Genomic DNA, 144,179 nt, shown 5'->3' with positions numbered 1-144,179 from the left:
GTGCAGGTTTTCATGTGGGACAGTTGTTGCTACGATGTTAAATGTAGTCTAGTGTGTGCACCCACCAAACTAGCAGTAGCATGCTACCTGGCTAACACGTGGCATGTGAAATGGATGGTGGTATGAGGTGCTGGTGTGGTGTGTCACCGGTGGCAGGGGGAACTGTCACAGTCGTATTACTCCACGTTTTGATACAGTATGTCATATAGTTTTTGATCAATCCCTGATCAATGACCATGATCATTTTTGGAGAAATTATGAGATTATAATGGTTGTGTATTGCACGGAATGTTCGTGTCAGAGTGGGTGACATCATCAGTTAGAGTGGGAGAAAGCCCAGAAAAACTCCAGATTTTTTCTCTTTCCACACTCGGCCCGGCCACAATTTACACTCTACACACATATTTTTTTCAGAAAATTGTAGACAAACTTGTTCTGTCTCTTACCATGTGCTCAAAATATCAGAGAGACTTACAGAATTTACAGAATCAGCCTCTGAGTGCGGCCACGTCTGTCTCTGCTCCTCATTGACTTCAATACAAAGATTCTGATAGGAGTTACCGTTTTTGTCACAGTAAGCCTTTTGCGAGACCAGTGCACAGGCAGAAAATCGCTCTTTTTCTCAACCACCTCAAGTTGCCGTGGTAACGTCTGATTCTCAGGCCAGAGCTCGTTAACTTCATAAACAATCCACCTGGAGCTCGTTTAAATGTTTATAAACACAGACACAGCTAAATCAGACTGACACAGGATGCAGCTCATAACATGTGTCAAGTCAGTCACACACACACACACACACGTGTACATATACTCTAGAACCAGCTTCATGTGATTACAGTTACAGACACACATACACATCAAAACACACAGATAACATACAAATACTCCTCTCCCACACTCTAACACACACAGGTAACTTCATGTGATCACACACACACACACACACACACACACACACACACACACACACACACACACACACACACACACACACACACACACACACACACACACACACACACACACAGTTAACCTAATGTGGTTACAGCTCCTCCATATCAGTGCTTATAGAAAGATGATCATGTGTCTGATCAGTTCTGTCTTGACCTTAAGATCGTGGGTTTGATTCCCATGTTGACAGAGATGGCAAAACCGGCAGTAGCTCCCGTTGCCCTCTCAAAATTTCCCAGAGGAAAATTTCTAGTTAGAACTGTTGCTGTTGCTGTGTGTGTGTGTCATAGTTGTGCTCGTGTGCACAATGGCACAGGCTGCACTTGTCAAGTATGTCCTGATTGCTTTTAAGTATACCTGCGCGCGTGGCCACTTAATACATGCTGCACACTATGCAAATATATGTTCCACCAGCAAAACATCACCAAAGTGTGTGCGTAACCAAGCGCACTCAGCCAAGTGTGGAGAAATGGGACAGGCCCTTTGGCTCCCACAAGGTGTTTCAGTGAGATCATGTGACCTCAGAGGCTCCGCCCTCCTCCTGATATAAGCCTCTGATCAGTGACTCCTCTCTGCTCTTCCTCAGGATCACAGATTTACTTGGAGAAAACTCAACAGGTGAGATCACACTGACTTTAATCCTTCTTCTGTAATGAAGCTGAAACATGAGAGGAACTAATGACTAATGACTAAATCTGATCTTTTAAAAACAAAGACATGAGTTATTTCCTGTTGATCTGTCCAAGTTCATCTAGATTTTCCCTCTTTTGTGTCGAGACGGTGAAAACTGCAGTGAAGCAGAGTGAGTGATGGAACTCTTTAATGTTCATTAGCAGAAACTCAGGTTACGTTGCTGCTTTTTGACCGTCACTGTTTTACAAAGGTTTTACCTGGACTCTGACTCTGTCACAGCAGCAGCTGATGGATCATATGAGTCCAGACCCTTGTCTTTACTGGCACAGAAGAAAGAGAAACATGGAAAGACTACAATAATTATCAAAAAGTTAAGTGGAGAACTCTTTCAAATAAAAAACAAATTAAAATGAGGTGCAGTGGAAACTCTGCAAGGTGCAGACTTTGATGAGAAGTGGTAGTGGAGAATATTCACTTAGTTTTACACCAGGAGAGGAGACTTCGTCCTCATTTAGATGTGCCCTCATTCCATGATGACCTAATGGACTGATTCAAGATTCAAGACAACTTTGTTATTCCATTTGGCAGCACCACATGCTCATAACACAAAATACATAACAAAAGAAAGAAAGAAAGAAAGAAAGAAAGAAAGAAAAGAAGAGGTTGGCAGCTGTGTGCAAAATCTGCTAGCTCTAATAATAGTTTACATGTACGAATTCAAATAAATATAGTGCTTTTGCTTTTGCTTGAAATGCCCATCCCTACCTCAGACAGGAAGCTGTTCACCTGCTCAAGTGTCCAGCACTGTGTAGGCTATTATAGAGTTACATAATGGCTGCACATCATACAGAGCCCTTTTTTTTTTTTTTTTTTTTTTTTTACAGTTTGTCTCAAAGAGCTTTACGCAACATCCTCTGCCCTTAGACCCTAAAGTGAGGACAGTTTACAACACGGAACATGGAAAAACATGGAAAAACATGGAAATGGAGTTAGTCTGGGGTGCTGTTTAGCTCAGTAGGTCCCTGCAACTGAATTTAATTAAATTGAAAGCCTTTATTGTCATTATACATCAGTACAACGTAATTATGTTGCTACTCCACTAGGTATACAATCAATAAATAGTAAAATAGTAAAAACAATAAAACAATAAATAAAACCAACAACATCTATACAGAAAGTGCAAGAAATGTAAAGTGCAACAGTGAATGTTCATGAATGAGAGGGTGGCTGGGGGGTTGTCATCTCTGTGTGTTTAAATGTGTTATGGCATTTGGGAAAACTGTTTGTAAATCTGGTGGTTCTGGATTTGGTGGACCTATAGTGCCTGCCAGAGGGCAACAGTTCAAACAGATGAGTACCAACTCGGAGAGCGAAGAGCCGCTGCACTCACACGCGCCGCCATCTTTGGAGCTGAGTGTGTGGCGTTCCTCTTTTTCTAGCTCAGTAGGTAAAGCAAGTGCCCCATTTTCAGAGGCTACAGTCCTCTCTGCAGCAGGCCCAGTTCAAATCCTGCATTGGATGGCCCTTTGCTGCATGTCCTTCCCCCTCTCTCTGCCTCCCCATTTCCTGTCTCTCTCAACCAACCTCTCAATTAAAGGCAAAAAGCCTAAGGAATATACTTAAAAAGAAAAGTCACTCAGTTAACAAGGCAGCTTCTGGTGGGAACGGCAGGGAGAGCAGGCCAGTTTAATGGGAATACTGGGTACTCACCTGTAGAGTCAGTGATCAGAACCAGGACCAGTAGGCTCACCTGGACACGTCACCTGTCTATCAGAGACAAAACCTTGTACCTGTGAGGTGACGGTGCCCCCCTGTGGCCAACAGTAGAACTACAGGTGAAACCTGGTTCACTGTTTGTTATACAGCTTTATCATGAGAACTCAGTTTCACAATGTTCAGACTGTTGAGTCAAGAAGATTGTTTTTTGTTTTGTTTTGTTTTGTTTTAAGTATTTTTGGGGGGCTTTTATGCCTTTAATTAAAAGATAGTCAGAGAGAGAGAGAGAGGGAGAGATTGGGAAGACAGAGAGCGGTAATGACATGCAGCAGGGGATTCCTGGCCGGCTGCAGTGAGGAATATAGCCTCTGTATATGGGGCACCTGCTCAACCCAGAGAGCTAACAATGCCCCGAGTCAAGAAGGTGGCTTGAATCTGTGGGTGTGGTTCTGTGACAAAAGGACACAACAGTACAAACTGATTAGGAGCCATAATGCACATGCACACTGAGTTGGACTCTATTATCTTCACAGATAAAATGCAGTTCTAAATGATAACAATGATTATAATGCAAATATTGAATAAACAATACCCCAATTAAAGACAGTCATGCCACCTGCATGAATTATTCTATGACGCATTTAAGAGCATACCGAGTGTGTGGGTACACTGATTTGACATGCACAGCATATGATCAGGTGCAGGAAGTTTGATGATAATCATGCAAAGACACATGTCATTCATTATACCTTTGCTTTCAGTAAATATAACCATTACATAAGCACTTTCAGACTTTGCAGGTGAACTTCGAACTGTCTGGTGTAATTTGTTAGTTAACAGCAGAGAAGCAGACAGGAAACATAGCAGGCCTTTCACTTGACATCTCCAATGTAGAGGAGCAGCAGCAGCATGACTTTACTGCAAATGTATGTAATTACGTTACACACCTCAACAAGCTCATTAATCTGTAACATGTCTCCTCCTGTTTTTTTTCTCCTATTTTATTTTATTTTTTATCCAAACTTAATTTCACATCATCAGCATTGACAAACATAAATAAAATGGAACAAGGGCAAACCATGGATGTAAACACAGAATAACATCTTCATCACCAAATCTCGCACATGGGTATCCCTTTAACAATGTGTTGGGTATCAAAATCCTGCAGAGAGAGAAAAAAAATCAAGATCTGGAAAACACTAAACCCTCAGGGCAGCTGGTTGTTGTATTAAAGTAGAGGCTAAAACGTATTATTTTTGGTGCGTTTAACATAATGAACTCTCTTTTTTTTTCATAGGACCAATATGGCAAACAGCAATTATATTTTGGAAAACGCTGTCATCCATGAGGGTCCTCCTGTCCGTTATCGGCTACCATGCAATAAGACAAATCTTGATGGAGTGGGGCGAGAGTCCAGACTCAGACGTAGGACAGTGGGGAAAGAAAATCCCAGCAAAGAGAATAAAACAGTCCTGCTTGTTGGAGAAACTGGGTCAGGAAAATCTACCTTGATCAACTCCATCCTTAACTATGTAATGGGAGTGAAGGAAGGGGATGATGAATGGTTTGAGATTGTTGAAGAGAAAGACTCAAGATCAGAGAGTCAGACCTCAAAGGTGACAGTTTATAAGATTTTTGGATTTGAAGATAAAACAGTCCCCTACTCCATCACCATCATCGACACTCCTGGTTATGGAGACACCAGAGGAATCGAACATGATTCAATAATCAGTCAGAGCTTAAAAGATGTATTCTGTTCAGAAGAATTCCGAGACATTCATGCAGTGGGTTTGGTGCTGAAGGCAACAGAGAATCGACTGAGTGACAGACTGAGGTACGTCTTTGATTCAGTGACGTCTCTGTTTGGAAAAGACATGGAGAAGAACGTTGTTGCTCTAATCACACACTCAGATGGGATGCCACCTAAAAACGCTCTTGTTGCTCTGGAGGATGCAAAAATTAAATGTGCCAGAAATGAGAAGAATCAGCCAATTTACTTTATGTTCAATAACTGCCTGAGTCAACAGAAAACAGAAGAGACAGAGTTTGGACTGAAACAAGCTTGGATATTAACAACAAGGGGAATGAGACAGTTCACAGGTTTCCTTGAGAAAGTCACACCTCAAAAGCTGGAGATGACTGTGAATGTCCTGAATGAGCGCATCAGTATGGCAGCATACATCAACAATCTGACTGACAGGATTGCAGAGATTGAACTAAAGATCCAACAGACACAGGTAGAATTAGAGAAACACGAAGGGGCATTAGACAAAGATACAATACATAATTTCACCATAGAAGTTGATGAGCCTTATAAGGACCAAGTGGCCATTGATGGTGGGATGGGGTTTATTGCCTTTAGTGGAGCTGTCACCTGTAATGTCTGTAAGGAAAATTGTCACTATCCTGGTTGCACACTGTCCTGGTATCCAGAACATTGTAAGGTCATGAAAGGTGGCCGCTGTACTTCATGTACAGGGAAGTGTCCTGTATCAGATCATGTGAAAGACACGAAGATTTATGTGACCAAGACAAGAAAGGTTACAAAGCCCATCAGTCAATTGAAAGAGAGATCTACAGCAGATAAAGATCAGTGTGAGGACCTTCTGTCAAGTCTCCAGACAGAAAAAGAAGAGCTTGATAAAGAGAAGGATAAGTTGCTGGATGAAGCCTACCAACACGTTGTCACTCTGGAGCAGACCGCCCTGAATTTTAACTCACTGCTTACTCAAGTCCTCCTAGAGTTCCTGATTAAAAAGGTGAAGGAGAAAGGAGATGAAGAGAAGGTCCAGAAACTGGAGGAGATGGTAGCACGAGTGGATGAAGGAACCAGAGCAGCTCTGAGGAAAGTGTTTGGTTATGCTTGTGGTAAAATCACAGCAGCTGGGAAAAGGTTTAAGGAAGTGAAAAACCTGAAACAGAGTTTGGAGCTGGACGACACTGTTAACCCACAGTGTTTCTAATTCTGTTGTCCTGTCACTGCGAGACAGAAAATACGACATGAGGTTTCTCCTGGGGAACAGTGACCTCAATATTGTTTTGTTGTCATAAGCTGTTCCTTGTAAAATAATGTGGCCTGTGTTCCTCTCTTGTTGTAGAATTTATATCTCTGTATTTTAATGTCGTTATCAGCGTGGCTCTGTGAATGGTTGTCAGTCACTCACTTTGGTCCAGACTTAAATATCTCAACAGTGTTTGGATGAATGACTGAGGAGCTGACAACAGACATTGAAGATCTTCAGAGGATAGGTCTCAAAACACAATGTGGTGTTTTCCTACAGCACCAACACGGGGGTAATCGTTTGGAGTTTGAATTAAATCTCTACAAGTGTGAGATGATTGTGATAAAATGTAGTTCTGATGTTATTGTTCCCTTCAGATAGTTACTCTGATTATGAATCCTGCAGATCGAATGACTTTTTATCGGCTACAAGTTTAATTTGGTAGTTCCTGCAAAGTAGCTTAATGTGAACATGCCAAACTAAGATTTTAAACATTATACCTGCTAAACATGCTGATGTTGAACTGATCTTTTACAATGATTTGTTTTTTCAATTTTACATTTACAGTACTTTTTATTCTTTATCTTGTGTTATTGCTTCTGATCAGTTCTGTTAAACATTTTCATTACAAACTTTATCTGTAACTGCTGTTTAGTAAAAGATGCAGAAATACAAATTAAACAACTCAACAGTGTCGACACACACAATTAGTTTTTATTCTTACTTTATCTCATCTATTATCTATTATTTTCATTATGTAAGTTTAAGGTTTTTGTTTTTCAATCATCATAAATGTGTGATTCACTCAGTTATTGTGTTTTACTGAAATAATATCAATGAACAGATTCATGTTATTAATGAAGATGTGGATCAATATCAGAGAATTATCTGATAATCAGTTTGTAATAGTTTTGAATTGTAATGTCAGTGATTTATTGTGATGTTGCTCATGTTGACAGGGAGTTAGTGAAGTGGTGGTGGGACAGTAACATGTCACTGAGCTGATGGATGAAGATCATTAGAGTCATTTTGTACAGAGCAGCTGACACACACTTTAGTGTTGGAGTGTATCAGTGAAGCAGCCATATTAGAGTGAAGTGACTCTGTTGTGTTACTGAACATGAAGTCGTGTCCTGATTGATGCAGTTTTCTGTGAATCCTGAATAAAAGCTGAGCTTGATGAAATGAGTTTGATCAGAGTCTTCACTGGATCATCAGCTGCTTCTTCACTCTGTTGAAGCTTCTGCTCAACTTTAGTCAATAAATGTCTGTTTGTCTTTGTTCCTCAAACACTTGGACTTCGTCGTGACTGAGCAGAGAAACACACTCCACCATCAGAGCTCATGTTCAATCCCAGCTTCATCACCAACTCTCATCCAGTGTGTATCTGCTGGTTTGTGTAGTGAGCACTAGGTGGAGCCAACACTACAGGACTGAAGGCTGATGCTGTGTGGACTGAGCTCACTCTACTGATCTCATGTTCACTCTGATGACTTCATAATTTACTTCATGGCTTCATAGTTTGATCATAAAGAGACATAAATTATATTTTCATTCTGGCGCCACAGTCAGAGGAGAGAGCAACTGGATTCAGTTTCCCATTAGACTTAGTGCCATTCACCAGTTATCTGCTGTTCCTCCTCCATGAGGAAGCCATGATGAGCAGGTGTGTGGTGCATGGTTTGTTTACTGTTACGAATCACGTTCACGTAACAATGTTGACCCACCACAGCAACACTTCCTGTATGTCTGTTTCAGAGGCAGCATCACCTGCCCTGACCCCAGGAAACTATAGTTACGGTGTTGGATCACAGCTTGTTTCTCAGCAGGTGTGTCTGAGTGGGCAGAACCTGTTGAACAGTGAACAAGTCGGTGGGTGGCTTTGGATTAGGATAATATTTCCTCCTGTTACGGTCACCCAGACATACTGGCGTCTCAGATGCTAGAGAGGAAGATAGATAGATAGAGAGCAGCAGAAGATCAACATCAGTGACAAGATATTTGTCATGGTTTGTTAGTTTCATTGAGTCGTCCTTTGTCGCGCAGTACAGGTTTTCTCTTCACACGCGATAATTCTGGTAAACTTGAGGAGAAAACAAAGGCTGTATTGACCAAGATACTGTAAAACTCAATCAACCTATCGAAATGTGATGAGGTGTAGAAAGTTCTCTATAAAAGAGCCAGATCAGAATGAAGTCTTTCCATTTTCATCATCATCATCATAAACATCATCAATAGGAATGATAGAGACCAGAGTAAGGACTAATTAAACAGTCCATCTATCTTTTTTATTTTTTATTTATACCACAATGAAAACAACAGTTCCCGAATACAGTTTAATTAACTTATTTTTACCAATCACACAGATACAATCTGTTTTACTCTCACTACATTTGACTCCACAACTTGAGGATAAAACCCGGTAACTATTGTGTAATTTTGACACTTTGGTAAATTTGTCCAGCCTCTTCAATCTCAGTTCACATTTTCATTATAATGATCTGTGGTTGTTTTGCTGTTAGAGTTGAAAAATTGAAATATTAAGGTGACATGAGGTCAGCTTTAATAGCTGTTCATTACAGAGTGGCAGAATAAACAGTAGTGCTACCAGCTAAACAACCAGTTAAGGGAATGTCACCTCCAAGATTTAATGAACATCCTGCATCGTCATGGTTACTACAATCAACTGTGGGAACAAAATATCTAATGGTTATGAATTTATATTGTATTATGCTCAATACTGTTATACTGTTTTATTGTATTCTATTCTGACTTTGCTGTAAGGGGTAAAGTGTCTTTGAACCTTGAATGTATTATTATTATTATTATTATCATTATCATTATCATTATTTGTATATTGCTTTTAGTTTGTTTTTTTATATAATAATTAATGTAACCGCACATTGTCCCTAAATAGAATCAATCATTTGAGCTTTGCTGAGCAGTGTCAGCCATCTCACCTGTGACACAGCTGATCTGATGAGACTGAACAATGTTGAATTACCTGCTGATGTTTTTAGTATCAAGCTGATGATCAGGTGAAACACAAATGGACCCATTTCTTCACAGATCTTCTTGATTAAATTCTTTGTGACAGAAAAGCGTTTCACTGTGAGAACAGAGACCAAAATCAAGGAAATAAATTTCTGCATTGATAATAAGGAAACGTTGTCTGCTTTCAGTTTAGGTGGAATGTGAATTACGCTGACTGTCCATGATTATTTGATTGATTTATATTTAACAAGCTGATAACTGGTGAAGTTTAATTAAACCACAGAGCAATCTGGTTTCATCACATTTCCTTTCAAATGTCACTCTGATACGAGAGTTGCCAGTGTCACAGACTGTTGAGTAATAGTAATGTGATAATACACTGTAAAACAACCAGTTAAAATGTTTGAGTTGATTTTATGAGCTGGTCCCTGACAGATTGAGGAACAGTACATTTATAAACTTGATTGCCCCCTTAAAGAATACTAAAGTGGGCCCTACTGTACATGTACCCTCTAACTTTTCCAGTTTTTTTCTTAGATTAGGTATGTATTATCATTTTTTATTTAGCCTACTTTGTTTTGATGCTAATGCAGCATTACTATGAGTATTATTCTGGGTCTTATGCAGAATAAATCAGTCATACAAAGATTAGACTACTGGGGTTTTTTATGGGCCCCACTGGGCACTGGGCCCCTAGAATTATCATCACCTTTTTCCCCTATACAACGGCCCTGGTGGTGGAACTGCAGACGTGGCCTTCAAACCTCTGACCAACTGGCCATGACCGAGGCTGGTGTAAATACATCAGATGGAGTCAGAGTCTACTTTGTCTGACGTCTTCTTCATACGACTCTGACTGTAGTTTAATGTGAGTCCAAACATGTCTTCCCTCGTACAGGTTCTCAGTGTTTATGCACTGTTGCTGCTGTAATAATCAGTCACTGAGCACAGACAGTTTCGGTGAGATCATGTGACCTCATTTGCTCCGTCCTTCTGATATAAGCCTCTGATCAGTGACTCCTCTCTGCTCTTCCTCCAACTCAGGATCACAGAGCGACCTGGAGACAACTCAACAGGTGAGATCGCACACCGAGGAATCATTTGAAACTTTAATAAGGTCAACAGACAGATATTTAAAAAGCAATAGAAAGATATTCATATCATACTGAACTGTATGCTCACTATATAAAATAATAGTTCATCAATGCTCTTATAATTGAACAAAACAAAACAAACCAAAGATGATTGTAACATTCCTGTGTTGGTTGGACTATATTAGATTTAAACATCCACATTTTATTTAAATAACTTTGAAGACATGATTCATATAAGGTTTAAATTGAATGATGTATTTATTACTATTTATGACACATCCTTTGATGTATCCATACATATTGTACAAGTACAGATTACAGATTATTAAGAATAAAATCACCCCAGAGTTGAAGTCAGGAAATGTCTTGTTCTTTGTTCTTAGGTTTGTTTCTGAAAAGAAAATCCACCAAAATGAACTTGAACTGTTTGTAAAAAAAAAAAAAAAAAAAAAAGTTTGTTTGTGAGACAAACCTGAAACAAACAACACATTTCTTTTTTTTCTCTTTAAAAACAAACAAACATATATTTATTGTTTTTTGTATTCATACGACATCCAACAATTTAAACATATGGCAGTAATGAAAATAATAATGAAAATATTAATAATACTGAAAAGGTAAAAACAAATTTAAAATAAAATGAAATTAAATGTCCTAATAAAAATAAATAATTAAAAAGGATATATTAAACCAACAAATTAGTAAACAAATTACTGAGCATGAAATAATATAATAAATATATAATAATAATAATAATAATAATAATAATAATAATAATAATAATAATAATAATAATAATAATAATAATAATAATAATAATAAATTAATATTGATAATAATAGGTTACATCATACACTCCCAACAACAAATTCAATATTTTTCATTATCTCATTCTCCCAGTGCCTCCTCCATATCTTCACCTTCCAACAGTTACAAAAATATCTTCCAAATGTTGTAAAATTCAGAAGTCCTCTTTCTAACAAAATAGGTCAGTTTCTCAAGAGCCAAACTCGATGTTAAGTTGTTTAACCTGTGGTTAAAAGAGGGGCAACCAACATTCTTCCAACATAATGCAATACAGCGTTTGGCCTGCAGTAAACAAAGGTCAACCATTTTTCTCTCTTTGCAAGATAAAGAACAGTCCTCGGGATAAAAGCCTGAAATACATAATTTAGGGCATAGAGGTTAGGGAAGTTGTGATTTGAGCTCCAATTTTTTATAAATCCCTTCACAATTCCATAAACAGTGGTATAATGTACTCTGGTGACTGTTAATATTTATAACATAGATCAAGTACATTCAAATCAAATTAATTTAATTGTACAGGGGAAATATATGTTCACATTATCCAATTAAATTGTATCATTCTCAATCAAGTGTTGATGGTTTGAGTGTGTGTTTTTAAACATATTTTACTCCATTCAGTGAGTGAAAAATTTTCTTGTAAGTCATGTATCCACTCCCGTCTCTTACTATCAGAGTTTTCCTTATGGTTTTCAACCAACGTACTATAAAATCAGGAGACCAGCCTTTTACCAAAAGAGTTTTTTGTAACATGTGTTTCTAACAACACATTTGTTACACATTTGTTTCATTCAAATGAAGTGTGTATTATCCAACACATTCAGACTGAGAACCTCCTCAGCTTCCTTCACCTGTTTTACTGTCTGGTCTTTTCTCTGAGAGTCATGAGCTGAGAGGAAACACAGTTTACTGATGAACTGGCTGAGACCAGATCAGAGCAGCTCCAGGTCTGAAAACAGCTTCACATGGAACTGGGAGTTGGTCCGCTCCATTTTCTTCTGTCCTGTTCTTTCCTCACTGATGAACCAGTCTGTTGTTCAGCTTTCACTGATTGTTTTTAATCTGATACAGAGACCAAAGTCCAGACACCATCACACCTGTTTCACCTTCACCATGTGGCGCTCTGTACCAGCAATCACCATGGGAACGTGAGTAACACCAGGCAGCAACAACACAAAGTGACTGAAAGTAACAGTGACACAACAAACTACTCAGGAAACTAAGGAGACTTCAGGGAACATTTGGGACCTGTGCCTATGTCTCCCCAATATTTATTCTGTCCTTCCTGTTCAAACATGAGGTTTTGTGAAAGTAAAGTAATAACGCTACTTAACCAATCTGATTTATTTATTAGAAATAACTCCACCATTAAATGTATCTGTGAGAATGAATAATTAACCAATAAGAATGGAATTTTATTGTTAAGGAATCTGAAATCAGTCTTTGAGGGATGGCAGATATAGGGATTTAGAACCACTCAGTGATGTTCTTTACATGTAAGAACATCACTGGAACCTGCCAGGACAGAGACATTAAATGGAAATTTACATGGAGACACCATTCACCTTCCAGATGTACATAAGTGACATGTTGAATCATCTGTCCTGAGTCAATATGCTTTTGTCTACCATTTCCTCATTATAGCCTACCAGACAACCATACAACTTCCATGGTTGAATTGTTCGATTAAGCAATATCGGGTGTGATTATCGGCGGCACTCGGCCTGCGGCCTCGTGCTTACGACCGAATCACACCCGTGCTGATATACAGTACAACAGCACTCCCTCTCGTGTGATATTGCTTTTATACAACAGTGCTACGAGCACATTTTTAGAACAGTAATAAACTACAAGAGATTATGATTTGTTTGTTTATTTAATCATTTATTTGGCTCCGCCAACAGAAATAGTTCTGCAACTGGAAGGGAGACAAGGCTGTTGCCAGGCAACACATAAACATTAAACTAGCTTGCTACTAGCTACAAGCTTCTCCACCGAGCTGCTTCCAGTGCTGGTTCTGGTTCTGAGCCCGTGTCTGATTAGCACCGGAGCAACAGGACCAGCGTGAAAACATACAGAGACGTTATCGATACCTATTACATTTGTTTATCTGCTATGTAATATAGCCTACATGTAAACACAGTTGAAGCTAAGTAGCTGAGCTACGTGGCTAATAACAGCTAACGCTAATATCAAAACACATCACCGTCAAAACGTAGTTGCCCCCGCAACGATTTTTTTCCAGCCGGGCTTAGTAGAGATTTATCGCCAATTAGACGGACCAGGTCAGGTCCAGGTTTTAATGTTCAGGTCCGTTTATAACTGTTGTAGCAGCAGAGAGATGGGGCAGCTCCTGTATGGGGAGCGTGGCTCTGACTTAGCTCCTGTCCAGCTGAACAGCGGAGTGATATGCCTGTAAAAAGTCGCAGTGCTGTTATACTGTATATCAGCACTCATGGAACGTCTCTTGTCCAATCAAATTGCTCGGTTGGGACCGGTCGGAACTAACTGTTGTATAATGTTGCATATAGTGTGTAGAGACGTTGTTCAAGTCCTTACATAAAGGTGTGTTTGTCTCTGTTTGTATCTGTGGTTTGAGCTTTATTCTACCTTTTCCACCCACAGTAACATTTCAGAGAAATACAAGGAGATCATCTCCAAGAGTACTTTGATCCATTCAGGATCTCCTGCTCTGTACCAACTGAGACCAAAGGAAGAGAAGATAGGAACTCTGACCAGAAAGACTGTTGGTGAGAAGAATGTGAAGAAAATGAACAAAACCATCTTATTGGTTGGTGAAACAGGAACAGGAAAATCTACTCTGATCAACGCTCTGGTCAACTACGCCATGGGAGTGACGTTTGAAGACGACATCTGGTTTCAGATCGTAGAGGACGAGAAGAGAAGTCGTTATGAGAGTCAGACATCAGATGTGGTCGTGTACGAGATCTTTGGTTTTGAAGATCAAACTCTGCCCTTCTCTCTGACCATCATTGATACTCCTGGATTTGGAGACACCAGAGACACAGGGCGTGACGTCAAGGTCAGTCACAGATTACTGGACTTTTTCCGCTCAGAAGGAGGAGTTCATGAACTCAGTGCAGTGGGTCTGGTGATGAAGGCGACAGATAATCGACTGAGTGACCGACAGAAGTACATCTACAATTCAGTGATGTCTCTGTTTAGAAAGAACATAGAGAAGAACATCGTCGCTCTGATCACACACTCAGATGGACTCACACCTAAAAATGTCCTTGGAGCTCTCGATGCTGCAGGTATTAAATGTGCCAAAAATCAGAAGAATCAACCTGTTCACTTCTTGTTTAACAACAACAGACCACGGAGAGAACAAAGGAAACAGAATTGAGTTTAGAGTTTGGTTGGAAAATATCCATGGAGGGACTGAGTCAGTTTAAAAACTTACTGGAAAAAACTGACGCTCAGAAACTGGAGAAAACTGTGGATGTGTTGAATGAACAGGTCAGACTGAAAGCCTGTATCGAGAACCTGCAGAAGAGAGTTGAGTTTATTGAAAAGAAACAGATAGTGGTCAGACAGATGAGAGAAGCTCTAGAGAGGAATGAGTCCACTCTAGAAGTTGATAAGGTCGACAGAGACAAAGAGACTATCTTTGGAGGTTGGCGGTGGTTCCTTGGTTGGAGTGGAGCTGTTACCTGTAACATCTGTAAAGAGAACTGTCATCATCCATGTACAATGGCCTGGTTTCCTAGTCACTGTGAGGTGATGAGAGGAGGACGCTGCACTGTTTGTACCAACAAGTGTCCTGTAGATGATCATGTGAAAGAAGAGTGGATCTATGTCACCAAGATAAAGAAAATTAAGAAGACCCTACAAGATGTGAAAGACAAGTATGAAAAGAACAAAGCTGGAAAAGAGAAAAAGTTGAGTCTGGAGAATCTAGAGAAGGAAATGAAAGAGCTGACAGCCAAAAAAGATCAGTGTCTTGAAGAGGCCTACCACCATCTGATCAGACTGGATGAGATCACCCCGAATGTTAAATCAGCGTCCATTCATGTCCACTTGGACTTCCTGATTGAGAAGATGAAGGAGAAAAGAGACACAGAGAAGATCCAGAAACTGGAGGAGATGAAACGTCGAGTGGATCAAAGCACATAAAGGACTTAAAATGAACTAAGTGAGAAGAACACTGAGGTCTCCTAGTCATCATGTTGGTGTGATAAAGAAATCGATCAATTGATCCATCAATCAGCCATGTGCTTTAATTTCATAACATTGGGCCTCATTCACGAACCGTTCTTATGAACAAATTTGTTCTTAAGTCCTACTTATGAAGTTTTTACGAAGATTGTGGCATTCATGAATGTTTTCTTATCCAGAATTTGTTCTTAACTAAGAACAAAATCTAAGAACAGTCAGGAGTATACTTACGCACTTTTAGGTGCTGAGACTTCTGCAAAAATAACCGATTATAGCGTTTTCTTTTGTTCTGCAGTTGTATGACATTATATGATTTGAATAAGAATTATTTTCTTATCTTTTATGATGTTTTTAATAATCATATATATTAATAATAATAATTGACAAATCATTGCAGTCTCTTAAAAAACATTACAGACACTAAATTCATATCTTATCTTTTTTTGGGGGAGGGGGGGGGGGGGGGGGGCATACAGCTGCCGATATGATTTTTTTTTTCCTAATTGCGGGCTGCAACAGTGCACTTACTGTAAGTGTTCACACTACACACAACTGTTTTTTTTTTCATATGTGATAATATGATATTTATGATGGCACACGTGAGAGTGTGGTCTCTCTGATAACAACTGAAGAGCTGCATCCACTGCTGACGCTACTAAATATAAATATAAAAATATAAACTAAATATAAGCCTTTTGTTTGTTTCTTTGTTTCATTCCTGCCGCAGTAGCGCCACTTCACTACTTAAGTTATTTTTACGTTTGGAGTCTGGTGCTCCCTCCCAGATTTTCATTTGCGCATTTCAACTTTCTTTCTCACTTCACCTTCTCTGCTCAGTGCCTGTGGGTTGTGTGTGCACACGGCCCTGCAGTCTCATGCCCTTTTACAGGCATTGATGGGGCGGTTACCTATGCTAATCCTATGTTAATTAGACTCACCTGGCACACGCCCTCAATTTACGAGGAGATGGCATTCATCAAGTAGGAACACAGCTGCGAACAATTCTGAGGCTTACGAACGCGTTGATGAATCTGACGTAGGGTTTTCTTAAGGAACTTCTTAAGAACAACTTAAGAAAGAATCTAAGAAGGTTCTTAAGAAGATATTGGTGAATGAGGCCCATTGACTTTAAGAACCACAGTGTTGTTGTCATATACAGTCAAAAGGATTAAATGTAACAAAGTAATAATTATGTGTGATGAAATGTTTTGAACCAGTGTAATCTACTTGTCTCTGTGTTTAAACTTGTCTGGTAAAAGTACAGTTATTATATAAAACTACAACGTATTTACAAAGTTCATTCTAATCTAATTACTGATGTTGTGAATGTGGTGGTGACGCCCCCTGGTGTTTGATGCTGAGTACAGCAGCCCCTCCCTCCCTGATGTTAGTCTGCTCAGTGCTTGTTGTTTTATTGGTTGTTGATTTATTGTGATGCTGCTCATGTTGACAGAGTCAGTGAAGTGGTGGTGGGACAGTAACATGTCACTGAGCTGATGGATGAAGATCATTAGAGTCACTTTGACCAGAGGAGCTGACACACACTTTAGTGTTGGAGTGTATCGGTGAATTAGATTAGATTAGATTAGAAAACTTTATTGATCCTCAAGGGGAAACTGCTTTGCCACGCAATAAAAACACAAACATCACTTAACAAACAATACAAACATTTCCATACCATTGCACAAAACTTATCAACATGATTGGATACTTCATACAACAGAGTAGGCTGCTCAAAGCAAGTGATTTAAATTGATATTAATATAGGCAAGGATAAATAAATAAATATACACCTCCAGAAGATAAAAAAAAAAACAACAACAACAACAATAGACAGCCGCTATTTATGGTTAAAATATCTGACTGCTGCAGGAACAAAGGAGCGTCTGAGTCGTTCAGTAGAACACCGAGGCATCACTAACCGCTCACTGAAGGAGCTTTTAAGATCCCTAAATATATTGTGGAGTGGGTGGTTATCATAGAGAAGGACTGTTTTCAACTTGGTCCTTGTTCTCTTCTCCACTATTACCTCAAACTTATCTGGGTTAAAACCAATCACTGAGCCAGCCCTCTTGATTATTTTATTAATCCTGTTCTTGTCGTCAATAGGTATACTGCCTCCCCAGCACAGGACAGCATAAAATAAGACACTAGCCAGGATGCCCTGGTAGAAAATGCCTAGCAGCCTTGGGCTAATGTCAAAGGATCTAAGTTTCCTTAGAAAGAAAAGCCTGGACTGAGCCTTCTTTACAAGGACCCCAGTGTTTTCCTTCCAATTGAGCTTATTGTCCAAATGGACACCAAGATATTTATAGGACTCCACAATTTCTATTATCTGATTATTAATTGTCACTGGGACAGCCTCCTCTTTTTTCTTTCTAAAATCGATAATTAGCTCTTTTGTTTTACCCACATTCAGCTGTAAAAAATTTGTATCACACCATTTGGCAAAAGAGTGTGCCTCTTTTTTATAGGCCACGTCATTGCCATGGTTAAGCAGACCCACAAGTGCAGTGTCGTCTGAAAACTTTTGTATTAGACAGGATGGCTGACTATGCCTGTAATCAGCTGTATAAAGCGAAAATAAAAAAGGAGATAAAACTGTCCCCTGTGGAGCTCCTGTATTGGTTAAAATGATGTCTGAGGCTTTATCAAGCCTGACATACTGGGGACGGGCTAAAAGATAATCTAAAAGCCAGACAATGGTTTTGTTATGCAATTTAAAATTACTTAATTTATCGGCTAAAATGTGTGGCTGTATTGTATTAAAAGCACTAGAAAAATCAAAAAACAGGATCCTGACAGAACTGGCTGTGGTTTCAAGGTGGCTGTAAATGTTATGCAACATAAAAATTAAAGCATCATCTACTCCCACACCCCTTCTATAAGCAAACTGTAGAGGATCCAAAAAAACAGACACCTGCCTAGTGAGATGATGCAGGACCACTCTCTCAAAACACTTCATGATATGAGACGTAAGGGCTATTGGTCTCAGGTTAGCAAGGTCACAAGACACATTGGCTTTCTTAGGAATGGGAACAATACAAGAAGTTTTCCACATAGCCGGAATCTTAGTAGACGACAGTGACAAGGAAAACATTGAGGTAAGGACAGAACACAGCTGATCAGCACAAACTTTTAGGGTGCGGGGATGAATACCATCAGGGCCAGCAGCCTTATTGGCCCTGGTACGCTTTAATTGCTGGCGCACCTCCTCAGTATTTAAAACAATACATGGACTACAGTCCTCAGGAGTAGAAGTACTCTGCATAAGGGAAGAGAAAATGTTTTTGTGTGTCTCAGAATGGTCAATATTATCAAATCTGGCAAAGAATGCATTAGCATCATTTGCTGTTATGCCTGAGCCACAGCGACTTTGATTGCTGGTCCCATAACCAGTGATGGACTTCATACCGTTCCAGAGCCCTCTTGTGTTGCTTCCTGACATGAGCCCTTCAACTTTATTCTTATATTCACGTTTCCCCTGTCTGATTACTGCTTTCAATGTTCTTTGTGCATCTCTGATTCTATCTTTGTCACCACTGTTAAAAGCTGCTTTTTTCATGTTAATAGCAGCTTTCACCTCGCTTGTCACCCATGGTTTGTTATTAGGGAATATTCTAATTTTCTTACAAGGAATGACCAAATCGACACAATAGTTAATATAACAAGCAGCCATATTGGAGTGAAGTGACTCTGTTGTGTTACTGAACATGAAGTCGTGTCCTGATTGATGCAGTTTTCTGTGAATCCTGAATAAAAGCTGAGCTTGATGAAATGAGTTTGATCAGAGTCTTCACTGGATCATCAGCTGCTTCTTCACTCTGTTGAAGCTTCTGCTCAACTTTAGTCAATAAATGTCTGTTTGTCTTTGTTCCTCAAACACTTGGACTTTATTGTGACTGAGCAGAGAAACACACTCCACCATCAGAGCTCATGTTCAATCCCAGCTTCATCACCAACTCTCATCCAGTGTGTATCTGCTGGTTTGTGTAGTGAGCACTAGGTGGAGCCAACACTACAGGACTGAAGGGCTGATGCTGTGTGGACTGAGCTCAATTGTCTTCATAGTTTTTTTGTTTAATTCTTATTCGTAGCTAATACAAATCTTACAATCAGAATAATTTCCAATACAAATTGTACTTTAAAACTGAGCAGAACATGTCAGTGTTTGACTAGCTATATAATAACACAGTAACCAATGGAACAGGAAAGTTATGAAAAAAAGTACTAAATAGGAAAGTAAATAATTTTATACATACATACAAACATGACATATTAAAGTCATAATAATATTACAATACATAAATCAATTAGGCTAGTTTCCTGGGGTCTGATGAAGGGAAAGATCAACCTAAATCTTGATACAGATATTGTACATTTTTACATTTTATACTTTTTAGTGAATCACAAAATATAGAGAGCAGGGAGGGAAAAAGTGGGGTAACACTTAAAATTTACACTTGTGTATGAAATATTTTTGCCCATGTTATGTGATTATTTAAGAGCAATTTCAGTTTTGAGTCCTTTAAATAAAGTGTTAGTAACGTTAGCTATTGGTGACTGGAAAGGCAGGGGAAGAGACGGTAATCAACCAGTGAACATGTGAGCTGAATTATTACGACCTTAGACTGATAATACAGTAATTGATGAAGTGATCCAGTGTTGGCGCTTCTTTTTCATCTGTGTACTGTTCCTTTAACGGTGACAATCAGTGAGAGTGTAGTGCTGCATGACGTAGTCTCTGTTTGCACTGCCAGGATGAGCGACGAGGTGGTTGGTGAGTTAAGATAAAACTAAACCTACTAGAAATGTGTTGACTAGCAGCGTGGTTGGTTGGTTGGTTTACTTTATTAATCGTCATTCTGTTGACTCGTTTTAAAACGGATTTATCGGCAGAAATCTAAAGCAACTTCAGTTCAGTATAGGCCTAAATGGAGAGTGAAAGTGAAAGTAAGAGTTGTAGTTTTTTATTCATGTATTTGTTGTCAGCAGAGACTTCTGTCTACAAAATGCTTTGAACAGAGTTAAAGAGGAGCGGGTCCAGGCCACAGCTGGATCAGAGAAGTTTCAGTGGAGCAGTGAGCTGATAAGATACAAGGTCCAGCTCCGGATGTACAGCCGCCATTTCCCCTTTCTGCCTTCGATGGTTGAGCAGTGAGATACAGGAAGTGTATAGAGGTCGGTATTAGTGTTTGTATCTGTGTTTATTCTATTTATTTTATTTTATTTCCTACATTCCCTCTATCATCATTTATTTTGGAAATGGACCCACTCTGTTGTCATTGTTTCTGCTGAGTTCATAACAACTTGGAGGTCGGAATTCCCAACTCCAAATTTCCGACTTCGGACATCATTGCGTTCACGCTGCAGGAACTTGGAAGAAAAAAAAACATGGATAGCCTACCTGAAGGAGGTTTGGCATATTGTGGCTCACAGCCGAATATGAAAAATATATGCAGCAGTAGGCTAAATTATGTTTATTTTGGAGGAGAGGAGACACTGCAGATGAGTGCACACATAATGTTATAGCCTTGATAACCATTAAACGTTACTTCCGTCACATATGAGGACCACAATTTAACACCATACAACAATCACAGTATTTATATAAACGTATTTCATAAAGGCTACTGCAATAATACACAAAAATAAGCATTCAAACCTCAGCAAAGAACTTAAAATTTCTAAATTCTAACCGTTTAAGACGAGGGCCGCCATGTTTTAATGTTTTCATGATGTCAAGTCGGAAAGTCGGAGCTCTGATATGATACCCGGGTTTCCGACCTGTAATTTCCGAGTTCGACGCCGTTCAATTCATTTTTTACAACTCGGAGCTCGTTTTTTCCGACTTCCGAGTTGTCTTGAAAGCAGCATGTGTGTTTTGTTTCTGTCTTTCACCGTCTCAGTCGGTCTGGTCCAACGTAGGCTACTTTTAGTAACAATCCTACGCACAGTTAAATGAGGCCCCTGGTGTGTTACAGCAGCAGTGAAGTTATTACAGAGCCCACAGAGAAGCAGCAGAGACTCACCTCACTGTTACTGTTAGGCTACTATCAACTATAGGCTAGCAGTTTTTTTCTTCAGCCTCGTGGTGAGAAAATATAAGCAGCTACTGTAGATAAACATCATAGGCCTATACATTTTTGTAATTCCGCCTCTAGCTTTCGTTTACTCACAGTTTCTGCAGCCTCTCCTCACCTTCAGCAAAGTTGTCCAACCCTTTCACCTGTTCATCTGAGCCTCGAGTTGGCGCTAAAATATTTTGAAATAAATAACACGGAAAAAGTATTGAGGTGCATATTTTCTTTTTCCCAGCTGATTAGTTGTGTGCATTGATGCCTCCCACTGGTGGGGTGCTCATACCCCCAGAGGTGGGGTATGCAAAATGACATAGGGGGGTTGGTAAAAAAAAAAAAAAAAAGTTCAGTTCAACAAACCCAGGAGGAGACAGATTTTGGAGAATCTTGAGAAAACTTCTGCTAAATCAGAGACTGAGAAAAGAAATCAGACATGGTGAGAGTTGCAGGAGGTTTGGTTGGAGATGATCAGGCTACTTCATAATGGTGAGTTAAGTTCCACCTCTAGCTGTGACAGAATGTTTTTTATCTTTACAGAAAACCAGGGTCAATAGGCTTTATGCACAGCTCCACTACTTCCTGAACTTCAGCCAGCTCCTTTATTTCCTGTCTTACATTATTGGACAAACTGATTAATCCAGGTGTGTCCAACCTCACAACAATGGTCAGGCACACCTGGATTAATCAGTTGGTCTATAGAAATAGAAATGTGAACATAGGACAATCTCCTTAGGGAAAACTGTACACACAGTGCTGTAGTCCAATTCCTTGTCCTTCCATTGTCAGACATTGTTTTGCTCCAGCTATATACTTGCCAGTTGATGATTCATGAGCTGCACCTTTGAGCTATTTCAGAAAACTGGTTGATCATTGGTTGATTTTTTAATGTGCACAAATTCCTACAATGATGTGAAGATTGATCAAGTAGTTTTTAGAATTTCAATTCTGATCTGAGAAATGTACCAAAGCGACTGAGAAAAACTGTAACAAAACATGAGTCATGTCATCCTCTGGTCACACCTCTCTGAGCTGCACAGGTTCACTTTGCTTTCAGACAGGAAGGGAACACAGACTCTAAAGCAACTAATCAGAGCTGGTTTTCTGTTTCAGCAGGAAAGGACAATGGCTGCTAAAGAGGTGATATTTAATATTCTGGAAGATTTGACAGATGAACAGTTTGAAGGGTTCAAGTGGTTCCTGCAGCGTCCAGACATCCTGGATGGCATCTCAATCCCGAAGAGTCACCTGGACAAAGCAAACAGGTTGGAGACAGTGGACAGGATAGTGGAGAAGTACAACCAACAGTCTGTGGAGGTGGTGAAGAGCACATTACAGAAGATCAACAGGAATGATCTGGTGGAGAGGTTATCCAGCACCAGCACAGGAACACAAGGTAAGATGCAGCTATGTTCATGCATTGTTATCAGGTGTATTTCTTATTGAAGTCAAACAAAAAAGCCATCATTTTAGAATTTCTCCACCAAATGCAGGTGATCTTGATTCTTAAACAAGGTTTTAGGTCTAAAATAAGGAATCTGAAGATTTTCAGTTTAATTGCTCCTGTTTTGCGGTAGTTGTGTCTGTCCCCGCATCGCCACGGCAGCGATGAATGGGAGCAGATTGAAGTTACGCTGCTTAGGCTGTTTACATCCCTCAAAGCCGCAATGTAAAGTAAACAAACTTCTCGGTGCATGTTTGAGTCGCCATCTGATGCTGTCTGTGGAAAAAAATTGCGGCTTTGAGGGATGTAGACAGCCTAAGCAGCTGAACTTCCATCCGCTCCCATTCATCGCTGCTGTGGCGATGCGGGGACAGACATAGGGCTGGGTATCGATTCAAATTTCAAGAATCGATTCGATTCCGATTCTTAAGATTCAGTATCGATTTTTTCGTTTCGGTCCGATTCGATTTGATCCGATATCAATTTGGGTTAGTGTCATTAAAACCGTTTTTTGAGCTGTTACCTCATTTTCTAGTTATGTAACATATTAATACCTGATTGTCTAGTTATGCAACATATTAATAATAGTATTAAATTAATGAAGTAGGGGAAAATGGCAAGGACCAATCCCATAATGTTGATAGACTATAATTTTACAAACATGCTGTAGGGCAGAATTACTGAACAGATCCAGGGCACCTGCAGCAATGGATTGCTATTGGGACAGTAACCTGGTGCATTATTAGAAAATATGACATGAAGAATTCACCCAAAAGCTGTTGCTGTTGAATACAAAAGTAGTTTAATTTTGTCATGGCCATTTGGCCCACAAACAGCTGTGAACGTGAACAACTAAAGATAGTGAAGTGTAGGGTCACACACAGTAAACTATACTGCATGTTGTGCACGCTTCAGTCCGAATAGCAGCATCAGTGTGAAAAGCAGCATGACTGACGAGCGGTCGGCGGCGTGGAGCGGTGCGGGTCTCTGACTGCAGCGGCGACCGTGACACTGTGAGACTGGCCGCCTGTTGAGTGCTTTGGGACGGGGACGGGGGCGGGGCTCACGGCGACACCCACGGCTCGTTGAAGACGGTGCTTGAGACGTGCTTTCACATCGGAGTCTACAAACGAGAGACGTCTTTAACAACACCGGAAAAAGTCGCTAGATTTGGCGCCAGTCGCTATTGACAAAAAAGAGAAAGTCACCAAGTTGGTAGGCTGAGAGAGTGGGGGGCGGGTGTGAGGAGGACCGAGCCTGCGCGTGTGCGCGCGTGTGCGTGCGCGCGCGCGCGCGCGAGAGGTGCAGAGGCTCGTTAGTAGAGAAGTTCATCTTTGTTGTTTTTCTTTCTTTTGGGTTACGGCCAACAGTAACTGTACCGTTCCTGAAATAATTGAAGGTTTGTTGAGCAACTCCTCCTCATCCTTTTATCACGTCCGGTCGGACGCTACAATATATAAAAAAAAATAAATTAAAAAATTTCGATTTAAAATCGGTGGATCGATCTTTTCAACCCAGCACTAGAGAGACACAACTAGCCTACCGCAAAACAGGCGCAATTAAACTGAAAATCTTCAGATTCCTTCTTTTAGACCTAAAATGTTAGGAAATACAGCCTGAGTTGAATTTGCCCGGAATTTGTCCTTTAAATAGATTTGTTGCTGCTACCCAATTCTCAGTGTCACACTTTGCTAAGAGACATACAGTACTGTACCTCAGATGTGAGGTTTGAACAACAAGAACTTGGAGAACTTGGAAGAAAAGTTAAACTCTCTGTTCAATGTATGTTCCAGTGCCACAACAAACCCTCACATCGTACCAAGAACGGCTCCAGCTGAACCTTCAGGACAGGTTTATGTACATACAAGAAGCGTGGACCACAAAGAAGGATGAGAAACCATTGGATGATATTTACACAGACCTGTACATCACAGCTGGAGAAGAAACACATACCACTGGTGTGATCAGGCAAATTGAAATGGCATCTGAAAACTCAGCAGGAATTGAGGTCAGCAACATCTTCACACACCCTTCAGGAATGAAAAATAATATAAGAACAGTGCTGACAATGGGGGAAGTAGGAACTGGTAAATCTTTCCTGATGCACAAATTTGTGTTGGATTGGGCAGAAAAAAGAACCGATCAACATGTGCATCTTGTTTTCCCACTCACCTTCAGCGAGCTGAATTCACTGGAGGAAGTACAGTGTAGTTTGGCTGAACTTATTCACACTTGTGTTCCTGAAACTTTACACATGAAACAGGAGGTACTTAATGACATATTCACATCATTACAGAGATCAGGAAACTCAAACTTTGACAGTAGTGAGTATAAACTCCTGTTTGTCTTGGACGGACTGGATCAGAGCCAGCTTCAACTTGACTTCACTGCCAAAGAAAAGCTGCCTCTTAATGTGACAGAGTCCAACTCAGTGAACATGCTGCTGACAAACCTCATCGGGAGGAAACTGCTTCCCTCTGCTCGCCTCTGGATAACCACACGACCTGCAGCAGCCAATCAGATCCCTCCTTACTGTGTTGACATGGTGACAGAGGTCAGAGGGTTCACTGACCCACAGAAGGAGGAGTACTTCAGGAAGAGGTTCAGAAAGAAGCAGCAGGCCAGAGAGATCATCTCCCACATCAAGACATCACAAAGCCTCCACATCATGTGCCACATCCCAGTCTTCTGCTGGATCACTGCTACAGTTCTGGAGGAGCTGTTGAAGACCAGAGAGGGAGGAGAGCTGCCCAAGACCCTGACTGAGATGTACATCCACTTCCTGGTGGTTCAGATCAGGCACATGAAACCAAAGTATGGCTCAAAAGACACCATTCAGTACATCAAGAGACTCTCAGAACTGGCTTTTAACCAAATGATAAAAGGCAGTCTGGTCTTCTGTGAAGAGGACCTGGAAGATGGCAACCGTTACTTCAGTGGAAAGTTTGTGTATTCAGAATTGTTCTCACAGATTCTTAAAGAGGAGCATCAGATGAAGAAGGGCAGGAACAAGGTCTTCAAATTTTTCCATCAGACTATGGTGGAGTTTCTCGCTGCTCTGTTTGTGGTCTGGTCGATCATAGAAAAACATTCAAGTTCAGTGATCAGTCAACCACGTCTAGAGGAGATCTACAGGACCACTATTGATGAGGCCTTACAGAGTCCAAATGGACACCAGGACCTGTTCCTTCGCTTCCTCCTGGGTCTTTCACTACAGGCCAATCAGACTCTTTTACACGACCTGATATCGCAGACAGGAAGTGCCACACGATCCAGTCAACCAATAGCAAAGTATGTGAAAATGAAGACAAGGGAAATTTCATCTCCAGAGAGAAGCATCAACCTGTTCCACTGTCTGACTGAGTTGAAGGATGGTTCTGCAGTGGAGGAGATCCAACTGTTCCTGAGATCAGGACGTCTCTCCACAGATGAACTGTCTCCTGCTCAGAGGTCTGCTCTGGTCTTCATCTTACTGTCATCAGGAGATCTGGACGAGTTTGACCTGAAGAAATACTCTGCTTCAGAGGAGGTTCTTCTGATGCTGCTGCCAGTGGTCAAAGCCTCTAAGAAAGCCCTGTAAGTGAACTAAGGCTGTTGTGATTAGTTTACCAGGGAAAAAACTGAAAACCTCACATTTTCTTTTCACTAACTCTCCTTCAGATTGAACAGCTGTAACCTCTCAGAGAGAAGCTGTGGAGCTCTGTCCTCAGTCCTCAGCTCCCAGTCCTCTAGTCTCAGACACCTGGACTTGAGTAACAACAACCTGAAGGACTCAGGATTGAAGCAGCTGTCTGGTGGACTGAAGAGTCCACACTGTAGACTGGAGACTCTCAGGTGAGGATCCTGTTAATTGTAAAGTCTGTGCGTGAATATTGATATGTTTTCTCTGGTTGTTATTAGTACGGTACACATTAAGGGATAATTCAACATTTTTGGCATATTGCCATAATCACTATAGTCATAGCAGTAGGTTAATTACCTTTAATTGTCGGTGCAAGCTGTTTTTAGAAGGACAGAGCAGAGCCGTGAGCTGCTCAGAGCTACACTTTGGAGGCTCATGGGATTTCTTGATTTCCCTCATCAAACTCATCAAATACACAATCCAACAACTCCAAAACGCTCTGGTGGACAAGTTGTGACCTGCACATTCACCACGCTATGAGATAATAACAGAACGTTACCAGGTGGAGTTGTTTTAGAGGTAAATACAGAGACTGTTTTATGAAAAACTGCCCCTGAAGGCAACACGCATCAATGGTTTTGCATGAATTTACCTCGAAAACAACTCTTTCTCATAACGTTACATTATTACATAGTGTGGTGAATGTGCAGGTCACAACTTGTCCACCAGAGCGTTTTGGAGTTGTTGGATTGTGTATTTGATGAGTTTGATGAGGGAAACCAAGAAATCCCATGAGCCTCCGTAGCGTAGCTCTGAGCACGCAGAAGCATTTTCTATGTAGAAGCACTTTTCTATTTCTACTCCTATGACTTTGACCATGTATTTTGATTATGTTGTCTTTTATTTTTGTGATTTGTGTGTCATGATGTCTGTGTGCGGCTGTTTTTTGTACTGGGATTGCTGAGTGCCTGTCTGCACAACAAATTTACCAGCTGGTATTAATAAAGAAACCTTGACCTTGACCTTGACCTTGAGCAGCTCACGGCTCTGCTCCGCTGTTCTAAAAATAGCTTGCACCGACAATTACAAGGTAACAAACCTACTGCTATGACTATAGGGATTATGACAATTGGCAAGTTTTCCAAAATGTTGAAATATCCCTTTAAAGGTAGATTCTGGAGTAGGGATGTCACGATTATACATTGTCTTGGTACAATTATTGTCAGAGAAATCATCACGGTGTTACGATTATCACGATTATTATGCATTTATTAATTTCACAACACTATGAATGTGTAAAATCAAATACAGTTAAAATATAATTACATACTCATTGTTTACACAAAATCTATTTCAAGTATTTGTTATGTCATATAATATATAACCAATTATTAATCATCCAGAAGAAGTGTTTGAAATATTCAGGTCATAAATTGTTATTTATACCAAGTGTTTACGTTTTGTGTTTTGTTTTTGTTATTTTTTTAATTACAAATGTCAAGCTAACATTTAAATTCCTACCAATTCAATGTTATGTACCTTCATTTTGGCGCACATCTGCCGATACGGTTCCAACATCATCTTTTTCAGAAAGTGATGGTATTTAGGAATCTTTACAATTAATTAATAGTGGCGTTTAATACCACGATTAATTGTGAAAACAAGTAATTTTGACATCCCTAGTCTGGAGTTTTTTGCCCAAAAATAAACTTTAGACTTATCCAAATGAAATCTGTCTTAATCATCACCTATGGGCTTCTAGTCCTGTGTGGTGGTGACTGTATCTGCAGAGTCCCCTCCCCCTGCCATTATATTGGTCTTTTGCTTTGTTTTGATGTGCATGGGGATGCTTCTGGGTGGAGAATTGTGTTTTCTCTCCAGCCAATGACAGAGCTCAGGTGAAGCTCTCTGCAGAGAAAGCAAAACTCACAGAGTAGGAGGGCTGCTAGCCCCACTAGCTGTCCCGGATGCTAACGAGTTCTAGCACGCCTGTCTTCCTCAGCAGCAACAGTTGTCAGGACTGCAAAGAAATACAGCCCAAGTGAAGCGCCGCAGCCGCAGACCGATACCCGGCGTTTTTTTTGTTTTTTTTCAGTCCTGACAACTGCTGCTGCTGTCAGGGGCAGGAGGCTGCACAGTTGAGCCCGAGAGGAGGGGCCTAGTTTGAATGTTTTGTTACAACGAACTAACCTCCAGACTCGACCTTTAACTCTTGTATGAATGATCTAATTAGATTTTGGAATGTAACATTTGTTGTTGTGTCTTCCTGTATGAACAAGGTTGACAGGCTGTAACCTCACTGAGAGAAGCAGTGAAGCTCTGTCCTCAGTCCTCAGCTCCCAGTCCTCTAGTCTCAGAGACCTGGACCTGAGTAACAACAGGAGGCTGTTAGGACTTAAGCTGCGTCGACAAAATCCTCTGGTGACTGTCAGGTGATCAACCACTCACACTAGTCCACTCACATGGTTTGAGTTACTTTAGTAGTATATTAGTGTGTAAATATAAACAGTACTTTCACGCAAATCACATAATGGTAACAGATGGAATTCTTCCAAAAACAGGTACAAATAGCACACACATACCAAAAAATATAATACTGGGCGCTGGTAAAAGGGTAAATATGAGATGAAGAATAGAGTCCACACACCAGAAGCTGCTCCTTGAAAATGTATCCATCAAACAATAATGGCAGGTGCCCGAAACATCACATTTATTAAATTAATTATTAACCCATGGGGGCACAAAATAACTCACAGGCAGGAACAAAAGTGGAGTACTGAACATGAACATGGTGGTGAACTCAGATGAATTAACAAAATACTGAGGTTACAATACAAGTACATGACAAGACACAGGTGAGGCACATGATGTAATCACCACAGGGTAACCACAGGAAGACCAGACATGGGGGATTTCATAATAAAAGAGGACAAACAGAAACCAAGACATAGGTAAACCTCTACTGACACTCTACTGACGTCCTCAGATGTCGACCTAGAGACCTGCACCCCATGTGGCCTCTTGTGTCTCTTTTATTACTTCTGACTACTCAGGAGCTCTATAATTGAGGTCTATAATAGATGTAGATGTATCAACAGCCAACAATAAAATAATAAACTTTAGTCATATAATGTAGCAATCTCCTCAGTTCACCCAAACAGACATTTCTTTAAAGCCAAAGTTAAGTAACTGCAAATTAGGGCTCGGTTATTAATCAAATGTTGTTTTCAAATTTTATTTCGGTTTTCCAACAATTCTCAAAACAAGATTAAATGAGGACAAATGATCTCATGAACCTCTCAGTCCTCCAGCTGCTTTTCTGTTATGCCAGAATGTGTTGAAGGTGTTTGGTGTTGTCCTTCGTCTTACATTACATGTGACTCACACACTTTGTTTTTCCACAGGATAAATAACGAGATCATCTCCCAGAGTACTTTGATCCATTCAGGATCTCCTACTCAGCACCAGCTGAGACCAAAGGGAGAGAAAATAGGAACTCTGACCAGAAAGACTGTTGGTGAGAAGAACCTGAACAAAGTGAACAAAACCATCTTATTGGTTGGTGAAACAGGAACAGGAAAATCTACTCTGATCAACGCTCTGGTCAACTACGCCATGGGAGTGAAGTTTGAAGACGACATCTGGTTTAAGATCGTAGAGGAAGAGGAGAGAAGTCAGGGTGAGAGTCAGACATCAGATGTGGTCGTGTACGAGATCTTTGGTTTTGGAGATCAAACTCTGCCCTTCTCTCTGACCATCATTGATACTCCTGGATTTGGAGACACCAGAGGAATTGAACATGATGTCATCATCAGTCAGAGATTACTGGACTTGTTCCGCTCAGAAGAAGGAGTTCATGAACTCAGTGCAGTGGGTCTGGTGATGAAGGCGTCAGAGAATCGACTGAGTGACCAACTGAAGTACATCTTTGATTCAGTGATGTCTCTGTTTGGAAAGAACATAAAGAACATTGTAGCTCTGATCACACACTCAGATGGACTCAGACCTGATTACCCTCTCCAAGCTCTCGATGCTGCAGGTATTAAATGTGCCAGAGATGAGAAGAATCAACCTGTTTACTTCCTGTTTAACAACCAACAGACGACACAGAGTACAAAGAAGTCTGAGAGAGCTCCAAAATATACATGGGAAAATACACATGATGAAATGGGTGAGTTCACTGAGTTCCTGACAACATCCACACCTCAAAAGGTGAAGACAACAGTTGAAGTGTTGAATTCCCGTATCAGACTGACGGCCTGTATCCAGAACCTGAAGGAGAGAATCCACCTGATTGAACTGAAACAGACAGAGATCAGACAGATTGAGGAAGCTCAGAAGAAACATGACTTTAAGAAGAGTGACAAGTTCACTGTAGAAGTTAAGAGGTTTAAGCCTGCTCACCTGGAAGATCTAAGGAAGGACATGAAAGAGTTGACAGCAGAGAAGACTAAGTGTCTTGAAGAGGCCTATAAACATGTTGTCAGACTGGATCAAATCGCCCTGAATGTGGATTCACTGTCCACTCATGTCCACTTGGACTTCCTGATTGAGAAGATGAAGGAGAAAGGAGACACAGAGAAGATCAAGAAACTGGAGGAGATTGATAATCGCGTGGATAAGAAAGCCAGTGCAGGAGTGCGATCCATGTTTGGGAAACTAACAGCATTTGGTAAAGCAGTCATAGGAATGAAGTAGTAGGTGAAGGACTTCACTGTGAGCAAATTGACAACAGTGTGATGTGATGACGACTCAGCAGCTGTGATGTTCCTGTAATAACAACAGTAACAAGTATCAATGTGATCACCTCTCTAATGTCTGATATACGACTGAGAAACTGCTGCTGTTTCTGAATGTTCTGCTGTCTTGTTGTTGTTGTTGTTCAATCATCAATGACTTTGTAACTTTACAGTAAAATCATGAGAGATTATAAATGTGTTAATCATGATCATATTTTCTATGTTTAGTTTGAATAGATGTGTAGTAGATAATCAACATGATATTACAATGTTTAAGTTGTTGTGAAACTAAATAGAAACTCAGTATAAATGAGTTTAGCCTGGAGGAGGATGAAGTCTCTTTCCTGTGGGTTTGTTCTAGTGTTGAACATATTTACTGTGTGGACGACAGCAGGATGTGTGGAAGAAGAAGAAGAAGTCTGAAGCTGAGAGAAAGTCTTTACCACATGTTGAATGAAATCACATGAGTCCTGTGTTAGTGACGTTGGTGTGTTAAGTTTCTATAGAGCTGATGGAGAGGCGTCCTCTCCTCTGTGTAATGCTGATGATAACTCCTGATTCTATTCAATAAATATCTATCAATGATGAACATTGTGTCTGTTGGTGTTTGACTCCCAGCTCTCATCTACACCAGACAACAACTGATTAAATAGTTTCACAGCACTTTTTATTGAAGGTAAATGTGTTTTATACCTCACTATGATGATTAATTTGATTAACAGTTGTTTCCATTGAGAAGTCACCAGTTGGTTGTGGTAGTAACTTCACACATCACCAAACCTTCATCTCATTAAGAAAACACACGATAACACTTTTATTTTATTTTTTATAAATGAATACATGCTGCAGAGCTGCAGGACAGCCGTCAACAGTTTGCTGCTGTTAAAGTTAAAACAAGCATCATCTGTCTGTGGAGCTGAACACATTTCAAAGTAACTTCAGTGTAAACTGCTGGATATTAAAATGATCAGTTCAGTGTCTGTGGATTCAGTTAAACTCATTAAACTGTGATGTTTCTGCTGCTGGAGGTCGACGTCACTCTGACACTCACATCCAACTTAAATAAAGCTTCATGAAGATTCACATCATCTGTCATTTTCCATCAGAGCTCATGTTCAATCCCAGCTTCATCACCAACTCTCATCCAGTGTGTATCTGCTGGTTTGTGTAGTGAGCACTAGGTGGAGCCAACACTACAGGACTGAAGGGCCGATGCTGTGTGGACTGAGCTCACTCTACTGAACTCAGGTCAGCTTCACTTTGTTCAGGAAACAGCTCTGCTCACGCTCGTCAACCTGCTGTGACTGAAAACTCAACCCAACTCAAATTTGATTTACATAGCACATTTAAAAACAACCTCATTGTGCTGCACAACATAAATACAATCCAGTAAAACCACAACATTTCATGTTTCAATATATTTTAGTCTCCATGACTAAGGAGTGGGTTTCAATGATTATGAGTCATAGATAATGAAAATCAAGTATTTCACAGTATTTTAATATTTTTACTGCTTAAAACGAAAAGATCTTCAATTTGTGTAGGACTGAAGTTGGTTGGCTGTGCTCACTGTTATTGACAAATGATAGAAAACTCAACAATAATGTGATCTTTTTACAAATTTGATGAGAGTATTGTTAGATGGACACCTGTTGTAATCATGCTCCATCACTGTGAACTCTAATATATACAGGCCTAATAAATAAAATAATGCATGTTAATGTCACCGAGTGGGTTAATTTACACTATGATGACCTCATCATTCTCAGTCAGAGGTAAGAGCAACTGGACTCTGTTTCCCATGAGGTTTAGGGCCACTCATCTTTTTTTTCCCCCAATGAATCTTTATTGACAGAAATAGAATCAATACAAAGGCAGTTATTATTAATGTACCTTCAAACAAACAAATTGAACAACAGCCAGGGGGTAGGCTATTAAATAAATACAGATAATAAAAAGCACAAATTAAATGTTTTCAAAGCTTTTTTATTATTCTTCTTTCTTATTATTACTTTGCATTTACTGTTCCGTTTAATTTAATTTTAATTTTAATTCCTTTTATTTGTTTAAGAGGGACAGTGTACATCAATGAACATTTTAAAAGGATAAAATGTAAATGCACCCAATTATAGCCAGAAGGCTAATTTCCGTTGGCAGTCCCCCTGCTGTTTCCCTTTGGAATGCCACAAAACAGGGTTTAGAGTGACTAAATTTAGCTTTGTGTATATTTCCCTAATATTATTATCAAATTTATGACATACAGTTCTTTAGTTTCTTACTTTTGACACCGTGGACACCAAAAAGTAGCCTATATTGTTCCAAAGTAAAGAAAAATCTGAGTAAATCTTCAATGTGATGTAACGCATTACTTCTTTCCAGAAGTTGGCAGTAGAGTGACAGTGCCAAAACAGGTGCAACACAGTTTCAGGCTCAGACTCACACAGAGAACAATTCACACATAGGCCTAAATCTTTCTTAAATTTTAACAAATAATGTTTGGCAGGGTAATATCTATGAATTAATTTGTAAGATAATTCTCTCACTTTATTTGTGATTAGGTATTTGTATAGGAGGTTCGGTTCCATATATGAATCCAGCTCAGACCATTGACAACACAGCGCCACTCACCTGTTCACTTCCTGTGTGTGTTTCAGAGTAAAAGCCTCGTCACTCGTCAGCTCAGCCAATCACAGCAGAGAGCGGCAGGTCTCCATGGTAACTAAGGACCGTTTGGGGAAGAGCAGCCTCGGTGTCGGACGTCGAGCGGAGATAAATCAATAAAAACAAACCAGCTCGGTGAGTTCCCGCCGCTGCAACACATCACCATCATCTTCATCATCATCATCATCATCGGTCACGGTTTGTGAACGTGAACGCGCCCGTGTACGCGTGCTCGTGTCCCACCGCGGCTCCGTCCGTTCACTTTCTGCGGTTGCTCAGCTTCTGCTTCTGCTTCCGGCTTCCGGGTGGAGGAACAAACACGAGTCAAAGCTGAAAAATACTTTTACTGTGACAGGAAGAGAAGTTAATGTTCAGACATTTACATTTACATTTATTTAAAGCAGCTTCATGGTCACTGCAGCAGGTAACACACACACACACACACACACACACACACACACACACACACACACACACACACACACACACACACACACACACACACACACACACACACACCTGCTGTTGTCAAGGCAACGTGAAACAGAGAGCAGTCCCATTAGTGTGGTGGTCACTGTGACGTCACAAAACAAGATGATGCAATGATGACAGTTTGCATCCAAACATCTCCATCAGCTAAACTAAACCATTTAGGAACTGGAGATGTATAAAAACATGAAGTGGAACATCAAGTCACAAACAAAATAAAGGATGTTTCATTCAAGATTATACATTTGATTTACCCTGTTAATCAGGACATTTCTAGATTTTAATATGAAGAGTTCATTTGCAAAAGCAGATAACTCCGTTTTTAAAAAAATGTCCAAACAATTTTTAATTATTAGGCTATTTACACCAGGTGAAATCAGTCAAACCAAAGTTGAGTGGCTTTGACCAAGGAGATGAGACGTATCAAAACAGACGTAGCTCAAAAAAATAAAGCTTTATTGAAAACAACACTATGCAAAGAATAATTCAAAAGCATCAACTCATCTTTTTCAAAATGGCACTTATCTGCTTTTGCAAATGAACTATGTTTATGTGAACTGTAGTTTATGTAATAGCAGGAGGTGGAAAACATTTGTCACCTTTTTTTTTTATGAATGTTGTTATATTACAGTAACTTGTTCTGGGTAGAAATGGGCATTTATTTGAAACTTTAACAGGTGTAAAGCTTAAACTTAAAAAAAAAAAAAAAGATATGATTCTCCTATATGATGAGAAAAGGCTTAAGAGCAAGGGAAAAAGTGTTGTTAAATCTTTCAATTTTGTATGAAATACTAGGCTACATTCACAAATGTAAATGTTTAAAAAATGTAAAATAAAAATCCACCACTACATTCAAACACTACACGGTATGAAAGACAGAAGATTTATGAATCACTAAACCTCTGTATGGTTATTTGAAAAGATAATCCGTACGCTATATATGCATAAATTTAGTTTGGATCTTTGGTTTTGGTTATGTTTTTTGTTTTTTGTTTTGGTTTATATATATAAAAAAAGACAGTTTGTATCCAAAAAAGTCAAGGTCAACTTCACTGTGACATCATCATCCCCGTGAGGTTTTAGTTTCATTAGTGAGGTCATGTTTGTAGCTCCACCCGCAACCGCATGACACAGTCAAGTTCTTCTTCTACTGATGTTTAGTGAAGTGGACTTTAAAATAGCAACAAAAAAAACTTTATGATGTCACAGAGAAAATGTCTGAATAACTCACTTCCTGTGTGATGTGTTAGAGATGGCGGGAACGTCACGACACGATCGAGAGATGGCGATAAACGCCAAGCGACAGCTCTCTGGCTGCTCGGACCCTGTGGAGAGACTCAGGCTGCAGTGTTTGGCCCGAGGCTCGTCAGGGATCAAAGGTCTGGGCAGGTGAGCTGCTGTCACCTCTGTGTGTGTGTGTGTGTGTGTGTGTGTGTGTGTGTGTGTGTGTGTGTGTGTGTGTGTGTGTGTGTGTGTATCATTCATTTCAATCATTGTTCAAATCCAACATTTCATTAATCATCATCATCATAAAGCCAAACATCAGGAGGAACGATGTCTGTGCAGCGTTTTGTTTCAACAATGGTTTCTGTTTTCAACAAACAGCAGGTGAGACCGAGGATGGTTGTAACATAGTCAGTTGTAAAATTTACAATTTCTCCAATCAGAAACAAGTTATAAATCATCTGATTCACTCTGTTTGTGCTCAGTTTAATTACAATTATGTAAAAAGTAATTTAAAGTGTTGGATAATATCAAGATTGTTGTCACATAAGGCACACATACAAATAACTATGGGGTGAATTGCAACATTTCACTTCTTGTGTTTTAGACTAAACCATGCATTTTCTGTTTGTTGCAGAGATAACAGCTTTGTCATTTAATAGCAGACACATGTAACTATAGTTTGTATCTCATTTTGAACAAACAGGCTTTAAAGATAAAGAGATCCCCGGTCTCCCTAATGTGAGTGTTTTTATTCAGTGGTATTTATTATTGCAACATGAAATCCCATGTTCGTCATCTGGTGTTGTTCATTAAAAACCTGCTGTAAATGTCACCAAGTCAACACAAGGTGGCGCCACCTGCTGATTAAACACCTGCTGACGTTTAGATCTGTGTTTACATAACTGTGAGGGAGACGAGTTACAACCTGAGTGGTTTCTATATGAAACATGTTGGTATCAGAGGTCTTTCATTTTCCCTCCACATGAACTTTTACTTTGTAGGATTTTTCTTTCAAGACTTTTACTTTATAGAATTTCTCTTTTAGGACTTTTACTTTGTGGGATTTCTCGTTCAGGACTTTTATTTTGTAGGATTTCTCTTTCAGGGCTTTGCAGTGTAGAATTTCTCTTTCAGGGCTTTTACTTTGTAGGATTTCTCTGTCAAGACTTTTACTTTGTAGGATTTATCGTTGAGGATTTTTACTTTGTGAGATTTCTTATGCAGGACTTTTACTTTGTTAAAACCTGTTATTGAGATGAGCCGTGATTGAACACGACTGCACACACTGAATTTACAGCTAAATAAAGGTTGACTTGTTAATGTGAAGTTTAAATGAAGCAGCAAAACTGTCAAACATGATAAAGTTAATAATGAAATAATAATTTAGTGAAGTTAAATGAACGTTAACTCATCAACATGGAGCCTGAGGGGAGATGATGAACCTCATGTTTAGAGTGAAACTGAAAGTCTGTGTGTGTGTACGTACGTGTGTGTGTGTGCATGTGTATGTGTGTGTATATACATGTATATATAGTACACTACATGTAGTAGATGTGGAGCGTGTGCTGCTGTGGCTCGATGTGCTGAGGTGTTTTCCTGTGGTGGATCGGCTCTGCTGCTCTCGAGCTGCTGCTGCGGCTGCAGGATGTTGTGATGTGTTTGGTTTGTTGTCTCTCCGTCGTGTTGTCGTTGCTGCGCCTGTGGTTTTGTTGCTGTAGCTGCAGGTTCCCACACAGATCCTGTGTCTCATTAACACTCCCGCTGCACATCGTTAATATTTCCACCTAATGACGCCGACTCGTTGGTCTGACGGCTCGTTACACCTGAAACTGTTTAAAACAAGACGCGTCATCATGACATCGACACAATCTACTTCCTGCTTCGTATTCATCGTCATGTAACTATAGCTGTACTCACTCCCTATCCACTACATTGTGTATATGATGTGGTGCACTACGACGGGAGGAGAATTCGGACACTCTTGGCGGAGCATGTATCAGTCCGACCGCCCAAAAGTCCGACAGCTCATTTCTCCGATTACCCATTAATCCGAGTTATTCTACAGTGTTAACGGGATAGTTCACCCAAAATTGAAATTGCACTCATTATCTACTCACCCTCATGTCGACTAAGGGCTGGGAGAAGTTTCAGAGTCCTCCGTGGCTTCTCTGAGTTACAGGGGGTCTCGGCGTAGCAGTGCATGTCCATATAACGGTTGCAAATGGATACCAACTGTCTTCGTAACAAAAAGACACACCAAAAAACATCCAAATACCTCCATGCTGCTCGTATGTAATGTCCGTCTTGTAGTGAAGCCCCGAAAAAATTTAAAAAGTCTATATTTCAAGCTTGTTTTGTAGCGGAAGCTTCTCGAAGCTCCTCTTCCCGGTTCGTCAAATTTGGACGAACTGGGAAGAGGAGCTTCCGCTACAAACAAGCTTGAAAAATAGACTTATTTGATCTTTTTCGGGACAATTTCGCATTTCGGGGCTTCAATACAAGACGGACATTACATACTTGCAGCATGGAGGTATTTGGATGTTTTTTGGTGTGTCTTTTTGTTACGAAGACAGTTGGTATCCATTTGCAACCGTTATATTGACATGCACTGCTACGCCGAGACCCCCTGTAACTCAGAGAAGCCACGGAGGACTCTGAAACTTCTCCCAGCCCTTAGTCGACGTGAGGGTGAGTAGATAATGAGTGCAATTTAAATTTTGAGTGAACTATCCCTTTAAGGTTAGGTTTAGGGTAAGGGTTACTTAAGTCGGGGAAATGGGACTAATGGATGCAAAAATAAAGAAATGTATGGTCGAAGAAATGGGTAGTTGGTTGCGTCAGCAGATGCGCCAGGTATTGCTGTAACGGGAACATCTGGGGATGTGATTCTGCATGGTTGTGTCTCTCGGACAATAAACTGTTGAAATATAAACAGTGTGGAAGTTTGGTTTGGTCAGCTACTCTTGTGTGTCCCGACCGTGAGCTGTAACGGCTCACTTGTGAACTGTGGCTATTAGCTTAGCTCGTTAGCTACTGACTAGTACTGTATTTACTTACGGTTTCGTTAGTTGATTGATTTAATGCTGCTCGTCCAACTCCTGCGCTTCAGGAAAGGCAAACAGAGCGAAGGCGTGTGCGTCTGAAGCGTTTAATGGGCTGTTCGTTGATTCGCCGATGTCAACTGCTAGATAACGTAAATAAACTGTAGCTAACATGCTAATGGGCTCTTTGCACAGCTCCACTACTTCCTGAACTTAATGCTGCTCCTTTGTTTCCTGTCTTACATTATTGGACAAACTGATTAATCCAGGTGTGTCTGAGTAGTCACAATGGTCAGACACACCTGGATTAATCAGTTTATCCAATAATGTAAGACAGGAAACAAAGGAGCAGCACTAAATTCAGGAAGTAGTGGAGCTGTGCATAGAGCCCATTGTCTCAGCTCTTCTCCTCTGGCAAAACACGACCGCATTGCATTGTGGGATACGGGAGTACAATGTAGTGTACATCGCTTGTTCACTCAATTTTGCGGTGCATTGTAGGTATTTTATAGTGCACTATAAAGTGAATGAAATCAGCCGCAGAGAATCTGTGTGTTTGCTCTTGACCTCTGACCTGCGTGTTGATGTCAGAACCTTCAAAATAATGGACGACGACAGCAACCGCTCGCTGGACTTCAAAGAGTTCCTGAAGGGTCTGAACGACTACGGCGTCCTGATGGAGAAGCAGGAGGCGGCCGCGCTGTTCCAGCAGTTCGACCGCGACGGGAGCGGGACCATCGACTTCGAGGAGTTCCTCATCACCCTGAGGGTAAATACACGCAGCAGACGACGGCTGACGGGTGAGACGGGTGAGACAGGTGAGACAGGTGAGACAGGTGAGTCCTAACCGCTGTGATCTGGTGTCTGCAGCCGCCCATGTCCAAGGCCAGGAAGGAGGTGGTGATGCAGGCGTTCAGGAAGCTGGACAAGACGGGCGACGGTGTTATCACCGTCGAAGACCTGCGGGGGGTTTACAACGCCAAATACCACCCCAAGTATCAGAACGGAGAGTGGACGGAGGATCAGGTGTTCAGGAAGTTCCTGGACAGCTTCGACTCTCCGTACGACAAAGATGGGAAGGTAAAAAAATAAGTGGGTGGTGTCACGATTATTCAGGACTACAGATGGAAATTAGCGGCTCCGCTAAATCTGGTGCAGCCATCTTTTTATTGTTTTCAATAACTAATGCAAATGCACACTGTCCTTTTTAAATTAATAATAAATAAATAAAAAATTTTCCTGGTACGATTATTGCCAGAAGAATAATCACGGTACTACGATTATCACGATTATTATGCATTCATTAATTTCAAAAAGAATGTGTAAAATCAAATATAGTCAAAATATAATTACATTACTCATTGTTTACACAAAATATTTCAAGTATCTAATAATATATGACCAATTATTAATCCCCAGATGAAATGTTTGAAATATTCAGGTCATAAATTGTTATCTATACCAAATGTTTACGTTTATTTAAATCATTTTTTGTTTTGTTTTGTTGATTTTTTTAATTTAAAAATGACACTCTAACATTTAAATTCCTACCAATTCAATGTTACGTTAGTTAAATGGACCAGTATCTGTGCACTTACCTTTATTTTTGCGCACATCTGCCGATACGGTTCCAATGTCATCTTTTTTGGAAAGTAACAGTATTTAGGAATCTTTACAATTTACCCTCCTATTGTCCTCCTGGGTCAAGGAAGGAAGGAAGGAAGGAAGGAAGGAAGGAAGGAAGGACAAAGGGAAAGATGGGAGGAAAGAAGGAAGGAAAGATAGGAGGGAACAGATTGGGTCAATTGGGTCAAAAAGGAAGGAAGAAGTAAGGACGAAGGGAAGGAAGGAAGGAAGGAAGGAAGGAAGGAAGGAAGGAAGGAAGGAAGGAAGGAAGGAAGGAAGGGAAAAAGGATTGTGGAAAGAAGGAAGGGAAAAAGGAAGGAAAGAAAGATGGAGGGAGGGAACAGATTCGTTCAAGGAAGGAAGAAGGGAAGGAAAGAAAGATGGAGAGATAGGGAACAGATCTGGTCAATTGAATCAAAATAGGAAGGAAGAAGAAGTAAGGACGAAGGAAAGGAAGGAAGGAAGGAAGGAAGGAAGGAAGGGAGAAAGGGAGAAAGGAAGGATGGAGGAAGGGAACAGATTGGGTCAATTTGACTGCTCAGGCCTGAAAAAGCTCCGCCCACCACGACTCACCGCTGTCGCTCTCTGAAGGTGACGCAAGAGGAGTTCCTCAACTATTACGCTGGCGTGAGCGCGTCCATCGACACCGACGTCTACTTCATCGTGATGATGACGAACGCCTGGAAACTCTGACCAAGCCGGTCGGGTAAACGCTCGCAATCGTCCGGGTGGCGGCAGAGTTTCCACTGGTTCCTGAACACAACGTCTGGAGATGATGATGATGATGAGTGAGTTGTGTGGTTAATTCAGCATTTATGATTGGAAAACGCCTCAAAACGAATCTGGACTCAACAGAACCACACAACACACGTCATCATTCGTCCTTCTGATCAATCAATCAATCAGCCTCAGTCACTGATCACACTACTGATTAATCTATCAGCTTCACTCTCTGTTTCCATCCAATCACATCTCAGGTTTCTACTTTACCTGTGAGAGCACTGAGCTCACACACATGTAAAGGTAAATGATTCATTAGATGGTTAGTTAATTAGATGATTAATTAGAGGGGTGTTCTGTCTGTCTCAGGGTTTTGATCTTGGACCAAACTAAATAATCGTATGAATTAGTTTAGTTTTCGAAAATTGAATTTGTTATTTTCCCATCACATTTTTCTTGACTCTTCAACATGCGACTGAGCATCACTCTGTCTCCTCTGATTGACAGGTGACGAAAGATGAGTTCATCAACTATTACAGCGGCGTGAGCGCCTCCATCGACAGCGACGTGTACTTCATCCTGATGATGAGAAACGCCTGGAAACTCTGAAGCACAAACATCAAACTGTCACTGAGTGTTATCATGTGTTGCTCTGCTAGCTTCAGCTTTGTTTTTTTGACTGTCTGGTGATTTTTAGATTTTTTAAAAGGGATAGTTCAACATTTTGGCAAATTGGCCCATTGCCATAATTACTATAGTCATAGCAGTAGGTTCGTTACCTTTAATTGTCGGTACAAGCAATTTTAAAACGGCGGAGCAGCACATTCACCACGCTATGAGATAATAACACAACGTTACCAGACAGAGTTGTTTTAGAGGTAAATTCATGCAAAACTGCTGATGCGCGTTGCCTTCAGGGGCAGTTTTTCATCAAGCAGTCTCTGTATTACAACTCTGTTTGGTAACGTTCAGTTATTATCTCAGCGTGATGAATGTGCAGCTCACAACTCCAGAGCGTTTTGGAGTTGTTGGATTGTGTAATTGATGAGAAACCAAGAAATCCCATGAGCCTCTGTAGCGTAGCTCTGAGCAGCTCGCGGCTCTGCTCCGTCGTTCTAAAAATAGCATGCACCGACAAATAAAGGTAACAATCCTACTGTTAATTTGCCAAAATGTTGAACTATCCCTTTAAAGTAGAACATCATTATCATGTATCTTCATTTTGTAGGTGTCATGTATGTGCAGCTCAGGAAACATGTTTCATTCTCAAATTTTTTTAATGGTCTTGTACATGGAAGAAAAATGAGTTTAAATAATAATAATAATAAAAAAAAGCTCTGGATAAACATCAACATGAAGTTTTCAGCACTGATATGTGGAGCACAAAGCATGGCTACATTCAGAGATCCTGATGCTGTGAGGAGACATGAGGTTTACGTTGTGTTACATGTTTTAAGAAGCAGCATTTTGTGTGGCGTTTCCATGACAAGAGACAGAAACCACCTGGGTACGAGCAGCGTTCTTCGGAGGAGTTACTCTGTGTTGAAGAACTGTGAGTAACCTTCAGGTGAGAGGGGTTTTGGTCTGAGCTCTGGAGCTCATCTCAGGGTTTAAGGTGGAACATCTGTAATGGGTGCGTTCTCCTGGGTGGTTGTGTGGCGGTGGAGACTGTTGAGGGTTTTCTGGAGGTGCTGACCCCGCTTTTGGAGATCCGAGTCACCAAGAAGATTCAACGGATCTTTAAAGCAGAAGTAAGCGATCCGGTTGTTTTGGCTAATGCTGCGTTCCAGGCAGGCTTTTGAAACCGTAAGTTACGGCTTCAAGTCACGACTTACGACTTTGTAGCGTTCCAGGCAACCCGTAACTCGTGTTTTTCCGACCTGTTGCCTGTGAAAGTCACTATAACGGCCACTCGTAACTTCTGACCCGTGAACTCGTACCAGATCGAACTGGTACGACTTCACAGGTTAAAAAAACACAAGTTACGGGTTGCCTTGAACGCACCATAACTTCTTGTCAGCCGATGGAGTTAGCAGCCCCCGCCCTCGTCATGGATCTATTGGCTGCACACACAGCCCTTCATGCCGTTCTCTCTCCTCATTGGATAAAACTTGTAGGATACGAGGAAAGTTTTCTCCTCGGCTCAGAGCAGAGCAGAGTGACTGACAGACCCGTGTTTCAGACCAAACACTCTATGTAAGTGATTGCCGTCGGAAGATATAACTATTTAAGACTTATATTAACACAAATATTCCGCTTACTTCTGCTTTAAAGTGGCTCTAGTGGTCCTTCATGTGGTTATGGTCGTTGATGAAGTTCTTGGGATCCTTCAGTCGGTTGTTTGATGAGGTTTTATGTCCCAGTGGGTTTGGGTGATATTTAGGTAGTTCGTAGATGTTCTGTAGTTGGCGTTGGAGGTTTAAGCTATCATTGAAGACGTCAGTGTCCTCGGGTGTGGTCCTTAGGGTCATAACTGTGGTTCTGCAGGTCATTTAGAAAGTTGCAGCTTGTGTTTTGTGGTTTTACTTTGTTTCAGGTGCTTCCTGTGGAGTTCAAGGGGTTTTCAGCAGTTTCAAACTTGCTCAAGGCACGAAATCCACTGCATGTCCAGCTAAAGGATGAACTGAGCCTTTAACCAATGATGCTGCCTCGATGTTACCAGGATTTTTTGTAGTAAAACATACAGAACCACTGGAACGACCTGAGACTCCACCCACAACCATGTTTGGAATTGGATGACTTAGTTCGGGTCAGGATACAACATGTGATTTGTTATGAAAATAAACCTGATAAATTCAAAAGCAATACAATACATAAATGCTACATTTCAGTGTCAGTCTATATACTTTAAACCTTCCCTTTGTCACAATAATAATGTCAGTTGCTACTAAAAGTTTAAGTGGTCAGTAAACATAAAAAGTAAAAGCATGTGAATTTTGGCAGATAACATAATGCATGGACTATTATTTTTGAAAAATGAAGCGTGGCCCAAATCCTGGAGGATCAAGATTTTCAACCTTTTCTCTCACGGTTTCATAAAATTGATCAGTTTCCACCTTTAACATCTCGTCACATGTCAATGTCTACGTGGCGTTTCCTTCTGTGACTGTTGGATGAAGGTTTTCGAGTCCAGAAGAACCAGAGTCTCTGAGGCTCATGGGAATTCAATACATGAATATTTTGTACCGACGATGATGACAGGTTCAAAGTAAGTGGTTTTATCCTGAGGGGAGCATGAACTAGAGAAGACTGACATGCTGTTGGGGTGAAGATGTCAGCGAAGTTCATCCTCTGAAGATCATGAACATTATGAGATGTTAGTTGTGTGGATGATGATGTTGTGGCAGTCGTCCAACTGTTGAGTCACTTCACTAAAATATAAGGAATCTCATGGTGAAGAAACATCAGGATCAAAGAGAGTTGGGTTCATCCTCTGGAGAAAATGGACGAGATGTTTGAGTGGAGGCGACAGACAGAAGCAGAGAGAAGGTCTCAAACTGTTTGGAGGTCAAACCTCTGGCAGACGACCCTGCTGAGAACCAGGGGAAGGTTTGACTTCTTCAGATTCAGATGTGGATTTCATGGCTCCTCACTCCGGGTCGGGGTCTCACCCTCTGAACATTCTTCAGTGTAATTCTCAGAAGTTTGATAAACAGAACTCTGGTCCAGCTCCTGGTCCCGATCTACTTGATCTGGTAGAAGCTGGACATGGTGACGTAGGCCTCGTCCGGCTGGCTCGCTCCGACCGCCTCGGCCTCGTTTCCTCCGCTGCTGCCTTCGGCCCTGAGCTGGAGGACGTTGACGGGGGAGGGACTGGAGCTCTGCAGGCTGTCCTCTCCATCGGAGGAGCTCAGCAGGGCCGAGAGCTCCAGCTCCTCTGTGCTGACGCTGGTGGTGCTCCTGCAGTCCGAGCTCTGGGTGGAGCAGGGATCACTGGACTGAGAACTGTCAGTAGCAGCAGCAGCAGCAGGACGGACCGAAGCCTCTGGTTCCTCACAGGGACGAAGCTCTTCCTTCTCCAGCGGGCAGACCTTCAGAGCACTGAACTCCTCCGGGTTGAAGTTCAACAGAAGACCCTGCAACAGCAGAAGACAATGAGTTACTGACGCTCTTTACAGCAGTTCACACGACTAAAGCCAGACTAAACACTTTCAGATGCTCCTTCATTTCCTGGACAACCAAGACTCAGCAGGCGGATCCTTTGTGATCCAAAATATCCCAAGATTCATAGCGAGCAGATAATGAAATTAAGCATCAAAGCCGTACTGTTAAATGTCAGCGTTGTGTCCCAGCTCAGACCAACAGCTATCGGCGCAACCAAAGTTTAAAAAAAAATGTTGTCGTAAAGGTTGCTAAGCAACAGGATAAACACTTTGTATAATAATACAAGCAGGAACAGGTCGTGACGCACATCGAAAGTCGTCCCTAGACCAGAGCGACTCATTTCATGGTTTTTGACACCAACAAAAGAACCACACCTCTGTCGACCAGGTCCCTCAGACAACCAGCTGTTGTGGTGATTGTCGCTGTGACACAGTGATCAGCAGGAACAGATCATTGGCGGCGGAGTCTTGTGTCCTCATCAGAATTAATCAGTCAATTGTGACTGGCTAACTGTCACTAATGTCAATGAATGTCTCCATCGACCACTGAGAAGCTTACTCACACAGGTAGAATTGCTAAAGCAGCTCAAGCTCAAGCTTCAATTAAACTTTAAAAAAGCCAAAGAGCAGGAGTGTTGCCTGGATCTAAGGACTTTGTTGCTAAGATGGTGCTCTTTGGTTCAGGGCTAGATCAGCAGCAAAAACAGAAAAAATACCAAAGCGCTCATCTTGAGGAAAAAATTAAAATGCCTTTATTTAATTTTTGGCAGAACATAGTAAAAATAAAGTCTGATTAAAAGCACAATCAGACTTGTCTTAGAGTCTTGTCTCGTTTTTATGTTCTGCCCATAATTAAATAAAGGCATTTAAATTTTTTTCCTCAAGATGAGTGCTTTGTTTTCTGTTTTTGCTTCAATTAAACTTTATTGAATGGATGATGAACAGTTGTGATGATGAACAGTTGCTCACAGCTCGTAGCCCTGTGAATCAGAGCCTCACCTTGTTTGGTTTGCAGATCTGCACCAGCGTGTCTTTAGGATGAGGGATGTTCGGCCACATGTAGCTGAAGATCCTGTAAAGAAGAAGAAGTCAGATCAGTGGAAGAAAAGTGGAGCTTCACTGATTCTCTGCAGGAAGCAGAAATGTCTTACTTTTTCTTCCAGAAGAGAACGAGACCAAAGGTCAAGACCACCACGGGCACCAGACACAACATCAGTGCATACATCACGTCCTGGCTGTCGTCGGGCGCCTTCTGGACTTTTCCTACTGCAGCAGAAACAAGACGAGTTCAGAAGAAGGTCTTTGTTCTTCTGTACTTCAGTTCACACCAGCAGAACCCAAAACCCGTTCTCCTCACCTGCAGGAGTTCGGAAACTCAACGTCTCACTCCACTCGCTCCAGCTGCCTCTGAAGTGCTTGTCTGGGATGGCTCGGGCCCGAATGAAGTACAGGGTGTCGCTCTGGAGGTGCTCCATGTCGATCGTCATGGTGTCCGTTGAGGAGATGTTCTGAATCTGCATTGGACACAGAGAGACCACATGGAGACCTGAACATGAGACCAATCAGGTCTTAAGGCCTGTACATACTCTACGAGCAGAGAAATTTGTTCTCTCGCCCAGGACTGCAAGAAAAGAAGGTAACCCTTTAATTTACAGGCCGCAAATTACGTGATAATGTCAAGAAATGGCCAAGAAATAACAAGTAATTGCATCATAATGTCTAGAAATAGCCTAGAAATAACGGTCAATTTCGTAGAAATGTCGAGAAATATAGCCAAGAAATAACGATCAATTGCATAGAAATATAATATCGGTCAATTGCAAGGACTTGGTGGAGAGACATTCTGGCCTTTCCCAAAAAATTCAAAGTATGAAAAGGATGTGTGATCTTTTGCCTTTATGAAAAACATGACTTTACTATGAAATTGACCGTTATTTCTGCTATTATTACTACGCAACTACTTCTTACATTATCACGTAATTATCGTCCTGTAAATTAAAGGGTTACCGAAAAAGTAATGATGTCCTTCTTTTCTTGCAGCTTTGGTTTGGGAGTTGTTGCAGTTTGTTCTTGACACATCTGGGCAGAACTTTTTTCTTGTACTGTGTCCGACAACTAATGTGTGATTGGTCAGAAATTTGAAGTTCTGCACCTGAGTTTTTCGTTTGAAATGTCCTGGTCAGAACTAACTTTGTTCTTTTTTTTTGCCACCTTGAGAAAGCGAACAAATTTCTCCATTATGTATGTATTGTACAGGCCTTTAGTGATCCAACAAACAAATACGAAGGCTCCAAACAACCCACAATGCATCACTCTCTGCAGAAGATCGTTCAGAGTTAGGATTATGTCTACCATGTCATCGTTGCGGCCGTTGGTCCAGATGTGCAACTGGAACCGCAGGTTTTCTACTTTCAGGTAGTCGTTGCGGTACGGACTCTGGATCTGAACGGTGGCGTGGTGAAGCTCCGGGCTGAAGGTGATGTTCCACACCCGAGGAGGTTTGGGTTTGACTGCAGAGACACAGAACCAGTGGACGGTGATGAGGTCATGCAGGTAAACACATCTGATCGCCTGAGAGTGAGGGGGGAGCATATTTCATAGCTCATTTCTCCGACTACCCATTCTACAGTGTTAAGGTTAGGTTTAGGGTAAGGTTAAGGGTTAGGGCTACTTAAGTCGGAGAAATTGGAGGTCGGACTAATGGACGCAAAAATAAAGAAATGTATGGTCGGAGAAATGGGTAGTCGGACAGACGCCACGCGCCCAGAGTGAGGTGAGGTCAAGATTTCAGAGATGAAGTGAAAGTGATGAAGATGATAAAACCTTTGTCTCTCTCTGACAGACAGGATGTCTCACAGGGAAAAAAACCACATGTGATCACACGTGTCACATGTTGCTGACAAACATGTAAACAACAAACTCTGGTTCCCACGAGAACTTCACACGTTCCAGTGAAGACATGCTTCAAGACCACGTTACGCATGAGGCCGCACGTGTGTGTGCGTGATTGTGTGGGTGTGTGTGTGTGTGTGTTTGTGTGTGTACCGATTCTCTTTATGTTCACAGAAGTCATGACCATCCCCCCTCTCTTCAGCTCGGCCGTCAGGTTGTAGGTAATCACAGGCGTCGCTTTGAACGTCAGCGTGTTCCCGAGACTCTGATGACATGTGTTTCTGTGGGGTGGGTTTTTACTCATGTCGGTCCAACTGTGGACAGAGGAGAAGACGCATCGGTCACCAGGTGTCACCAGGGCCTAGTTGTTCAAAAGGTGTAATCTGGATCAAAATTAACCGTATTTTGAAATCCCTTGTTTTTGCCATCCAGGATCACGTACAGTAATACATTTTACTTTTATCCCAAAACTGGATTGGATCGGTCTGATACAGATAAGAACTTGTATGTAAAAAAAAATAAAGGCAGAAAGGGTCACTTGGGGTCACTCAAAGTGTATCTGAAATTTGCACGTATGTATTGTTTTCTGAGGTGTTTTCTGTTAAAAATGTATCTGGTCTGGCTGTTTAATAAAAAAAAAAACTAACAAAAAACAAATACATAGTACATTTAGTCAAATACATTGTGAATATTTTTCCATGTGTTTCAAATTCAAACTTCAAAATTCCAAATTCTAAATTCTAAATTCCAAATTCTAAATTCCAAATTCCAAATTCCATTTAAATATCCAGTAGTTGTGGAATAGTTCTTAATTTGTGGAGTAATCAAAACTTTACTTTATTTACGTCATCACTGTAATGGTTTAGGTGCGAAATATAAATCAATTATAAATGTTGTTTATTTGACCCGAATTGAATTGAAATCACATTTTGTTCCTGAATCCACCAAACTGATGGGAAGAGGAAGTTTTCCTGATCCTACTAAAAGTTTTGAACAACACAAACTGAGGGTTTGATCCAGACTAGGTTTTGAACAACCCATTTTCAAGATTTGATCCAATAAATTATCCAAAATCTGATCACGTGACCTTTGAACATCTGGGTCTGTCACCAAAAATAACATCTGGGTCAAATTTGTTATTTTAATTTCAGTTTCAGATGTAAAAATAAAACCTAGTGAAGAGTGAGGTGTCGTTACCACAGGGTCATTTTCTCTATGCCTTCATCTTCACCATCTTCGTCGTCCTCTTCATCGACCCCCCCCAGCAGGCGACAGGTCAGATTGTTCTTCTCAGTGCTGATGTGGGACAAACAGACGATCCTCGGCTCTGACGAGGAGAAACATCGCTCATTTAGAAACTGAGAGAGTCAGTCCCCACACACACACACACACAACTGTCAATGATCAAATCAATTATCGGATGACAAAGACAAGAAAATCCAAACATTTATATCATAAATGTTAATATTATATAATAATAAAAGTAAAAAACCAAATCAATTCAGTCACATGATCAGACTGATAGATAGCATCATTTCAAACAGTCGAACCTGGCATGACATCACTCTTCATCCGAATCAACTCTTATCATCAATGATTATCAACTGTTATTATTTCTGTCACTTTCACTCAAGAGCAGAAGATGAAACAGTAGAATCAATATTTATTATCTGATATTTTAAGTTTTCTATTATTGATTTTCGTTTGACAGCCAAACTGCAGAGAGATTCAATCTTGCATCGTCAGCGTAAAAACAAACATTTCAATGATGAGACAACAAGGAAATACACGCACCGACGCACGCACGCACGCACACGCACACACACACACACACACACACACACACACACACACACACACACACTGCACTTCAACACTTTCACCAACTATTTCAGTAAATGAACTCTGATTGATCAGAAACAGAAAACTGTTGACTGAGTCAGTGACCTCTCTCCCCCTTGCCTCCCCCCCCCCCTTCTCTCTGTCTCTCACCTGTCTTTCTCTCTCTTTCTCTCTCTCCACTGTCTCTCAATTCAATTTCAATTTAACAAGCTTTATTGGCATGACTTTTAATACAATATTGCCAAAGCATTACAACAATGGGATAAGAACACATAAATAAATACAAAAACAAATATATAATAATAATGAACAAACAGTGTAGATATCATTTAACAGGTAAAACTCAACAGGAACAGGAGCTCTTCTCTTTTCTTTTTTATGGCACTCATTCACATACTATACTGCTGCTTCTAAAGCAGTTTGTTCTCCTAATAGATGACATCATTTTTCTTGGTCTGAGAGTTGGCTGAAGTTTGGTGTTGGTGTGTGTGTGTGTGTGTGTGTGTGTGTGTGTGTGTGTGTGTGTGTGTGTGTGTGTGTGTGTGTGTGTGTGAGTGTGTGTGTGTGTGTGTGTGTGTGTGTGTGTGTGTGTGTGTGTGTGTGTGTGTGATTGTAGTGTATGTGTGTGTCCTCTCTCTTTCTCCCTCTCTCTCATCTCTGTCTTTCTCAGATTCAATTTCAATTCAAAGTCAAATTTGCTTTATTGGCATGAATGTTACGAGAACTACGTTGCAGAAGCGTCACTAATCAATGAAACAAAACAAATACAACTCACAACTCTTTCTCTTTCTCTTCAGCCCCCCTCCCCTCCCCCTCCCCCCCTCTCTTTAAAGAAAATGATGTAAAATGAAACTTAAAGAACTTTTTCTGCTGAACCTTTTCCCCCCCTCTGGTCCTGTGATGACGCCATCAGAGTATGTAGATAGAAGAGCATGATGTCATCACCATTCCCCTCAGGTAAACTCATAGTAAATCATTACAATAAAACATCATCATCATCCTCTCACCCACGTCTCCGTCTCCGCTCTGGGCCTCGGCGCCCCCCCCCAGCAGCAGCAGCAGCGGAGCGACCCCCCACAGCAGCATCGTCTGTCTGTCTGAGAGAGACTCACTGTGTCAGACACACACACAGCTCGTCCTGTCGGAGGAAGAGGGAGGGGCCACGTTTAGAGGAAAGGAGAGGGGGGGTAGTGGTGAGGGTGAGGGGGGAGGGGGGGGGGGGGGGTGCTGGGGTTCAGCTCACAGGATGTTCTGTAAATTTAAAAACATCTTTGTTCAGCAAACACACGTCTGTACAGGAAGAAGAAGACGAGAGGTGAAAAAGAAGAAGGAGAAGTCCTGCAGAGTTCAACTCATCATCAGCTGATTGAACATCTGTACAGCTGCTGTGTGTGTGTGTGTGTGTGTGTGTGTGTGTGTGTGTGTGTGTGTGTGTGTGTGTGTGTGGGTGGGGGGAGGGGAGGGGGCGCTGCTCCAGATGTGGTCTGATCAGATTCGTCAGATGATGAACATTAAGACAGATGTTGGATCAGACTGAACAGCTGTGCAACACAACTAATGACACACACTGTTTACACACTGTGACACGTGTTGGAGTGTGTGTGTGTGTGTGTGTGTGGGTGTGTGTGTAACTGTTTATGTTTCATCATCATATTTTTCAGTCTCGATATTTTGATAAATGAAGCGATAGATAAACTTTAATTAAAACACGTCGTCGTCGTCGTCGCTGTCGGTTCTTTTCAAACACGAATACGAAGCTGAAAATCAACGACAAAAAACCACTTCCTGTTCTCGCTCAAATTATCTGGTTTGTTGTTGTTTTTTTGTAAACGAGACCGACGATGTTTCACCACCGCGATCCAGATCAGAACCAGATCAGACCCTGACCCAGCAGGACCGAGACCACAGACCATACTCTCACACACACACCTGGATAACTGACTGTGTGTGTGTGTGTGTGTGTGTGTGTGTGTGTGGTTTGCTCTGTTTCCCTCAGCTGGTTTCAAAGCACGGTGTTTAATGTTTAATATGCAGCAAAGCATGCTGGGAAATGGTGACGAACACAGAAATTGGCTGATTTGGATCGACCCTGACCCGGCGGCCCGGATCAGAGACTCCAGACCAGTTCAGACCAGACCGGTTCAGACCGGTTCAGACAGAACCAGAACCAGAACCAGAACCAGAACCAGAGGAAAAACAACAACCTCGTCATGTGACACGTGTTTTAACTCTGTGACGTCACATCATCGTGTCTGTTCGTTCTCAACATCTGCAGCAGATGTGCTCGCTCATCAAGTTATATAATAATATATACCGTATATATAAATAATGCAATAAAAACCAATAACAATAGTAACAACATATGATTAAAATAAAAACGATAGCACTATACAATAAAAAGCCCCAATAAAGCACCTTTAACTTTGCTTTCAGATTTTTTTTTTTTATATATAAATCTTTATTGACAACAAACTAACAATAAAGATTAGTTTGAATCAATTCATGGTTCTGATCCAGCTGTGACGTTTCTGACCCGTCACAGATTCATAATGCAAAATGAATAACAGTAACTACGTAGCAAAAGTAAAAACGATAGCAATAAACAATAAAAAAAGCCACAATAAAGCACCTTTAACTTTGCTTTAGGACTTTTTTTAATATATAAATCTTTATTGACAACAAACTGACAATAAAGATTAGTTTGAATCGATTCATGGTTCTTATCCAGCTGTGACGTTTCTGACCCGTCACAGATGCATGCAATAAAAATGAATAACAACAGTAACAACATAGCCTATTATTAAAATAAAAACGATAGCAATATACAATAAAAAAGCCACAATAAAGCACCTTTAACTTTGTCTTAGGATTTTTTTAATATATATATATAAATCTTTATTGACAACCAACTGACAATAAAGATTAGTTTGAATCGATTCATGATCCAGCTGTGACGTTTCTGACCCGTCACAGATTCATAATGCAAAATGAATAACAGTAACTACGTAGCAAAAGTAAAAACGATAGCAATATACAATAAAAAGCCACAATAAAGCACCTTTAGTTTTGCTTTAGGATTTTTTTTTTTGAAAAAATAAATCATTATTGACAATAAAGATTAGTTTGAATCGATTCACGGTTCTTATCCAGCTGTGACGTTTCTGACCCGTCACAGATTCATCAGCACTTCTGCTTTTATTGGTGTTTTTTTTTTTAAATACTTCTTTCTATGGAAACGTGATCTGACTGAGTGAAGTGAGAGTTCAGGTCTGAACTTCCTTCATGTGGATGAGGCCTCGAGGGTGGATGGAGGTGGAGGGGGGGGGGTAAAGCTTTCGAATGCGTGTGTGTGGGCGGTGCCTGTGGTTTACACACTGTGGGAGAAAAGTGGAGGAGAAGGGAGGAGGGAGGGGAGGCAGAGATGAAGAAGTAGAAGAAGTAGAAGACGGAGGGTCGTCGTCTCTGGCTGTTAAAGGGTTAAAGTTCAGAGGTCACATGCAGCTTCTGCACCCTCCCCCTCCTCCCCCCCCCCTCCCTCCAACAAACCACAGCCTCTATCTGCTCTCTGCATCAACAACAGCTACAGCTGTGGTCTGATGTGTCGGCCCCGCCCCCCCTCCTCCCCCCTCCCACTGCTGAGAACCTGAGAGACAAGGCACCTGTCACACACATACACACACATATATATGCACTATATGTGTATAAACACACACATTGTAAGCTACATGATATAATGTTTCGTCAGTATAGACGTGTGTTGGTTTAAAAAAAAATCAAAATAAATCTTGAATCATTGGCCTCCAGGCTGCAGGAGCCATTTTTAAAATGGGAAAAGATCAAATACACCATTCGTGGCTAAATACATTTATGTAAAGCGTATAAAAGGAAGAAAACTAAACAGAACAAAAACAAACCAATATCAACAGCAGCAACAAAGAAGGACATTAGTTATAAATCATTGTCAACATGTAGCTACTTCCTGGATCTCTGGTGAGTATATAAACTGTATATACAGTATATATCCATCATGCCATGATACTTATTGTATTCTTTGAAAGTGAGACATGAGAAGCTGCCAACGGTCTGAGTGACATGACACAGTCATGAACATGTCATAAACATTATGTCGATGTCATAACATTGTTATTAAGTGTCATTCAGTTAACCCTAACCCTACAAACCCAGGAGTTATTACATTGACATAATGTTTATGACATGTTCAGGTTCATGTTCAGGTTCATGTCACTCTTATGATCAGACCGTTGGCAGCTTCTCATGTCTCACTTTCACAGAATACAATAAGTATCATGGCATGATGGATATATACTACAGTTTATATATATATACTCACCAGAGATCCAGGAAGTAGCTACATGTTGACAATGATTTATAACTAATGTCCTTTGTTGCTGCTGTTGGTATTGTTTTATTTAGTTTCCTTCCTATTATACGCTTTACATAAATGTATTTATTTGCTTGTCTCTGTTGTTTAACTGCAGTTGTTAAATGTTGAATAAAAGTTGGTTATAAAAAAAAACAACTGATGAGAAACTCAACGTCGATGTTGAGTTTATTATTTTAATGAATCATTAATGTCTCTTCTCTGCAGAAGGTTCTGCCTGTGAAGGTGTCACAGTGTGTTCTATAGGTTATTGATCGGTGATTGTGTTTCGGTGTTGATTGACACAGCGGTGCCGGGGGGAGGAGGGAGGAGGGAGGAGGGAGGAGGGAGGTGTTGCAGTTGCACAAACAGACGAGTTCAGAAATGACTCGTCACCACTTCCTCTTCCTCTTCTTCATCTTCATCCTTTAAAAACAAACAACTCTGCAGCTTCACTTCGGCTCGGTTCAACATGGCCGCCGCCTCTTCCTCCTCCTCCTCTTCCTCCTCCTCCTCCTCCTCTTCCTCTGCCGCCTCATACCGCCGCCGCCCTTCGTCCGTGTTGACCTCTGACCTCTGCCGATGAGACTGTGTTGACTTTCTGTTGGTTCGACCCTGAGAATCAAACTGTCGCTGAGGTTTGGGGGACGATCAGTGTGTGTGTGCGTATTAGTGTGTATAATAGTGTTTGTGTGTGTCAGTGTGTGTGTGTATGTGTGTGCGTCAGTGGCACCTGGGCGACAGGTGAAACCACCGACAGCTGCTACAACCGACTGAGCAGCTGTGGGAAACATGACGACTCCATGTTCACACAGTCAGAGAGAGAGTGTGTGTGTTTGTGTGTGCGTGTGTGTGTGTGTGTGTGTGTGGTTTCAGGTTAATCAATAATAAGTCAAACAGTTTTTATCAAAACATTTGATTATTTTTTATTTATCTTTTGTTGTTTGATCCATAAATGAAACAGTTTGATGTTTAATTATTAAAACAGTTTGATTAATGCTTCATGGCGACGAGTCTCAGACTTCAAAACTATTTAAATTAACCCCCCACCCCCCCGACCCCCCTCCTCCCCCGCCCCCCCCACCCTCCATCTCTATTAGTCTCTCAGACCCCAGCCTGTGACATCACTGTGACATCACTGTGACATCACTGTGACATCACAGCTGTGACGAGCAGCGCTGCAACATTATCAACATTAATTAGTGTCGTCACATGATCAAAACGATACAAAATCACAGAGAAAACTTTAAACCACGAGTCGTCAGAAATCAACGCACCTGATCGATCGATCGGTCGGTCCGATCAGATAAACAGGAGTTTGAGAGTATTGATTATTAGTCCAGATCGATGACCTGTGTGTGTGTGTGTGTGTGTGTGTGTGTGTGTGTGTGTCAGACTCTGCCGAGGAAGTGCAGGCCGAGGGAGGGGGGGATGGCGAGTGTGTCCAGACAGAGGGGGGAGGAGCTGTAGGGGAAGAGCACGGGGAAGGTGTGTTTGGTGTCGAGCAGCAGCTGAGGAGCGTCGTTCCGGTCCTGGAGCCGAGTCTGAGGGACGGAGACACAGACGGGTCAGTTTGTTAGGGACACGCCACGGACACAACGGTCTCACTGTGCGTTCACACCAAAAGTTTCCAAAGCGTCCAAAGTGTCACCAGATGAAAAGTTGAGCCATGGTTAACTTTAGGGTAATTAGCTATGACGCTCGGCAGCCGGCGGCAACCTGTCAGAATAGAGATGTCTTTGGCTGCCTTTTTTTTCTTCTTTTTTTTTGTATTTCGGCTCCCCAATGACCAGCGCGATTGAACTTTGACGTCAGTCACATGACGAGCGGCCAAAGCGGCTGAAAATATTTGCCGTTTTGGGAGCTGTCTTGTCTGAAGCACACCCTTGAGCGTTTTTGATGCTTTGGAAGCTTTTGGTGTGAATGCACAGTCACACCTGCAGGGTTCCCACTCTGTTCTTAAAATCAACTTTTCTTTTATCTGCTACCGTCTGACAGACACGTTATCACATCATACACTAACACATCCCCCGTCCCTTTCACACTGTACCTTTAACAAGTTTGTTTCTACCGTATGTTTGTTCCTCTCTCTGCCCCGGAGTACAGGAGTCTGATTTAAAGATGTGCAGTCTGTGGCTCTGACTTATCGATGAAATATTCTCTTACATGTTTCAAAATTATGATGAAATTTATCAAAGAACAACGTTTTTGTTTTTGTTTTTAAACCACGCCCGCTACAGCTCTCTGCTGCTCCTCTATCTGTCACTCAGCAGCAGTGTTGGGCACGTTACTGAGTTACTACATTATAAATGTAACTAATTACCAGGAAAAGTAACTATTGCATTACTTTTTTATAAAGTGCTCAAATATGTCAAATTACCCACGTTTGTCTGGAACTAACCAACTCAAGTGAACATAACGTAAACACTTTAACGGGGGTATTATTACTTTGTGACAGGACTTCTCCAGTCAAGTAACGGTAGCGCTGTTAGTCACGCCGTTATTTTATAATGCCGTTATTTCATAATGCTGTTATTCCCATCACTGCTCAGCAGCGGTTGCAGGAGAGAAAACCCTCATGCCCATGGTCCAATAATCATAATAATGATGGCTTACATTTATATACTGTAGCGCTTTTTTATCAATACCCAAAGCTCATACAGTAACCATTATACATTCATACAAAATTCACGCATGGTGATGGTAAACTACACTGTAGCTGCAGCTGCCCAGACTGACACAACACTGGAAACACTCATCAATTCAGAGTCTCTAGTTTTTTCACTTCTTTGGAAAATACTGTAAATCCTTAACTGGGTCTGAACCAGTCAAACAGAGCTCTGGTAGCTGATGTCACCCTGTGATGAAACATTTTCCAGGACAACTCAAGCTTTTCAAGGACATTTGACTTAAAAAAAAATCCATGTGTTCTATGACTGGAAAATTGGTCAAATTAATTTTCCAGGACGCGTGGGAACCCTGACCTGTCTGTCACCTGTCTCACATCTGTCTCACATCTGTCTCACATCTGTCTCACATCTGTCTCACATCTGTCCGTCAGCTGAGACTCACCTGGATGCTCCTGATGAACGCCACAGTGACTCGTTCTTCGAACTCGTTCAGAGGAGTGTAAAGGTTCAGGATCTTCACGATCTGCAGGAGACAGGAATGATATTGATCAGGTGGTGGTGTCATCGATCAGCTCAGGTGTGTGTGTGTGTGTGTGATGTCACTGACCTGCTGCATGGTGAGGGCGGAGCACAGTGAGCAGATGGCCTCCGAGTCCTGAGACGTTTTCTTCTTCACCTGCAGCAGCTGCGCCGCCTGGATGATCGGCTCCAGAGTCGCCGCCGCGTTGCTCTGGTACAGGTTGTTACCACGGAGCCACTCCTCCATCTGACTGGTGTTGTACCTGCACACACACACACACACACACATTAGAGTGTGTAAAGGCTCTGTCGACCTGGGGACGTATTTATCAAGCGTGTTAAAGCGTACCACTAACCATTTTAGAAACATGTGGATGTGTTTAGTCTTAGTCTCTGTAACTACTCTCAGACTTCAGAATAAATAAATAAATAAGCTGTACAATGAGACAGCCATGTCAGGACCAAAATAAACCAACTAAACTAACTAAACCAACTAAACTAACTAAACCAACTGAACCAACTAAACCAACTAAACCAACTGGACCAACTAAACTAACTAAACCAAATAAACCAACTAAACCAACTGGACCAACTAAACTAACTAAACCAAATAAACCAACTAAACCAACCAAACTAACTGAACCAACTAAACTAAACCAACTAAACTAACTAAACCAACTAAACTAACTAAACCAAATAAACCAACTGAACCAACCAAACTAACTGAACCAACTAAACTAAACCAACTGAACCAACTAAACTAACAAAACCAAATAAACCAACTAAACCAACTGAACCAACTAAACTAACAAAACCAACTAAACTAAACCAACTAAACCAAATAAACCAACTGAACCAACTAAACTAACTGAACCAACTAAACTAAACCAACTAAACTAAACCAACTAAACTAACTAAACCAGCCAAACTAACTAAACCAAATAAACCAACTGAACCAACTAAACCAACTGAACCAACTAAACTAACAAAACCAACTAAACTAAACCAACTAAACTAACTAAACCAAATAAACCAACTGAACCAACTAAACTAACTGAACCAACTAAACTAAACCAACTACACCAACTAAACTAATGTAACCAACTAAACCAACTAAACTAATGTAACCAACTAAACCAATTAAACTAACTAAACCAATTAAACTAACGTAACCAACCAAACCAACCAACCAAAACAACTAAACTAACGTAATCAACTAAACCAACTACACTAACTAAACCAACTAAACCACCTGAACCAACTAAACCGACTATACTAAATAAACCAACTAAAGCAACTGAACCAACTAAACCAAATAAACCAACGAAACTAACTAAACCAACTAAACTAATGTAACCAACTAAACTAACTAAACCAACCAAACCAACCAAACCAACTACACCAGCTAAACCAACTAAACCAAACCTCTGGAGCCTGAAAAATACAGATTTTTTTTGTCAGTTCTCAAATCTTCGGGGGCCGGAAGAGCCTTTAAAAAGTGATATTTCCATCATATGTCCCTTTTAAGATCCAGACCTACACTTCCCTAAAAGTGTGGGTAAGACGCTTGATAACTAACTTTTGAGTGCAGCTTTCAGCGAAGAACTTTTTTACTCTTAGCAGTGATTTTAGGAGTAGTGTGATAACGGCCCCAGGTCTCTGTGGTCCAGATGTTGGGGGGCGTGGCCTCACCTGAGCTGCATGCCGGTGCTCCAGGAGCAGACGTCCTTGCGCAGCAGCAAGTTGTTGAGCGTGACGGCGTTGATGCAGTGGAACAGCTGGCGGACCACCTGGCCCACGATCTCGGGGTCGAGGCCGTGCTCCCTCATGACGGCGTGGAACTGGCCCAGCTGGCGGATCAGAGCCTCCAGCGTGTAGCTGCTGGCTCCGCCCCCCTCCATGTCCATGCTAGACGAACGGTTCCTGTAGCCCATCGGCTTCACGCCCGCCAGGCTGGGGATGCTCTCGCTCTCCAACATGGCCGACACTGGAAGGAGGTGGAGTCAGAGGTCAGACATGATCGATACTATTTTGATAATCGAATTTTGATGATCGAATAATCAGTTTGAGTGGTTTTTAAGAAAAAAAAGTCAAAATTCTCTGATTTCAGCTTCGTAAAGGGTTACTTCACCCAAATTCGATAATTCACCAATCATCCACTCCCCGTCATGCCAAGGAAGGGTTTGGAGAACTTTCCGAGTCATCAAAACTCTTTAGGAGTTCCAGGGGGGGTCCGGCTGGCAACAGGTTTTCATATAATGGTGGTGGATAGAGTTCACTTTTGAATCGTCCAAAACACACACTATGAAACATCCAGCTACCTCCATACTGCTCGTCTGTACTGACCCAAGTGTCCTGAAGCCGCCACATGAAAAAGTTGTTCGGAAAAAAATAATTTGATCTGTTTTGAGATGTTCGTTCGTCGTTGTAAACCATTGGATGTATGGTGTAAACACGGAACAACATCAACAGAGCCACTGGGAGCTACTGCTACAACAAGGATAAAAACAGATTACATTAATTTTTTCTGAACAACTTTTTCATGTGGCGGCTTCAGGACACTTGGGTCAGTACAGACGAGCAGTATGGAGGTATCTGGATGTTTCATAGTGTGTGTTTTGGACGATTCAAAAGTGAACTCTATCCGCCGCCATTATATGAAAACCCGTTGCCAGCCAGACCCCCCCTGGAACTCCTAAAGCGTTTTGATGACTCGGAAAGTTCTCCAAACCCTTCCTTGGCATGACGGTGAGAAAATTGGTGAATTGTTGATTTTGGGTGAAGTATCCCTTTAAATGTGAATATTTCTGGTTTCTTTGTTCCTTTATGACAATAAACTGAGCCTCTCTTTGGTTTGTGGACAAAACAAGACATTTGAGGACGTCGTCTTGTGGTTTGAGAAACACTGATTGACATTTTTCAACATTTTTTAACATTTTATCGACCAAACAAGAAATCAATTAATCGTTTAAATAATTTGACCGATTAATCGATAATGAAATTAATTGTTAGTTGCGGCTTTATTGATCCCGTCTACATATCTGATCAGCTGACGTCTGCAGGGGAAACCATGACAACGATGACATCAGTGAAGATAAAGATGAGGACCGGGGGGGGGGGGGTTGTTACACCTGTCACTCTTACAGTAAAGTGTGCTGATAGTGTCTATTCGGTTTCCATGGTAACGGTGGTCAACAGATGAGTCATAAGAGAAAAGTCCCGACAAGTTAAAGTAATTGTAAAACACGCACACGCACACACACACACACACACACACACACAGTGTCAGATGTTGATCAGTGCAGGCAGGTGGAGTCAGAAACAGGAAGTGACACTTGAGTCATCGTTTCGTCAGAACAGATAAAACTCATCGTTGACCTCTGACCTCAGACCTGAGACTGGATCTGCATTTGAAACCACATGCATGCATTTCTCTGCAACAGAGAGCGGTAGCGGTAAAACAGGTGAAAAGCGGTTTTAATTCCACTGTAGAGCTGTCAACACGTCACTTTATTAAAGGCAGGGCTGGAGATCCTCTTCTGGAGCATTTTATACTAAAATGTTAATAATCCTCTTCACATTGCAACAAAGTAATTCAATGCTTTTTCACAAACATTTTAAAAAGTCAGTCACCTGTGGGACGGACAATCCTGTAAAAACAACATCCAACCACGTGCACGATCAGAGTTTTCAACGAGTTGCGACGTGGAAAAGACAACGTCAGTGATCCAATGTACCACACTCCAGTCTGCTAGGTGGTGATGCAGCTCTGAGCTGGATGCTGATTGGTTTATTATGATGTCAGGTGTTTTCTTTCACCTTAAAGGGACAACGAGGAGTTTCTCCAGCGGCAGAACCAAAAATTCCGCGACAATAAAAAAGTTTCATATTAATGTGGATGAATCTACGTTACCACTTGTTAATGTCTCCATTTTCGATAAATATATAGTTTTGTCTCTATCGTTATTTTGGTATTATTAGCGGTGGAAATGCTGGGCGAGCCGACCAGCGTTTCCTTACTTTTGGTTTCGTGGACGCTGCCTGGCGAGTCGTGAGAATAACACCTCCGAATCATTGTCATGGTCGGAACTACGGCGGTATCTGACGTCCGTCTTGCGCTGGTCCAAGAATTTCACCGTGCGCACGGAGGCTCATGGTAAATGCATGGTAAAGTGTGAAAACACTTTGCTTTGCAAAACTCCTCGTTGTCCCTTTAATGAGCCGTGAGAAAAAGCTGGAGGACAGTTGGGATCACATCGGGTCGAGCTGTGAGGGCGACACTTTCACAGCTTCACCTTGATGTGAACCAACTCTGAACAATCGCTGTGTGTTCCTGAGCTCTGAAGGGTTCAGAGAGAAGTCTGAGGAACGGGGCTGGGACAGTGGGACTTTTCACTTGTGTATTTTCAAAATGTGGACGGTGTAGCCTGGTCAGATACTTTTCCTGAATCAGTTACGACATCCGGGAATTTTTCGCATACTGCAGACTAGGCTTTAGTTTGCATGCCACATACTACAGTTTGGCCACATCAGTGCGTACTAGCAGAAGAGTGTGTGGTTTTGAATACAGCCTGGATGTGTGGACTGATCCGGTCTGAGGTGGACGGACTCACCGATCATGGGCTGGATGGTTGCCTCGGCGACCCTGATGAGCTGCTGGTAGATCTGGATGGAGAGGTCGCTGAGGACCTGTCTGTACTCGGCCAGGTCGAAGTTCTTCAGACAGTGTTCGTTCTGCTTCGCCGTGTTCTGGGTCATGAACACCTGAACGCACCACGACAACAACACAACACAACAGGTCAGAGTCATGAACACCTGAGGGGTTTTCCAGAAAGCAGGTTATGTGAAAATTCAGAGTAAATGAGAGTAAATGAACCCTGAGATGAGCCAAACTCTGGGTTTTCCGTTCCAGAACACACCACTGATGTGCTCTCAGATCTGAACCTCTTTGTTTTTATCGCTTTGCAGGATTAACTAGTTAGAAAAAAGAGAAATAGCCTAACTCACATTCTATTTGGCTTTATTCAGCTTACGTCCTACAGGTACAAATCAATAGGCATAGGCCTAGATTTTTATAGTCTTTTTAGTTTGTCACTCCAAGTCTACAATTTCTGAAAGGGATAGTTCAACATTTTGTCAAATTGGCCCATTGCCATAATCCCTATAGTCATAGCAGTAGGTTTGTTACCTTTGATTGTCGGTGCAAGCTATTTTTAGAACGGCGGAGCAGAGCCGCGAGCTGCTCAGAGCTACGCTACAGAGGCTCATGGGATTTCTTGGTTTCCCTCATTAAAACTCATCAAATACACAATCCAACAACTCCACAACGCTCTGGTGGACAAGTTGTGACCTGCACATTCACCACGCTATGAGATAATAACACAACGTTACCAGACAGAGTTGTTTTAGAGGGAAATTCATGCAAAACCGCTGATGTGTGTTGCCTTCAGGGACAGTTTTTCATCAAGCAGTCTCTGTATTTACCTCTAAAACAACTCTGTCTGGTAACGTTGTGTTATTATCTCATAGTGTGGTGAATGTGCAGGTCACAACTTGTCCACCAGAGCGTTGTGGAGTTGTTGGATTGTGTATTTGATGAGTTTGATGAGGGAAACCAAGAAATCCCATTAGCCTCCGTAGCGTAGCTCTGAGCAGCTCACGGCTCTGCTCCGCCGTTCTAAAAATAGCTTGCACCGACAATTAAAGGTAACAAACCTACTGCTATGACTATAGGGATTATGGCAATGGGCCAGTTGCCAAAATGTTAAACTAGCCATTTAAATAGTGACTGACCCAGGACCAGCTCCTCTGTCTCTGTCAGACATGACGGAGGTGGAGGTGACCACCACCTCCGTCTTCTTCCACATGTTCATCTCAGCAGGATGTTAGGAGACAGGATGTGTGTGGGTAAAGAGCTGCTACAAGTTGAAACTGTCACTGCATAAACTTTTACTTTGTTTCATGTCAAATGGGAATAAAACCAAATCATGAGGCAGTTTTTATATTTCACTTTCAGCCGACTGCACATTGAATATCACAGTCAACCACTTTCTCATGGGTTAATATTAAAGAAAGCGATGTTAGATTCAAAATGAAGAGTTGACTGCTCTGTCGGTGATTCTTATTACGACCGCAGCCGTGTTACTTTTTTTTTTTTCCTGGAAAATGTCCCTTTCCTGTTTTCTCTGTTGTTGTTGTCACGGTGACTCACAGTATTGGCGCTCCACTGATGATGGCTTTTTTACTAGTCGTCAGGCACGAGCTCAACTCAGAGTTATTAGTTAGTTATTATTGTTATTATTACCTGTGCTCTGTGGTATGTCTGTCTGTTTTTTTTAATGTGAGGACTGCGGATGGAAACTAGCTCTGAGCTAAATCCGGCATCTTACAGGACGCCACGGCATTAATCTGTTCATTAATGTGCATTGTCCTCAAACAAATAAACAATAAATAAAACAAAATAAAACAAAATAAAATAAAATAAAATAAAATAAAATAAAATAAAATAAAATAAAATAAAATAAAATAAAATAAAATAAAATAAAATAAAATAAAATAAATAAGACACTGAGAGAGAGTTTGTTGAAGCTCCTCTCTGGAACAACTCCCTGAACGCACCACGACAGCAGGTTCAAAGTCAGGTCAACCCAGTTCGACTCTCAGCTATCTGGTCCTGACAGCGGTTGTCATGGTAACCTGCAGCAGAAGCTGGTTGTCACCTCAGACTCAGGTAACTCTGCATCAGCAACGACATCAGATCGATGAACAAAGCGACGCTGCCTCCTGCAGGTGAGCTCAGGTACAGACACATCACAGACTGAACTGTGACATCATCTGTGACCCGGTTTGAACACGCTGTTAAATGCAGGTATTGATCAGTGATTGATCTGATCAGTTTAATAGAACCACTGATAGATTCAGTCTCATGAAACCTCCAGCACAACTCCTACTGATCAATATCATTGATCATTTCAGTGTGAGGTCTTTTGTCCCCGTCAGGCTCCTGTAGAATAATGACATTGGTTCTGCTGCTGGTCTACAAATCCCTGAATGGTTCAGGTCCAGAACACATGAATGACATCATGTTAGTAGAGTATAAACCAGTGGTTACCAACCTTTTTTTTTGGCTCGTGACCCCATTTTGACATCACTAATTTCTGGCGACCCCCCATGTGCCATCTCAGATGTTTTTATATGCTGCATTTTATTTGAACTCCATTTATTTGAGAAATGGAAAGTAGTTCAAGATTGTGTGTGGTGTTTTTAATCATAATTTTAATAATAATAATAATAATTAGTTAAAAAAATATTTTTATCAGTAATTTCTTTAATCAACTACTAGACATTTCAGGCGACAAGATCTACTGACTCAGGTCAGATAGTGGAGCTCAGAGTTCAAACTAGACATGGTGAAGCAGCATTTAGCTGTTCTGCTGCTCACAACTGGAACAAACTACCACTTAAATCCAGGTTAAAACATTTCTCTTTTCATCATTTGACGTTTGATGTCTCTTGTTATCTTGATCTTGCTGTGTATGTTTGCTTGTATTTTGTACTTCTGCTTTCCTGACCTATGACATCCTTGTAAAAGAGATTGTTAAATCTCAATGGATCCTTCCTGGATAAATAAAGGTTAAAAAAAAAAAAAAAAAATCATGTGCTTGTCTGAGCTCTTTTTAAGAACTTTAAATAGTAAATTTTGGATTTGCACTGCAAGTCCTCTAAATTGTTTTAATATATACATTCTTTTTTCTTGTACTTTCTTTTCTTTTCTTTCTTTCTTTTTTTCTTGCTTTTAACTGTATATTTAATGTTTACATTTTTTTTTTTACTATTCTGGGTTATTTTAGTTATTAAAAATTGTATATTTTTATGCAGTTCTTTTTCCGTTTCTAGTTCTTACTGTTACATGTTTTGTCTTTATGTAAAGCTCATTCAGTTGCCCCTTGGTATTAAATGTGCTATATACTGTAAATAAAGACAATGAGGCACTGGTTTCACAGAGAGACTGGACTCTTTGTAAATATTATTAAAAAATGGCCGACTGACGAGGGTCAAACAGTGGCGACCAAACCCTCTCAGTCCGAGGTCTCTGTGTGAAACCAGTCGCCGACAGAGTGCATCATGGTCCGTGACCCCGCCCCCTCTGACCTCGTCCCCGCTGTACTGCTTCAGGCAGTGGAGCAGGCGGCTGGTGTTGGCGAGCCAGAAGGACGTCGTCTCAAAGTCGTCGTTGTTCTTCTGCACAGAGGAAACGGACAGACAGGACGATCAGACACACGGCGCTTCAGGAGGACGCTCACCTGTGGGCGGAGCCACTCTCACCTTGAGGACCTTCTTGATGGCGTTGATGGTGGACGTGAGCAGAGACTCCACCTTCTGGTCGTCGTTGATGTAGTCGGCGTGACGGATGCACATGAAGAGGACGTAGGCGGGAAGACAGGGGACGGTGGTGGACACCATGTCGGGCTTGATGTCTGCAGACACACACACACAAACACACACACACGCTAGCTGTGTTAACATGGACACAAATAATCAGAATAAAATAAGAAATAAATGCCGATCCGAATAAAATTGCATCATGTTAACACGTTGATTGAAATTTTTTTATCCGAACGGGTTCATTCGAAAAGAAATTTCTTTCCGATCAAGATTGGTGGTTTATGCCGGTCGATTTTCAGATCAAGATCCATGTAGATGGTTAATCTGATCAAAGTAGTTTCTGTTTCTGACCTTCATCCACTGGCTCCTGGCTTTTGGTGGTGGACGGGGCACCAAATTAGAGACAACTACTGTGCTAATCAGACATTAAACCTCCATCTTTGATCAGTGGTGGGATGTTTTGATTTCTAGAGTTCTAAACGGGGCTGAAATCCAACCGGACCAGACCCATGGTCACGAGCATTAATTCTCGGCCTGAACCAGGCTGGACTCGTCCAAAAAGAAAGAGGAAAAATGACTCGAGTCATATGTACAGTTGTGAAAAAATAGAAAAAGCATGCACATCCCTAAGTCTAAACGCTGGGTGCCGGACAACACAAGTAAATGATAAGAAAAAGGAAAGTCCGCACACCAACAACAGCTCCAGAACAATAATTTATTATTACCAAAAAGGGAGTAACGTTTCGGGTTAGAAACCCTTCCTCAGACTGTCTGAACAACCAGCACGTGTCACACAGCTGTAAAACGTCTGTTCTGAATAATGATGTAAACACCAGATCGGATTGGATCAGGGTGGTCAAAACATGCAACCCGGGGGCCAAACCCGGCCCGCCAGAGGGTCCAATCCGGCCCACAGGATGAATATGTGTGAAAATCACATCAATGGCAGAAGGGGCCTAATTGAAATGTCACATATTTTTCTCAAGAATTTTCAGGTTGTTCATAATGTTTTGTGAAAGGATAGTTAATTAAGTGTTAACACCCTGATAATGTAGGCCCTACTTGTACTTCTTTGTACTAAAAGAAAGGGAAAGAGTTTAGAGTTCTCATCATTTATAGTTTATTATGTTATTATTTTACTGGTCCAGCCCACTTGAGATCAAATTGCGCTGTAAGTGGCCTCTGAACTAAAATGGAGTTTGACATCCCTGGATTAGATCATATCACACGTAAACAGTTAAACACACTGAGGTTGGACTGACCTGAGATCAGAGTCTTCACCAGCAGCGCCTCGTCCTCCTTGTAGTACTCCAACATCCCCTCAAAGTCCTTCTCCTTCCTCTGCACCGTCACCTGTCGGCTCAGCTCCGGCTTGGACTTGCTGCTCTGCAGAGCCTGAGAGGCTGAAACACACACACGTCCGTCAGAGAACCACCTAACACCCGACACCTTCACACCTCCACGCTCAGCTCCGCCCCCTTACCTTCAAACTCCTGCACCTTCTTCATGTAGATCCTCAGCTGCTTCTTCAGCTTCCTCTCGTTCTTCTCCAGCTTCTCCACCACCTCCTTCAGGTCCTGAGGACGGGACACAACCACATCCAGGGTTCACACACATTATAGCCAACAAATGTCCATGGCAGCAAGTTTCCATGACTACACATGACCCTTCGACTGTCAATGTACGCATGAAAAAACAACAAAACAAACAAAATCATCATCTTGATAGCTTCAGATTTTGTCTCTACTTCTATTAAATATAAAAGGAAGCTCCCACATGCTTGAGTTTTACACCGCTGACTTGTATCATCAGAACAGACATGTCTTGTGATTTTCAGCCTTCTATCTATTATATTTAGCCTGTACCCTTTATGGCAGGAGGTGGGACAATACCTGACAGCTGAGGGTATCACTAGTTGCGTTTTGCGCATCTAGATGTATCGCATCGGAAAATGATGATGGAAACGCTGTGATTCGAATTATAATCCCCTGATTCGCACAAACTGAAATACGCTCGCTAAAGCCGGGTTTTGGTTGATGATTCGAATTAAGTGTGACGTAACGCACTTTCACCCCATCTGCTCCCGTGTTTGCAGTTCACTCACAAGACAACATCAGGGTTTCACTACATGTAATTAATTGTGGCGCACCGCCACGGCAAAATAAAAGCCCCCACACGCCTTCATAATGAGGGGGGTCTAAAGTCCGTAGATGGAAACACACATGAATCGAATTTCTTTTAATGCGCATTTCCCAGTAATTCGAATCACTTTGGATGGAAACATGGCTACTGTCAGGTATCGTCCTCCCTCTATTACATATGAAAGGAGGCTGAAAATCACAGGACATGTTTGTTCTGATGATAAGCGGTCCTGAAATGTGTGTTTCTCTTCTATAATAAACATTTGACGCCGCCCATGGACCTGCACGGAAAAATAAGAGCATCGCTTTGGGCGCATGACGTGCAACTACATTGACAGTAATGGGTTTTCGTTATTATGTAAAACGTCTCGCTGCATAGGACACATTTAGCTTTCGATCCGACCTAAAAGTCTTCATAGTCTACTGCACCTTGTAAGGCATGTAACACGTGACCTGACGAAAAAAAGAAATGTTATTTAGCCATTTTAAATTAAATACATAGGCTATTATTGCTAAGTGAGAGAAAATTTCATGACTTTTCCAAAACTTTTGTGGTGTACTTAAGTTTCCACGACTTTTCCAGACCTGCAAAATGACATTTTCGAATTCTGTGACTTTTCCAGGTTTTTTCAAAGTGTACATCATTAACCGTGTGTGTGTGTGTGTCTGTGTGTGTGTGTGTGTGTCCTACCAGGTTGTCGTTGGTGAGCCGTGTGATCTCCTGCTGGACACTGTACTCCACCTGCGCCTCCGGAGACAGCGACATGGTGTGGTTGATGATCTCCTGCTTCTTCTCGATGTCGTCTCTCAGCAGCTCGATCTGAGTGTGAAGAGCCTCCAGCTCGTCTTTGTGCTGCCGCGACTGAGTCTGCAGCTGAGCCTCCAACAGCCTGACAGGACCAGGACCAGGAGCAAGAGGAAGAGGAAGAGTTTAGAGTGTTTTACAGCTAATGTTGCGTTCGAGACAACTCTGAACTCAGATCTTTCCGATCTCCTACTTGAAAAAGTGCAATCGAACGCCACGTCAAGTTAGAGCTCCCACTCGATGGAGCAAAAAAAATTAAAAATATATCACGACTTCTCAGAGAATCAGATGTCTGACGTCACACAACAATCTGCACCACCGCAGAACCACATCGTCAACGGTAAAACATCAATTAAAGGGCATTTCCAGTCGCAATCAATGTTTACCTCAGATATCAGGTCACCTGTGATCAGTTAATTTCATACCATCAATACTCCCAACTGCAGCGTGTGGACGTTTATATTCGTTTTTGTTTTTGTCTTTGTCTTTTCAATGTTCATTAATGGGCTCCGGACTAATTTTTAAATTGTTCTGTGGTCGCAAGTAACGTCCTTTTGACCATCATTTAAATTTAGAAATTCGCTTAAATTAAATCAAAATTTGTAGCTTCCGCATTGTTCCTTTTCCAGAACAATTTTAAAATTAGTCCGGAACCCATTAATGAACATTGAAAAAACTATACATTCTTGAACAAAGGTGACCTGATATCTGAGGTAAACATTGATTACGACTGGAAATGCCCTTTAAAATGCATTTAAATGCCAAAATACTTTAAAAAGTTAAGTTTTTGTGGCCTTTGTAATGTTTTAATGTCTTAGTTATGTGAAGCACTTTGAATGCAAAGTTTGTCCCGGTCCGCCATGTTCTTGGTTATTCTGGCGTGGTGCATCTAGAACGCTTTTACGTCAGAAATCAGAGTTTTCAACGGGGAGATTCAGAGTTACGAGTCGTCTCGAACGCAGCGTAACATGGCAACAGGTTCTGACATTAGAAACACTGTGTTAACGACCTGGTGAACCCTCACAACAACACACTCACCTGTGACACCTGAAGGTAGCAGCTAACATGCTAAGTTAACCCCAAAACCCCTCAGGGTGCGAGTGAAATAAAACTGTGATGAAGTTATGATGAGTTACAGCGTCGAACGGAGAAACGGCAGAAGAAAAAGAAGAAGATGAAAAAGACGAAGAAAGATGAAACAGAAACCTGGCCACTTGTTTGAGGCCCTGGTACGCCAGACCCAGCTCTCCATCTTCGTTCAGATAACACCAGTCCTGTGGGTCACTGGTGAGGAGGAGGAGAAAAGAGGAGGAAAAGGAGGAAAAGGAGGAGGAAGAGGAGGAAACAGCAGAGGTAAGAAAAGCTGAAGCAGCAGAAACAGGCGGTTCCTCCCTCCTGAGGTTCTGTCTCTCACCTCTTGGACTCGGACACTTCCTGGTAGGCCTTGAGAGCCTCCTCCTTGTCCACGGGTTCTTTGAAGTTCTCTGTCCGAGGAACCTGAGAGTTTTCCTCCTGAAACACGGACAGGAAGTGAGTTCGGGGCCGGCCACAAGGCATAAGCGAACTAAGCGCTGCATTATGTAATATTGTAATAAATTTTTACCTCATGATGTAATAATGACGCATTTTTGTAATAATCTGCCACATTTTGTAATACAATTCTTGAACGTCAAGTGTAATAAACTTTGCCGCATTTTGTAATAAGTTGTTACATAATGCACCAAATTATTACAAAATGCATTTTCTTTTATGAAGAAAGTGTAATACTTTGGTGCAATACGTTAGCTTGGGTTTACCCATGTTGCCTTGCACATTATTTTATTCGCTCTGCAAGTCAGCCTGGAAACCATGGACCCAGTTTTTCCCACAACTAGGGAGCCAATCACAGAACAGGGGGAGGGGGCAGCAAGACGATGACGACACACCGAAGTGACTTTGTTGACAGCTTGTCGATCCAAAATGGCGGCAGACGCTTTACCTTTCGATACAGCGTTAAAAAAGTGTTTTAAGTATTTTGGGCCGCAAGTCTATTTTGAAAAAAGAGCAACGTTTAGCGTTTCTTTCCTCATCGGATTTCTGTCGCTCTACGTCATCGGGTATGATTGATACGATTGGCTATAAGCTACGTACAGACGCATTTGATAGACATTCGTAGCGCCCAATAAACAGCTCTGGGCTTTCGTAAACCACGCCTCAAAATACGAAAAAATGAACGGGTGGTTCCCAGACCGAATCTCATCTACACTGAGACGAGGTCTGGTGTAAGCCAGGCTAGCATTATGTAACAACTTATTACAAAATGCGGCAAAGTTTATTACACATTGCATTCAAGAATTTTAAGTAAGTAAGTAAATTTAATTTATATAGCACTTTTCATAGATAAAATCACAAAGTGCTTTACCACAAGGACAAAATGCAATAAAATACAGAGATCACAACAAAATACACATAACGGCACAAATACAGGTAACTTTACGTTACAAAATGTGGCGTTATTACATCGAGAAATTCTGCGTAATTACAAAAATCTTTAATTGTTGTTGATGCACTTTGATGTTGCAGTTTATTTTATTTAATTTAGTTATTATTTATTCAGTACTACTGTATATCATTTTGAATATTAAGTGTAAATCAACACCAAGCTGCACTTTTAGCTAAATTTGGTGCCATTTCAGATTAAAACCATAGATGGGTAAAAACATGCCAGGCTAGGATGATTCATAATGACAGATTAGAAAAATGAGATTAGATTGTAGGTTAGTTAATAATCCATAATCGGTATTATTGGCGGTAATAGAGGCTGAACTCACCAGGTGTTGGTTCTGCTCCTCCTCCTCCTCCTTCTGGGCCTTGCTGACGATCTGGGTCCTCAGGATCAGCACCTCCTCCTTCCGGGCGTCCAGCTCCTCGCTGGCGGCTCGGAGCTGACTCAGCAGCAGGTTGTAGCCGTCCTGCAGCTCGTTGGACGAGTCGCCGCTCTGAGACGCTCGCTCCGACACCGCCTTCCTCAGCTCGTTCAGGTCGTTCTTCAGCTTCTTGTTCTCCGACTCCAGCTCCTCCCTCTGCAGGGGGCGAGAGGAGGAGGAGGAGGAGGAGTTAGAGGAGTATGTGGGGTGAGAGGAGTGAGAGATGTCATAGGAGTTAGAGGAAGGGTGAGAGGAGTGAGAGTTATAGGAGTTAGAAGAGGAAGAGGAGGAGGAGGGTTGGGAGGTATAGGACGAGTGGGAGGAGTTAGAGGAGGAGGGGTTGGAGGAATAGGAGGAGTAAGTGCAGTAGGAAGGATGAGAAGAGGAGGAGGAATGGGAGGAGTTAGTGGAGGAGGAAGGTTAAGAGGAGGTAAAGGAGGCGGAGTTAGAGGAGTATGAGGGGTGAGTGGTGAAGGAGGAGGAGTTATTTGGAGGAAAGAGGAATAGGAGAAAGTGGAGTAGAAGGGGTAATAGGAGGAGGAGGTGTAGATAGAAGAGGAGGTGGAGTTAATGGAGGAGAAGGTGGTGGAGGAGGAGGAGGAGGAGGAGGAAGAGGAGTTAGTGGAGGAGGAGGAGTTATAGGAAGAGGAGGAGGAGTTAGTAAGTAGGAGTAGGAGGAGGGATTAGAGGAGTAGGAGGAGTTAGTAAAGGAGAAGAAGGGAGGAGTCAGAGGAGGAGGAGTAAGGAGTAGGAGGGGTTCGAGGAGGAGTTAGTAAGGGAGTAGGAAGGGTGAGAGGTGTAGGAGGAGTTAGTGGAGGAGGAGTTAGTAAAGGAGGAGGAGGAGGAGCAGGAGTTTGTACCTTCAGGTTGTTGTAGGCCAGATCTGCAGTCTCCTGCTCCGAGGTTGGACTCTTGACCTCTGACCCCTGCGAGGAAACAAACGGTCAAAAAGCTGGACACGGTATGGTGATGTCATCACACGGTATGGTGATGTCATCACACTCTCCGGTGATGTCATCACACTCTTGGGTGATGACGTCACACAGTGAGTGATGTCATGGCTTCGCGCCGCCTCACCCTGTGCTTGCTGAGCTCCTCCATCTTGTCCAGGTTCAGCTGCAGCCTCCTCCGCTCCTGCTCCAGCTCCCGCACGCGTTTCTGCAGCTTCATGAACAGACTGATGTCCATCGCCGCTTTCTCCACCCCGAGCTCCTGTTGTTACCAGAACCAAGAGATCAGATCACATCACCCCGGTTCTTAAAGGCCTCATGCTGTGCACTTTTCTCTGGGTTTATTTACCTGCTGATATCCCTAACAAGATGTATCATTGGTTCTGAGTACCTGTGATCTGCTTAATATCGTTTCTACTGCCCCTTTCTGTTGCCTCTTTCTGGAGCTCTAGCAGGCACAGGTCATTTGGCCAATCAGAAGAGAGAATGAGAACCTCTCTGATTGGCTCACTGTTTTAGAGTGGCATGTGGTCGGGCCAATCACAGGCAAGTAACTGAAGCCTAAGCTGCATTCATAAAAATTGAAGAAAAAAAAAACTGGTCACGGTGGGCGGAGTTACCTTGTGTGTGACATCACAGAAAGGAGGAAGTGCTATCCGCTCGTCTTAAAGAGACAGTTCCTACAAATGGGCGGTGTGTGTTTCTCCGTTTATGACCAGTTTGATGCATGGAGCAGTATATACGTGGCCCAGAGACCTCCCCAAGCACGAAAAAATAACCAAAATCACATTTTTCATGCCATGGGGCCTCTAAGACCTTACATTGGCTCCCAGTCAGCTACAGAATAGATTTTAAAGTTCTGCTACTGGTTTACAAATCACTGAATGGTTTAGGTCCAGAATACATGAATGACATGTTAGTAGTAGAGTATAAACCCAGTAGAGCTCTGAGAGCTCAGAGTTCAGACCAGACATGGTGAAGCAGCATTTAGCTGTGATGCTGCACACAACTGGAACAAACTCCCAGCAGAACTGAGATCAGCCCCAACTGTAAGCACTTTTAAATCCAGGTTAAAAACATTTCTCTTTTCACGTGCTTATAGCTGAGCTCTTTTAAGAACTTAAAACTTTATCTATTTTATTTTATTTTACTTTACTTTTATTTGCTCTTGCTCTTAACTCTGTTTTTAGTGTTTTGTTTGTTTTTATTCTGTTTTATGCTTCTTTTTTTAATGTTTTGTCTTTATGTAGCACATTGAGTTGCCTTGGTATCAAATGCGCTATATAAATAAAGATGCCTTGCCTTGCCTAAGACCACGCCCCCCCACCCCTCTCACCTGTCAGTCACGTGACTCACCTGTTGATTAACACATTAACACTGGCCTCTGGCTGTAGTAATTGATCGATTGTTGAGTGATGATTGGTTGCTGAGACTCACCTCCACCAGCTGGATGGCGTCCTCGGTGTCTCCGACCTCGGAGGTGGAGAACGACGGGTAGTTGGAGTCCGACTCCAGGCTGCTCTGATTGGACGGGTTCCTCCTGTGGCCGGGCTGGAACTGGAGCATGATGGGAAATGGAGTTTAACTTGAGCTGTGTTACATCATCATCATCTTCAGTTTGCTCAGTCTTAAGGGGATAGTTCAACATTTTGGTAAATTGGCCCATTGCCATAATAAATCCCTATAGTCATAGCAGAAGGTCCGTTACCTTTAATTGTCGGTGCAAGCTATTTTTAGAACGGCGGAGCAGAGCCGTGAGCTGCTCAGAGCTACGCTACAGAGGGAAATTCATGCAAAACCGCTGATGCGCGTTGCCTTCAGGGACAGTTTTTCAGCAGCAGTCTCTGCATTTACCTCTAAAACAACTCTGTGTGGTAATGTTCTGTTATTATCTCATAGCGTGGTGAATGTGCAGGTCACAACTTGTCCACCAGAGCGTTGTGGAGTTGTTGGATTGTGTATTTGATGAGTTTGATGAAGGGAAACTGTAAGAGCCATATTGTATTGCTTACAATAGTTAGTAGTTTTCCTTTAAAATGTGGAGCTGCTCCTTTAATTATGCTGCTGATGACATCACAGTAGCTCAGCTCTCAGACCAGGTTAAGCAGCCTAAGGAGCAAGACAATTTTTTGACAATATCTCAGAGTGAATCTTGTAACTTTGTTTTTTGCTTTTTAAGTAAAGTTATTTTTTGAACGGAGTTATTGCCTTGGAAGATTCTTTTTTGTGTCAAGCTTATTGCCAAGAAGACTGCTTAATAGTAGCGGTAAAGCAGAGTAGGAGAAGGAAGAAAGATTGCCGCTACAGAAACCAAGAAATCCCATGAGCCTCCGTAGCGTAGCTCTGAGCAGCTCACGGCTCTGCTCCGGCGTTCTAAAAACAGCTTGCACCGACAATTAAAGGTAACGAACCTACTGCTATGACTATAGGGATTATGGCAATGGGCCAGTTTGACAAAATGATGAACTATCCCTTTAAAATCTTAGAACTAACTGATGCTTCCATGGTCACAGCATCACACACACCTTGGTGAGGGACAGCTCCTCCTTGAGGTTGTCGTATCTCTGCTCCTGTCTGGAAAACTCCTTGAGGAGGTTCTGGTACCGCTGCCGCTCGGCGTCGAGCTCCGACTCCAGAGACTCGGCCTTCTGGGAGTCACTGCTGCCGCCTGACACGCACACACACACACACACACACACACACACACACACACACACACACGCACACAGTTAGGGATGTGTTGGGCGTGAACGATCCGGCTCTTTGAAGTGAACAACGGGAGCCGATCTGTTTTCTTTTTCTCCTCTTTTTTCAGTGAAAGCCTGATGTCAAATGCTTTTATTTGAACTTGTATTATAAGTATTTTAAACTATTTATTGTAGGGCTGGGCAAAAAAAAAATCGATTTTTATATTAATCGCAATTTTTTTCGATTTATTTTTTATTTTTTTGGGACGACCAATCTTTATTGTACAATCATGTATTCTGTGCCATTACACTCGACAAAGTCAAACCGGCCTGTTGTGTTAGTTTGTTCACAGATATCTATGTGAACAAACGAACACAACAGACAAACTGATGTGATGTGTGTATTGATGTATTGTCAAGTGTTTGGTTCAACCTGCTCTTGTTTAAGGAAAGAAAATCACAATATTTCGGGCCCGAGCGGCGACTGCAAGACGCCCAGCGAAAGCCCTATTGTAATTGAAATATAAAATCGCAATACTTGGTAAAATCGAATCGCAATTTAAATCGAATCGGGACCCAAAAATCGTTAGAGAATCGAATCGGCACACAATCATATCGGCCCAGCCCTAATTTATTGCCCCTTGCACTTTCTTTCTTTCTCTTTTCTTGGATATGTTACTGTTATAGTGTATGTATTGTGTATGTATGTATTGCATGTACAAGGCAGCTGCTACGACGCCACTTGCCCAAGACAAATTTCCCCTTGCGGGACAAATAAAGTTCATTTGATTTGATTTGATTTGATTTAATTTGATTATGTGATTGGTCAAGATGTGTGGTGGCATTAGCGTGTCCACACTGAGCAGAAGGGGCAATACGGGCAAACGCCACAGCGGCTGCAATGTGGCTGAGGCAGCCTAGTTGATGTGGTGGTCAATTTTTCTCATCATCATTGAATGACCACATTTTATGTGTGCAGTGTAAATTAAATGCAAACATCCAAAATAAAACGATGATGTTGAAAAACTGCGTTAAAAAAAGTTTTGCTCTGTTTAACAGCACTTGGTAAATATTTACAAAAAGGGACATTTTTATAGAGGGGCTAATAATTTTGTCCTTAACTGTATATACAGGGGTGCAGATCGGCATGTCAGGATTGGGGGGGACACAAAAGTGATTTTTTTTTTTTTGCCCGTATTGCAGCTCATAACATGCGACCATAAATAACAACTTGGTAGAGGCTCGCCATATCATTCATAAAGTACTGCACAGGGAATTATTTATTGTGCTTACCTTTCTTGTTTATTTGTCCTAAACAGCCAACAGCACGTATCACTAGTAAATTATAATTTTAAGGGTCTCAGACATATAATATCTGCGTTCTTATCTTTCGCCTCCCTCCGACCTTCCCAGATCCCCAATTCTTCTCCCTATCTCCCTTTTCTCCCAGTGTATGGGACTACTTTATACATGATGAATTGATATGGATGAAAATCAAAATATGAAGCCTTAAGATTGAGGGGGTCGTTTTTTTTTTTTTTTTAAAGCCTGCTGATGTCATCAGCATCTGAGTAAGAAACTACCCATTCATTTGCATCGTAGTGGAGGAGACTGGAGGTGGAATGTGGAGTCAGAAATATATTTGTCAAACATTATGTGCACCATTTCAATCATTTCTTTTTAGATGTGAATCTAAAATGTGAAGAATGTGAAGTCTGAAAATACATTTCTTCAATTTTGAATAATTTGGGGTATTTTTATTGGGGGGGACAATTCATGTTTTTCAGAAATTGGGGGGGACATGTCCCCCCCGTCCCCCCCGGGATCTGCACCCATGTGTATATACATAGTTAAAGGCAGAGGTGGATAGTAAGTAATAGGTAGTTTTTTTGGAGGATCTGTACTTAACTTGAGTTTTTAAAAAAAAAATCAGGACTTTTACTTTTACTCTACTACATTTAAAAGTTAACAAATATACTTTTACTCTGTCACAGTGGTGATGTGTCAGTGTCACCAGCAGGAGGCAGCATCAGCAGCGTCTCTCACCTGCGCTGCTCTTTGACAGCTGCTGGATCTTCTGGTTCATCTCCTCCTTCTCGCTCTTCAGCAGAGTGTTCTCCTTCTCCAGCTCCTCCACCCTCTGAGGACAAGGAGGGGGTCAAACAGGCGATCAGAGGCTCCGCCCAACACAGGCGCCCACAATAACCTGAAGGTCCACACTCCTTTCTACACATCTACTTCTCCTACTCCTCTAACTCCACCTGTAATTCCTCCTACTCCATTAGCTCTTCCTAACTCCTCCTCTAACTCTTCCTCCTCCACGAACTCCTCTTCTAACTATTCCTTCTCCACTAACTCTTCTTCCTCCACTAACTCTTCTTCCTCTTCTAGCTTTTCCTCCCCCGTCTCTAACTCTTCCTACTCCACTAACTCTTCCTCCTCTTCCAACTTTTCCTTCTCCTCTAACTTTTCCTCCTACACTATTTTTCCTTCTTCTCTAACTCTCCCTCTTCTAACTCTTCCTCCTCCTCTAACTCTTCCTCCTCCAAGAACACTTCCTCCTACACTAACTTCTCCTCCTCTCTAACTCTTCCTCCTCCTCTAACTCTTCCTCCTCCACTAACTCTTCCTCTAACTCTTCCTTCTCCACTAACTCTTCCTCCTCCTCTAACTCTTCCTCCTCCACTAACTCTTCCTCTAACTCTTCCTTCTCCACTAAGTCTTCCTCCTCCTCTAACTCTTCCTCTAACTCTTCCTCCTCCTCTAACTCTTCCTTCTCCACTAAGTCTTCCTCCTCCTCTAACTCTTCCTTCTCCACTAACTCTTCCTCCTCCTCTAACACTTCCTCTAACTCTTCCTCCTCCTCTAACTCTTCCTTCTCCACTAACTCTAACTCTTCCTCCTCCTCTAACTCTTCCTCCTCCTCTAACTCTTCCTTCTCCACTAACTCTAACTCTTCCTCCTCCTCTAACTCTTCCTTCTATATTAACTCTAGCTCTTCCTCCTCCTCTTCTCACTCTTCCTTCTCCACTAACTCCTCCTCCAACTCTTCCTCCTCCTCTAACTGACTGAGAAACACTTTTATTTCCAGCTGCAGCCACAACACCGATGTGTGTGTGTGGTTCTCCTCACCTCTCTGAGGCTCTGCTTCTCGGTGCAGTGCTCCTCCTCGACCTTCTTCCTGAGGCCGTGCGCCTCCTGCAGCTCCTCCTTCAGCACCTGCACCTCCTCCTGCAGCGAGGTCACCTGACCCCCGCCGCTCTGCATCAGCTGCAGCTCCTTCTGCAGCTTGGTGACCTCTGACCCCAGGTTGGCGTTCACCGTGTGCAGCTGCTCGTTCTGAGAGCGGTACTCTTTGGACTGTGACGGGTGGAGGGGACAGGAAGTGTTCTCACCGTTGTCATAGTATGATGTCAGTTCTCTGTAGCTGTGTTCGAAATCGCCCCCTATCACGGACGTAGTGCACTATATAGTGTGTTCGCCATTTTGTAGTGTTGTTCGAATTCTCCGCGATTAATTTCATCCACTACGCAGAGGACAACAAAACACCCACAATGCACCGCAAAATTGAGTGAACAAGCGATGTAGCTACACTACTTTCTACTCCCGTATCCCACAATGCAATACGGTCGTGTTTTGCCAGAGAAGAAATGGTAAATGGTCTGTATTTATATAGCGCTTTACTATACCTGAACGATACCCAAAGCGCTTTACAGTACATCACATTCACCCATTCACACACACATTCACACACTGATGGCGGAAGCTGCCATGCAAGGCGCTTATAACCACGACCCATCAGCAGCAAGGTGGGTAAGGTGTCTTGCCCAAGGACACTACGGCAGCAACCGGGACAGAGCAAGCTAGTTAGCATGTTAGCTCCGATTTCTTTAGGTTATTTACCAATAAACTCCTCAGATGTATTTGCCTTTGCTCCGTTTGGAGCCTCGCCCGAGGAGCAGGAGTTGGGCAGCAGCATCCCAACAATAACAGGCAGCATTAAATCAATCTAATAAAGAAACTGTAGTAGAATATGTAGTAAATACGAGCTAACGAGCTAAGCTAATAGCCACAGAGCTGTTACAGCTCACGGTCTGGACACACAACAGTAGTCGACCAAACCAAACTTCCGATATTTCAACAGTTCATTGTCCGAGTAACACAACCACACAGAATCACATCCTCAAATGTTCCCGCAAGTGTCTGGTTTTTCTTATTTTATTTCTATGTGTCCGGTTTGTTTCATACATCCATGGTTTATTTACATGATTCTCGGCGCGTCTGCTTCCGTCACAGCAACACCTGGCGCATCTGCTGACGCAACCACGTCCAGAAAATTACCGTGTAGTGTCCGAATTCTCCTCCCGTCGTTCCCTACATCGTGTACATGATGTAGTGCAGGGGTTCTCAACTAGTCTCACTCTGGGCTCCACATTTTCCCATGGTCATTAAGTCGCAACCCACTTTTATAGAATTCAAACCAAGAATTTTTTTTTAAGCCTTTAAAAACTAATTTTGCTCTTTATTGAGCAAAGTGCATTTCAGAGCACATGAATGAAACTGAGGAGTTACCATGACAACTGCATGTAGGAAGTGAATAAAAAAATATCAAACTGCACAAAATGGAGACCAACAAAACGATATATTTGAATTCTAATGCATCTCTGCATTCAGAGCATGTTCACAAAAGTGAATAAATATCAAATTGCACAAAATAAAGACCTACAAAACAAAACATTCACTGCATTCAGGCCACATTAATAAGAAACTGATATCTTTGCATTCAGAGCAAATAATAAGAAACTGAGGAGGACCATTACAACTGCATGTGTTCACGTGTCTCGTGTGCCTTTCAAAATAAGTTATTTTTCAAAATAAAAGACATAAATGTCCAACATCAGATGTGCATTAAATATTATTTACTTTTTTGACCAGCTGTCCACGACCCATCCAGAACGGGTCCGCGACCCACTTTTGGGTCCCGACCCACCAGTTGAGAACCACTGATGTAGTGCACTATATCATATACATGATGTAGTGGATAGGGAGTGAGTGTATGAGTGAGTGATTTCGGACACAGCCAGTGTGTGTGTGTGTGTGTGTGTGTACCTGGTCGTCCATCTTCCTCTGCATCTGGACAATCTTGTTCTCCATCCCTGTGTTCAGTTTCTTCAGGTGTTGCGCCGACCGAGCTTCGATCTTCATCTGCTTCAGCCGCCGCCTGGCGAGCAGCTGTCTGTACGCGCACTGGATGGTGACGGCGGCGTCGCGCGCTCGTCTGAACTTCCTCCTGAGCAGCCAGCGCCGCACGCTCCTCTGGATGATCATGGCCTTATGGTGCAGCAGGAACTGCAGAGACAGAACGAGTGAAGAGGCGTTCACTGATACTGAAACAGTAAAGAGGCTGTTAGGGAGGAATTTGTGGTGATGCCGATGACGAAGAAGAAGTAGGCTACCAGAGTCCTGTATGTCTTATGCTGAAGGAGTTTATTTAGGCTCGGCCGAGGAGAACAGAAGAGTCGTCATCACAATATAAGTGTGTAAGGCCACCTCAATTCTAAGGGTCAAACAGTAATGGTACGTTCTAGGGATGTCACGATTACAATTAATTAATCGTAAAGGTTCCTAAATACCGTGACTTTACGAAAAAGATGATGCCGGATCTATATCGGCAGATGTGCGCAAAAATAAAGGTAAATGCACAGATACTGGTCCATTTACCTAACGTAACAATGACTTGGTAGTAATTTATTTCTTAGCGTGTCATTTTTAATTTAAAAAAAAGCAAAACAAAACAAAAAACGATTAAAATAAACGCAAACATTTGGTATAGATGACAATTTATGACCTGAATATTTCAAACATTTCCCCTGGGGATTAAGAATTGGTCATAATATTAATAGATACTTGAAATATTTTGTGTAAACAATGAGTAATGTAATTATATTTTCACTATATTTGATTTTACACATTCATAGTGTTGTGAAATTAATTCATGCATAATAATCGTGATAATCGTAACACCGTGATTATTACTCTGACAATAATCGTACCAAGAAAATGTATAATCGGGACATCCCTAGTACCTTCACACTAATAGCGGCGGCCAAAGGGGCGGGACTTTCAAGCACTCAGGCGCTCTCAATTTCTCCTGCTGGGAGACTCCCGGTCTGCACCTGGCTGCTGCCGCGGCGGTGACGCTCCTCATTTGCATAAAGTTGAACTTCTCTCAACTTCTAATTTGACGTCCCGATGCCCATCGACGCCCCTCGACGCCAGTCTCAATTGAAAATGAATGACATCTGGCCGCCGCAACGCTCCCAATGCTCCCAACGCTCCCAACGCTTTTGGTGTGAATGTACCATAAAGCTCAGATTCTTATACTAGAAATGGACCGAGAGAGCAAAGGGGAGATGTGTTAACATCCAATTGGCTATAGAGAGTGAGATTGAGGATGCCAAAGAGGGACCATGGCCTTGGCATGTTCCTAAAAGAGAAAATAGGGCAGATAACTGACTCCAGCAGTAATCTAACAGAAAGTCACTATGACACAGAGGGATTGACCATTAACTACACAAACTATCTACAGGGAAGTGAAATTATTCTCTAACAGAGGCGTTAATTAATATGCATTGTCCTGACTAAATAAACAAATAAAGAACTGACACAGAGTGAAGAGGCGTTCACTGACAGACAGACATACAGACACAAACAAACAAACACACACAGGCCCAGTGAGGAGGCGTTCACTGTCCTGCCCACATTCCTCTCTAAGTGGAGACCCTGTGTCTCTCATCGTCTCCGACCACGGGACTCTCACCTCCTTGTAGACGCGGCGTGTGAACATGCCCTTGGCGTGGGCCTGGATGGTGACGACGGCTCGTCTCACCCGCAGGAAATCCCGGCGCTCTCTCACCATACGGTACTGTTTCTGACAGACGAGGGCGGCGCGGCTCAGACGCAGGTACTCCGCGTACCTGGACACACACACACACACACACACACACACACACACACACACACACACACACACACACACACACACAGAACCTGTGATCACTGTGATCAATAAACAAACACATCATTGTCACTGTCAGTGCGTGAAACCAGCGAAACATGTCAACAATCTTTACTCGTGGAGCTGATCAAAGGTCACACCAGGTCGTCTATAACCATGTTTACCATTTATTCACATTAAGCAATATTGAATTAAAAATCCCTCTTTTGAAACAGTAAAATGTGATTAAATATAATGAATATTGTTTTAATGTCTTCAATGTTTGATGCCTTACTGCTTAATGCTTTTCTGCGTTTCTCTCATTGTGTTACTTTATGCTTCCTGAAAAAGGGAAAGGAGAATATCCGCACACTGGATTAAGGCTCCCATTTATTAGATAATTGCAACGTTTCGACCAAAAGTGGTCTTCTTCAGGCAGCTAAAGACTCTTCTCTTCTCTTTAGTTGCCTGAGGACGACCACTTTTGGTCGAAACGTTGCAATTATATAATAAATGGGAGCCTTAATCCAGTGTGCGGATATTCTCCTTTCCCTTTTTCAATGATCCTATGATTATCCGGCACCTGGCCTAAAATAGGCACTGGATGTGCGTACAACTACTTTTTTTTTCTGTGACTTTTTGCCTCCTACTGTGTCTTTGAGTTCTTTGTAAAGCGCTTTATAGATAAAATGTATTATTATTCATTATTATTAACATCGATAAAAAGTTAGCATCAAAACGGTGTCTACACAACACTGTCTTCTGATGACAGGCATGTCTTCAAAGATGAAGGATGGACGTCCTTCTATTTTGCGATTTAGTACAAAAATGAATGGGAACACCTTCAATTGCAAGAAAACAATTCGATACACCGATGCGATTGCAAAAACAGAGCACATGACGTCATTATGCACAGGTCTTAGATGGAAACGCACTTTTACCGGCATTATTCGCATTAATATTTTAATCAATCCTCAGATAATTCGATCAACAAGTGGATGGAAGCATGGTTTCTGGGCTCGGTGCCGTCACTCACCTGCGGGCCAGGTAACCGCGGCCGTATCGCTGCAGGCCGATGGCGGCCCGGCGGATCTTGCGGTAGCGGATTCTCTGCAGCCAGCCGCGCACCGTCTTCTGGATCTTGATGCAGGCGGCGCGGAACTTGTCGGCACGGAGCTTCTCCAGGTACGCCACCTGTCCCGCCCGGAAGAAGATCTTCGTCTTACCGAACTGGAACATGTCGGGTTCCTGAGGGTGAGAAAGCGTGTTCAACTTCTGTTCTGTACTTAAAAACAAACCAACCAACCAACTCGCTCTCACCTTGATGAGCGTCTCCAGCAGGTTCTTACACACCAGCTTCTTGTCCGGTGACGTCATGTCGGACTTCCTCATCAGGACCCGGTACCTGCTGAAGAAGTCTGGGTACGTCCACCTGTACACACACACATACACGATTAATTAAAGCAGAAGTAAGCGATCCGGTCGTTTTGGCTAATGCTGCGTTCCGGGTCGGCTTTTGAAACCGTAAATTACAGCTTCAAGTCACAACTTACGACTTTGTAGCGTTCCAGGCAACCCACTCGTGTTTTTCCGACCTGTTTTACCTGTGAAAGTCACTATAACGGCCACTCGTAACTTCTGACCCGTGAACTCGTACCAGATCGAACTGGTACGACTTCACAGGTCGGAAAAACACGAGTTACGGGTTGCCTTGAACGCACCATAACAGTCCTCGTCCCTACGTCACCACATTCAGGCGCATCCCTTGGCTGCACACACAGCCCTGCATGCCGTTCTCTCTCCTCATTGGATAAAAATTGTAGGATACGATAAATGTTTTCTCCTCGGCTCAGAGCAGAGCAGAGGGACTGAGAGACCCGTGTTTCAGTCCAAACACTCTATGTAAGTGATTGCTGTCGGAAGATATAACTATTTAAGACTATATTAACACAAAAATATCGCTTACTTCTGCTTTAATTTTACAACAATATGAATGTGTAAAAATCTGATATAGTCAAAATATAATTACATTACGCATTATATACACAGGATATTTTAAGTATCTATTATTATAGGACTGTCATGATTGAAATAAGTCATTAATTGTCATCTACACCAAATGTTTAAGTTGATTTTAATCTTTTTTATTTATTACAAATCACACGCTAACATTTAAATTCCTACCAATTCAATATTAAGTTAGGTAAATAGACATTAAAGTAATTTAACCCCGTATCTGTTCATTTACCTTTACTGCTCATATTCCAACATGGTTAATCTTTTTTTTGGAAAGTGACGGTATTTAGGAATCTTTACGATTGATTAAATAATTAATTAATTGTGGTTTGATACTGCCGTCAATAGTGAAAACAAGTAATCTTGACATCCCTATATAGTAACGACCAGTGACAAATATTTTTACATTTCTTACACTACAGACGTCACTTTTGCACTTTAATAGACCGTACATACATATTTACATTTCTGTGTACAGTATATATAATATATTTTGGCAGCGTTACCTGTGTTTCATTCTTTGATGTTATTCATTGATGTTTTCTTTATCTTTATTGCCTTGACTTATACTTTTAATAGTTCTTTTAAAACTTTCTAACTCTTTTTAACTCCTGGAGGCAAAACAAATTGCTATTGTACACTGCAAAAACTCAAAATCTTACCAATAATATTTGTCTTATTTCTAGTCAAAATGTCTCTTTTCTAGTCAAAACAAATCTCATTATACTTAAAATAAGAGTCATCACATTAAAAAGTAGCTTGTTTTTAGACACTTTGTAAACTTCTTTCAAGCCTATTTTCACTTGAAATAAGTAGAAAAATCTGATTGTGGGGCAAGTTTTTCTTTTTTATTACACGCACAAAAAAATTGCTTTCACTGGCAGATTTTTCTACTTTTTTAAAGTAAAAAAAATGTTTAAAACAAGTGAAAATGATCTAAAAACAAGTTAATTTTTAGGTGATGAGTCTCATTTTAAACAGAAAGAGATCAGTTTTGACTAGAAATGAGACATTTTGACAAGAAATAAGACAAATATGCTTGTAAGCTTGTCTGTGCACAAAATGGCGAAATACAACACAGACAACAACTTCAAACACACTTCCTCCACCTGAAGGTTTTTAGTTCACCTGTGTTTTTTTTTAGAGTTTAACCTGTTAAACCAGTGAATTCTCTTTCTTCACTTTTCTTTAGTTTTTTTAATTATTTATTTATTTTATCTCTGAGTTTGTTTCTGCTTTCATTGTGAAAACCAACCACCACTAAGCATGAGGAGGAGGGAAGGGTGGATGCAGACACACACACTGAGCTGCGAGGTCTGAGGTCTGGACTCACCTGGACGGGTACCCGGCCGCGCTGATCCGGATCGTCTCCAGGACGCCACAGGCTCGGAGCTGCTGCACCGCCCTACGGGAATCGAACCTGCAGAAGCGACAACGACAAAAACAACAACGGGGGAAACACTTTTTTTAACTGTCACCTGCTGTCACAGTTCAGACCTGAGTCGAGGCTCAGGCGAACAACGACGCGTCGCCCCACCTCGTCTTCCTCTTCAGCTTCATCATGGTCAGTCGGTCGGTCAGCAGAGTCACAGTCACACTGAGTCGAGTCGAGCTCCGTCCGTCCGTCTGTGGCCGCGTCATGTGACCGCGGTCTAATGGAACAGGCGTGACACAGCACACGTGTCCAGCAGCGTGTTTACGTGAGAAGAACAACACGGGGATCTGTGGCTGCGCAGCAACTCACGTGACCTCTGACCTGTGATGTCGCTGCAGTCACACACTCCTGACTGAAGCCTCTGTTCCCTCTCTCTACAAAACCTTACAATCCTCTCTGTGAAGTAAGTGTTTTGTACCCCATGCTCTGGATGCTTATGTATGTTTTTTTTTGCATTGTGATTTTTTTAATCATTTATTTATCACTTTTATTTATTAACATTTTTCCACAAAGTCTTTAAAAGCTCTTATTGAATCGAATGTATGTACCCCATGTTCAATTCAATGTTATTTGTTTGTCATTGATGATGAATTTCAATAAAGATTGAAGTAAAAAAAAATCATGTCTTGTGTCTGGACACGGTCAAACCTCCGGTGGAGACGCTTTGGGGCCCTCTCTTACTGCTAATAATACTGATTATTGATAATTTACACACCGATTATAAACTTATTTCATTTTTCTAAACCAGTGGTTCTCAAACTTTTTTATATCAAGGACCCTGAGTTGACACAAATTAAACCACTGACCCCTATTGGACAAAAAGTGTTTGACACAAACACCAGAAATACACACATATTTGTTCTGAGACTATTACTTTTGGGAGTATATTTGGAATAGAGTGGTACACTTTCTCCAAAAACGTTTAAACATTTCTAGAAAAAAAAGGTGGTAAAAATTCTTAAGAAAAAAAAATAAAAAAGCTAAAAAATAAATAAATCAATCAATTCTAAAAAAAAAAAAAAAAGGGGGGTCTCCCTGCCTCCCCATTTCCTGTCTGTCTCCACTGTACTATCAATAAAGGCATGAAAAGCCAAAAAAAATATTTAAAAAAAATTTCTAAAATTAAAAAAAAAAGAAAAGAAAAAAATAAGTTTTAAACTTTGAACTGGTACATATTATGGAAATATCACTTTTTGAAGGCTGTTTAACATATATTCAGGTGTTTGTTTTTTTGCCTTCTGGACCCCAAAATGTGAGAATTGACAAAGAGATCAGAAGATCATTAATTTTCAGACTCCACAAGTTGAAATCCATGTGGTTTTACGAGCTGTTCCCTCAGTTGTCTTCCAGTGATGTAACTAGTTTTCATCAAATTTGCATAATCCCGCCCCTACCTGGTACCGGTAGAAGGGGGCGGGGCAAGCAGTGGCTCATTTGCATTTAAAGGGACAGGCACTGAAACCAGCCGTTCTGAACAGGGCTGTTTAGAGAAGATGAAAAGAGCTGTCACATAGATCTCTGTCACAGATACGTCTTTAAGACACCTGGGAACTATTTTAATTTGTGGAAAGGAGGCAGAATACGTCTCCTTTAACCCCTGTGGTCTAACACCGGAGTAATGGTGATGATGGAAGACTCACGAGAACGCCTCCTTGATGTCGTTGGGCTTGATGCAGCGGACGTAGTGCGGCGTGGTGGCGTTCAGGGTCTCCATGAGCAGGTGGAGCGAGCTGCGGAACTGACAGAGAGAGAGAGGTGGGTGAGGGTGAGGGGGGGTGAGGGTGGGGGAGGTGGGCGGAGTCACAGCTCTCGGCCTCAGAGCGGCGCTCACCTGGTGTCCCACCGTCTTCCTGTGGTCCTTGTTGGGAGCTCGAGGCGTCGACTTCGCCGGTCGCACGTTGACCTTGGACTTGGAGGGGGCGGGGTCGCCCTTCTCATGGAACAGGTCGGCCACCAGCTGCAGCTGAGGGGGGAGGTGGTGATTATTATTGATAACTGAACAATTTCCAGTACATTTTCAGAAAATTTCCAGAAACTTTCCATGGAAAGTTAAGATGGGGAATTTTGGAAATAATCCAAATTGGAAACTTTCCATGGGAATTATGGGAATTTATGCGATTTATGGAAATGTATGGGAATTAACTAGTAATTTAAACAAACTGTATCATATCCAAACATGAATGTCAATATTTTGTTTTGTCATAAGCAGATATCCGTGCAAAATAATATAATTAAAAAACATGACATTTCAACATATTTAGTATTTGTGAGTCAACTTTATCAAGTTTTAATTCTTGTATGAACAATCAATTCTTTTACATGAATGTTGAGTAAAATATTACTCACCCTCACCAATCAATTTTGTAAATTTCGGATTTATTCTCGTTAATTCCCATATATTCCCGTTAATTCCCATGGAAAATTTCCAACTTTGAAAATTCCCGGAATTTTGCAACCCTGGTCGTCACATACTCTAATAAAGGTCACAGCTCAGAGCAACCTGTGTGTGTGTGTGTGTGTGTGTGGTGACCTTGTGTCCAGCGGCTCTGAGCTGCAGGATGAGGATGAACCTCAGTTTAATTATTGCAGCAGATAACGAGCTTCATCAGAGCTGCTGCCTCGTTATCACCTGATCACAGGGAGGAGGAAGGTCGCTCTGTGACCACGAGGCGAGAGGGGGCGGAGACAAAACACCGGAGCCTCCGTTCCAACATGACGGACCCAGACTGAGCTCTGGTCCAGGTCCTGGTTACAGTGGACCAGGACCATTCAAACCAAAAGCTCTTAGTTCGGTTCACATCAATCGGACTAGTATTACCTGGGGATGTCTGGTAATTTGTAAATTACCCCCCCATGTCCGTGTTTCTTGCGGTGCATTCACACGGGATAAGTGAAGTCTGTATTTTACTCGAAGTTACTGACATTCAGGCTCCGATATGACGTCAAAGCTGTGCACATCGTAACATCTGCTGCTGTCACATCCATGTGCGAAGCAAATGTAAATAAAATGTCAAAGCAGCAACGTGACTTCGCAACAGTGCAGTTGTTGTCGCAATAACGGACCGTCATGGCATTTGTATTAAAAAGCTGCATGTCAATATCCTATTTCGCTTTTTTTTATGGATCAGCTGATTATTCAAATGGGTCTCCAGCACCGATACGAGCCCGTGTTTGCCCCTAAAACGCCTTCGAAAATGCCGCTCATAATTTCCACCGCAGCCTCCCGTACAGTATGGTTTAAACCGGGGAAGAAGTAGAAAAGGCACGCAATAAAAACAACAAAAACAAAAAATGCCCCTCAATTACTGAGATGCAGATTCGCACGGGACTAGTTTTACCAAGGGACGTCGGTCTTTGGTGAAATATAGTACTTTGCGGGGGAATTTTTACTTTACAAATTACTGACATGGCGCATTCGCACGGGATTAAGATCACAGACGTCCTCCGCAATTATTACAAATTACCAGAGGTCCCCAGGTAAAACTAATCCTGTGCGAATAGGGCTTAAATCAAGCGGACTGATACCCCCTCTTCTTGGAGGTCGCGGCCGGCTTGATTTTGTGCGATTGATGCAAGTCTGCACCAAATGCCAACCTGTGGTGAGAACGCGAACTTGGACCAACTCAGGTCTACCGGTGTAGTTCGCACCTTTTTTCATTGAAAAGTAACTATTTGAACAACTATAACTATAAAGATAAAGATGTGAGCGTCTACACAATGTGATCATTATGACGTCCTGTCGACAGCGCTATCAGGCTCCAGCTCTGTCAGTGTCAGCAAGGACCAGCGCAAGTAACAGTGAACGAATTGCCACTCCACTGTGAAAGTCCAAACTGGCGCTTATTTCTACCAGAAGACGACAAAACGTCATTCAGACCAATTTGGGTTCGTTTGCACGTGTGAACGCGGACGACACCGCAGTCCGTAGCTACTATGTAACAATTTCTATTTTCTATTTATTAGTTTATTTGAAATGGGACTCCACATATTCATGAACATACAAAAACAATTATTTGATGTAAATTTGCCAGATTTAGCTAGAGAGCTAATTTCCATCCGTGGTCCCATAATGAAATGAAACTACGCCGCTGAGGTCCTGGTCCAGGTCCAGGTCCAGGTCCAGGTCCAGGTCTAGGTCCTGGTCTAGGTCCTGGTCTTACCTCGCTGGCCTTCAGGATGTTGATCTGCTCCTCGTAGACGGTGTCTCGGTTCTTCTCCAGGAAGCCGTCACACTGATACTCCACCTGTAGATCCGTCAGAGAACAGTCAGACTGATACAGAACCAGAGATCTGGACCGGATTCAGAACCATCAGGGACCCAGGTCCTGGTCCAGGTCCTGGTCCAGGTCCAGGTGGTGGGGCGGGGGGGGGGGGCGTGGGCTTCTGCTCACCTGGTCAGCGAAGTGAATGATGATGAAGGAGACGTTGGACATGCGAGGTTTCTGGAAGTGTGCGCTGCTCGAGTGCTGCTTGTAGAGTTTCTGAGCCCAGTTCTGATCCGTCCCCTTCGGCACCTGAGACCACAACAACAGACCCAGGATCAGATCACTTTACACTTTAATTTGTTTTCTCACAACCATGCAAGTGGTATGGAGCACAAACAATAAAACAGTACAAATAATCAGACATAGCAAGAGGCAGTGGAGGCTGTACATGCTTTGTACATACATCTCTGACCAGGACAGAGCAAAAACTATCACTTAAACAGAGGAAGAACACGTTTCAGAAAAGCACCTAGCTTATAAATAACTTTTTTTTTTATCAGACTGTAATAACAAAATTAGTTTAAACATAGATGGGCGACGAACATAGTATTTAGGGAGGTATTTTTCTCTTAGATATACAATACATGTGTTCTTGCATTCGAACAAAACATGAAATTCATCACCAATCTGGCCGTCTTTGCATAGATCACATAACCTCCGACTTCTATCGAGTCCTTTATACCTTCCAATAACTTTTGGTATTCTTGTATTGTTTACTCTAAAGTGGCAGATGGCCTGTCTGTAATTTTGGTTTGAACACAGAGACCAGAAGAACCGGTCCAGGACGCAATATTTTTTTTCCCAGGATGGTAGGGGAAGGTCCCGCCTTTTTCGCCCCTGATTGGCTAGATGAGCTCTCCTCTGATTGGTTGTTTGATTTGGCCGCAAAACGTCATCTCACAACAGTACTGCAAGTAAACTGAAATACGTATAAACCTAGAAAGCCGCTGGCGTAGTGGTTTGCGTTTTCGCGAGTTCGATCCCCGCTGGTTTCACGTTCCGATAAATTTATTTTTTAAATTTATATTCCAGGTTTACATTTTGAGTTTGAGTGAGAAGTGCAATTGTGCCATTGGTTAGGTTTAGGCAATGACGAAAGGAGTTGGTTAAGTTTAGTAAAAAGACCACGTAGGGCCTTTTGCCTACTGTTGCCTAACCGGTTTTTCGTACAAAATGACTGTCTAGAAAGTAGCTAGGAGCACATTTAAGGTGATTTGTGGTCGATAAATCTGACGGCACACACTTATCACACTGGTAGATTGTGCTGACAGCCTGCCTGCATGAGAGAGCCCTTCTAGCCAATCAGAGGCGGAAAAGGCGGGACCTTCCCCTACCATCCTGGGAAAATATAAATATTGCGTCCAGGACCCGGTCCAGGAGGAGGAGCCGTCTCACCTTACACTCCTCGTCCAGCAGGTCCAGGACTCCGAGCCGGGCCTCGATCAGGTCGATGCACGGCTGGTTGTCGGAGAAATCGATCAGAGTCCAGGGAATCTGCTCCTTCATGTACTCCTCCTGCTCCAGCTTGAAGACGTGCTGCGGGGGGACAGGGGGGAGACAGGTTGGAGAGAAAGACGCAGGTGAGAGAGAGACAGGTGAGACTAGGGATGGAAGTACCGAATTCCGTACTTTTTTTGGTACCGACCCAATTCCCACCAAAGTACCGAGTACCGATTCACGTGAAGTCAAACGGTACCAGATTTCGGTACCTGAACGCGCCTGCTCTCCCCGCCACAGAAACAAACACTTTTTCCTTGTTACGATGATTTCTTTACAAAAATAAACGGTCTGAGATATTATGGACATTACCACTGCACTGCTCCACCGTTTACTTTTGTAAAGAAATCATCACAACAAGGAAAAAGTGTTTGTTTCTGCGGCGGGGAGAGCAGGCGGTCTGCGATCGGATAGTAATGTCTTTCCAGGATGTTTCAGAGTGACTACATGCAAAAACACAAAGTTCGCTCTCTCTCGTCCGTCATTTGAAATGAGTTTCTGCTGCTCCTCACTTTCATTTTTTTTTTTTCATTTACAGAGTTTCACACAGAACTTTCTGATCTTTCCATGTTTCTCCTTCTGCCACAGTAACAAGGGAACGTACATATTTTAAGACAAGATAGTCTCATGACCCATTATTTATTACATTTTTTTTTCATTGAATGACTATTTGATTATTAAAAAATCATTGACCATCCCTAAAACATGAAATACTCTTAAAGGCTGAGGAGTTGTGATGTTGTTGATAAATAAATATTAAAAATTCTGAATTTTTACTATTTTTATCGACAAAATAACTTTAATTACCACACACAGGCACAAAAAGTACCGAAAACAGGTACCGTTGAGTATCGGTACCGTATCGGTTCAAATGTGAAAGGTACCCATCCCTAGGTGAGACACAGGTGATGTAGGAGACTCACAGAGTTGAACTGCTGCTGAAGCTTCTCGTTGGCGTAGTTGATGCAGAACTGCTCGAAGCTGTTCACCTCGAACGTCTCAAACCTGCACATGCACACACACAGAAACAGAGAACCTGTGAGGATGAGGATGAGGGGGGGCGAGGGGAGGGTGAGCAGGTGAAGCAGAGGATCATGGTCCGGTACCCGTAGATGTCCAGGACGCCGATGAAGGAGTGCTGCTTGGAGGACGTGCGCAGCGACTTGTTGATGTGCTCCACGATCCAGTCGAACATGCGGGCGTAGATGTGCTTGGCGAGCGCGTGGCGGGCGTTGGCGGCCATCTTGCTGGACATGGTCTTGACGTAGGTCTCGGAGGCGGTGACCAGCTTCCTGTGGCAGAGCCAGTGCTCCATCTGCTGCAGCTCCAGACCCAGCAGCCGGCAGAAGTGCTGCAGGTGGGGGTCGTCCCTCTGCAACACACACACACACACACACACACACACAGAGAAACACACACACACTTGTTGGAACAACTGGCGGCAGCACGGACACAAACCACCGTTACCGAGCCGACGACCTACCGAGATGCGAGAGGACTCCCCGTCTCGCTCGGAGCAGATCTCCACGTTCCCCAGGTGGAGGATGGAGGCCATGACCCTGAAGATGCTGCTCTGACTGCTCTCCTTGATCCCTGAGGACACAAAGATCCAGACCAGATCAGACCGGATCAGACCTACACTGCAAAAACTCAAAATCTTTCCAAGAATATTTGTCTTATTTCTTGTCAAAATGTCTCATTTCTAGTCAAAACTCATCTCCTTCCACTTAATAAGACTCATCACCTAAAAATGAACTTGTTTTTAGATCATTTTCACTTGAAATAAGTACAAAAATCTGCCAGTGAAAGCAAGTTTTCTGTGCTTGTAATAAGAAAAACTTGCTCGACTAGCAGATTTTTCTACTTATTTCAGGTGAAAATATGCTTGAAATAAGTAAAAAGTGTCTGTAGATGCCAGGTAGTGTTTGGTGTGTGTGGGTGTGTCACATCCGGGGAGGAGTCAGGTGGGATTCACGTCACCAAGCATAGTAAAATCAGCTGTTCCTCACCTGTGGATGAATGAACTGAGAGGGTGAGGGGGGAAGGTCTTACTTTTTGCTGACCGCCAATTTACACTGTTTTTGGATGTTTTTTAGGCTTATGTGGGGTTGTTTCACTGATATGATTTTAGTTTAATAAACTTTTGTAAAACGACATAACCTCTGGAGCTTAGTTTTTATTGTTGAAGCGCGTCCGACAAGTAAAAAACACTTCCCTCGCTTAGTCTCTCGGCGACCATTAATTCCATCCATAGTCGCCCTAACAGTGTCTAAAAATAAGCTACTTTTTATGTGACAAGTCTTATTTTGAGTATAATTGAATTAGTTTTGACTAGAAATGACATTTTGACTAGAAATAAGAAAATATTCTTGGTAAGATTTTGAGTTTTTGCAGGGAGGTAAGACCAGGTCAGACCAGGTCAGACCAGGTTCAGGTCTGGGGTTGGTTCTCACCCAGCAGAGCGAAGGCCTCCCTCGTCTTCTTGAAGTCCTCGGCGTCGTTGACTCCCTCGATGAAGATGTTCTCTCCTAACGACGTGTAGGTGAAGTCTTCTGCGCTGGCTGCACAACAGACAACAGAGAACACCTGTTACCACAGCAACAGGTGAGTCACAAGACAACAGGGGGTCGACCAGGAACCGCCACCGCCACCGCTCCTCCCAGCAGGAGGCAGGAGGAGCCGTGGTTACTCACTGAGGCTGAGGTCCGACAGCTCTGGTAAACTGGCTGAAGCACACAGCTGATAGAAGATGTGATAATTCCTCTCGTCTTCAGCCTGTGAACAAACACAATGAAAACATGTCTCACACAACAACAGGAACGACAACAACAACGACACCACGCTGCACACACACACACACACACACGGACCTGGAAGACGACCCTGGACTTCTCCAGCAGGTATGTCCTCATGTTGGCTCCGATGATGTGGTATCCTCTGCTGAAGCCGATCTGGATGTACTTCCCAAAGCGACTGCTGTTGTCGTTCCGAGTGGTTTTTGCGTTTCCGATCGCCTGGACAGCGACAGGAAGGACTGTTAGCGGCGGGGGCGGGGCTTCGTTCTTCCTCTACTCTAGGGGTTCTCAACTAGTCTCACTCTGGGCTCCACATTTTCCCGTGGTCATTAAGTCGCGACCCACTTTTATAGAATTCAAACCAAGATTTTTTTTTAAAGCCTCTAAAAACTCATTTTGCTCTTTATTGAGCAAAGTGCATTTCAGAGCACATGAATGAAACTGAGGAGTTACCATGACAACTGCATGTATGGAAGTGAATTCAAAAATATCAAACTGCACAAAATGGAGACCAACAAAATGATATATTTGACTTCTAATGCATCTCTGCATTCAGAGCATGTTCACAAAAGTGAATAAATGTCAAATTGCACAAAAGAAAGACCCACAAAACAAAACAAGATTCACTGCATTCAGGCCACATTAATAAGAAACTGAGGAAGACCATTTCAACTGCATGTGTTATTTTTCAAAATAAAAGACATGCCTAACATCAGATGTGCATTAAATATTATTTACTTTTTTGACCAGCTGTCTGCGACCCATCCAGAACGGGTCCGCGACCCACTTTTGGGTCCCGACCCACCAGTTGAGAACCACTGCTCTCCTCTACAGGTTGGCGGCCGACACTCACCTCCATGATGGGGCTGGAGGCCAGGACCTTCTCCTCCACGTTGGTGTCGTTGGCCGAGCCTCCCACTGTGGCGAAGAAGCGCATGGCGTACTTGGCGGAAACCGTCTTTCCCGCTCCCGATTCTCCGCTGACGATGATGGACTGATTCCTCTCGTCTCTGCAGAACCAGCACACGACCGTTAAAGGAGAATTCCGGTCATTTTTGACCCCTAATTCGTTTTCTTGATGGTCTCCCAGTGTTGGGGGGAGCAAAAAACGCGACTAAAATTGATGCAGGCAAACCGGAGTTACACCATGGCTACCCGGCGCTAGGGATAGCGACAACGCTAACCCATGGGGGCAATTCTTTCGACCACAACAAACACTCAGAAAACAATCAAATATCTATGGTACATGACTGGAATCCTTAGAGACACCACTGAACTCATATAGTGTACAGTATAAACAGTATAAACTTTGTGTTTTTGCATGTAGCCACTCACCTCAGATAGCCGAACTCTGAAACATCCTGGAAAGACATTAGGCTACTATCCGATTGCAGAGCGCCTGCTCTCCCCGCCACAGAAACTAACACTTATTCCTTGTTGTGATGATTTCTTTACAAAAATAAACGGTCAGAGATATTTTGGACATTACACTGCACTGCTCCACCGTTTATTTTTGTAAAGAAATCATCACAACAAGGAATAAGTGTTAGTTTCTGTGGCGGGGAGAGCAGGCGCTCTGTGATCGGATAGTAATGTCTTTCCAGGATGTTTCAGAGTTCAGCTATCTGAGGTGAGTGGCTACATGCAAAAACACAAAGTTTATACTGTTTATACTGTACACTATATGAGTTCAGTGGTGTCTCGTATGGATTCGAGTCATGTACCATAGATATTTGATTGTTTTCTGAGTGTTTGTTGTGGTTGAAAGAATTGCCCCCATGGGTTAACGTTGTCGCTATCGCTAGCGCCGTCTAGCCATGGTGTAACTCCGGTTTGCCTGCATCAATTTTAGTCGCGTTTTTTGCTCCAACCAACACTAGATGACCATCAGGACAACGATTTAGGGGTAAAAAATGGCCGGAATTCTCCTTTAACTCACGTCCCACCCAGGTTGTGGTCTCACCTCGCCATCTGCTTGTACGCCTCCTCCGCCACAGCGAAGATGTGCGGGTCCATGTCGCCCATGTTCTGTCCGCTGTAGGCGTTGATGACCTCCTCTCCATAGATCTGCAGCTGCTCGTATGGGTTGATGGCCACCAGCACGATCCCTGGAGAACACGACACAGAACCTCAACACGCAGAACCACGGGACTGAACATTATCGGGATCTCAACCGTTGTCTGGATCTGGATCCCAATCGATCTGGATCAGTAGTAGTAGTAGTAGTTTTTATTTGTCCCCGTAGGGAAATTGAGTTGCAGCAGATCACACTCTTGACATTTCATCTAAAAAAACCCAACACAGATAAAAACAGCACAGCACAACTTTCACACATAGATTAACACTCATCATCAGTGAGTCACACTTTTTATGTTTATCTCAGCCTTAACCTGGTCAGACCAGCTGAGCAGGCTATGAGCTGACCAACACTAACAGTGACTATCGATTATTATTATTAAGGGATTTAATGGCCTGAGGCACAAAAGAAAATTTTGCTCTGTTTTTAGTAAACAGAGGGGGGCGATATCGTCGCCCGGATGGAAGAGGGTTAAATGAGTAGGGGGTGCCTTTGGTCACCTATAATATTCCTTGCCTTTTTCTCTATCCTATCTCTGTAGATGCCTTCCATACATGGCAGAGTGATGTGCAGCAATTTACTAGATATGGTTATAATTTCTCTAACCCTCTTTTTCTGTGCCTCTGTGGCATTGCCAAACCAGCAGGTAATACAAAAAGAAAGGATGCTTTCAATAGGACGAATCGCCTTGTTGTTTACAACTACTTCCGGGTAGAAAACCAGCATTCGAACAATAGACGAGAGTTTCGCTATATATCATTTTTCATGTCACTATATCGCCGTTTAGACTAATCTGATGTTTGTAAAGTCTATAAAACCAATGACGGACAAACATTACTATTTACGTGTGCACATTTTTGTAATTAGTCATGGCTATCAGAGATTAGCTGGGCTAACGGTTAGCTTAGCCTGTTTAACTTTAATAACTCAGTGACTCAATAAACGGTCCATGAAAAAATATTTTCTCCAGCGGATATCTTAGTTACAACATGACTGAGCTAACTGGAGTAGTTTCGTGTCGTGCCCGACAACAGGAGGGTTTTAACAGCTGACATCCTGTTGTTAGCTTAGCTCCCGCCGTTAGCTTAGCTACCGCCGTCAGCTGTCCCTGTCAGCTGCAGCCACTGATGCTTTCTAGACACTGTGATTCTCCCAAACTGAATAAATACCACACATAGCAACACAAAACACAAACACAGAAATAGTGATGTTTCTTCAATCATTTCAGATTTTTCTAAACGGTGATAGGGCGTGAAAAATATGATATATAGCTTAACTCTCGTTTGTTACTATTGATCTCATTCAAATTACGTGCTGGTTTTCTACCCGGAAGTAGAATGTAAACAACAAGGCGATTCGGTCTATAAAGGCACAGTAAAACATTTGAATCATTCTCCTTTCAACATTAAAGGACAGGAGTTTCTTTAAGTGGAACATTCTTTCTTCATCAGAGGTAGAACAACAGTCGGTCTGTCGAGGCGAGGACTGACCGCAGTAGGTGTAGATGTGGTTGGACTCCAGGAAGCGGACTCGGAGGTTGTGCAGGACGGCCGGTTCGTGCAGGTAACTGAGGGCGGTGAGGTCGTTCTCGCCCACCAGGATGTCGGGGTTACGGAGGAAAGGTAGAGGGTTTCTCTTCGGACCAACGGCGTATTCCAGAGGCTGAGAGGACCACACCATAAAATCAATCAATCAATCAATCAATCAATCAATCAATCAATCAATCAATCAATCAATCAATCAATCAATACCTATAACATGAGGCCATAAAATTTTAACCCTTTTTTTTTTTTAGATCGATCCGCAGACCACTTGTGCCGATCACGGATCAACTGTGATCTGTTGCACCACCCGCCCCCGCCTGTAAAGCCGGGTTTCCACCGAATCAACGATCCTTTTTTTTTTTTTTACCGCAACATATGGTTCACGTCAAGATAACTTCTGTATTTTTGCTATTGAAACTTCCCCATCCATAGTTCTCTTTGTTTGACTTTTGGTTAAGTAACCATGGACAGCTCCTATGCAGGATCGACCCCCCCCCCCCCCCCCCCCTCAATAAAGAGCTAAGAAAAAAAAACACATTAAAAATTCGAAATATTATTTGAATATTAAACAACACCTGTAACTATCTTGTATTAAGGCTCAGTCATTGGGACAGTGGGGGTCCAGACTCTTGAGACCTTTGTGGTTGAGAGAAGCTGCACCCTACTCTGCTGAAAAGTAAGACTCCATCTTTATTTTGATGATCATTGTTTATTATTTACTGGTTGTTCCCTTTGGTTAGACAAAGGCCTCGGTTGTTTCTTATTCCTCGCTAGAGAGCGAAGTTTCCTTTAGGATAAATTGCAGTGAGATCACTAACTGACCATGAGGACGTCCAAGTTTGACGAGGTTTTGGCCCCTCCCCCTTGACTGTTTTGATTGATCAGGACTTATAATTTGTAAAATGTAGATGAAGAGGTTTTATTTTATTTTTTTACAGTGAATTATGAAGTCGCTCACATGGGAAATTTATCATGAAAATATGACTTTTCTTTTTTATCAGGGAGGAGCAAACTAAATCCTTTCAGCACAATTACACATAAAAACGTACATGTAAAATAAACATGTGGCACACACACCAACAACCACTATTCATCTATTACATCTATTACTCTCCCTTTCATTTTACAATGTGCAAGATAAGAACATCTGAACAACGGACGTCACACTTCCTAATTTTTCCATGAAGATCAACACAGCAATTTTCAGTCATCCCAATAGTTACAGTAATAGTCTGATACGTCAAACCATGTAACAAACATACTCAAAGCCGTTCAGATCTCCTTGATCTTATATATCTGATCCATTTCGACCACCATTTCTTAAATTTCTCAGTTATTTGGTTTTAAAGCGAATTTCAGTCTCTACATAATATAGATTTCATGAACAGTTCAGTCTTCTAGTGTTGGTGCGTTGGGTTGTAGCCACTTACTTGTGAAAATATAACGTATTATGCGTAATATAACGTGTTTTATCAAAGGAAGGAGGATTTGTGTCCCAGCTACAGAGGAAGATACACAGAGTACACAGCCCTATGTGTTGATGTTCAATCTCTGCACATTGAGGTTTGTTTCACTCACCTGTCAGTGAGAATCATCTGCGTCTCTAGAACATCTGTAACGAGAGAACAGCTGGAGAGCCTGGTACGTACCGTCTCATCCTCGAGCTTCAGGTGGAGAACAGACTCTCCCTCCGTGTAGTCCCTGGTGATCTCTGCTGCTTTCCACACCTCCTCTGGGTCGGGGATCCAGACCCGAGTGTACTGAAACACAGACGACAGGTGTCAGACGTCAGAGGAAGAAGAGACAGAAACAGTTTCCGGGTTTCACGGTCACATTGAGAGAATAATTTAATCCAGATCCATCTGAGGAACCAGAGATTGACCTCTGTGACCTTTCAGGAGGAAACAGTGGATCAAAACCTGCTGATTTCACCCTGATCACATTTATACATCAAGCTGAATGTTCAATAATACACATTCAATACTCACATAACATTCAACATTCATATTCATCATGATTAATAATGAACATTTACATACACTGCAAAAACTCAAAATCTTTCCAAGAATATTTGTCTTATTTCTTGTCAAAATGTCTCATTTCTGGTCAAAACTAATCTCTTTCCACTTAAAATAAGACTCATCACCTAAAAATCAACTTGTTATTAGATCATTTTCACTTGTTTCAAACAAATTTTCACTTGAAATAAGTAAAAAAAAATCTGCCAGTGAAAGCAAGTTTTTTGTGCTCGTAATAAGAAAGAAAAACCTGATCCACTGTCAGATTTTTCTACTTATTTCAAGTGAAAATCTGCTTGAAAGAAGTAAAAAGTGTCTAAAAACAAGCTACTTTTAATGTGATGAGTCTTATTTCAAGTAGAATGAGATTTGTGGACTAGAAATGAGACATTTTGACTAGAAATAAGACAAATATTCTTGGTAAGATTTTGAGTTTTTGCAGTGTAGTAACATATTCATTCCCTCAGACTCTGATCTCAGCTGCAGCTTTCAGAGAACATTGATCTCTGCTCCTCGGAGACAAGAACCGTTTTCCTGCTCACGTTCACGTTCTGTCTTCACAGTAATTAGAGCTAATTACAGGTTTTATCTGCTGCTGGAGATTAATGACTTTCTGCTCAGTCCTGAGCTCCACACAGAGGCCGGAGCAGAGCGTCCTTCACCACGCTCTACACCAAGAACATCTGGCTCTACACCAAGAACTAGGGCTGAACGGTATACCTTTTCATACCGAATAAAATCTTTATTTTTGTTATGATATGAATTTTTCATGTCCCGCAATAACGGTGAAGAGCCTAAACAACACTCGGAAAGATAAGAGAGGACCCGTTTCACCGCTGCTCACCAAACAGGCGTGAACAAGCGTTTAGATTCAAACTGAAACTAAAGAATACTCTGACAAACAACAAAAAATTGTTGTACATAATTAGGACTCTCTGTAATGCCTTGTAATTTGTTCTTTTTTATTTTGTTTTTAATTTTTAACTTAAAATGAATTGTTGTTTCCTTTATTTTATTCTATTTTGTTACAGTCCTTATGACAGTAGAATAGGGTTAGAGGTGGTTCTCAAAGTGGGGTCCCCCAGAAATTTCTTGATTTTTTTCTCTCCAAAAAATCATGCCATTGGCAGTAATTTGAATGTAAATTGACTAAAAAAAAGCAACAGTCTCAGAACAAACATGTGTATTTCTGGTGTTTGTTTTAAAATTGTATCCAATGGGGGGGGTCCGTGGTCTAATTTGTGTCAGTTTAGGGGTCCTTCATGTAAAAAAAAAAGTTTGAGAACCACTGGAATAGGCTATTTAAAGTTGATCGCAGGTTCTGACAGGAGCTGGTTCTCGATGTGTTTGATAAATGGACCAATCAGAGCCAGAGTCAGAACGGGAACCACACCTGGACTCATTTCAACACAATAACACGAGAGACTGACGTGTCTGTGTGGCTGTAACCATGACAACAAACACAGACTGACAGCAGATACACACAAACGCACACACAGACCACTGTTACATAACACACACACACACACACGCCACAACAGGAGGAAGCTGACGAGGACTCACTTCCTCCTTCCAACAGACAGTCGGCTGAGGGAGGAAGCAGCAGGTGATTTACCTGAGGAGCAGCTGCGTTACATCATCGCCTTCAGCAGCTCCCATGCAAATCTACCTCAGTCAAACCAGACGCTCATTTACATGAAGACTCACACACACCTGGAGAAGAAAAAAAAAACCTAACGATGACGTCGGGACACGGAGAGACACTGAGGATGAGGAGGGTGAAGCTTCATCAGGTCAGAGGTCACAGAGTCAAGTGGTCGATCCTTTCGCCCCATAGTAACTTAACTATAGGGCTGCAACTAACGATTATTTTATTATCGATTAATCGGTTGATTATTTAAACGATTAATTGATTACTTGTTTGGTCAAAAAAATGTTAAAGGGATAGTTCAACATTTTGGTAAATTGGCCCATTGCCATGATCCCTATAGTCATAGCAGTAGGTTCGTTACCTTTAATTGTCGGTGCAAGCTATTTTTAGAACGGCGGAGCAGAGCCGTGAGCTGCTCAGAGCTACATGGGATTTCTTGGTTTCCCTCATCAAACTCATCAAATACACAATCCAACAACTCCACAACGCTCTGGTGGACAAGTTGTGACCTGCACATTCACCACGCTATGAGATAATAACACAACGTTACAAGACAGAGTTGTTTTAGAGGGAAATACAGAGACTGCTTGATGAAAAACTGCCCCCAACGGGAACGTGCATCAGCAGTTTTGCATGAATTTCACAGCGTTTTGGAGTTGTTGGATTGTGTATTTGATGAGTTTGATGAGGGAAACCAAGAAATCCCATGAGCCTCCGTAGCGTAGCTCTGAGCAGCTCACGGCTCTGCTCCGCCGTTCTAAAAATAGCTTGCACCGACAATTAAAGGTAACAAACCTACTGCTATGACTATAGGGATTATGGCAATGGGCCAATTTGCCAAAATGTTGAACTATCCCTTTAAAAAATTGTCAATCAGTGTTTCTCAAACCACAAGACATCGTCCTCAAATGTCTTGTTTTGTCCACAAACCAAAGAGAGACTCAGTTTATCATCATAAAGGAACAAAGAAACCAGAAATATTCACATTTAAGAAGCTGAAATCAGAGAATTTGGACTTTTTTTCTTTAAAAAAAACAACAACTACCGATTAACAAACTTTTATAAATCCACACACACGTTCACAACACGAGTCGGGGGGGGACGGGTGACCACGCCTACTTTAGAGACAGGAAGTGATACCATTTCATATCATTAGAGCAGCTTCTCATGGGACAAACAGAGACACTTCCTGTTTGTTTGACTTTCAAATTAAAGCTGAAAACCTGTGTTGAGTTGAGAGGAAGAACATGAACATGAGACAACGAGCCGTCCTCAGGCCAGTCCTGTGGTCACGACCCCCACAAACCCCCCACATGACCCCCCCCCACGCCTCACGCATGACCCCCCACCAGTGTGTTTATCTGGGACAGCGTCACAAACCGGCCAATGGCTGAGCAGCATCAGGTTGCCATGGAGAGTCTCAGCAGGACACACAGGCGGGAATGAGGACACACACACACACACACACACACACACACACACACACACCCTCCCCCCCTCTGGACCCCCTCCCCTCCATGTGTTTGGGTGGGGGAGGGGCTTTAATGAGACATGAAACGGGGAAGTCCTGCATCTGTGCTGTGATTGGTCGGTCAGTCAGGAAGCAATGAAACAATGAGAGGGGGCGTGGCCACGGCAACAGCTGAGCACAAGTTGTTCCTCAGGAGGCCGTTGTCAGAGCGACATCAACACCTGTCTCACGTTACACACACACACACACACACACACACACACACACACACACACAGGTGAGTCCCTGAGGCTCCGCCCACTGTGACAGTGACATCATCAGCCTCAGGTGAACTCTGGGTGTGTCCAACAGGAAGTCACAGCTGCACCTGTCGAGGAACTTTGACCCACATACAGGACAGCGGCAGACAGCTGTACACACACACACACACACACACACACAGATAGACACACACAAACACACACACGTAACAGGTGAATTATTATACACAAATACCTGTACATCACACACACACACACACTTCATCTTTCCTGGTCACACACTGAGTTGAATCTATGACTCAGCTCCGAGACATGAACCAGATGGGACCCCCACCCCGCCCCAACACACACACACACACACACACACACACACACACACACACACACACACATACACACACACACACACACACACACACACACACACACACACACGAGGATTAACTGTCGCACAGCAGGTGAACAGATTTCAGTTCAGTGGCTCCGCCTCCTGATACACACTCATACACACACCAGGGTTTTTATAATGAACTAAAACTAAAAACTAGCAGTGAAAATACAATTTAGTAAACTCAAATATATATAAAAATATAAATAATAATCGAGAACTAAATAAAAACAACAATGAACGATGTAAAACTAACTGAAACTAAAGTACAGTCAGATAACATCAGCTTAGTTGTAGTTTTCTTAGAGATGTCTAAAGCTCAATATGGGACGACTTGGAGTACGACCCACAGGTAGATAAAAGTGAATGGAACCTGATGAGGACTGATGGGAACATTATGGGATGGACGCAACTAGAAGGGAACAAGTTCATCTCCAGAGGTCTGACAAAGGCTTTCTGCTAAAACCTGAAAAACTAAAACCAAGACTAAATAAAAACGAGTCAATTCCTCAACAATAAAAACTTGTTGAACTCACTAAAACTAAACTGAAAAACGAAATAAAAACAAAAACTATTGAAAATTTTAAAACTATAATAACCTTAGCACACACACTGATACACAGATACACACTACACTCTGATACTACACACCAACACTAGCCGACACACAATTAAATAACAATAATAATACATAACTGATAGATAACTAATAACTGACTAATAAACACACAGCAAACCAACAACACACACACTATTCTGTTGATTAATCCACAAAGTTTCATCTTCATAATCTGGAGAAACATATGGACCCCCCAATCCCAATCCCCCCCCCGAAATCCCACCCACACACACACACACACAGCCCCCCACTTCCTGTCCGTTGATGACAGCTTAGTGATGTCATCGCCCCCCTTATTGATTGTTCAGCGAAGCAGCTTCAACTCATCGGTCATCAGGAGGAGCTGATCCGTTTATCGATTAGGGGCTGTTATAAAAAAAGAAAGAGCTGATAACAGAAGTCAATGATGATGATGATGATGATGATGAAGAGGGGAACTGTCGGCCATGTTTGTTTGTTTGTGACTTCCACCTGTGACACAGGCCGAGTGTCGTCGATCCAGAGCGACGTAAAAGTCTCACTGAACTCACAGGTCACATGACTGTCAGACTGAGATCAAAGGTCAAAACAACTGTAGATAGACCGACACCAGTCTCTCTGTGTGTGTGTGTGTGTGTGTGTGTGTGTGTGTGTGTGTGTGTGTGTCTGTGTGTGTCTGTGTGTGTTGTAATTGTCAATCTTAATATTCCTTTGTTTTAATCACTTGAGACGTTCCTACACCTTATTCCCAGACTTCCTTCTGCAATTGTAAATTCAAGTTCCTTTACACTTAACCATCTGTGATGCCCAACTTCCCACTTCCTAATTCACACTCAAACCCCTTTGTATTTTAAATTTTATCTCTTAACTCCATACCTCGGGAGACCGGTGATGATACCTTCAAAGGTGAAGGTGTGAAAACACAATCAGGGAAGGGGCCGGCCAAAGGACACAAACACACCCCAGAAGTGGACCTTCCCTCAGCTATAAATGTTTAGGTTTTTCCATTGTCTTTGTCTTTTCTTTACCATCACCCACTTGGGTCGAACTGACCTTTCCTTGCAAGGAAATAAAATAATGTCCGCCGGCGAAGTCTCTATTTCATTATTCACCAACAGCAAACGGCTAAGAATTTCCACGACAGTGTGTGTGTGTGTGTGTGTGTGTGCAGGGCCGTTGTATGGGGGCCCAGCGCCCAGTAGGGCCCCCAAAAACCCAGTAGTCTAATCTCTGTATGACTAAATTATTCTGCTTTCAGCATTCAGCAGCTTTCAGCATTCACTTGTATTTCCTTCAGGAAATGCATTCTCTAGTTCTGCATAAGACCCTGACTAATACTTATAGTAATGCTGAGTAATGAAGCATCAAAACAAAGTAGGCTATTTTTTTTTTTTTTTTTGCATTGCGTTGCATTGCGTACGAACTGATGAAGCCCATTGGATAAGAGGCGAAACGTCTTCCCAGACAAATACAAGTCCAGTTGCCTACGATTCAATTCGCCCAGAAAAGAACGATGACCTGGATGAATGAGAACATCCATAGACAAAGTAAAGTAAATGAAAAATGATAATACGTACGTAAAAAAGTGGAAAAGTCAGGGGGAAGGGGCACACTTTAGTGTTCTTTCAGGGGACCCAGGATTCCTAGCAACGGCCCTGTGTGTGTGTGTGTGTGTGTGTGTGTGTGTGTGTGTGTGTGTGTGTGTGTGTGTGTGTGTGTGTGTGTGTGTGTGTGTGTGTGTGTGCGTGTGTGTGTGTCACCTGCTGATCCAGGTAAACACTTTACATCCAGGTGAATCAGACTGGATCAGGTCCGAGACGCTGAGCAGGTGACGACACCAGCGTCGACTATGTCTCTCCTATGTTTCCCATAATGCACCTGGTTGCTGTGACTGATAAGCATGAGACACACGACCAATAGGCTGCGTCGTCTCCAGGGGAATTTGTCGATAAAGCTTTTTCATTGTGTGATTCAGGAGTAGTTAACGATCTGCTCACTGATCATTAAGGTGATAATTAAGGGTAAAAATCTAAACTAACAGACATCATCATGAAACTTCACAGTTTTATCACTTATATTAAGACAATTATTGTTTTGTATTACAGGTTGTCACATTTTATGTTTAAATATGTAAATGGGGCAATATCTAATTAAATATGCGCTAATTTGCATACATTTCTAGAACAGAAATCTCAACAATGGATGAAGCTACTTTTAAAATTCTTGTTTTATTTTGTTGACATATTAGAGTCAGAAGTTTTTACAGAGGAGGATTTTGGATTTCTCTTTTTATCACTCTGTAAATGAGGAAATACTGTCAACAGCCCTATGTTATAAATCAGGCTGTGAATGATATATCAACAATCCCCTATGTAAAAAGCTTCAGAATATAGAAAGGGATCGAACTGGAAGGTTTGGTGTCTGTAGGTGCTGCTGAAGTGGAGATCTTTTTGCTCGTACAGCTCTGTACTGTAATGTAAATCGCACTTTTACGATTTGTTGCTGATACAAAGGAAATGACAATTTATGAATCCTGGAGAGACTTTTACAATGACACTTGACATGACATGGGTCAGACTAACTTTTGGTGAATTCAGGAGGAATTTACAGACGAAAGAGACAAAATGAAGTAAAATAAAAACCTTCATGTGGATTTTCTACCATTTCTTTTCTCTAGGCTGAAAGAAAACATGTTAAAGCAGAAGTAAGTGATATATTTGTGTTAATATAAGTCTTAAATAGTTATATCTTCCGACAGCAATCACTTACATAGAGTGTTTGGACTGAAACACGGGTCTGTCAGTCACTCTGCTCTGCTCTGAGCCGAAGAGAAAACATTTATCGTATCCTACAGTTTTTATCCAATGAGGAGAGAGAACGGCATGCAGGGCTGTGTGTGCAGCCAAGGGACGCCGTGAATGTGGCGACGTAGGGACGAGGACTGTTATGGTGCGTTCAAGGCAACTCGTAACTCGTGTTTTTCCGACCTGTGAAGTGGTACCAGTTCGATCTGGTACGAGTTCACGGGTCAGAAGTTACGAGTGGCCGTTATAGTGACTTTCACAGGTAAAACAGGTCGGAAAAACACGAGTGGGTTGCCTGGAACGCTACAAAGTCGTAAGTTGTGACTTGAAGCTGTAATTTACGGTTTCAAAAGCCTGCCTGGAACGCAGCATTAGCCAAAACGACCGGATCGCTTACTTCTGCTTTAAGGAAGAAAAATAGCGTAAAATCTCAAAACTGATCAGTGCACAAAGAAACTAGCAGATGTTTCTGTCTGTAGGGTCTCAGCCTTAAACACGTTAATAACACAGGTTCTCTATAGGAAGCTGCTGTCAGCCAGACACAACAACATCAGAGCTGCTCATGGAAACACAACATTAGAACTTAAGAACATTAGAAGACAATAGAAACACAACAGCAGACCCCCCCTACACACACACACATACATACACACACAAACTGAAACCAGTGCAGCAGGACCGGACCGACCACAGCTCAGGTTACATCACAGCTTCCACTGCCTCTGTCACACCAGTCCAGTGACGTGGCTCTGGTGGGAATCGAACCACAACCACACAAAGTCCAGTCCAGTCCAGTCCACTGGACCACAGGACCAGGTGATGATGATGATGATTGTTATATACTTTTGTTCATTACATTTTATTTTATTTGCTATTGCTATTTTGCTGTTTTATTATGTATAGGTTGTTCTATATGTTGTTATCGTCACTGTGTGTCTGTGTAATGCTGCTGCACTGTAATTTCCCATCTTGTATTGTATTTTATTAGCACATAAAAGATTTATAAAAAACAGCATATTAAAAAGTGGAACAACAACAAACAAAAAAACATACAAAGCATGGGATCAATAAAGTATCTATCTATCTATCTATCTATCTATCTATCTATACACTGCTCAAAAAATAAAGGGAACACTTAAAGCAGATATCAGCTTCACGGCCGTTTCGGCTAATGCTGCGTTCAAGGCAGGCTTTTGAAACCGTAAGTTACAGCTTCAAGTCACAACTACGACTTGGTAGCGTTCCAGGTAACCCGTAGCTCGTGTTTTTACCATCCTGTTGTCTGTGAAAGTTCCCTATAACGGCCACTCGTAACTTCCGACCCGTGAACTCGTACCAGATCGAACTGGTATGACTTCACAGGAAGGAAAAACACAAAGTACGAGTTTCTTTGAACGCACCATGAGTTAGCAGCCCCCGCCCTTGTCAGGCATCAATTGGTCCTCGTGCTACGTCACCACATTCACGCGCATCCCTTGGCTGCACACACAGCCCTTCATGCCGTTCTCTCTCCTCATTGGATAACACTTGTATCCCACAAGGAAAATTTTCTCCTCGGGTTACAGCAGAGCAGAGTGACGGAGAGACTCGTGTTTAGGCTGAAATACTTCATGTAAGTGATTGCTGACGGAAAATAGGACTATTTAGGACTTATATTAACAAAAACATTCCACTGATATCTGCTTTAAACAACACATTGTAACTCCAAGTATATCACACCCCTGTTAAATCAACCTGGGATGATCATTTTGATTTGCATTGATCATTTTTATGTTATTTTGTTCTCAACACACTCTACTATAAATATTGAATAACGATTTTAAACTGCAATATTTCATTAATTGAGATCTAAGATGTGTTGTTTAAGTGTTCCCTTTATTTTTTTGAGCAGTTGTATCTATCTATCTATCTATCTATCTATCTATCTATCTATCTATCTATCTATCGGGTCTGGTGCGTAAACACCTGTTGCTGTCAGTGACGCGCTGCACCTGCCGTTTAAAAATCCTTTACTTTTATAATAAAGAGTCCTCGTCGTGACGTCACTGACCTGATCCACCTGTTAGGTCAGACCCCCCCCCCCCCCCCCCCCTCACCTCCTCCCAACACACACATACATACACATTCACATTTACACACTTACACATTTACACACACACTATCGCAACCTTTGCTCGCTCGCGCTCAGGTGAGTCTCCGCCTAAAGCCTCCGTGAAGAAACACGGAGCTCGGTTCTTCTGACCCCGCGTGAGTTGGGTTCAACGGTGACGTAATGACGGGGGTGGGTGAGGGTTGCATAGGTGAACCTCACCCCCCCTTTACCCCCTCTTTACCCCCTCTACCCCTCCCCTCACTCACCTTTGTGTACAGCTCGTTCACAGACATCTTCTCTTCCCCCCAAACCGCGACGCTTCCTCCGCTCCTGTTAACAACCCAGCAGAACCATGACTACAACCACAACTTTCCTCCTCCTCCTCCTCCTCTTCTCCTCTTCTCCTCTTCTCCTTCCTCTTTTTCTTTTTGCTTCCTCTTCTTTCTCTTCTTCTTTTAATCCAGGTGAACTCTTTCAGTCCGCATGTCCGCCGGGGGGAGGGGGGAACAGGTGTAGTGTAGTGTTGTGTTGTCCCGCCCGAGTTTCGGTCTGTTCTGTTCTCGGCTCGGCTCGGCTCGCGCTCCGGTGTCAGCAGGTGACAGACAGGTTCGTTCCCCCGGTAACGGCACCGCACGGCACGCGCCCTGGCCCCGGTCCGCACGGTCAACACCCGGGGCGGGAATAATAAAACCCGAGTCAGAGTAAAAGAAGAGAGAGAGAGAGAAGCAGAGAGAGAGAGAGAGGCCGAACACTTCCTGACACACTGAGCTCTCTGATTGGACGATTCCCTGGATCCCAGCCAACACACACACACACACACACACACACACACACACACACACACACACACACACACACACACACACACACACACGGGGGTCCAGAGCCTCTGACTGGTTGCGAGTTGAATCACGGTCACAGATGAATAAAGCTTATAATAGCCTAATTCATAATTAGCCTATTTAAATTAATTATATATTAAATGTATTTTTTTAATATTAAATTATTTACTTTTCGTTACTTTTCAACGTTTTTTTGTGTTTAAATGCTTTGTTTTGGGTTTTTTTTTTATATATACAGTATATATAAATAAAGTTATTTCAAACAGGAACACCGAGCTGTGTCACCTGTAAGCTTCACGTGACGTCATTCAGGGACCCTGACTGGCTCTGAGCTGCTGTGACGTCACGACTCCTGCAGGTAGCCATACGTCACAGGTGTCACAGTGAAGAAGCTCATCATCATCATCATCATCATCATCATCCTCACGAGACACGTTTGACTGCAGCGTTTCTTCACAGCTGTCTGTGACGTCACTGCTCGCAGGTAGAGCGAGAGAGAGAGAGAGAGAGAGAGAGAGAGAGAGCTCTGATTGGCTGCAGGTTTCCATCACCAGCAGCGCTCTGACTGGACAGGTGGTGGACTTCACTTCAGCCATATGCAACTACAATTAAAGACATTAAAAATAAAAAAGCTGTGAAAACGAACTGTATTTTTGAACGATTCAACATAGCCCCTCTTTAAGAACTTTTTACTAGGTAAATGGATTCCTCAAAATCTGGCAATGTTTATTTCTATTTTTCTTATTTTTAATGTCATTATTTGTACTGTCATTGTCATTTTTGTTTCCTTTTCCTCATTATCCCCCTGTCTGCTTTGTCCACCTCTATCTCTCTGTATAATGCATACTGTCAACATATGCTATGTTATGTGCTTAGATAATTCTGTTATGCTTATCTCACGTCAATAAAGCACAAAAAAAAAAAAAAACTTCACTTCAGTTTACCTGTCGGTCCTGCTCAGGTGTGTGTGTAGCCTAACTGACGGCAGTGCAGTCTCAGTCTGCCCCGCTGCATCGTGGGAAATGTAGTAGCATCCAGTGTTGGTGCAGTTTAACCAACCTCAGTTCAATGGACAAACAGGTTTTAACTGAATGAAACGGTGCCAACGGTTTTTCAGTCTCAGTAGTCAGATTGTTGTGATTCTGCTGCTCCCGGTCCGGTTCAGTCCAGTTCGGTTCAGTCCGGTCCGGTTCAGTCCGGTCCAGTCCGGTTCAGTCCAGTCCGGTTCAGTCCAGTCCAGTCCGGTTCAGTCCAGTCCGGTTCAGTCCGGTCTCACTGCTCATGTGGGGTCACTGCAGACCAGGACCTGGTTCTGGTTTTAGTATCAGACCTGGTTGTGCAGTAATAACCCGGTTCCCTTTAGGATCTTATCCGTGACCTTCTGGACTGTGAACCTGCCGACGGTCAGTCAGCGTGAAGTGAACTTTGACCCCCACAGAGATCCCACACACACACACACACACACACACTCACACACACACACACACACACACACACACACACACACACACACTCATACAGGTGATAAGAGCAGCGTTACCTTGGCGTAGGGGTAGTAGTTGCTCGTCATGGTCCCGAGCTCGTCCTCCTCAGATCCAGGTGTTGAGGGTCAGAGGCAGCTCCAGGAGTGTGTGTGTGTGTGTGTGTGTGTGTGTATGTGTGTGTGTGTGTCATCAGCTCACCTGAGACTGTGGGAAGCAGCTGATCTGGGACCAGCTCCTTCGCCCCGCCCAGACCGCTCCCTCTGCAGGTATGAGGCGTTTACCTGCTGAGCGACGGCTCTGGCTCCACGCGGTCCACCCACCACAGGTATGATGACATGTATTATGATAACACAATGAATGAGCCGCGTGGGGGCGGGGCTTGGAGCCATCTGGGCGCCTAGCAACGGGGCGGCTGCAGGTTCAGGAGCAACCACTGCCTTAAAGGGATAGTTCACCCAAAATTGAAATTTGCCTGGGAGAAGTTTCAGAGTCCTCCGTGGCTTCTCTGAGTTACAGGGGGTCTCGGCGTAGCAGTGCATGTCCATACCAACTGTCTTCGTAACAAAAGGACACACCAAAAAACATCCAAATACCTCCATGCTGCTCGTATGTAATGTCCGTCTTGTATTGAAGCCCCGAAATCAGGGCCGTTGCTAGGAATTCTGGGCCCCCTTAAAGAATACTAAAGTGGGCCCCTCCCCCTACCTTTTCCTTTTTTTTTCTTAGACTACGTAGCCTATGTCCCTATTATCGTTTTTTATTTAGCCTTCTTTGTTTTGATGCTAATGAAGCATTACACTGCAAAAACTCGAGTATCTTAGCAAGAATATTTGTCTTATTTCTAGTCAAAATGTCATTTCTAGTCAAAACAAATCTCATTCTACTTAAAATGAGACACATCATATTAAAAGTAGCTTGTTTTTAGACACTTTTTACTTCTTTCAAGCATATTTTCACTTGGAATAAGTAGAAAAAATCTGATAGCGGAGCAAGTTTTTCTTCCTTTTTACAAGCACAAAAAACTTACTTTCACTGGCAGATTTTTATTGTGAATTTAAGTGAAAATGATCTAAAAACAAGTTAATTTTTAGGTAATGAGTCTTATTTTAAGTGGAAAGAGATTAGTTTTGACTAGAAATGAGATATTTGGACAAGAAATAAGACAAATATTCTTGGAAAGATGTTGAGTTTTTACAGTGTACTATGAGTATTAGTCAGGGTCTTACGCAGAATAAATCAGTCATACAAAGATTAGACTACTGGGGTTTTTTGTGGGCCCCTAGAATTATCATCACCTTTCTCCCCTATCCACCTTTTTCCGAACGTCAAAAACGTAGCCTGTTTTGCCGGTTTTGGAATGTTATGTTTACGTTTCCATGGTTTCGGTAGTCGCGGTAAATGCATGGATTTTTTTTTTTTTTCCCCCCAATGAAAATCTGTAAAACGCATGGATCATCACACCAGCTTTTAACAGTGGATATCACACAAATTGACATCTGTGTTAAAAGCCAGCGTTAATAGATCCATGCGTTTACCGCAACTATGACAACGCCTGAAAACCATGGAAACGTAAACGTACAATTCCACCAAACCGGCAAAACTGACTTCCGGTTTTGCCCATAGATGACGTCGGAAACTTGTGGATACAACGGCCCTGCCCGAAATGCAAATTGTCCCGAAATGTTTTTAAAAAGTCTATATTTCAAGCTCATTTGTAGCGGAAGCTCCTCTTCCCAGTTCGTCCAAATTTGACAAACTGGGAAGAGAAGCTTCGAGAAGCTTCCGCTACAGGGTTAGGGTTAGAATCATGACGGCAAAGATGTTTTGTATTGTATGTTGTATGTTTTGTATGTATTTTTTATTACATTTTTTGTTGACTTTTTACATTTCTGATTTACAAGTGGGTATTGGGGTAGGATTTTCATTTTCTCTTTATATTACCCAACATGTCAATGGGGGAACCTACAGTATGTTGACCAACATCAGCTATTTTTATTAAAAAAAAAAAAAAAACTGAGTTGAAGGCATATTTATGCTAGCATGTAGGCTACATTTTCTTGTAGGCTATTATATTTTGTTTCATATACACCGCATGTTGATTTATGTAACGTTGTGTTAAATGAGTATAGTAAGTATAATTGCAAAAGCTACTTTTTTACAGTTGTTTTACAAACGACATTTCTCCAGGGATAGAAATGTAGTTTGTTCAAGCTACTGCCAGGATGAACTGTAGTTTTACAAGCTAAACTTTCAAAGTAGCTTCCCCAACACTGTTTATTGGTGTAGCTGGGACGAACACCTTCGTGGTCCACGTGCTCTATGAACATCTGGACAGGTGTGTAACATGACTATCTGTATGTGGATGCAGGTCGGGGCTGGACGCTCAATGCTTGACAGAACTTTATTGACCCACGGAGCTCCGACAGCCTGTAGGTGATTCATGCAACAGAGCCACTGCAGGTACGGCTCACCTGAGCTCACCTGAAGGCGAACAGGAAGTCGTGAGTCACCCTGAGCATCTCTGTTGTGTTCAGGACGATTATTCTTTCACAATAAAACGCTCAGACACTCAGTAAACACTGCGTTACCCAACATGCCGCAGGGCGTCAGCAGCAGCACACCTGAGCTGCTGCAGGTGTGTGAGGTAACGTCTGCTCCGCTGCATCCGCCCAAACTAAGCCATAAATAATTATCTATAATCAAACTAATGCTGATCATCGACCTGTAACTGCTCCTCATCACCTGTAACTGCTCCTTCTCGCCTGTAGCTGCTCCTCCTCACCTGTAACTGCTCCTTTTTCACCTGTAACTGCTCCTTCTCGCCTGTAGCTGCTCCTCCTCACCTGTAACTGCTCCTTTTTCACCTGTAACTGCTTCTTCTCACCTGTAACTTCTCCTCCTCACCTGTAACTGCTCCTTTTTCACCTGTAACTGCTTCTTCTCACCTGTAACTTCTCCTCCTCACCTGTAACTGCTCCTCCTCACTTGTAACTGCTCCTTTTTCACCTGTAACTGCTCCTCCTCACCTGTAACTGCTCCTTTTTCACCTGTAACTGCTCCTTTTTCACTTGTAACTGCTCCTTTTTCACCTGTAACTGCTTCTTCTCACCTGTAACTGCTCCTTTTTCACTTGTAACCAGAGTTGGACAGAGTACTCGACCCCAGTACTTGAGTAAGAGTACAAATACTACTGGTTAAAATTTACTCTGTTACAAGTAAAAGTAGCTCAGTCGACATGTTACTCCAGTAAGAGTAAAAAAGTACTTGCTTTTAAATTTACTTTAAGTAAAAGTAACAGTAAGAGTAAATTTCTTATTTTTCACATCAATGAATTACTATAATTTCTTCTAAATGAATTTAAGGAGCTTTTAACTCTTGTTTCTGAGAATGAACTCTTTGAAAGCAGCTGCACTGATGTGTTGCTTTTAGGGGTTAGGGTTTCCTTCTCTGACAAACACAGCTTGTGTTCAATAGGATTTTAGAAAGAAAAAAAAAGAGCAGACCTGAAAGTAACAAGTACTTTTCAGCCTTCCTAGAAATTAACTCGAGTAAAAGTAAAAATATTTGTCTTGGAAATGTATTCAAGTAAGAGTAATAAGTACCAAAGAAATCTAATACTCAAAAAGTACAAATCCTCTGGATATGTACTTAAAGCAGAAGTGAGTGATATATTTGTGTTAATATAAGTCTTAAATAGTTATATCTTCCGACAGCAATCACTTACATAGAGTGTTTGGACTGAAACACGGGTCTGTCAGTCACTCTGCTCTGCTCTGAGCTGAGGAGAAAACATTTATCGTATCCTACAATTTTTATCCAATGAGGAGAGAGAACGGCATGAAGGGCTGTGTGTGCAGCCAAGGTATGTGCGTGAATATGGTGACGTAGGGACGAGGACCAATAGATCCATGACGAGGGCGGGGGCTGCTAACTCCATCGGCTGACAAGAAGTTAGTCTGCTTTAAGTACAGTACTCAAGTAAATTTACTCCATTACTGTCCACCACTGCCTGTAACTGCTCCTTTTCACCTGTCACACCTCCTCCTTAGATCATAATGACTCCAAACTTCAATAATTAGTCTGGTATTGTCACATCGTTTTATTTCGACCAATCAGAGACGAGTATGAGGCCTTTGGTTCAGACCGACGGGGGCTGGTCTGGGAGGGCCGGGGGGGCCGACCTCCTGAAGGGGTGGGGGGCGGAGCCGAGGTCCGTGGTTCTGCACAGGATGCGGTCTCTCCTGTGGTCCTGGACCTGCTGCTCGACCCGGTTCTGGTGCAGCTCCCTCTCGGCCCGCGCTCGCTCCTCGGCCCGGAGCTGCTGCTGCTGCTGCAGCTGGGCCCGCAGGTCGGCGCGGTACGCCTCGCAGCTCCGCCTCCGACTGTCGGGACCGCAACACACAGAGAACCACGGTCAGTGGCTGGGTCTCCATTACAGGTTTGCACCAAAAATAAAAGCGATATTTCAAAAAATTTCGGAAAAGTACCATTGCTATTTACAGGTGTTTCCATCGAAAGGTGTTTTTTTGTGAATGAGCCGTAATTCTCGTAAAGTCTAATGCAGGGGTTCTCAACTAGTCTCATTCTGGGCTCCACATTTTCCCATGGTCATTAAGTCGCGACCCACTTTTATAGAATTCAAATCAAGATTTTTTTTTTAAGCCTTTAAAAACTCCTTTTGCTCTTTATTGAGCAAAGTGCATTTCAGGGCACATGAATGAAACTGAGGAGGACCATGACAACTGCATGTATGGAAGTGAATAAAATGATATCAAACTGCACAAAATGGAGACCAACAAAACGATATATTTGACTTCTAATGCATCTCTGCATTCAGAGCATATTCACAAAAGTGAATAAATATCAAATTGCACAAAATATAGACCCACAAAAAAAAAAAGATTCACTGCATTCAGAGCAAATAATAAGAAACTGAGGAGGACCATTACAACTGCACGTGTTCACGTGACGCGTGCCTTTCAATATCTGTTATTTTTCAAAATAAAAGACATGTCTAACATCAGATGTGCATTAAATATTATTTACTTTTTTGACCAGCTGTCCGCGACCCATCCAGAACGGGTCCGCGACCCACTTTTGGGTCCCGACCCACCAGTTGAGAACCACAGGTCTAAAGGTCTTGCGATTGTAACAGAAGGAACTAGTGTTTGGTTATTCACACGGATGGTAACCCTTTAATTTAAGGCCGTTAATTACGTGATAATGTCAAGAAATAACAAGCAATTGCATAGTTATGTCAAGAAATAGAAGTAACGGTCAATTTCATAGTAATGTCATGTTTTTCATAAAGGCAAAAGATTACACTTTTAATGTTTTGAATTTTTGGGGGAGAATTTTTCTCCACCAAAGCCGTGTTTCCACTGCAGGAACTTCGGGGTAATTTTACGGGGCCAGCCCCGTTGGTGCGTGTTTCCACTGCAGGAACCTCCCCCACAGGGCCATTTACAGGAACTTTTACGGGGGCCAACGGAGTACCTACTCCAGGGTAGGTACTCCGTTCGGCCCTGAAAAGCTCCTGGGTGGGGCTCGAGGTTAACCCGGCACTGATTGGCTAAAGCTAGAGCAGCTCTGACGCTACCAGAAAGCACCAAAACAACCGGCATTTTTAAAAAGGGGAGCAGAAGGGGAGCATTAGCCTAGCAGACACCGCTGTAAACAACAAGAAAACAGCAGGAAGATGTACACAAATGGACCGACCGTGAGGTGCAGACATTGATTGCAGTCTACGGCACCGAGGAGATTCAGAGGGGGTTTGAGTCATTGCGGCGAAATGAAAATATCAGCGCACCTCGACACACTGGGGATCCATCACGCCACAAAACAATGCCGTGAAAAGTTAAAAAAAAAATAAAAAAAACTCAAGCAGGATTACAATCAACCGCCATGTGCACAAACACACAAACCAGAAACGCGGCTACCGCCTCAGCTCCTTCCATCCGTCTTCGTTGTTGTTATGATTTTTGTGCATGTGCTTGTGACCTGCCTGGGTGACGTCACGGTCGAAACTGTCGCACAGCGATTAAGCAGCGATCGAAACTCACGACGTCGCCGCGGGGTCCGACCGGGTCCGACTCTGCAGTGGAAACACGGCCACTGAGAGGGCCGAGTGAGAGGACGGTTCCTGTAGAAGTTCCTACCCCCTCCCTTTACCAGGAACTCCTGCAGTGGAAACACGGCTCAAGTCCTTTGCAATTGACCGATATTTCTGGGCAATTTCTACGCAATCATTAGTTATTACTTGGCTATATTTCTCGACTTAACTATGAAATTGACTGTTTAATTTCTTGACATCACGTAATTAGCGGCCTGTAAATTAAAGGGTTACTTTTTGCTAAAATAACCTGATTGGTTGGAAATGGTAAAAAGTGTGTGGACCAGAGGTTCTCAAACTTTTTTACATCAAGGGCCCATAAACTGACACAAATTAGACCACGGACCCCCATTCGGCAAAATCTTTAAGACTGAAGATCTTTAAGAGACTGAAGAACATTACTTTTTTGTCAATGTACTGTATATGTTCAAATATTGTAGAGAATTTTCTAGGAAAAAAGTGGTAAAAATTCTAGAAAAAGATGGTAAGATTTAAAAAAAAAAAAAAAAAAAACAGGTTGTGGTTTCCTACCGTCTCTCCTCGTCCTCGTCCTCCAGCTTCATCTCCTCCACCGCTCGGCTCAGCTGCTCCCTCTCTCTCAGCAGGTCGGCCTGTTTCTGCTGGTTCAGAGCCACTGCACACACACACACACACACACACACACACACACACACACACACACACACACACACACACACACACACACACACACACACACACACACACACACACACAAACACACACACACACACACACACACACACACACACACACACACACACACACACACACACACACACACCTGTTACAGCCCGGTTCTGTTATAATCTGGTTCTGTTACAGTCGGGTTCTGGTTCTGGTTCTGGTTCTCTTACGTTTGTGTTGGATCTGCAGGCGCCGGGCCTCCAGGACCTGGTCCATCAGCCGGTTCCGGGCCTCCCTGCGCCGGCGGTTCTGCTGCTCCCTCTGGTCCCAGGCCTCCTTCAGCTTCTCCTCCACCAGCTGCTCCACCTCCTGCTCCTCCTTCCGCTCCCTCTCCAGCTCCTCAGACAGGTACTGACGGTACCGCCGCTGCTCCTCGCACAGCTCCGCCTGGCAGCAGGGGTCAGAGGTCAGAGGTCACGGGTCAACAAAGGCAAATTTCCTCTCAACACAACCTGAACAGAGACCTCAGCTCTGACGCCCTCCAGTGGTCGACGCCAGGAGTTGCACTGTTCCACTCGGACACGTTTTAGCCAAGGGGGCAGTTGTCGGTCTGAGAAGTGAAGCTCACTTCCGCGCTGCAATCTGCAAACTGCAATCCCCCCTTCTTCCTCTGGGGGCTGGTGTCAGAAAGCAGCATTTCTCCATAGACCCCCATGTTAAAATCGCCGACTTTACATCCTCAATAAACATGTTAAAAGCCTGGTGTCAGCACGTTTTTTTTTCTCAATCGATAGTTTCTACCCCCGCACACACTCTGAGGGGGGTGAATTTTTTTTTAAACTCTACCGTTTTACAGTTATTAGGTTAAAATTCTGGCCAATTAGGGAGCGGAAACGTTGAGTGACAGGTCCGAGCAGCTCCGTGGACAGCTGCTTCGAGGCCAGTGGGCGGGTTCTCGGCCGGCCAATCCAACATGGCGCTGTTCAGGCCGCCATATTTGAGTCACAAAAACGACTCCCCAAAACCAATGGGTGACGTCACGGGTGCTACGTCCATATTTTTTTTTACAGTCTATGGTTTTAGCTCAGTTTGACGCATCAACTGAACGCGTCGTGTCTCTGGAGTCAAGAGCAGCTGGAGTTTAGTTTAGTTTATTAGTTTAATAAGGGACAATGTGCAATTACATTAATCATTTAAAGGAAAAAAATGAAAAGATGGTTGCACCAGATTTAGCTCCCAGCTAATTTCCAAGCTATTATACAAAGATGAGGCATAAACAGATACAGTTAGACAATGGACAACATTTGTGCTCATAGCAGCATGATTATTCATAGTATCGATAATAATAAAGTAATAATAAAGATAAAACATGAAAGTGGCAACAGTGGCAGATGTAATACCAACAATGGTAATTCTCAGTTACAAAAAATAAAAAATTACCAGCTATGGTAATGTGACAGATGTATCTATGGATATCAGATGAAAACAGAGACAAGAAGTGCTAAAGAAAAAGAGAAACAGCCTAATGAGTCGGACAGAGAGCCTGACAGCACCATCTAGTGTTGGCAACTTTGATGGCTAAGGAGCCATTTCTTTGATAGAAAGATAGATAGAAACTGCGATAGTTTTTGTTGGTCTTCAGGTCATTAGGGAGACTGTTCCATTCACCAATGGCCTTAACAGAAAAAGCTGATTGGCCAAAGGTGGATTTTCGAAATGGAATTTTACAGTCTCCACTCGTCGCAGATCTTAAAGCTCTTGTTTTGTTTTCTCCGTGATCTCGGGAGAACTACTACAAACTATCCTGATAACAGCCGTGTATAAACTGAGACTAGAAAAAGAAACACTTTTCTGCCTTTCTGAGGTTAATTTTCTATTTCTTTTTACTTTCTCTTAACAGAACAGAAGTTATAGTGAGAGTTGTGAACAGCTCAGGTGAGTTACCTTCTTGTCTGTGACTCAGGTGAGTTACCTTCTTGTTAGCGGCTCAGGTGAGTTACCTTCTTGTCTGTGACTCAGGTGAGTTACAATCTTGTTGGCGGCTCAGGTGAGTTACCTTCTTGTTAGCGGCTCAGGTGAGTTACCTTCTTGTTAGCAGCTCAGGTGAGTTACCTTCTTGTTAGCGGCTCAGGTGAGTTACCTTCTTGTCTGCGGCTCAGGTGAGTTACCTTCTTGTTGGCGGCTCAGGTGAGTTACCTTCTTGTTAGCGGCTCAGGTGAGTTACCTTCTTGTCTGTGACTCAGGTGAGTTACCTTCTTGTTAGCGGCTCAGGTGAGTTACCTTCTTGTCTGCGGCTCAGGTGAGTTACCTTCTTGTTGGCGGCTCAGGTGAGTTACCTTCTTGTTAGCGGCTCAGGTGAGTTACCTTCTTGTTAGCGGCTCAGGTGAGTTACCTTCTTGTTAGCGGCTCAGGTGAGTTACCTTCTTGTTAGCGGCTCAGGTGAGTTACCTTCTTGTCTGTGACTCAGGTGAGTTACCTTCTTGTCTGTGACTCAGGTGAGTTACCTTCTTGTCTGTGACTCAGGTGAGTTACCTTCTTGTCTGTGACTCAGGTGAGTTACCTTCTTGTTAGCGGCTCAGGTGAGTTACCTTCTTGTTGGCGGCCTCCTTCCTGTAGTTGTCCTCCTGCCTCTGCAGCTCCAGCAGGATCTCCATGTCGAGCTGCAGCTGCTGCCGCTGCTCTCGGGCCTGACGCCTCATCTTCATCCTCAGGTCCTGGTCCAGCTGCCGGCGGCGGCTCGTCTGCAGCTGCTGCTGCTGCTGCTGCTCCCGCTGCTCCTGCAGGAGGTGCATCTCCTGCTGCTGCAGCTGAGGAGGAACAAAAACATACACACAAAGACGGGTCAGACGCCTCCCGTCAGCATCACATGACCCACAGACCGTCGCCTGATTGGACACACATCTGGTGACTTCATCAAACAGTTTTACTATCATGAGTTTAACCCGTGGTCTAACGCAATGGTATTCAATGGTTCTTTTTTCTTGACATTTTACCACTTTTCTAGAATTTTTATTTTTTTTTATTTTTTATTTTTAGAAATGTTACCACTTTTTCTAGATTTTTTTTTTTTCAAAACTTTTTTTTGGGGGGGGGAAAATGTTACGTGTCTTCTAGAATTTTTTCAAAACTTTTTGGGAGAAATTTTACTACTTTTTATTTTTTTTTATTTTTTTAAATCTCACCACCCTTATCTAGAAATGTCAGAATGTTTTTGGAGAAATGGTACCACTTTATTCCAGAAATGCCTCTACAATATTTCCAAAAATGTACGACATTGGCATTACTTTATTTTTGTTTTAGAAATGTTACTACTTTTTCTAGAAATATTTTTGTGTAATTGTACAACTTTTTTCTAGATTTTTTTTTACTTTTTTAAAAATAAAATCTTACCACTTTTTTCTAGAATTTTTTTTATTTTTTATTTTTAGAAATGTTACCACTTTTTCTAGATTTTTTTTTTTTCAAAACTTTTGAAGATTTCTTTTTTTTTTTTTGAAAAATTTTACGTTTCTTCTAGAATTTTTTCAAAACTTTTTTGGAGAAATTTTACTACTTCTTTTTTCTTTTTAAAAAAAAATCTCACCACCCTTATCTAGAAATGTCCAAATGTTTTTGGAGAAATGGTACCACTTTATTCCAGAAATGCCTCTACAATATTTCCAAAAATTTACGACATTGGCATTACTTTATTTTTGTTTTAGAAATGTTACCACTTGTTCTAGAAATATTTTTGTGTAATTGTACAACTTTTTTTCTAGAATTTTTTTTAAAACTTTTTTTAAAAATGAAATCTTACCACTTTTTTCTAGAATTTTTTTTATTTTTTATTTTTTAGAAATGTTACCACTTTTTCTAGATTTTTTTTTTTTTTCAAAACTTTTGAAGATTTCTATTTTTTTTTGAAAAATTTTACGTTTCTTCTAGAATTTTTTCAAAACTTTTTTGGAGAAATTTTACTACTTCTTTTTTCTTTAAAAAAAAAAATCTCACCACCCTTATCTAGAAATGTCCAAATGTTTTTGGAGAAATGGTACCACTTTATTCCAGAAATGCCTCTACAATATTTCCAAAAATGTACGACATTGGCATTAGTTTATTTTTGTTTTAGAAATGTTACCACTTTTTCTAGAAATATTTTTGTGTAATTGTAAAACCTTTTTTCTAGATTTTTTGTTTTTTACTTTTTTTAAAAATGAAATCTTACCACTTTTTTCTAGAAATGCTTTAACGTTTTTGGTGAAATTGTTCCACTTTTTCTCCAGAAATTTTCAAAAATTCACACCATTGACCCTAATTTGAATGCACATTGACTAAAAAAGTAATGTTATTGAGTCTCAGAACAAATATTTGTGTATTTCTAGTGTTTTAAAAAAAATTTGTCCAATGGGGGTCTGTGGTCCTTGAGAGAGTTTTTTTTGGGAGAAATCTATACCACTTTTAATTATTATTATGTTTGTTTTTTTTTCAACTTTATTTATTTTTGTTTTTAGAAATGTTACCACTTTTTCTGGAATTGTTTTTGAGAAATTGTACAACTTTTTTTTTTCTTTTTAAGAAATCTTACCACTTTTTTTCTAGAAATTCTTAAACGTTTTTGGAGAAATTGTACCACTTGAATACATACATTGACTAAAAAAGTAAAGTTTTTCACTATCAGAACAAATTGTGTATTTCTGGTGTTTGCTTCAAAACTTTGTCCCATGGGGTTCTGTGGTCTAATTGTGTCAATTTATTGGTCCTTGATGTAAAAAAAAGTTTGAGAACCACTGCGTTACCCCCCCCCCCCCCCCCGCCCCTCCCCCGCCCCCCCAGTGTGTTGACCTTTGACCCTGACCCTGAGCTGCGCCTCCTCCTCCTTCAGCTCCTTGTCCTGGAGCCTCCTCTCCTGCGCCTCCTCCATCTGGGTCTTGAGGACGTTCTTCTGCTCCTCGTTCTTCTGCCTTCGTCTCAGTTGTTTGCGTCTCTCCGTCTCCTCCTTCTCCCTGCGGTCGGCCTCCCACAGCTGCTCCAGCAGCCGCTCCTCCTCCCTGCGCTGCTGCTGCTCCTCCCGCCGGCTCCGCACCTGCACCGCTCGCTCCGCACACGCCCGCTGCTCCCGGCGCCGGTTCTGGACGGTCCGCAGCTCCTCGCAGCTCTGTCTGGAAACACACAGAACCACAGAACCACCCTCACTGGTCATTAAAGCAGAAGCAAAGACGGTTTATAAACCAAGACCCTCCATGACGAGTCAGCTTCCTGTATGATGTCACGTGGGCTTCTGCTCGGCCACGCCCCTTTAGGGAGACCAGAGGCAGCCTGGAGTGTATTGACTCCAATGGGAAAATTGAACGTGAACACAGATTATGGTCGGGTCTTTCTCCCCACAGTCACTGAAGTAAATTTTGGACTCATTTTTCACAAGCCACATCTCTTCTGAACAGTTTGACATGAAAATGGCAATTTTCAGACGGACACATCACATCAGGAGAAAATCCACTTTGTTTAAGACCTGTCTCTGTCTCTACGACACACTCTCATGAGATTTGGCTCAGATCTCCTCAAACAAACGGCCGCAAACTCCCGTGAAAATGATTTAAATTATTTTTGGCATGCTAAATATTACTGTTAGTAGTGTAAATATTTAATGTTATCATAAGAAAATATAAATATCTCACTTTCATCTACCTACAAATTGTATAAATCCACACATACACGATCACAGACGAGGTGGGGTGGCGGTTGGCCACGCCCATTTAGAGAGACAGGAAGTGTATACCATTTCATATCATTGGAGCAGCCTCTCATGGAGTATCTTTCCATTTATTGAATATCTTTGGTTCTCTTTCCTCATTGGATAAAGGTTGTAGGATACAAATAGAGCACTGGAAAAGAGAGTAACGACACCACCATTGACTCCTGTGGTAAGGGTTTTGCGCCCCGAGTGGCAGGATATGGGTATTGCAAAAGCGCCCAGAAAACTCATTCACTCCAATGTATGTGTGTTGCCCACTTGCTTGTAAATTGATGAAAACGGCCGTGTTTTTGTTTTTAGGTGTCTTGGTCATATCAAATTATACTTATTATTTGTTTATTACAAAATGTAGATTGAAACATTAATGTAGACAACTGTTTTTTTTTACTCGCCCATGTGTTAATGTTTATCTGTAAAGGGTCCTCAATGATGCTATTAACGTGGGTGATCTATAAATGTCCTTATATTACTGAAAACACCAAACTTGCTCATTCACCATTTCTTGGGGCGCTTTGCAATATCCATATTCCACCATCAGGAGGCGCTTCCATTGGACCAATGCGTGTCGTTACTCTCTTTTCCAGTGCTCTAACCACATTCACGCGCATCCCTTGGCTGCACACACAGAGAGGACCGCCCCTTTATGCCGTTCTCTCTCCTCATTGGATAAAGGTTGTAGGATACAAGGAAAGTTTTCTCCTCGGCTTACAGCAGAGCAGAGTGACTGACAGACCCGCGTTTCAGACCAAACACTCTATAGAAGTGATTGCTGTCGGAAGATATAACTATTTAAGACTTATATTAACACAAATATTCCATTTACTTCTGCTTTAATTATCAGCTTCGTGATCAGTTTATCTTGTTTCATCTCAGGAGTCGTTGATTGTTGTTGCCTTCTTCACTCATAACACTTTGTTTCAGTGCTGGTCCCTGTCTAAGACTGAACCAGAACCAGGACCAGGACCGGGACCAGGACCAGAATCAGAGACAAGGACCAGACCCAGAACCAGAACCAGAGTCAGAACCAGGACCGGGACTAGAACCGGGACCAGGACTAGAACTGGGACCAGACCCAGAACCAGACCCAGACCCAGTGTGTGTGTGTGTGTGTGTGTGTTTACATGAAGAGCTGCTCCATCCTGTCGGCCACCAGCTGCTGCCTCTCTCTCTCCCTCCGCTCCCTCAGGCCTCTGGCTCTCTCTCTCATCCGGGCCTGTCGCTCCACCGTCGTCTCCTTCGCCTCCTCCAGCTCCTGCAGCAGCTGCAGCTCCTCCGCCTCCAGCAGCTCCGACAGTCTGACGGTCCAACACAAAACGGAGCATGAAATATTGATTTGTAATAAAACAATTAAGAGGACTTACAGTGCAAATCCAAGATTACGATTTAAGGTTCTTTAGCCTCAGAGCTACGCTACGCTACGGAGGCTCATGGGATTTCTTGGTTTCACCTCATCAAACTCATCAAATACACAATCCAACAACTCCACAACGCTCTGGTGGACAAGTTGTGACCTGCACATTCACCACGCTATGAGATAATAACACAACGTTACCAGACAGAGTTGTTTTAGAGGGAAATTCAGAGACTGCTTGATGAAAAACTGTCCCTGAAGGCAACGCGCATCAGCGGTTTTGCATGAATTTCCCTCTAAAACAGGGGTGCTCATTACGTCGATCGCGATCGACCGGTCGATCGCGAAGACATTTGGGTCGATCGCGTGATGAAGAACAAAAAAAAAAAAAAAAAAAAAAAAATTAAGAACACAGTTGTCTGGACAGCAGGCATTTTTCTCACAACCGACCCATAGACTGTAAAAGAACCGACCAAAAAAGCGAGGGCAGGTCCGCCGAAGCATCATTCCGGGTGAATCAAGCTCTCCGCCCGTTGTCTTTGTTGTTAATTTGTTGCCGCTCCACAGAGCGCACATGGCTACTTAATTATGCACGTGCTGACCACTATGGTTGTGCTGAGGCATTCTGGGGGTGGAATATGAGGTGTGTTCATGTCCGCACCATTCTTGGGTCCGGTGTGATTTATCAATGGAATATTGCGCAGAATTGTCGCACAGCTTGATCAGTGTTTCCCACTAACAGAAAAAAAAAAAGTTTTTTTTTTTCTCCTCACGTGTGTTTACGTGCGGTGCGCCCGCACGCCAGAGACGCGGCAGGTTGAGAGGCTGACAGCTGACAGATGAGAGATGGTGAAACACTAGCATGATTATAAAAAAAAACACCATCTCTCATCTCTGCCCGCACATAGACAGACACAGGTTCACATACAGACAGGGGCGCACGGTAAATGCAGCTGTCCCCCCCCCCCCCCCCCCCCCCGCCCGCCGCATAGTCCGACCAACTGGACGACCAAAAATTGGTAGATCATTTTGACTTGGTCACTTTAAAAGTAGCTCTCAGGCTGAAAAAGTGTGAGCACCCCTGCTCTAAAACAACTCTGTCTGGTAACGCTGTGTTATTATCTCATAGCGTGGTGAATGTGCAGGTCACAACTTGTCCACCAGAGCGTTGTGGAGTTGTTGGATTGTGTATTTGATGAGTTTGATGAGGGAAACCAAGAAATCCCATAATGAGCCTCCGTAGCGTAGCTCTGAGCAGCTCACGGCTCTGCTCCGCCGTTCTAAAAATAGCTTGCACCGACAATTAAAGGTAACGAACCAACTGCTAAAACTATAGGGATTATGGCAATGGGCCAATTTGCCAAAATGTTGAACTATCCCTTTAAAGAATAAAACACAGATAAAGCTTACTTTTTGCTCTTGGATGTGTGCTTCCTTTTTTCACGGCGAGCAGTCCCTGGAGTCTTTTGTTTTGTGTTTAATCTGGTGAATGTAAGTAAGGAACAACAAACCTGCGTCTCCTCTCGTCCATGTCGGACTCGTGGCGTTTCTCGGCGGCCTTCACCTCCCGGTCGACGGCTCCTCTCAGGAAGCGGCGCTCGGACTTCTTCAGCCACAGGTTCTTGGTGTCGTAGTTCTGCTGGCTCCTGGTGAACTCCAGGACCTGGTCTCGGGCCGCGTCCTCTCGCTGCCTCTCCAGGATCAGGTGGTCCACGGGCCTCGACGCCGGCGGCTTCGCTATCTGGAGGAAAACGACACAAAGTCACATTTACAGTAGAACCAGTTTTAAATAGCTTCAGAGTCAGTGTCAAGAGTCTATAACCTGGTGATGTTTGTTCTGTCTTGGACCAAACAATCATGCCACTTTACATTTTGAGAATATTTGCTGTTGTCCAGGGTGTCTCCATAGCAACACTACACCGATAGTGCCTTTCATGTGAAACACGAATTGATATGAAATTGACATGAAATTGTCCCTATCAAATAAGCTAAATTAAATTAAAGGGACAACGAGGAGTTTTGGAAAAGCGAAGCGTTTTCATCACTACATTTATGAGCCTCCGTGCGCACCATGAAATTCTTTGACCGGCGCAAGACAGACTCATGTTTTCATTCCTCAAGAATTGAAGTCAGAGGTTCGAAGACGATCACATACCGTCGTAGTTCCGACCATAAACGGCGATTCGGCGGCGTTATTCTCATGACTCGCCACGAAACCGAAAGTAAAGAAACGCTGGTCGGCTCGACCAGCATTTCCGCCACCACTAATAATAAAAAAATAACGATAGAGACAAAACGATATATTTATCGAAAATGAGCCCATTAACAAGTGGTAACGTAGATTCATCCACATTAACGTGAGACTTTTTTATAACCAAATAGAAACTCCTCGTTGTCCCTTTAAATCAAACAAACTGCTGCTCCTGTGATTTGGACGATCACCTTGATCATATTGAAATTCAATTCTAACTTTTTTTTTAATAAATTTTAAATTGAGACATTTTTAAACAAATATCAGGCAGGAAAAACTTTCACAATAAAATCATCAATAAACAAGTAATTTAAATGTAAATATGATTTCTCCACAATAACTTATAAAATAAATAATAAATATCCAAAATGACAGTGGCCATTTATTTTCAGTCTTTAGTGAAACACAATATTAGAAATAATATGGCATATAATTGCAGTTTATTTACAGTAAACACATTATTTCACTATAGTTCACAGGATTTTTATTTTATAACTTCAGCTCCTTGTGATTATGGTCGATAATATTCGATGTAATAAACAGGCCTAACTTGTGAACTTTGTGATGTAGATTGCAGCTTTAATGTCCTGACATGAACACTATTGCACTTTTACATCTATCGCAGTAACGTTACTTGTTAGTTTTACTGCAGTAACGTTGGTAACGGTGACTATGGGGACGCTCTCTCCGCCTCGCGCTGAGCCGGCGGCTCGGTGTCTCACCACGGCCACGGAGTGCGGCGTCGGTCCGGTGAACTCCCGGGGCCCGGTTCTCTTCTGGCTCAGCAACATTGTCCACAGGTGCTTCACGTTCACGTTCACGGTGCTTCTTTTCTTCACGCTTCAGCTTCGGCTTCAGGTGTGTGAGCTCACTCTGTCTGCTGCTGCTTCTCTGCAACTTCACACACAAACAGCGCCGGTGCTCTGTTGCCGTGGAAACGACGCAACACTGCTACGTCATGGTGAAGGCGGCGGAGAGTGGGGCGGCCCTTCCATAATACAAATACCCATAGATAAGAACTAGATGACTCACCCACAGCTGTTTCCCAATGACACGGCGTAGCCAGTACGGCGGCCATCTTGGAACGGGCAACTCTCTCCTTCAGAGCATTGAGCCTCTGCTGCATGTTCTGCTATAATGCCCACAACTTGCTCAGTTTTTGTCCGATTTCAAAACGGTTTGATTTTTTATGAACGTCTATGCAGTTATGATGCAGCATACTTAAAATCACGGATCATTTTAATCATGTACTTTTTTTGGTAAAAGTAACATTACAGTGACATTATGCAAATAGTTAAAGTAATAGCTACATACTGATTTATTTTTCACAGAGTTATGAATCGTTTTTTTAATGAAGATGAGTGGATCACCTATCTACTGCACTGTAACTGCAGCCAGAGTCAGAGTAATTTGCCCGTTCAAATATGGCCGACTGTGAGCTGCGCCTGCGTGTAGTGCGATCTAAATACCTACCAGAGTTGGACAGAGTAGCTACGCGACCCCAGAACTTGAGTAAGAATACAACTTTATTACTGGTCAAAATGTACTCCGTTACAAGTAAAAGTAGCTCATTCGACATGTAAGAGTAAAAAAGTACTTGCTTTTAAAGGTGTACAGAAAAGAAAATTGAATTTGAGCCCACTTTGGGTCATAAAATTAATGTGATAACTCATCTTTCAGACGTTGTAGGCCAAAGTTTGTGCAAAATTCTATTTTTGAGTAAATCCGGGATGAAAGTGTGTATTTTTTTTTTCGCACTGGATAATGCAGGCGCACGGATTGTACACGATTCACCAGCCACTGATATTGGATCCGTCATCCGTCATTCAAACGTCTGAGACACGCACACACACACACGGAGCTCGGGCTCGCCCCAAGCTTTGAATATCCCGCCCGCTCGATAACAACCAATCAAATTCGTTTTCCTCACTCGGGTAAACTCGTGTTGCAGCTCGTGACAACTCGGCGCGACAAACAGGACAAACGGCCATTTCTGTACACCTTTAAAGGTAGCCTACTTAAGTATCCAAAAGTAGGTAGGGAGAAGTTGAGCCACTTTTTGTATTCAGGATCACTAGCCTACATCAAGACAATTATAGTTTTGTTGCTACCTAACACATCTGCATATATTTCAGGATGTTTTGCATCCCTACAAATGATTGAATTACAGAATGAGTGTAAATATAGCTAAGTGTTTTTAAAATATAGCATGTTCAAAAAAAGTGGTCTTGTGACTCAACTTAGTTGAGGGGTAAGGGGTAAATTGACCATAGGAGCGGGGTAAATTGATCAACCCCCCCTTCTTTCCTTCCATCCATCTCCCACCTCCCCCTCTACTTAATATTTCATCTGTCCAGGTTACAGGTGAACACAAACTGCAGGGACTTCCTGTCTTCCTGCTGAGCCACCAACTCACTGAGATTTGGGGAGTTTTACAATTACGTGGCATCTTGGGAAGAATCACAGATATTTAAAGTAAAGTTTGGCACACTGTAAACAACTTTTCCTGTTTATAGGAACATACTTACTGTAATCACAAACATTCAGAATCTTGATTTAATCATTTGGACATATACAGCCAAAATACATTCATTAAGTGTATAGGATAGGTGGCTCAACTTACCCCTGGCCAAATGGATCAACTTACCCCACAGCTACCTTAGCTTGGGTTTATTACTCCTACAGCTAAAATGGTGCAGTTTCATGCTAGGTTTACTACCTCATGTTGTAGCTCATAGATACCACAACCCATGTATAAAACAAATTTGCAATCATCTCTTTTGGTCTAAACACAATTCTCATGAAACTTATGATCAACAAAATTCACTCTCGAGAGTGAAAAATTATTTTTTGGTCATAAATGTTAAACCACTTTACTCACGTGGTTCTAATCTTCACAGACTCCATGAAATGATGCCAGCCTCCCAAATATTTGGTCACATGCTAACTTTTCCCTATAGTTTCCTAGAAACAAGGGGTGGGTCAACTTACCCACTGGCTCATCTTACCCCACTCTCCCCTACATGCTTTTAATTTACTAAAAAATAAAGAGTAAGAGTAAATTTCTTATTTCACATCAATGAATTACTTTTTTTGTTTTTCTAAATGAATTTAAAGACCTTTTAACTCTTGTTTCTGAGAATTAACTCTTTGAAACCACCTGCACTGATGTGCTGCTTTTAGGGGTTAGGGTTTCCTTCTTTGACAAACACAGCTTGTGTTCAATAGGATTTTAGAAAAAAAAAAAAAAAAGAGCAGACCTGAAAGTAACGAGTACTTTTCAGCCTTCCTAGAAATTAACTCGAGTAAAAGTAAAAATGTTTGTCTTGGAAATGTATTCAAGTAAGAGTAAGAAGTACCAAATAAATCTAATAATCAAGTAAAGTACAAATCCTCTGGATATGTACTTAAGTACAGTAGGCTCAAGTAAATTTACTCCATTACTGTCCACCACTGCTAATTACAAATAAAGTGAGAGAAGTGTCTTACAAACTAATTCATAGATATTTCCCTGCCAAACATTATTTGTTAAAATGTAAGAAAGATTCATGTGTGGATTGTTCTCTGAGCCTGAAACTGTGATGCACCTGTTTTGAAACTGTAACTCCACCGCCACCTACTGGAAAGAAGTACTGTGTTACATCACGTTGAAGATTTAAGTTTAAGTTTAAGTTTAAGTTTATTTGTCCCCATGGGGAAATTTGTTTTCACAGGCTGCACAATGAGAGACAATACATCACAAGACAGACAATGGTATACACAACATACAACATCCACACAGAGAGTGCAGTCAGTGCTGTCGCAGCAGAGCGTGCGCCATCTTGCTATGAAAACATATGATTTGTGCTCTTTATTCTCTGTATTTACAGTTTTTCTCTATTGGTTTGGCTCAATTCTTGAAACAGAAATTACATTCTCAAAATAACATGGACAAATCTCCAAACCACCTTGCAAATGTTCACAACAGAATGCCATTTCTCATTGATTTCATCAAATTGCAAATGTCTTAGTACATGTCTCAAGTGTCTTAGTGCATCTTTGCAAATGGTTATGTACAAGTACCCTAGAGTTAGCACAATGAGCATACATTTAGCACATTTTCCAAATGAATAGATCTTGCTGATCTAAGCTGATTAGTTGATTCTCAGTCTAATGGTTGCTCTCTCCAAAACATGTCAGCATGATTTCACTGTGTAAATCATCATATGCACAATAGTCTGTTCAACTGTCAAAATTAGTCAACATACTGTAGGCTAATACCATGAAAACCATATGAATTTCTTGCAGCATTTCATAAATTCATGACAGTAATTGACAGTCAGGTGAAATTAGAACTTGACTAACGAAGGAGGAGTTCCTACATCTCAGATGACCAATCAATCAGCTGTTTAGCTACCTGACTGGTGCTGTCTATGATTGTGAATGCTGCCAAACGCGTATAGAGCTTGGCTAGGGCCTGTACCTTTTGCAGTATAAACATGGAGGTACCTGGCCAAGAAAATTACCATGAGCAACTCCCTGCTCAAGGAAGAGGAAGAGGAGGAAGAAGAAGAAGAGGAGGAGGAGTGCGGATGCGTGGTGGAATAGGCGGATTTCATACATGTACATGTACAGAGAACTGTAGGCCTATACATTTTGTTTTTACAGTACATAATCTTGAGTTACTTTATGTAGGCTATATGTGAATAAAAATGGTTACAATTTCCTTGGCAATATGAGTGCAGTGTGTGTGATGTCAAACTTTGGAGGCTGCTCTTACCGTATAGTCCTTTTCTTAGGTTTTATACGTCTCTGCCATAGTGACAAAACATCTAAGCATTTTGACTTGCAGTGCTCACAGAATGCCACAGGGATGATGCATTTTGGGGGCACTGACTACTTACATGAGAAAGAAGTTTGGTACTGACACATAAGTAAACTGTTTTGGGAGAGATATGAGGTTCTGCAGCTCATCCATGGTGTTATGCTGAACCATCCAGTTTATTTTTGGTAAAAGCACTAAGTGAATGCAAATGAGCCAAAAGCAATTGAGAAAGATCTTTGCCATTTTGATGGTACTGACACTTTACATGGTAAAGGAATCTAGTTTTGAAGCATGTGTGAACAGTTTTGGGAGAGATATGCGCTTTTGCTAGTGAGCTGTAATGTTGTGCAGAACTGTAAGACTGTTTGGCCAAATGGTCTTATAGTTTTAAGAATGTAATTTCTGTTTCAAGAAATGAGCCAAACCAACAGAGAAAAACTGTAATAGCCTACCCCCTGGCTGTTGTTCAATTGTTTGTTTGAAGGTACATTAACTGAATCCACAGACACTGAACTGGTCATTTTAATTTTACATTTAGTTTTAATTACACTAAAGTTACTTTGAAAGCTCTGCAGCATTTATTAATTCATGAAAATAAAAGTGTTATTGTGTGTTTTGTTAATGAGATGAAGGTTTGGTGATGTGTGAAGTTACTGCCACAACCAACTGGCAAGCCCGGATCCTGAACCGGGCCTCGAGCTCCCAGGGGCCTCGTCACTTTGTGTTTTTTTTTTTTTTTTTTTTTTTTTTAGTTTTGCACTTGTGGTTTTTGATACAAGTGGTGACACAACTGAACTTTTATTTAATCTATTTTGTACTCACTATTGGATGCTATTGATTTTGTTAGCTACTTGAAAAAAAGATAGCCTATTAATTTGCGATAAAAACGATCTCCAGTCGGGGATTGCGATGGGAGGGAGGGAGGGAGGAAATGTGGTGAAATGGAGCCGATGGTAAATAAAGTGATCAGCTCGCCTGTCTCCGGTCGCCATGTGTTTGAAGCCTCGCACAGACACGTTTTTTTTTTTTTATTAGTGTCGGAGGCGGAGGATTCAGTGTCCTAGCCTAGTCCTATTCAGTAGCCTAGAGCGACAGGTCAGTGTAGAGACAGAGGAGGCTCCAGCAGCATCATGTCTGCTGCTGTGAGGAGCAGAGTGGAGTCAGAGCGACCTGATAACAGACGGTCAGTAAGTGGACGAGAAAACTCCGACTCTGAAGACACTGAGCTGCTCGTGTCGTTTATTCTGCGGTAACACGTCTCATATGTTGGTTCATCATCTACGCCGTGAAGAACATGCGCTAACGCTCCTGTAGGTGTGTGCGTCTGTCAGCGCTGCGCGCACGCACACACACAGCATCAGAAAGTGAAGTGAAACAATAACCTGCAGATGACGTGAGTTGACGTGAACTGTGACCCAGAGCAATAAGACTTTAAAGGACAATTCCAGTCAAATTCAACCTGGGGCTCTATAGTTTCCTAGTATTTCAGCTCTAACAGAATGAATGTTTAGATTTTATTTTTAATGTCTCCTGGTCTGCAGTAGTTCTGTTTGTCACTACATCACCACAGCAGCGTAGAATGGGAGAACCAACATGTGGTGAAGGTCTTGTGATTAATTTATCTATATGACAGTATGTGATCTTTTCCTATAATATGCTGTAGCCAGTCAGTGTGATTCCTGTACAGGAGTTTCAAACAACTACTAGGCCCACACATGGTGCACTAGTAAACTAGTCTGTTGTATTGGTGCACGTACAAATATGTGTGCTCCATGGATGATCATGTGTGTGTGCACGCGTGCGCGCGCATGCGTGAGGGCCTCCTAGAGTCTAGCCCATGGGCCTCTGAATTCTTAATCCAGCCTTGCCAACTGGTGACTTCTCAATGGAAACAACTGTTTCTCCATGAATCAGAGTCTGAACACTGTTAAAAAAAAAATCATCATAGTGAGGTATAAAACACATTTAGCTTCAATAAAAAGTGCTGTGGAAACTATTTAATCAGTTCTGGTCTGGTGTAGATGAGAGCTGGGAGTCAAACACCAACAGACACAATGTTCATCATTGATAGATATTTATTGAATAGAATCAGGAGTTATCATCAGCATTACACAGAGGAGAGGACGCCTCTCCATCAGCTCTATAGAAACTTAACACACCAACGTCACTAACACAGGACTCATGTGATTTCATTCAACATGTGGTAAAGACTTTCTCTCAGCTTCAGACTTCTTCTTCCTCCTCCACACATCCTGCTGTCGTCCACACAGTAAATCTTTTCAACACTAGAACAAACACACAGGAAAGAGACTTCAGCTCCTCCAGGCTAAACTCCTTTATACTGAGTTTCTATTTAGTTTCCCAACAACTTCAATATTGTAATTTCAAGTGGATTATCTACAATACATTGATAAAATAAGATAATCCTTTATTCATCCCAAAATCGCAAATTTACAGGGTTGCAGTGGCAGAAAGCAGCGAAGAAATGTATAAGATAGATAATTAATAGTGAATGGTAAATAATGAGGACATGATCATTCTCAATTCACACAACTGACATTAATTACTCATGATTTTACTGTAAAGTTACAAAGTCATTGATGATTGAACAAAACAACAAGACAGCAGAATATTCAGAAACAGCAGCAGTTTCTCAGTCGTATATCAGACATTAGAGAGGTGATCACATTTATACTTGTTACTGTTGTTATTACAGGAACATCACAGCTGCTGAGTCATCATCACATCACCTTGTTGTCTTGCTCACAATGAAGTCCTTCACCTACTACTTCATTCCTTTACTAAATGCTGTTAGTTTCCGAAACATGGAACGCACTCCTGCACTGGCTTTCTTATCCACTCGATTATCAATCCCCTCCAGTTTCTGGATCTTCCCTGTGTCTCCTTTCTCCTTCATCTTCTCAATCAGGTAGTCCATGTCGACATAAGTGGACACTGATTTAACATTCAGGGCGATCTCATCCAGTCTGACAACATGTTGGTAGGCCTCTTCAAGACACTGATCTTTTTTGGCCGTCAGATCTTTCATTTCCTTCCCTAGATTCTGCAGGTGAGCAGGATTAATCTTCAGAACTTTTCTTGTCTTGTTGACATAGACCTTATTTTCTTTCACATGATCTGATGCAGGACACTTGTTGGTACATGAAGTGCAGCGTCCATCTTTCATCACTTCACAGTGACTTGCGCGTGCAGCCATTGTGCATCCTGGGTAGTGACAGTTCTCTTCACAGATGTTACAGGTAACAGCTCCTTTATAACCACCAAACCACCGCCTACCCCCAGGGATCTCCTCTTTCTCTACACAGGGCTCATCAACTTCTACAGTGAACTTGTCACCCTTCTTAAACTTATGTTTCTTCTCAGCTTCTTCAATCTGTCTGATCTCTGTCTGTTTCAGTTCAATCAGTTGGATTCTCTCCTGCAGGTTCTGGATACAGGCTGTCAGTCTGATACGGGTATTCAACACTTCAACTGTTGTAATCAGCTTTTGAGGTGTGGCTACTTCCAGGGAATCAGTGAACTCACCCACTTCTTCTTGTGTAGTTTCCCAGGCATGTTTTAGAGCTCTCTCAGACCTCTGTTGTCTCTGTGTCATCTCTGTTCTCCGTGTCGTCTGTTTGTTGTCAAACAGGAAGTAAACAGGTTCACCATTCTTATCTCTGGCACATTTAATTTCTGCAGCATCAAGAGCTTCAAGAGCGTTTTTAGGTGTCAGTCCATCTGAGTGTGTCATCAGAGCGACGATGTTCTTCTGCATGTCGTTTCCAAACAGAGACGTCACTGAATCAAAGACGTACATCAGTCGGTCACTCAGTCGATTGTCTGACGCCTTCATCACCAGACCCACTGCACTGAGTTCACGAACTCCTTCTTCTGAGCGGAACAAGTCCAATAATCTCTGACTGATGATGACATCATGTTCGATTCCTCTGGTGTCTCCAAATCCAGGAGTATCAATGATGGTCAGAGAGAAGGGCAGAGTTTGATCTTCAAAACCAAAGATCTCGTACACGACCACATCTGATGTCAGACTCCCACATCGATTTCTCTTTTCCTCCTCTACGATCTTGAACCAGATGTCGTCTTTATACACCACTCCCATGGCGTAGTTGAACAGAGCGTTGATCAGAGTAGATTTTCCTGCTCCTGTTTCACCAACCAATAAGATGGTTTTGTTCACTTTGTCCAGTTTCTTCTTACCAATAGTCTTTCTGGTCAGAGTTCCTATCTTCTCTTCCTTTGGTGTGAGCTGGTACAGAGCAGGAGATCCTGAACGGATCAGAGAACTCTCGGAGATGATGTCCTTGTATTTTGAAGTGATGTTGCTGATCCTGTGGAAACAGCAGAGATTTACTCAAAACACATAACCGACATTTAGAGATATCGGTAACACTTTACTTGAAGGTATCGTCATAAGAGTGACATGACACAGTCATGAACGTGTCATAAACATTATGTCAATGTCATAACGTTGTCCTTAAAACCCTAACCCTACAAAAACCGAATGACACTTAATGACAACGTTATGATATTGACATAATGTTTATGACACGTTCATGACAGTGTCATGTCACTCTTTTGACGATACCTACAAGTAAAGTGTAACCGAGATATCTTATGCTTACTTGTATCACTAACTATATTTTCTGTGGGAGCCATAGACTTATGTTCTATTTGTATTATTATTTTCTTATGTTCCTGCATTTTTAATGGTGATATTGTTTTTCACGATGTGTTCTACATTTTCAAAGTACACTGCATGGAACTAGGTGATTGACAAATGATTTGTTTAATCTTATGGTCAAATAAAGACCACAGAGCACAGAATTGGTATTGGCACAGGTATACTTCAAAGAGGGTACTTGATTACACATTTTTTCGTTAATAATAGTATATAATAATAACAATAAAGTTAGACTGGGTGTTTGTTGGTCATACTTTAAAAATGTGAACACATTTTCAATCTGTAAAATTGATTTTCCACTTTCTGTGCATTGAAATGAGCATACAGTATGATTTACAAATGACACCCTTCATTTTCATTTGCTGATAGAAATCTGTGTACTGGTAAAGAACAACTTCCTCGTGACTGAAATGTGGTCAAAGATAAACATTCTGAAGAATGCAGAAATACCTATTTGAGATATTAATTGGTTAATTGGTTGGTTAATAAAATAACCCTACATTTAACAGAATCATTTAACATATCTACTCTTGTAGATATCTAAACATTTTCATCTGCATTGTACACTTTGTTTTCTACAAAGCATCTGTTTGGGATGATATTTACTATCCTTATCATTCATTTAGCTACTTTCAAAACTTAGTTTAACATACTTGTGCTGCAAGACTGCTCTGGTTGTCTCATCCTTTGGACCTTTCATGTCCTTCAGTTTCTTGATCTTCTCCTTGTCTCCTTTCTCCTTCATCTTCTCAATCAGGAAGTCCAAGTGGACATGAGTGGATAGTGAAACCACATTCATAGCAATCGCATCCAGTGTGACAACATGTTGGTAGGCCTCTTCAATACATTGAGTCTTCTCTGCCTTCAGGTTTTTGATTTTCTTTTCCAGATTTTCTAGGAGATTCTCTGATTTCTCAGTTTCAGTCATGTTTCCATACTTCTTTTTAATTTCTTCTACAGTCATCTGAATTCTGTTTGTCTTGTTCACATACCTCCACTTTTCTTTCACATGATCTGATTCAGGACACTTTTTAGTACAAACAGTGCATCGACCATCTTTCATCACCTCAGAGTCTTTAGGACTCATGGTGCATCCTGGGTAGTGACAGTTCTCTTCACAGACTTTACAGGTAAAAGCTTGTTCATAAAAAAACAACCACCACTTCCCCCCTTTGATTGTTTCTTTCTCTTTGTAGACTTCATCAACTTCTACAGTGACCTTCTCATTCACCTTTAGGTCATGTTTCTTCAGAGCTTCTTCAATCTGTCTGATCTCTGTCTGTTTCAGTTCAATCAGTTGGATTCTCTCCTGCAGGTTCTGGATACAGGCCGTCAGTCTGATACAGGAATTCAACACTTCAACTGTTGTAACCAGCTTTTGAGGTTCAAGTTTTTCCAGAAAGACTTTAAACTGACTCAAACCCTTCATGGTTATTTTCCAGCCTCTCTCTAAATCAACCTGTGTGTCCTTTGTTCTCTGTGTGCTCTGTTGGTTATCAAACAGGAAGCGAACAGGTTGATTCTTCTCATCTCTGGCACATTTAATGTTTGCAGCATCAAGAGCTTTAAGAGAATATTCAGGTTCTTTTTCAGGTGAGTGTGTGATCAGAGCGACAATGTTGTTCTTCTCATTCTCTCCAAACAGAGACGTCACTGAATAACAGAGATAATTCAGTCGGTCACTCAGTTTATTTTCATACGCCTTCATCACCAGACCCACTGCACTGAGTTCATGAACTCCTTCTTCTGAGCGGAACAAGTCCAATAATCTCTGACTGAAAATGACATCATGTTCGATTCCTCTGGTGTCTCCAAATCCAGGAGTATCAATGATGGTCAGAGAGAAGGGCAGAGTGTTTTTATTAAAGTCAAAGATCTCGTACACGACCACATCTGATGTCTGACTCTCACACTGACTTCTCTCCTCTTCCTCTACGATCTCAAACCAGATTTTGTCTTCAAACTTCACTCCCATGGCGTAGTTGAACAGAGCGTTGATCAGAGTAGATTTTCCTGTTCCTGTTTCACCAACCAACAAGATGATTTTGTTCACTTTGTTCAGGTTCTTCTCACCAACAGTCTTTCTGGTCAGAGTTCCTATCTTCTCTTCCTTTGGTTTCAGCTGGTACAGAGCAGGAGATCCTGAACGGATCAAAGTACTCTTGGAGATGATGTCCTTGTATTTTGTTGAGACGTTACTGAACCTGTGAAGAAAAAGTAGAATAAAGCTCAAACCACAGAGAGAGACACAACTTTATGATGACTGAGTGTCAAAGGTGACAGGTGTTCTCGTCCTTGTTCTGTCCCTGATGTGAAGTCTCCTCAGTTTCCTGAGTAGTTTGTTCAGGGTTCCTACGCAGGTATGGAAAGTATGGAAAAGTATGGAATTTGATTTTATACATTTCCAGGTCTGGAAAAGTATGGAAAATGTAAACTATTGTATGGAAATATACAAAAAAAACTTATCTTGGTTTGCATAATGGCATACACATTCATGAAAACAAGATAAATTGCATGCTTTAAAAAAAAAATATATATTATGCACATCTATTTACTTAAATATCACAAATTATTTGAATTTTCTACCGAGAAGTCTGGAGATTAGGGTCTGGAAAAAGTATGGAATTTGGAAATTTCAAATGTGTAGGAACTCTGTTTGTTGTGTCACTGTTACTTTCAGTCACTGTGTGTTGTTGCTGCCTGGTGTTACTCACGTTGCCATGGTGATTCCCGGTGCAGAGCTCCACATGGTGAAGGTGAAACAGGTGTGATGGTGTCTGGACTTTGGTCTCTGCATCAGATGAAAAACAATCAGTGAAAGCTGAACAACAGACTGGTTCATCAGTGAGGAAAGAACAGGACAGAAGAAAATGGAGCGGACCAACTTGTTGATCGAAATTTTCAATAATGGCCCTCTGGAGTCCAATACTATATTAAAGGCCCCTGAAATGAAGATAATAGGTTCCCTCAATGAAATAAACCACATTCACAAGCGTATCTGTTCCTTTAACTATTAAAATACAGATTACTGTGGCAATATCATATTACTATAAATTGCAGGAAGTTTCGATAAATTATATAAAACTTTATCACTTCATTTAGTTCCATCCATCCATCCAATTTAATCTTTTATCTTCCACACAATCTCCATTTTTCTAATCTTGGAAAGATCACAGACAGATCTCATGACCATAGTGAAAGGTTGGATCCAACCCTTCCTCATGCTGTTTGATTTATTTGAAGGGACAACGAGGAGTTTTTGAAAAGCAAAGTGTTTTCACACATTTATGAGCCTCCGTGTGCACCATGAAATTCTTTGACCGGCGCAAGACAGACTTATGTTTTCATTCATCAAGAATTAAAGTCAGAGTTTTGAAGACAATCAGATACCGTCGTAATAATAATAATAATAATTCTTTATTTATATAGCACTTTTCACAGCACAAAGTCACAAAGTGCTTCACAAAACACAGTAAAACAACACAGTATATACACAGAATATACACAGAGGATCAGTGCAAAGTAAACAATGCCAATAAATTAATTGCCATGGAGTTCAAAGGCCTGTCTAAACAGGTGAGTTTTTAACTGCGCCTTGAAGACTTCGACCGATGGAGAGGCTCTTAAATCTGGGGGGAGAGAGTTCCAGAGCCTGGGGGCCACCGAACGAAAGGCTCGGTCTCCTTTCGTTTTGAGGTTGGTCCGGGGGAGAGCGAGGAGCCCCTGGTCGGAGGACCTTAGGGACCGAGTGGTGGTGTAGGGCTGGAGGAGGTCGGAGATGTAGGCCGGGGCAGACCCATGCAGGGCATTGAATGTGGTGACCAGTATTTTAAATTGGAACCTAAAAGCTATGGGGAGCGGGCGCGGAGGATAGGGGTGATATGGCAGGACTTCTGTGAACAAGTTAGCAACCTGGCGGCAGCGTTCTGTATTAGTTGTAGTCGATCCAGAGATGATTTGTTGAGGCAGGTAAACAGTGAGTTACAGTAATCGAGTCTGGAGTCTGGATGACTCGATTACCGACCATGAACGGCGATTCGGCGGCATTATTCTCATGACACGCCAGGCAGCGTCCGCAAAACCTAAAGTAAGGAAACGCTGGTCGGCTCGACCAGCATTTCCGCCACCACTAATAATAACAAAATAACGATAGAGACAAAACGATATATTTATGGAAAATGGGCCCATTAACAAGTGTGGGTAGCGGAGATTCATCCACATTAATATGAGACTTTTTTATTGTCGCGGAATTTTTCGTTCTGCCGATGGAGAAACTCCTCGTTTGTTTGTTTGTTTATTATACGGATCCCCATTAGCTGCGGCGAAGCCACAGCTATTCTTCCTGGGGTCCAACATCAAATATACATTACATTACATTACATTACATTACATTAAAAACAAAGAAAATACAAAAAACAAGTGAGCAATATGCCTCACCTAACAAAACAAAATCAGAGTGAGCGTTTCCACTTTGTTACTGTGCTTTATCCATTTTTTTGTTAGTAAGTCATCACATACTAAACGGGTTCTCTCACACACATATCTACATATTATATATGTATTCATTATTTCACTATCAACTTACACTTCATATCTATTATATATTGCATATACATTCATTACAGCATCTAAATTCATTTTGCAGTTTACACATTATAATAACCCAGTATATCTATAGATCTATAAAAATATACAACATCTTATACATATAAATATACCATGTTTTCCTATTTTGCTAAATACTTTATTAGTATTTTGAATTGCTTTATGTTAGTGGTTAGTTTTATATCTTTAGGCAGTGAATTCCATTCTTTCATACCTCTATACAGCACAGTGCGCTTGATGGCGTTAGATCTTGCTTTGGGTATTGTAAAGTTTCCTATATGGCTGCATGTCTTGTGATATATGTATGGCTCTCTGCGCTAAAGGCAAGGTTTTTAAACAAACTAGCAGGTGCTCTTAGGACAGATAGATTTCTAATAACAATAAACAGTGAGTACAATAGTCTGTCTTTGACCAATAACCAGTTAAGTTTCTTGTGCATAGTGATTATATTTGTCCTGTAGTCACACTTTAGTATTGTGCGGGCACCTCTATTCTGTATACATTGTAGTTTATTTCACATGTCTCCAGTGGCATTCAACCAAACTGCTGGGCAATAGTCGAGATGTGATAATATTATCGATTGGATTGCTGTTTTCAAGATGTTTGGATTCATAAAAGTTGCATGTCTTCTTAGAATTAATATACCTCTGCCCATCTTTGCAATCATATTATTAATATGTTTTTTCCAAGATAATTTGTTATCAACTGTCACTCCCAGCAATTTGGTCTCATGTACCTGGTCTATAGAGATATAATTCATTTTAACATTTAATACAGGATTTCTATCAATATTATAATTTGAGCCTATAGTCATGCAGTTAGTTTTAGCTTGTTTTCTTTAACCCATTCAGCCACACTTTCTAGTTCCTTATTTATAATAATTTCGAATTCATTATTAGTTAATGCTGATGTATAAATGGTTGCGTCATCTGCATACATAACTCTGTTCGCTTTATCTAACACATATGGTAAATCATTTGTGAACATACTGAATAGTAAAGGACCCAGACAGCTCCCTTGAGGTACTCCACGTGTCATGGTTTTGGTTTCCTTTAAACAACTTGTTTAATTTCATTTGGCACTTTGTAAACTAGCTGTAAATCAGTCTTATTGTGACATGAGCCTGTTTCTTAATACTATCACACAACAATAAAGAGTTGTTCACAGGGTCTCCGTTTTAAACCCAATATCATTTCTCCTCTACATCACTCAGGTGTTTGTGTCCTGGGGGGTATTCCATCAAAGTGGTTAAGAAAATCCAGACTATGGTGTAATCTTCAAGCTTGAATTAGCAAGAACTCCAAACCTAGCCCCGACGCGTTCCATCAAACGAGATCAGCTGGCTTCACTTGACGCTAATTCAAGCCTCACCTGTAAGCCTCACCTGGTCCAAGCCCACACCAGTCGAGTGCTGAAAATACCATAAAATGGCCGAAAGCAAAGGGAACGAATGCACCGAAGCTTCTCCACAGCAGAAACGCTGTTTATGGAGATTTATGATGAATATAAGGACTCTACAAGAAGAAAAGAAAACACTGCTCTAAATGGATTGTCTGTTAAAACAGTGATTAAACTATTAAAATGGCTCTGTATAGTAAAAGCTGTAGCTACTGACACCCTGAGTGAGGGAGGTGGTCAGATGAACGGCCTGCTGGGTAATTTTATACGGCAGCTTGTTAACCACGCCCCCAAATCCCTACCTACCTACTATTATACAAAAGAAAATAAGAAATAAAGGTGTAAAAGTCCAAAAAGATACTTTAATCCCCTCATCAAAGGGACAAAGTGAATCATGTCTATTATCAAATCATTTAGCCTAAGACCTAAATAAATTCACAAAATGTACTAATTTATTTTAACAAGTGATAGATCACATTTATCAACTATTTCATATGGTTCATCACATTCAGAATTGACTGTAGAAAATCACATTTACCAAGTCCATCATTTCAAGGAGATGAAGTAGGCTAGTGAATAGCAGTTTTAAATGCCTCAGTTTCATTTTATCAGTTTTTTAATCAGTTTTTAATTAATTTTATCTTTTTAATTTTTTTAATAGGCTAGTTAACTTTTTAAAAATATGAATTTCATTATTTTATATCTTATCATTTTATCATTATACCTAGCTACATGACGGTGAGTGTGTAAAAACACCAGCAGAACTGTCTTTTGGACATTTTTTTTTTTTACCATAAATGTAGTTAATCTTCACCTTAATCACCTTAATCACCTTAATTAATTGATGGAACGGAGTTGAGGCTCAGGTTGATGGAACGAAAAGTCGGAGCTTAGCTCGAAGTGTCAGGCTTAGCCAGAACCATGTTTCCATGGTTACCAAGGTGGAGCTTATCTTAGCCACGTTGATGGAACTGAACTCTCACTCAAATAAGTGAGACTCGGCCATTTAAGCCAGACTTTGAGCTAAGCAGGCTTGATGGAATACCCCCCTGATCTCTACAGTCTTCGTTTCTCCCACTGAAC

The 144,179-nt window shown here is 41.9% G+C and overlaps 5 protein-coding genes across 6 annotated transcripts; 2 read left to right on the top strand and 3 right to left on the bottom strand.

The window, feature by feature from the left end:
- Nucleotides 1-20,117: 20,117 nt before the first annotated feature.
- LOC310995048 (NACHT, LRR and PYD domains-containing protein 6-like) lies at nucleotides 20,118-31,214 on the top strand (the record flags this gene model as incomplete). The annotated part of the gene is made up of 4 exons (XM_083983974.1): nucleotides 20,118-20,153; nucleotides 22,567-22,846; nucleotides 24,688-26,185; nucleotides 29,921-31,214. Exons 2-4 carry the CDS (start codon nucleotides 22,576-22,578, stop codon nucleotides 31,212-31,214), a joined length of 3,063 nt encoding a protein of 1,020 aa, XP_083840100.1. The 5' UTR covers nucleotides 20,118-20,153; nucleotides 22,567-22,575.
- Nucleotides 31,215-35,657: 4,443 nt separating this feature from the next.
- capslb (calcyphosine-like b) lies at nucleotides 35,658-40,992 on the top strand (the record flags this gene model as incomplete). The annotated part of the gene is made up of 4 exons (XM_083983293.1): nucleotides 35,658-35,794; nucleotides 39,265-39,442; nucleotides 39,544-39,753; nucleotides 40,891-40,992. 4 exons carry the CDS (start codon nucleotides 35,658-35,660, stop codon nucleotides 40,990-40,992), a joined length of 627 nt encoding a protein of 208 aa, XP_083839419.1.
- Nucleotides 40,993-43,043: 2,051 nt separating this feature from the next.
- il7r (interleukin 7 receptor) lies at nucleotides 43,044-50,942 on the bottom strand (the record flags this gene model as incomplete). Its single annotated transcript, XM_083983973.1, has 8 exons — nucleotides 43,044-45,095; nucleotides 46,122-46,194; nucleotides 46,274-46,388; nucleotides 46,480-46,636; nucleotides 47,475-47,632; nucleotides 48,168-48,328; nucleotides 49,212-49,341; nucleotides 50,864-50,942. The coding sequence occupies 8 exons, from the start codon at nucleotides 50,940-50,942 to the stop codon at nucleotides 44,703-44,705; spliced, it is 1,266 nt and encodes a 421-aa protein (XP_083840099.1). The 3' UTR covers nucleotides 43,044-44,702.
- A 4,428-nt stretch (nucleotides 50,943-55,370) lies between these two features.
- myo5b (myosin VB) lies at nucleotides 55,371-109,830 on the bottom strand. Of its 2 annotated transcripts, XM_083983530.1 has the most exons (39): nucleotides 109,435-109,830; nucleotides 99,536-99,646; nucleotides 97,833-98,004; nucleotides 96,229-96,373; nucleotides 95,119-95,275; nucleotides 94,341-94,484; nucleotides 94,164-94,245; nucleotides 93,924-94,031; nucleotides 92,954-93,063; nucleotides 92,577-92,842; nucleotides 92,394-92,475; nucleotides 91,369-91,509; nucleotides 90,100-90,222; nucleotides 89,869-89,952; nucleotides 87,540-87,671; nucleotides 87,349-87,446; nucleotides 85,607-85,693; nucleotides 83,578-83,689; nucleotides 83,294-83,505; nucleotides 82,081-82,237; nucleotides 80,370-80,609; nucleotides 78,393-78,620; nucleotides 77,307-77,400; nucleotides 75,099-75,241; nucleotides 74,011-74,130; nucleotides 72,701-72,835; nucleotides 72,484-72,549; nucleotides 71,528-71,779; nucleotides 70,132-70,229; nucleotides 68,604-68,802; nucleotides 67,255-67,348; nucleotides 67,034-67,174; nucleotides 65,712-65,863; nucleotides 65,538-65,627; nucleotides 62,000-62,150; nucleotides 59,079-59,373; nucleotides 57,475-57,649; nucleotides 57,310-57,390; nucleotides 55,371-55,781 (listed from the first exon to the last, which is right to left on the bottom strand). In XM_083983530.1, the coding sequence occupies exons 1-39, from the start codon at nucleotides 109,459-109,461 to the stop codon at nucleotides 55,629-55,631; spliced, it is 5,457 nt and encodes a 1,818-aa protein (XP_083839656.1). In that variant the 5' UTR covers nucleotides 109,462-109,830; the 3' UTR covers nucleotides 55,371-55,628. The 2 variants fall into 2 exon arrangements, with proteins under 2 accessions (XP_083839656.1, XP_083839657.1); XM_083983531.1 differs by lacking the exons at nucleotides 68,604-68,802; nucleotides 70,132-70,229 and having other exon boundaries at nucleotides 67,255-67,324.
- Nucleotides 109,831-118,476: 8,646 nt separating this feature from the next.
- On the bottom strand, nucleotides 118,477-128,375 carry cfap53 (cilia and flagella associated protein 53; the record flags this gene model as incomplete). Its single annotated transcript, XM_083983925.1, has 6 exons — nucleotides 118,477-118,698; nucleotides 120,840-121,058; nucleotides 123,086-123,389; nucleotides 125,104-125,277; nucleotides 126,845-127,074; nucleotides 128,232-128,375. Coding segments are annotated over 6 exons (1,293 nt in total), but the record flags the coding sequence as incomplete, so codon positions are not given.
- Between the last annotated feature and the right edge of the window lie 15,804 nt (nucleotides 128,376-144,179).

This window comes from Trachurus trachurus (assembly GCF_905171665.1).
Source record: "Trachurus trachurus genome assembly, chromosome: 12".
Lineage (NCBI taxonomy): Eukaryota > Metazoa > Chordata > Actinopteri > Carangiformes > Carangidae > Trachurus > Trachurus trachurus.
The sequence above is the reverse complement of the archived record's forward strand: the minus strand, read 5'-3'. Positions and strand labels throughout refer to the sequence as shown.

Excerpts from the sequence above, each read along its gene's own strand:
- myo5b (XM_083983530.1), bottom strand. The coding sequence starts at position 109,461 with ATGTCTGTGAACGAGCTGTACACAAAG. Across the intron at positions 75,242-77,306 it reads GCTGTCAAAGAGCAGCGCAG|GCGGCAGCAGTGACTCCCAG; the intron begins GTGAGAGACGCT and ends TGTGCGTGTCAG. Across the intron at positions 72,836-74,010 it reads ACGCCATCCAGCTGGTGGAG|GAGCTCGGGGTGGAGAAAGC; the intron begins GTGAGTCTCAGC and ends TGGTAACAACAG.